Source organism: Marmota flaviventris, chromosome 2, assembly GCF_047511675.1.
Source record: "Marmota flaviventris isolate mMarFla1 chromosome 2, mMarFla1.hap1, whole genome shotgun sequence".
NCBI lineage: Eukaryota > Metazoa > Chordata > Mammalia > Rodentia > Sciuridae > Marmota > Marmota flaviventris.
In genome coordinates this window covers 154,294,226-154,438,404 of record NC_092499.1, presented here as the reverse complement: position 1 = coordinate 154,438,404, position 144,179 = coordinate 154,294,226, and the positions used below count along the sequence as shown (strand labels likewise).

The 144,179-nt window shown below is 43.5% G+C and overlaps 3 protein-coding genes and 1 long non-coding RNA gene across 4 annotated transcripts; 2 read left to right on the top strand and 2 right to left on the bottom strand.

Annotated features, from left to right (window-relative positions):
- Positions 1-2,372: 2,372 nt before the first annotated feature.
- Positions 2,373-16,889, top strand: Cst7 (cystatin F). The gene is made up of 4 exons (XM_027956145.3): positions 2,373-2,659; positions 13,030-13,202; positions 15,449-15,565; positions 16,280-16,889. The coding sequence occupies exons 1-4, from the start codon at positions 2,590-2,592 to the stop codon at positions 16,355-16,357; spliced, it is 438 nt and encodes a 145-aa protein (XP_027811946.2). The 5' UTR covers positions 2,373-2,589; the 3' UTR covers positions 16,358-16,889.
- Positions 16,890-21,182: 4,293 nt separating this feature from the next.
- Apmap (adipocyte plasma membrane associated protein) lies at positions 21,183-62,116 on the bottom strand. The gene is made up of 9 exons (XM_027920868.2): positions 61,946-62,116; positions 53,382-53,498; positions 48,044-48,159; positions 32,110-32,202; positions 30,557-30,673; positions 29,150-29,324; positions 28,439-28,573; positions 26,501-26,693; positions 21,183-22,304 (listed from the first exon to the last, which is right to left on the bottom strand). The coding sequence occupies exons 1-9, from the start codon at positions 62,035-62,037 to the stop codon at positions 22,095-22,097; spliced, it is 1,248 nt and encodes a 415-aa protein (XP_027776669.2). The 5' UTR covers positions 62,038-62,116; the 3' UTR covers positions 21,183-22,094.
- Positions 32,940-53,641, top strand: LOC114079614 (uncharacterized). Its single transcript, XR_003580503.3, has 3 exons — positions 32,940-33,019; positions 46,904-47,101; positions 53,320-53,641. It is a non-coding gene; the product is annotated as an uncharacterized lncRNA (long non-coding RNA).
- A 15,149-nt stretch (positions 62,117-77,265) lies between the features above and the next one.
- Positions 77,266-137,940, bottom strand: Acss1 (acyl-CoA synthetase short chain family member 1). Its single transcript, XM_027955840.2, has 14 exons — positions 137,608-137,940; positions 125,686-125,782; positions 105,372-105,571; positions 97,120-97,295; positions 96,535-96,687; positions 91,835-91,982; positions 90,471-90,608; positions 88,768-88,860; positions 87,118-87,230; positions 86,626-86,752; positions 84,710-84,837; positions 84,498-84,561; positions 80,549-80,667; positions 77,266-78,905 (listed from the first exon to the last, which is right to left on the bottom strand). The coding sequence occupies exons 1-14, from the start codon at positions 137,933-137,935 to the stop codon at positions 78,726-78,728; spliced, it is 2,064 nt and encodes a 687-aa protein (XP_027811641.2). The 5' UTR covers positions 137,936-137,940; the 3' UTR covers positions 77,266-78,725.
- Between the last annotated feature and the right edge of the window lie 6,239 nt (positions 137,941-144,179).

Genomic DNA, 144,179 nt, shown 5'->3' with positions numbered 1-144,179 from the left:
TCTGGGCCTGCAGTCTGGGCTAGGACCAGCATTGCAACCTGGTGAGCCCTGAGCAGAGAACTCAGCTGAGTCAGGCCCAGACATCTGGCCCATAAACTAGGAAATGAAGATGTGCATTGCCTAACTTCATATGTGGTTCTTTGTTACACAGCCACAGATAACAATATAATAACTGGGCACACTTCATTGAAATTTCTTTACAGCCCTCTCCTAATATATGAGAGAGAGTTCTAAAACTCGCCCTCCACACCCAGTGGATGCCTGACAGAGGATAGTTCTGAACCCAATATATACTGTTTTTCCTATGCATTCATAATTCTGATGAAATTTAATTTATAATTCATGAATAATAAGAGATTAACAGCAATGACTAATAATAAAATAACAATTATAACAATATACTATAATAAAAGTTATATGAATGTGTCCTAATTCTTTCCCCACTTCCCCCCAAATTTTATTGAATCATACTCCCCCACCCCTCTGTTTGATGATCTGAGCTGTTACAAAGCCTACCTGATGAGATGAAGTAAGGTGGATGACTAGGCACTTATCACACTTGTGACCATAATTTTTGCAGTTTGAGGTGCAACATCAAAACTAGCACAAATTTCTTTTTCCATCTTCACAGTTTAACAGAAGATTCATTCATCCCATAGATCTTAGCAACCTCAACATACATTTTTTTTTCTTTCCTTACTAAGTCAAGAACTCTCACTTTTTAACTCAAAGGAAGCACTTTATGGCTTCTCTTTGGAATATTCAAATTAGCACCTGAGTAAAATAATTGTTACTTGAAAACAAGCACTGTGCTATTGTGATAGTCAATCTGATAACTGAGACAGCTACTAAGTAACAAACAGGTGAATAGCATATATAGCCTGGATACAATAGACCAAGGCATAATATATTAATATATATCCCAGGCAGGGACAGTATGAGATTTCATCCAGAAACACCCTCACAGACACACCCAAAAATAATGTTTAACCAAATAAGTGGGTACACTGTGGCAAAGTCAAGTTGACACATAAAATTAACCATCACAACATACACACACAGATTTAGACACATACACATATAAATTCATATCCATTCAGAAAACATACACATTCACCCTCAAAGACAAACTCTTGGACATACATACATGCATATACAAAGAGAGACGGATATATTTACATTTACACACATAACAGCTTATACACATACTGCTCCCTAGACTCTGCCACAACCCTGTAACAGCACTGTAGCAACAGTACCTTCCTGCTATGGCACTTTGTGACTTAATGTGAGTCTCCCTGTGCCTTTGCTCATCCAGCAGGCCTGAGAATGGTGAGGCCACAGGATGTGACAGTTCCTCCATTCGCACTCCAGGCATGGTGCTAAATGCATTTTTCGAGTAATAGTCCTCACAACAAATATCAGAGCAACCAGGAACCTGAGAGGACATGAGAGATTACATGTTTTGTCCAGGTCCCACAAAACCAGATCTCCCTGCCTGAAATCCAGTGTAACTCGGCAAGGCCCCCCTGGGACAGAGTTTCCCATGGGATCATGTAAAGTGAAGGCTCTGATTCAGAGTCTGCATGTCCCACCAGCCTAGGTGACAATGCCGGAACACCTCTCACAATAAGTTCAAGATCCAGACATTTCATCCCTACCTGCACATCCTATTTCTGAGGGCACAGGGATCTCCCTGAACCTAAGGCCATAAGAGTCTGTACTACAGTACAAGCACCATTTACATACAGAATGTAATGTACCCATTTAACCTCCATCTAGTGGAGAAAGTTCATTTACGTGGTGAAAACTCCTAAATCCTCACCATAACCTGGGGGAGGAGGGACACTGAGGCAGGCAGCCTCTAAGGTCTAGGGCTACTAAGAAGCAGAACCAATTCAAACTCATAATCAGAGTTTATAATCTCTGGGCTGGCAGGTAAATGAGAGGCCAGAATCACTGGGACACATACTGTTCTTTTCCCTCCTTTGCTGGCTTTGAGCCCAAGAGGTTAAGTGATTAAACAGTTAGTCACCAAACCCTGCTCAACTCCTGGTTTCCTGATGCAGAAATCTTTCAGAGGGCACTTGTTTGAGGATGTTCATCCGCTAAAGCTGTATGTAGTCTGACCCTGTTTTCCTACTCAAGTTCCTAGGGGTAGATGTCACTCACACCTAGGGCCGCTCAGAACGTGGTTCCTTTGAGAGAAGAAAGTCAAGTGATTCTGCTTCTGAAAATCCCCTCTTTTTTTTTTAAGCGCTGCCTCCCGCCCATAAGTATTTCTGGGGTAGAAAAATGCACACGCTTTGTTCGCAGGTCTCATTTCTCTTCCTCCTCCCCCAGTAAATGATCGCAGCTTGGAAACTTATAAAGGAAGCGGTTGCCTTTGTGGCGGATAGATTTGGAGATGAGCTTCTGGTAAAAATGATTCAGCAAGAAACCACCCCCTACCCAGCCCCCAAACTGGCAGCCCACACCCCTCCCCAGCCCAGGGGGCGGTGTGCAGGACCGGCTCCACCCTAGGCGGGCAACCCACCACCGACCCGGGAGCTCAGCCCACTGCTCCGCACTGCTCACAGCCCGACAGTCATGCTGGCGGCCGGGGCGCTGCTCGCCTTCTGCTGCCTGGTCTCCAGCACTAGCAGCGGCCCTTCCCCAGGTAAGAGGAGGGTCTCCTGGTCGCTCCCCACGGTGGGCCCGCCCTGAGATTGCTCCAGGCGTCCCTGCGTTTTCTCCCGCCTCGGATCTTCCCCGATACTGTCTTGGTTTGGAGCCAACAGAGAACCGCACAGCAGCGAGGGGCGCAGGGCTCCGGGTCCTGGCAGCAGCTGCCTCGCGGGGAGCCAGGCTTCAGGGATGGAGGATATGGGGACTGTCTCTGCTGGGAACAGTGGAAACGTCTTCGGGTCCTTGATGCTAACCGATCCTGAGTCCGGTCACGTAGAGTACAGGGACCCAGAGGAAGGCTGAGTGGCGGTTAGGCGACTTTTATCTGGCTGTTCGTCCTTCCTGCCTGCCTGCGGACTACTTTCCTGTGACTTGGCCTCAGGGACCCTAAGGATCAGACACTTGTCCTTCCTGCAGTCTGCTCCCTTATTGTCCACGCAGGGGGAGGCCGGGGAGGAGGAAGAGAAGGACACTCCCTGTGCGCTGGGAAACTGAGGCAGAGCCAGGTTAGGTAACTTGCCCAAGTCACACAGGCTTGAGCGCCTGCTCCCCAGGAGTGAGCTGGGCGATGCTCTCCCAGCATGCAGAATCAAACCCCAGAGGAAGAGTGAGAGGGCCCCTTCCTTGTTTAACCAAGGAACCCTGTCACTAAGCCCCCCTCTCTGCTGGCAGGGACAGCACTCAAACTGCATCTGGTTTCTGCCCTTCTCCCTCGCTCGGGTTTGGCCAAAGGTAACCAGATAGAGGGTGTTCAGGGAGGACCAATGACAAGGGGATGGTACCCAGAGTCCAAGGTCCATAGAAGGTGCACACCCCTTCATGGTGAATCAAGATACCAAGGAATCAGGGACACTAGGGGACACAGCTTCAGGCTCCTAAACCTACAGGTCAATGTTATAACTTGGGGGCCACAGGTTCAGGGCAGGAGTGGGAGAGTGGGCAATCTTCCGCTGTCAGAGAAGGAGACAAGCCACAGCAGCCTCAGGGTGGGTGCTCAGCAATGGGGTGGTTAACACATTGCTAAACTAACAATGAGCTGCCTGCTCCCTGCCTTCTTAATTCACACCATGAGACCCTTAATTCCAGCTTCTCAGCCTGTCCTCCTGTCCCTGTCCCGATCCACATTGCCCTCCTGCTCCCTTCCCCCTGCTGTCAAGGATGGAAGTCAGGAGCAAAAAATGCACATTGACACCAAAGAAGCAAGCCCCTTTTCAAAGCCTTAGTGAAAGGTGTCCTGGATGGGATATGGAGTCTGTGGTGTTACCATGTCCTGGAATTATCCATACTTACTGTTCATGATTTGCATAAGTTCTGGTTTGCCTCAGTGTTCTCATCTGACACAGCAGGGACAGAGTAGTACTAGGGGATCCTTGAGGCCTGACATACTGGATGACTGTTAGTGGCATCTTTCTGGCCATATTACCATCCACTTTGCTGGTGAAGGGATGCTGGAAAAAGTCCTCACCTATCCACTCCATATTTGAGCCATACAGAGCTGCATCAGGGCTAGAAGAAGTGGGACTCTCCCTTCAGCATCCCCTCCAGGCCAGCCTGGGCCTCCTTCCCAAGACCTGTTTTCTGCCACTGAACCCAGATGGGTGCCCAGAGTCCACCCTCACTCATGGGGCCCTCAGGGCACCACAGACCCACTACCTACTAGCCATGGATCCTGGGACTTCCCTAAGCCTGAGTCCCAGCATCCATGAAATAAGAAATAACTACATACTCACTCAACCCTGGGGAGCCTTAGTTGAGTTGGATCAGGGAAGGCACTCCAGAGGTACATGGTGGACGTGGAGTCTCTGTAGCCACGTTGCCCCTTGCTCATGAGTCTGGTGCAGCCCTTTCCTCTGCTGTGCTAGCGACAGCAATTTTTCCTGGTCCTTCCTTCAAGGTCCTCATCTGTACAGTGAGGGTGCCTGGAAGCCCCTATCTGGTGTTTGAACTGAGCCAAGAGCCCCAGACCGGAATCTACTCTCACCTCCTATCCATGACTCCTATAGCTTCTCTGTTACTTCTTCTGAAAACAGATCTCAGAGACTTTTGAGAGTTGGCAAAAGGGACTCCAGGTAGCACCCTATGGACATTTGGCTTCTCTCCATGCCCACTAACTAAACTGCAGAGACCTCCATGCTGAGGCCCAGGTCTCCTCCCTGAGCCCTTCACAACATAGGAAATTGCCACATTGCCTCTGCCCTTTCACCGTTGGTTGAAGATGAAAAGCCCTTCTTTCTCAACCTCTCATCAATTCCAGGAAGCTCCACTGCTTGCCATGTCACACTCTGTCCCCTTCCCACCCCCTCACCAGTTAAGATTGCAGTAGCCCATCTGCCCTGGGGCAGGGATCTGTGGTCAAGTAGCTACCTGCTTCCAGGAGCACTGCATTATACCCAGAGAGGACCCCTGAAGCAGGGGGTCAGGAGGGTGGCACCTACACCCTGGCTTCCTGCAGGAACCCCTGGGAACTACTGCAGGTTGGATCTGTACCTGGAGGTGATCACTCACCACCTTCTATGTTGAGATTTCTATGTTCTGGACATAGGTTTGCCCCCAGAGACCTCCCACCTTCACTGTGGCCCTATTGCACGTTGATATATTGGATGATAATTACACTGTTGCTTCATGTGTGTTACCTCATATATTCTCAGCACTACTCTAGAAGGTTCCTGCCATCATTATCTCCATTTTACAGATGGGAACACAGAGGTTCAGAGAGGTTAAGCAGCTTGCCCAAAGTTTCATAACCAGTGAAATTTCAAAGCTGGGATTCCAACACTGGGAGTGGAGATAAGATATCTGGACTAATCCTGGGAGAAACCCGCATCCTGAGTATGCCAAGGGGACATGTGTGCCCTCAAAAGGATGGGTTCACTCATTTCTCATCACTCAGGTATCCCAGAGCACATGGTAGAGACCCAGACTCAAGGAATTTTGGTAGCATCAGGTGAGAGCAGCACAGGGATGCAGGGTTCAGATGACTGTCTCCAAGAGGATGGAACAAGCACCCCTGAGCAGGACACTTACCTCCCACCACTGCAGTCCTTGGCACAAACTTCAGACTTCTGAAGGGTCCCAGCACCCAAGTTGGCACCAGCCCATGAAAAGGACAACACCTCTACCCCACCCACCACCCAGGAGTGTCTAGCTTTCAAATACTTGGGTTTCCTCCTGGAAACCTGGGATAGATTTCACCCACTGGAGAGTCCCCAAGCCATGCGTAACCATTCCAACAAAGGATGATGGTGGACAAGGCCAGCTTCCCTAAACACCTGAACACTTCCTCTTTCCTACTCAAGGCAGGAACTCTTCCAAAAAATTCCCCTCCCAGACTTTGGGGTGGGGCCAGACAGGGAGGAGGGGCACTAGCCAAAAGCCAACATCTTCTACTCAGCTTCAGTACTTTGAAATGTGGCCAGTGTCCAAAATTCTGTTGTCTTCTTATGGCGACATGTGACCAGTGTGTCTTACTTTTTCAGAAGTGCAAATTAAGAGAGTAGATGGTGGTACAGCTTATAATTGGGAGGCAAGGCAAGAGGACTGCAAGTTCAGGCCAGCCTCAGCAACTTAGCAGGACACTTTAGCAGGCTGAGGATGGCTCCCATGGTAGAACATCCCAGAAGCTATTTGTGGAGTCCCTTAGGGTACATTGGCATGTATATTAGTGGTAGTTCCAGGACACATTCTAACCTCTTTAATCTGCTTGGAAATAGTGAGCAATTGCTGCAACTAAGAACACTCTGGATCCTGACAGTGTCTCCCAAGCTTTGAGGTTATCTGTTTCACTTTCAATCTCATTTAAACTTTTAGATATATCCTTGAAAGAGTCATTACATAGCAAGTGTGTCCTTTACATGAAGTATGTCCAGGGATCCAAATGTCAATGTTAGGATTCTAAAGAAAGGAGTACAGAGGTAGATCAGGAATAGAAATAGGAACAGGAATGTCGGAATAGAAGTCATTTGTGATTTATATGGGAAAAAAATGTATTTTTAAGCAGAGTACATCAGAACATTTCCTCCTAGCTTTCCCTTCCATTCTTATCTTCACCATCTGGGAGAGGCGGGACCTCCAGACTTCTGTGAGTCATGGACTGTTAGTGCTGATAAGGGCTAACAGGTGACTTACAGGAGCATGTACCCTGTAGCCCAGGGTCTAGAACAGCTGAGGAGCCTTGCAGGAATCACCAGTCTATCCTAGTTCTCTAGAGGGTCCAGAGCTGCTGTAGGGCAGAAAGGGGAAGTTTCTGCCCACCTAGGCACTCCTGGGGTGTGTCCTATTACATCTCCTCTCTTCCCAGAAAGGACAACCTCTGAGGACACTAAGTGCATCCTAAAGCTAGAAGGGCAGAAGCTCAGCTTTCCTCTCTCCAAGCCTCTTCAGCATTTTGCATCTGCACACTGGGTGTCCCTTGTCCCCTCAGTGCTGTGACACTGGGGCAGTGCTTCCTGAGTGGGACAGCGTGCCTGAATCAGTATCCTGCCCAATGCTGTGCATCACCCAGCCCCAATCTTCCTTCCTTCCCCTGCCTCTCAAAGAGTCACGGAGTTGCTGTCTCTGCAGGGTTCCTCCCTCACCTCCCCTGGACCCCCTTGCCCCACATGCATCTCAGTCTGTTCTGGAAGCTTCCTACCTTTTGTTACAGGACACTATTGCCACCTAGGGAAGAGGCTAGGCTACACTGCCCACTGGTCACCAAATATTCAGAGTCAAAGTGGTGGAAAAATGGATTTTATTCAAAGCCAGCTTTGAAGGAAGATAGGAGAAACTTTTATTTCAAAATTTTCTTCTTTAGAGGCTCTGGGGAACGCTTTTAAAAGAGAAGACGTGGCAAAATGGGACAAAAGATAGGAAATAAGCATGCTGATTTAGTTAGTCTATGCTGGACAGGCTGAGCAGGGGGTGATCTCAGCTCTCAGTTTCCTTGGCGCCTCCCAGGTCAGGGCAGGCAGTCCCTCCATCTTAACTAAGGAAGTTGCTTTCACTTTTTGAGGAGCCCCCATTTTCGGTCTGCTCCACTTTCTGGGGACACAGCCCATACTTCCCACCTCATACATTTTACTCGAAAAAAGAGTTCATAGCGGTTACCTTTGAAATACCTTAGTATTGGTTGTTTTGGTTTGTTTGTTTGTTATACTCTTCTCAAACTTCCCACTCAAAATAGAAAAGTTTATATTAAAAAAATCATACATGTTTCTTTACAAAGAAAATATGAGCAATTACCTTGGGGGGGGGGGGGGAACCCTGTTCTCTGATGGCACAGATACACTGAAACCACTGTCCCTTTCACAAAAATGTCTTTCTCTACTGTCTAGACTAAAACCACACTCCACTTCCATGGTCAGTATGTATTTGATACCCAGGGAGCAGCCTGAGGCACTGGGCTCCTTCCCCTATTGAACTGACTTCCACAGGGTGCAGGAGACTCCCACTACCACCATCTGTGCCCCACCTGGGCCAGAAGCACCCAGGGAAGGCAGGTTCCAGGGTCACACCAAGACCCATCAACCCTAGCTCTGGTGCTCAAGGAATGGAAGCAGATTTTGTTGTTTTGATCCTGGGAGACCTTTTGCAAAGGCTTTCAAGGCTACTGGGGAATGTCATACTGGAGGGCATGCTGTGAAGGACAGCCCCAGAGACTTCACAGAGGGAATGCTATGAAGGACAGTTCTCCACAGACCACATGGCCACAAAGTTCTATGAGGAGGAGACACTAGAAATGTACAACTTTCTTGAAGATAAAAGGTCAAGTTCTTTGGGTACCAAATTCTAGAGAGGCTTGAAAAGTAATTGCAGCTTAGTTTTACCGTGGACCTCTGGCCTAGGAACCAGCCTAGGAGCCAGGTAGAGCCCCTCTTGGTCACACAGTGATGGTCTCTCTTCACAAAGGAGGCTAAGCCCCAGAGCCACTGGGATACCCTCAAAGTTACAGAATTCTCCTAGACTCATGTCTTCTCTACTACATCACCCACCCCTTGGGCTACTACAAGGAGAGAAGACTCCACAGGTGAGCTGCAGGTGGCCAGCAGCCTTACCCTTCTGGCACACTTAGTGGGGTCAAGCATCTGGGTTCCAGGGAGGACAATGGTGAATGACCACCTCTGTGTCTCTTAGTAGGAATTTATTGATAAGCTCACTGACCTGAGCTCTAGTCACCATTCCTCACTTCTGGTGTGATGCATGTCACCTGGTTGGAACATCACCAAGTAATTGTTACAACACACCTGACTGACCCCACCCTCCTACATGAGCAGTCTGTTTCAGAGATCAGGTACCTGGTATAAAGCCTGTTCCTTCCTTGTTCCCAGGCACCCTGCCCTTCCCCCTGGCCTCTGGGAGATCCATCTTGCAGGGCTCCTAGCTTGTGAGATTTTACCCTTCTTTCCTGTTCTGGGCCTTACCCATACCCTGGCCTGTCTAATTCCCAACTCCTAGTGCATTAGTCAGCTTTTAATTGCTATCATCAAAATACCTGATGAGCAATTTAGAGTAGGAAAAGTTTATTTGGGGCTCATGATTTATGAGGTTCAATCCCTGGTGAGCCAATTTCATTATTCTGGGCCTGAGGGTGAGGCAAAGTATCATGGCAGAAGGATGTGGTGGATTCAAACTGCTCCATTCATGGTACCCAGAAAGCAGAGAGAGAGAGAAGGGAAAGGGCCACAGGGAAGACAAACACTTCCAGGACATGCCCCCAATGGCCTTTCCCTCCAGCCACCTGCTTACAAGTTACCACCCAATTAGTCCATTCAAACTTGGATGGACCAATTAGGTTACAGCTCTCGCAATTAATCATCTCACCCTCAAACATTTCTGCATTAACACAGGAACTATGAGGGGACATCTCCTATCCAAACCATAACACCCAATTCAATGTAAAAGTCATTTCTCCTGTCTGCTTCCATTGGGCCTTATGATCATCTACTTGGTCCCAAAGATAAGGGCAATTTGTCCTCCAGAGGAACACCCAGATCTGCTTCCCACAATGAAACTAATGCTCCATTGAATTTACCTTGGTGTTTTCCTCCCAAATGTTTCAATTTCTTCATAACCCAGGGAACCCAATGGTGCCTTAACTCCCCAGAATGCCTGTATCCTGTCACCATTACCTCCTCAAACAACAGCATATCTAAAACCCAGACACACAGGGAGCTCTGCAGGCTTGGAAGGAAGGGAGAAGGTTGACCATGGGCTACCACCCACCTCTTCACTTCCTGTACTAGAAACCAAAGCCCCAAAGCTTACCTATGGTGAGCACTACTGCCACCCTCTGACAGCCAGGTCTCCCCTAAAGAAACACAGACACCCAGGGCTTTCACCTGAGGGGCCCATGCTTTCACCTGAGGGGCTCCTCCTGAAAGTGCAAACCAAAGGAAGAGGCACCCAATCCCCTAAAAGTGCCCTCTGCCTGGAGGGACACTGTCACCTGCACCAGGAAATGAGACCATAGCTGCCTGCAGCCTCTGTGCACTTGAAATGTGGTTCCTGCCACCACAGAGCTAAAGTTCCTATTTCATTTAATGTAGTTAATTTAATACAGTAGGTTGGTGCCAACCTCTTGGTGTGTTAATATTTCAGGGAATTCTTTTTTATCCTTCTTTCTTTTGTATGTGTGTGAGCAGGGAGGGGTACTGGGGACTGAACCCAGGGTCACTTCACCCCTGAGCTACATCCCCAGCCCTTTTAATTTTTTGATTTTGAGACAGATTCTTTGTAAAGTTAGCAATTGCATAGGACCTCGCTAAGTTACCAAGATTGGGCTCAAACTTGCAATCCTCCTGCCTCAGCTTCCCAAATCACTAGGATTACAGTGTGTACCTCTGTACCCAGCTCAAGGCATTCTTAAAAAGTGGGGTAGTTTACCAACCTAAGACCCTCTATCCCATTCTCCCTCCCCCACTAGTTTACTTAGAATTTCCCCAAAACCCTTTTTTTTATGATATTGGGATTGAACACAGGGCCATGCAAGGCAAGCACTCTACCAACTAGCTATATCCCCAGCCCTTAACATTTTATTATTTTAATATACAATCCCTGATCATTGAGAGGGGAGTAATCTTCTTTTTTTTATTGGTTGTTCAAAACATTACAAAGCTCTTGACATATCATATTTCATACATTTGATTCAAGTGGTTTATGAACTCCCATTTTTACCCCGTATACAGATTGCAGAATCACATCGGTTACACATCCACGTTTTTACATATTGCCATACTAGTGACTGTTGTATTCTGCTATCTTTCCTATCCTCTACTATCCCCCCACCACTCCCCTCCCCTCCCATCTTCTCTCTCTACCCCATCTACTGTAATTCATTTCTCTCCCTTGTTTTTTTTTTTTTTTTTTTTGAGAGGGGAGTAATATTCAAGACACTCTAACCGTCAACCAGAAAAGGTCCTTATCCACTTTTTGCAGTATGGAGCCTCTGTGGCTTCTTTAGAGTCATATTTCTTTCATAAAATCAAACACCTGCATCTGGCTCTGCTTTACCCCTAATCCTCCCCTCAGTCCAGCATCCCTAGTCTCCTAGGTCCTGGCCTACATATTTTGTTCTATTTCACACTCTAAGTGGGTTTTTTGTTTGTTTGCTTTTTCTTTTTCTTTTTTGCGAAGGATCTGTGGATTGATGGAGTAGGATTTTTCTTCTAGCTACTGTAGCAATATGTTTGATTTTTAGAAAATGGGTTATGTCAGTCCACATCAAGCTACTAAAACCCCAACTCACAGCTGCCTGCCATGGCTCCCTAATCTCTGAATACGGATGCAACCCACTGACCCAGTATCCTCACAGACAGGCCCCTGCACTCCTCATTCCCCTGCCTTAAATGTCTTGTCGCTCTGTTGTTGATCTCGTTTACTTGTAGAGCATTAAACTTCTGCATCTCCAGTTTCCAGAGCTGGCAGGAAGAGGAAGGCACAGAAAGCAGGTGCTACAAGTGCCTATGAACAAGTTGAACAAAGGAATGAATGGCAAGCTGGACTTGAGCAGGGTCGTCAGGGATCCTTCCAGTCTGCGAGCTCCACTTCTCTAGGAACTAGAAGCATAAGAGTTTGGGGAGCCAAGGAGGGATGTTGGGGTCCTCTGTTCTGCCTGGCTTTGGCACAGATGCTGGTGACAGAAGCCCTTCATGTTACTTTCCTCATATTCCGGCCAAATATGGGCTTCCTGATACAGGAAGAGCAAGAGAAAGTAGAATCAATCCAGCCCACCTACCATCCTTCACTGACTACATGCCAGGCTTGAGTGGATCCCTGAAGAATGGCATTCATTCCTAGGAAAGTAAAGACTTATACCCAGACTTGTACCCAGAGAACCTCAGGGGACAGTCTAGGAGAGATATCAGTGCTGGAGCTGTAGGAATTGGAGAGCTAGGGTGGGCTCCAACCAGAGTCTGAGATCAGATGTTCTGCCAAGAATGCAAGAGGAGGGTGGTTGAAGCCAGGGCAACCAGCCTCCTTACCAGTGGAGAGGCAGGACTGGGTTGAACAGTCCATGTGATCCACTTGGCTGAGACAAGCTGGAAGTGGTAGGGTGAGGGGCAGGCAGGGCCAGCTTCTTCTAACACCCTAAGACCACATCCTGTCCAGATGTCTCACCACTGGGGAGGCATGTTCAGTATTTCTTTAATATACATGTTGGAAATTCCCCTGGGTCCTAAAAATGTTCTATATGGTGGGGGACTGGACAGTGTTTTAGTGCGCTTTTATGTTGCTGTGACCAAAACACCCAACAAGAACAACTTAAGAGGAGAAGTTTATTTGGGACTCACAATTTTAGAAGTTTCAGTCCATAGACGGCTGATTCCATTGCTCTAGGACCTAGGTGAGGCAGTACATCGTGGAGGAATGGAACAGTGGAGGAGAACTTCTCAGCTCATGGTGGGGTCAGGAAGCAGAGAGAGCAAAGGAAGGGGCAGCAGGGATGATGAGCCCTCCCAGGGTATGCCCCCAGTGACCCACCTCCTCTAGCCATGCCCCACCTGCCTACAGTTACCATCTAGTCCATTCGAACTAGGATGGACTGATGAGGTTACAGCTCTCACAATCCAATCATTTCGCATCTGAACATTTTTGTATTAATATAGAAGCTTTTGGGGAACACCTCAGATCAAAACCATAACAGATAGGGATTACATCATACCTTCAGCACTATCTAGCTAAGGAGCTTTGGATGTTCAGCAGACATATGGATACACAAGTGCATGGTGGGGTGAGCATGGGTAGATGGATCAGGGGATAATCAGGGCTGAGGGCCATGAGGCAGAGAGAATAACTAAGCGACCCAAGGCATGAGGCATCACCCCTTGGATCATGTACCCTGCCACCATCAATGTTCCCATCTGGTACTGTGTTTCTCTCTTTCAGATTTCTGTTCACAGGACTTTAACTCAGGTGTGAAGCCAGGATTTCCCAAAACAATAAAGACTGATGACCCAGGAGTCCTCAAAGCTGCCAGACACAGTGTGGAAAAGTTTAACAACTGCACAAATGACATCTTCTTGTTCAAGGAGTCCTACATTAGCCGAGCGCTGGTACAGGTGAAGGTCTAGGTTCTGGTGGCCCCATTATCAGATACACCCCTGGGAAACCGAGAGACAGCAACCCACCACCTAGAACATATACAAGGACAGGAAGCTGATGGCGGCAATCAAAACCAGTGTGACTCACAGCCAAACACAAAAACCCAAGGTCCTTTGCTTGTTCAAACCACACTTCCCTTGGGTGGTCACCAGGCCGCTGGCCTAAAGCCCATTAATGGGACTAAGGGGTGCAGAGGCAATAACCCCACTCCTAGAGTAGCATGCTAGGCCTGACACTCCTGCAGAGCAGGTCACTGCTTTACCTGTTGGAGCTACCCCCACCAGAGTCCCAGGACCCCTGTCCTAGCTTTAGCCCCTCCTGCAGCCCCAAAGACCTTCTCACCATTCACATGGAATATACATTCAGATCCCACAGCTATGCCCAAGTCACTCCCTCTCTGACTCACAAAACTTGTATGCCAATCAGCCTGCTCAATGTCATATCCTGTAAGGCCATCACTCTTCTTAGTAACCTGCTGTGCCTGCTCAGTGCTGTTCCTCCTTCCTCAGGAGCCCAAGGGGCACTGTCAGCCTTGTTCATCTGTGTCCTAAGAATACATGACCAGCATGGATGATGGGAAGTAGAATAGTGAGGATGTTGTGGGACAGACGAGGCTAGACACTGAGGCAGAGAAAGGAAGCAGGTTCATTGGCTGCAGCCAGGTTCAGAATGGGGGCTTTCACCACAGTCCATCAATCCCTCTGAACCCCGAGTTCAGAGATTTTCAGAACTTTATACCCAGTGTGTAGGGGGAGGGGCTCAGAGGTTCACAATATGTAGAAGTCCACACAAAAGCAGCTTTTTTCACTGTTCTAGGCATTGAACCCAGGCCTGAATACAAAAATGCAAACGCCTCTGTGGAGGCCTTGGGTTATTAGTCTTTCTTATCACATCCTCCTTCTGCAACACACCTCCTGCCTGAAAAATCTGTTGCAGAAATTCTTGCTGATGGTCTAAGAATAGTTATGGTGAGGGTCTCTGGAGAAGCTTAATTAAGATTTTCTGTGGAGGAGGGAGTGCCACTACAAGGAGACACCTTCAGGAGGTGGATTACCTGGTGGTCTCTAAGGACACATCTGCTGATGTAGGAAGTTGGTTTCAGATGACGTCCACACACCCAGCTTGCCCTGGTGCCTGGAGGGACAGAAGTGACATGGGAGTGGCCCTATCCTAAAGCAGATGGTCTTCACTTCACTTTTGGTTACTGACTCAGTAACCACAGGGTTAGTGGTGACTTTTATAATCTTATGCTTTTGGGCAACTGCAACATTTTTAAAATGTATTTTTAGCAGTTTAAGGGCCTTTGTTTTTTATTTATTTATATATGGTGCTGAGAATCAAACCCAGTGCCTCACACATATAGGCAAATGCTCTACCACTGGGCCACAACCCCAGACCCAAACTGCAAATTTTGTAAGAGCAGTTGTGTTCTGATATTAGGAAACATTCTATAGAAGACAGTTTGGTTTGTGCCAATGTCATCACTCCAAGGCTCAGTCTCAGGAGCCTTGGGTCTTGCCTTCCCCAGGAAGGTCAGTGCAATGCTTTGGACTTGAGTCCCCAAAGTCCTCCATGACAGGGTAAGGACACTGTCCTTCTGTACCTTGGTGATGCTGGAGATTTTATTTCATTTGGTATTTGGTAGGCCAGAGATTAAAACTTGAGGAAATTTTATTCAAATTTTCTTAGAACAAAAAAGAATAAAATGAAATAGATCATGACTATGTCTAATGGAGAGTTATTTTGAAATCTAAAATAAAACAAAACACACCATTCCCAGAAACAGGGAAGGATGCTAGCAGATGTCTAAAACTCAGCAGGTGTGTCCTTTATTCAAACACCACCTTGGGTGCATAGGGGCTGTGGGATGGGGCAATCCCAGCCTGGAATCCCTCTTGAATACAGAGTTCTGAGCAGAAAGGAGCCATCTTAAAATGGGAGACAAAGTCCTCAAGTCCTTGTCAGTCAGCCTTGTGAGTAAGCATGGGAAAGGGAGTCAGGGGAATCTAGGCACCGGCTTCCTCCCCATTAGTTCTTCTGCAAAGTCCTGGGCTTTCCTTCACCCAGAGGTGGCTCTGGGAAGCCAGCTCACTGCCCAGAGCCTTCTTCACCTATCTTAATGCACCTCTTGCTAGCAGAGGGGCTGCCATCCTAGCCAGCCTGTGCCCAATAACCCAGGACCCTATCCCTTTATTCTTTCCAGGTAGTGAAAGGCCTGAAATACATGCTGGAGGTGGAAATCGGCAGAACTACATGCAGAAAAACCACACACCATCCCCTGGACAATTGTGACTTCCAAACCAACCCTGACTTGAAGCGTGTAAGGAAGAGGGGCTGCCCTCTCAGCCTAGCCCTCCTTAACTGCTCCACTCATCCTTCAGGGCTGGGGCTGCTTCTCTGACCTGATCAGTTCCCTGACCACACACTTCCAAACCTCAGTCCAGAAGAGGTCAAGCACAACGCACAGACACACATGGAGAGTGCGAGGCAACAACATCCTCTCCAACACCCCCCTACATGACCTGTTCTTCCCTCCATGAAAGACACATCTCAGGAGAGAAATGCCTGGAATCAGGGTAGGGAGATTAGAGCAGGAAAAACTTCCATATAATTCAGAAATTACATATGTGTGTGTGTATTATACATAGTATGACATGTCATATGATCTATATATTATATATGGTATGATATATATCATGTTATGACAGATATATAGCATGATATATGATATAATGATATATAATATCTCCCTTTGCAAAGAGAAAGCAAATGTGGCAAAACTCAATAATTCATAAATATAGGTGAAAAGTACATATTCTTAAATCATTCTTTCAATTTTCTTTGAAAATTTTCCAAATAAAAATGGGAGCGAGGGATACCTCTTCAGTGAGGAACACACCCATGCACACACATACACACATACACAACACCTTAGTGGCCCAGGTGTGGTATCAAAGTGTGCCAGGAGAGTCCTTTGGTGGGGAGGGTCCTCTGAGGCATTCGGGGGTCCTTAGGTGAGCCTTTCTTTTTTCAGATTCTGAGTTGCTATACTGAAGTTTGGGTCATCCCCTGGCTCCGAAGGTTCGAGGTGCCTATTATTCGTTGCCAGTGAGTTCTGACTTTCGCCTGAGTTCTGCCTGACTTTCGCCTGCCTCTTCAGCAAAACTTTGGCTGTAAGGACACCCACCATACTTGTGCTCTTCGTTTCCTTCAGCCCCAGCACTGTGCCCAGCTGATACAAACCTTTAAGGACCTTCTCATGTGTAGGCAGATGGAAGTGCTAATGGGTCATTACAGAGTAGCTGGAGTGGGAAAATGACAGTTCATCATGGCCAGATTAAATATATCACATTTCCTTCTGTAACTTTATTGATGCTGTACTCTCAGATAGAGGGTCTGAACCTGTATGGGTCTGAGTCTTTTGATGGGCCTCATTGGGGTTGGGGACAGACAGATGTAGGCTGACCTGAAGGGGAGGACAGGGTACTCTCTCCCATCCCTCACCCGATGGAGAGTCAAGGCATCCATCTCTTGGTTTCAGTTATTAGCATTATAGCACTAGATCTGGGACAAGTGTGCTACTGATCACTTGATCTCTGAGGATGATTAAAGTTATTAATAAAAGACTGATCATTCCAGTGCAATGGCTCTGTGTGTCACCTTTTAGTAGCAAAATCAGGAAGATGAGGAGAGCAGTGCCAGGAGTCCTTTTCATTGTGTGCTCTGGCAAGTTTAGGTTGCTTCCATAAAGTTTCTCAGAGGCTTGTCCAGCAATTAGCTGCTAATTAAAATGTAAAGTCGGAGCAACTAGAAACAGGGAAGCCTGTCAACATGGTGAACAGACAGGGCAAGGTGACCCTATAGAGGTTGGGAGAGCCTGCCCTCCAGTCAGGTTTCTTCAGGGTCAGGCCTTCACCTGAGTTCTCTGCTGCCTTTGAGGCCTATTTGGAACAGCTTAGCAGGAGCACAGAAGTGCTTGGGCATGTAGGGTGGGGCAATGGTGGAACAAAGCCATCCAGGGACAGGTTGTACAGGGGCATAAGAAAAGAAAGAGGAAATTACAGGCTGCAGACCACCAGATCCTAGGGAAAGACAGATCTTCAGCTTGATCTAGAATTATGGAGCTGGATCATAGTGGGAAGCCTAGGAGCTGGCTGGTAGCCTGGTTCTCTGAGCCTTCATTCAAAGGAAGGTGACCATAGGTCCCTGCACCAGCAAGGCCCATTCACTGTGGGCTTTTTCCTCTCCAAACTCTCTTTAAAGTGACTACATGTAAAGTAGGGTGTACACTGTTAGCAGAAGGCATGCTGGCACCTTGAAGAAACATGGATTTGATAATCTCTAGGAAAGAAAACATGCATCCAATAGGCAATTTATGGCTCTCCACCATAAATGCAATCAATGTAACACAAAAATAAATTACCCTTTGGTTTTTTTCAGTGATATATAAGTAAACAAAATTCCAAATGTTCCTTTGTTTTTACTGCCTTGACTCATCTTCTGGCCATTTAATTCAGGGATAGTGGTGGCAGCAATGACATAAGACATTTACTTTATTTGGTGATTCCTAAGGCCCTTGAAAGCAATCCTTCCATAAAAGGCCCTGTTGACCCTGCACACAACCAGGCAGGGAGTCACAGATTGGAGGAGCCAGAGGGACATCAGGACACAGCTGAGCCAGACCCTGGGTGACTTTTGCAAGTTGAAGCAATAGATGAAGGTGCCCTATACCCTTACTTCTCAGTCCATCTCATTTACACAAGTATAGACCCAGGGTGCATCAAGGTCAGGCTCCCTGCCTCTCCTGCCTCCCAGGTGTCAGAGTGAGCATGGGTATGTTCAGGTGTGAGGAAGGGGGGCCCATGTTCATGAGCTGTAGCTGAGCTCTTCTGTCCTAGCCAGGGCTCCCTCAGGCAAGAGTCCCTACCAACCCCTGCAGCAGCTTCACCCCTGGAAGAAGGAAGCCTCAGATCCTGACCTTACATTCCCAGGTTTGAACACTAACCTATACCAGAGACTTTCAGTACACCATTTGAATAGCGAGTCTATTCCCATCTCTTATAACTAAGGCAAACCAGCCCCGTCACAGGTCTATGAGGCCTGTGCCGCCCACACCACATTTCAATCTTCTGGAAAGTCTCTCTGTGGGCCTGTACTCCAAGGGAAGGCTTTATCTATAATACACCACAATTTCAGTTATTTACAATTTGTTTCATTTCATATGTTACTGAATAATATGTTCCCCCTTAGACCAGCCGTGCTAATGCCATAAGGAAAGACACTTAGCAGGCCCATGCAACCTTGACTTCTGGAAGCCAACTGCCAACATGCCTTAGCATTATCAGAGACACACATACCAACTATGTCCCTGAAGACACATTGTTCCTGCTGCCAAAGACAGCTGTGGTAGATCTGAACAAAGCGTGAAATAAAACATCCACATGGAGATGGGAGTGAATGTCAACCTGGATGACCTGAAATCCCAGGCTACCAATCCAGTTTTGCCCACTTTTATAATTTTTCAGCTTGACCCTTACACAAAGGGATTTATTCTGACACTAAAAGCAAGTGGTTCCATCATCTAATGTTACTATCACTGAGAAAAGGTAAGGTTAAGTACCCAGGCTTCTAAGATCAATCAGGATTATGACCAAAAAAAAAGAAAAGAACTTTTGTTCAAGGTCTTAAACTGCCCAAAACCAGTCAAAATCCTGACAGCCCTGAGTGTTCTGTAGTCTTCCCCAAACTGCTGCACACTCCTTGCCAGCTGTGCACACTCCTAAGGAGCCAGATCCACAGCCACATGGATCAAAGTTCTCTATTCTCACCTTCAGACTCCTGCTTAGTTTAGCTTCCCCTGCAGGTAGCAGATGGTTCTAGGCTGTGATTAACGCCCCACCACTGCTCATGGGAACTACCTGTGAAGCTTCAAACCACAACGGTACCCAGTCTACCCCAAGACCTGGCATCCCAGAGAATTCTGATGTGCCACCAAAGTTAGAGCCCGAGCCCCACCACAACCCATAGGCTACAGCAGTGGCCACTGCACAATCAGACACTGGGAAGGTCACCTGTCTCCAGTCCAGCCTCAAAGTGCCTCAATCATGGCACAGGAGTCTCCAGCTCAGCTGCCTTCTGGCTATGACTCTGGGCAGTCACTGACTCTTGGAGAATCAGTTCCCATCTGTACAATGAGACCACATATCCTTGCCTCATTAAAAGTTAGTGTACGGCAGCCAGATGTGACATGCACACCTGTCATCCCAGCTACCTGGGAGGCTGAGGCAGGAGGATGGCTTGAGCACAGGAGTTCCAGGCCAGTCTAAGTGACACAGTTGAACTCTGTCTCAAAAGAAAATCAAATAACAAAAGTCAGTGTATATGAAAAACTTCCAAGACTGTACACCACTCTGCAAGTATATGCTGATAGTAAAAGAAAGGGGTTTGGGGATGCAACCCAACTATAATGGTAGAGTGCTTGCCTAGCATAGGCATGTGTAAGGTCCCAAGCACCACATGTGAAAAAAAAGAAAAAAAAAAAAAAACTCAAAAGGAATTTCATTCCTATGAAAGTTAATAACTGAATCCTGATAGTGTTTTTGTGATAGATAATAGAGGCAACCAATGAATCACTTGGTTGATTTTTAAAACATGTTAATAATTCACACTAGAGTAAGTCCCTTTTATGTTTACCAGCAGAAGCATGTCACATATTTAAGCCTAAAAAGAAGACTATCTTTTTCATCTTCTCATGCCAAATTACCACATAAAACACAGGAAATGACACCTGGAGACAGAAAATCAACACCTGAGTCAAAATCAAGACTCCTTTACTGAAAACTGTGAAAAACAATTTACCAGCTTCTTTGCAACTTTGAGAACTAAGCATTAAGCACAAAGTTCTCTATTCTCAAACAACTGAGAAGTCAGCATACAGGCCCAGCACATTTAAATTGTTTTTATGACACAGTGATTAGGCATTACCTTATTATTCTTTTGTACATGATATGTCCCATCATTAGCTGTTTAAAAGTATTTAATAGCCAGGTATAGTGGCACACATCTGTAATCCCAGGTACTCAGGAGGCTGAGACAAGAGGATCACAAGTTCAAGGCCAGCCTAAGCAACTTAGCAAGACCTTATTTCAAAAAATAAAAAGGGCTGGGAGTATATCTTGGTGGTACAGCATGCCTAGGTTCAGTCCCCAGTATCCTCAAAAAAGTAATTAATAATGACTACTCAATTTTCTTTCCTATAAAAGCAAATAAACAATATTAATTGTTGTTCATTTGATTAAATACAGATTGTATCAGTTGGACTGGAGCCAATCTTTGCATCTAGTCTACTGTCACTTTATTCCACATAAAGTCAGTCCAGGGGAGGTGACACAGCAGATTAATCAAGATTAACTCCTTATCAAACCATTGGTACCTCCACTAACATGAGGGCTCTTTATATTCTTTATATTTTTATATCATAGCCTGTTTAAAATATTATCTGTCAAGTTTTTCAAATGCTTCTAGAGATACAATCTCTTGTGCATTCTCACAAACACCAGGAAAGAAAGGAACAGCTGTAGGCTAGAAAACAGGAAAGAAGTATAATATCAATCTATCAAAAAATTAATCAACAAGGGTGGAATGTAGCTAAGTGGTTGAGTACCTGCCTAACATGTGAAAGGTCCTGGGTTCCCTCCCCAGCACTGAAAAAAAAAAAAAAAAAAGAATCAAGGAGACAGATGGCTGAAGAAGGTTGGTGTCATCAGAGGCTCCATGACTTCCCTTCAGAGCCAACTAGATAGGATGTTTGGCCCTAAAACAACTCTTACCGAGACGATCCTCATATCAACACTTGATGGAATTAAATTTCAGTCATTTAAAATAAGTACATAAGAAACTCCCAGTCCACATCTTCAAAAAGTTAATCAACAGAAAAGTGGATTTTATATTATTTATTATTATCAAAATTAAGACCAGTGTATAGACTTCTCAAGATACACAGCAACTTGGGGCTTATAACACTAGCACAAATATGACATCAACATATGCACTATTTATATCTGTGAGTCTAGAGGTGAAAAAAAAGGATGTTCCTAAACACACCCCTGCAGTAAGTACTAAACTACTGGATTGTCCAATTCCAGCAGCATAAGTATTCACAGAAAGAAACCCCAGGAAGTCTTCTTGCACTGGAATCAGCCTACTTTTCCTACATGCTTACTCAAGGTCTTGAAAACTTCCAGCATGAAGGAAGGCCAGGCCACAGCAGGTGGAAGGTAGGAAGATACCCCTCCACTATGGAGGGAATGCTCAGGGACCAAGGGCCCTTGTCCCACATAGCTCCTGAGAAACAGTCTAAAGTCACAGTTCACACAGCTTTTGCTGGCTAGCCTCAGTATATTTCTACTGTGTACCCCTGTTCTCCTGTACCAACATCCCCCACCAAAAAAAAAAAAAAAAACCCATAAGAGTATAAAGATACTGAGGCCAGCAGAACAAACCCTGAGCCCTGTTAAAAATGCATGAAGTTTCCCCAAGTTCTGGAGAATTACTGTACTCAGAAAGCTTTTTTTTTTTTTTCCTTTCTTTCTTTTAAGGGAAATAGCTTCACATGAATTTATCTTCTCCATAGCAGATATTTTATGCTTTCCTCTAAAGATGAAGTCAGGCCCAGGTGATGGGTGCCCCTTGGGGGCCTACACATTCTCAAGGTTACAGTAGCCATTCCTATCACACCTCCGAGGACCGATAGGTACATGGGGTCAGAACTGTGTCCATAGCTCCTCCTGGATCAGGTATGATGGCCGAGTATAATGACTCTTAGTGCACATGGTGAGCTGCTGGGCTGACTAAACAGATTGAAGGCTGAGTCTGCAGATGAAGGGGGACCTGAAGGAGCCCAGGTACAGGTGCCCATCATGTTCATGTACCTCACTGATGTAGGTGGCCACCAGCCCATCAGGATCATGCAGGCTTCTCCGGAAGGCACCACTGTCACTGAGTTCTAACACGAGGCTGTACCGTGGCACAAACTTCATCACCATCTCCTGACTAAACAGCTGGAAGGGAAGCACAGTGCAAGGAGAGCTTACATTCTGACTACAAGATTGCCCCTTGCCAACTAAGAATGGTCAGGTTCCTCAAGGAAGCCCCATAGCATAGAGCTAAGAGTGGCCCCATGCCCCTTGCAGATCAGGCAAAGGAGGACAAGCCAGCATGAGAACAGTGCAGATGATCATAGAGAAACACACTATAGCCAAAGCTGAGAATGACCTCACCCACCAGAACACTCGGTCAAACCCAGAACAAGTTAACCAGAATACACAAATCCTGATTAAAGTATTTCAGACATACAGTGTATACATAATGGAGATTGAAGAGCAATTCACATTCAAAAAGAGCCTGGGAGTTAAGTAAGTTAAGTAAGCAAGTCCACACACCACACACCTCTAAAGCCAATTCTTCAACTTTTCTTGAAGCTAGCACACAGAGCCTGAGGGTACCACCTGGCACATGATACTGAGAAGGGCACTTCTGACATCTCCTGGGCATGCCTAGCCAAGGGGCTTATTAGACTTGGATTCTGTGAGCAACATGGGGCTGACGAAGAGTTTTAAGCAGGGAAATCACTGGGGAGAGAGAATTTCTGACCGAGCAGAAGGACCTCAGGTAGGTAATTACAACAAAATACTTAGCTGCATAAGAGCAGTGTCTAGAAGTTAATAGAAAGATTAATTCAGGTGAAAATACCTAAACAATTGCAACTGTCCTGGGGATAAAGTCTCCCAGTCACTGAAAATGTTTAAGAAGACATTCAAGTCAACTTAGCTCTAGAAGGTTCAACATCAATGGATCAAAGTTGCTTTCCTCCATAGGGGCTTTCCACCATGGAACACCCCTCCCACTGTCTAGTCATGTATCTTTCCCTCTCTTCTCTTTCCATCTTATTCCAAAAGATCTCACCCTCTCTCGTTTCAACTAGTTATTCTTCCAGAAACCTCTCAAATCTCCACCTCTATGTCCAAACCAGTGTTAATTCCCTGGCTGCCTGTATTCAACTCTACCTGGACCTCACAACAGTACTTCAACTTTGACAGAGTCCCTGGCTCTGGAGACAGGCCTTCACACCCGTTGTTAAAGCCAAAAACCTAACCCTTACCCTTGATCCCTGTCCTTCCATGCTCTACAAGTCTTGTATTTTAGTAAGCTTTTTCATGGCTGTGACCAAAATACCCAAGAACAACTCAGAAGAGTAAAAGTTTATTTGGGGTTCATAGTTTCAAAGGCCTCAGTTTACAGACAGACAACACCATTGCTTCCCTGATGGTAGCCAGGAAGCAGGGAGCAAGAAAGGGGCAGGGGAAGAGGCCACAGGGAAGATGCACCCTTTCAGGGCATCTAACTCATCCAGTCAATGCCCCCACCTTCCTACAGTTAAAACCCAGTCAGTCCATTCAAACTAGGATGGACTAATTGTTATAACTCTCACAATTTAATCATTTCACCTCTCAATATCACTGCGTTAACAAGAGCTTTTGGCGGATGTCCCACATCTAAACTATAACACCTGACCACCTCAGAGTCTTGCAATACAACCTATGTTTATGCCACCCCAACCCTGGGCCCTGCCACTACCTCTCCCTGACCACCAGCCTTCACCTCAGGTCCCCCATGGCCACTCAAGTCATAGCTGTAGTTACCTTCCTAAGACATTCTCTGTCCTATGTCATTTCTCTACCTGAAAAATTCAGTCAAGAAGCCCCTAGTGTGGCTGAGCAGGTAGGTGCATACAGAGGACAAGGAGATTATAGTGGCCTAGCACAGGTTGTCAGAGCACAGACAGAGTAAGGGGATGTCCCTGCAACCAAGTGGCCTGGCAAAAGAGAGTAAGAAGAGTGTTCACCAGGGACAGATTGGTACAGGGTATCAGAGCCCTTGAATAAAAACACAAGCTCCTGCAGGCAGTCAGAAAGAAGAGCTGGCCCAGTGTGGCAATCGAGAGCCCCAACAAAGGCCATATGAGAGATGGACTATGGCTATATTTGGGGGAACTGGTTACATTTGGGGGAACTGATTAAACTGGTAAATATATGAAGGATAATGGTATCTAGACATTTCATTGTTAGAGAGGTATAAATAATGAAAGAAATAAAGAGAGAAAACTAGAATTAATCCTGTGGTGTTGGACTGAAATTGGATATACCTGCATGAACAGCTGTGTTCGGTTTAAACAGATGACAAATTAACATAGATGTAAGTACATATTCCTGAGCTTTGTCCTTTGAGGAGGCCAGAAAACAGGGACATCCAAAAGCAACAAGTGAACCATCCAGACCTCCAGAAGGAACCATGGTTCATTAGAGAAATGGCCAATTCTAGATGCGGGGCAGGGAAAATACATGTTCCTGAAACAACCTGTGTGACAGTGACAAAATGGTCCAAGAATGAAAGGAATGTGTCCAGAGGTACAGGAGCCACACTGAAGGGACTTCCACTGGCCACAGATGGACAATATGAACATCAAGATAAATAATGATAAAAACATTATAACCACTGATAAAATGGGAAGCCATGGGATAGCACTGATTATTAATTATAAATGGACAAAGAATGACTTTACAACTGAGAGACCTGGCATTTGATCACCAGAATCAGGTGGTCAAAACTGCCACCACTGCTAATGAGACAAAAAATATCACATACCCTTTGACTGTCGCACTTCCATGCTACACCTGCCAGTGACACAGAACCTGAATTGAATCATGAGAAAACACTACACTAATCCACATGGAGGGACATTCTGCAACATAACTGACCTCTAAGCTTCTAAAAGGTCAAGGTCAAAAAGTCAAAACAAGACAGGAATTACTCCAGACTGAAGGAGAATAAAGACACATGGCAAATAAAGGCCATGCTTGATTCTGGGTTGAATCCTTTTGTAATTAAGGACATTAGGACAACTGGCAAAACCTGAGTGCAGCCTGTGGGTTAGTAAGGTATCCATGTGAGTTTCCTAGGTTTGGTTGTTGGTAATAAAAGACAAAGTCCTTACAGGAAGAAAACTTCCTAGTATCTGAGAGCACCAGGAGCACCAGGTCAGCAACTTATTTGCAATTGGTTCATGGAAAAAAAATTCTTTGTCCCCTATCTACTCATTTGTTATAACTTTAATATTTTCTCAAAACTAAAAAAATAGAATGTTCTAGTTGAGGAAAAGAGACACAATCTTCATCCCCAAGAAAGAACATATGACTATCTCATTCTGGCTATAGGAACACAGACAGAAATTGAGCATAAACCATACTCAGCTCCAGTGGGTGAAAAATGAGTAAGAGGAGACATCATGGGTAAGGGGAATTATGGCTCAAATGAAGACCACTGAAGGCCAGGGGCCAACCTGACCAAGAATGTGAGCCCACATACACAACCCAATACAGTGGGCTGAATAACTGCTGCCTGCCACCTCCAGGACTCTAAGTTACAAATATTTGATATCAATTTCAAATACCTATTCAACTTGCATTAAAGAAGCACCTGTCAGCAAGTTACTCCCCCACTGTGCAAATGTGCTGAGCTATGATTCAGGGTATTTCATAAAAGGCACTAGAAAAACTGTAGGATGATTCAAGAACATAAAAAAATAGGCACTAGGAAAACTCTAGGATGATACAAGAACATAGAGATAAATGATAATAACATTATAACCACTGATATGGCCATGTTGAATGGGTTGTGGCTAGCCATTGGTGGGGATGGATGATTTTGTTTTAATGGGAAAGAGTTTGGTATGTTAAGAGGTCATAGGGCAGAAACCTATGGAGATAACAGGACAGAGTGGGTGGTATGGAGGTGAGTTTATATGTGTGGCCACAGGAAGAAGAGGAAGGTACCTGATAACTCTGTGGAGGAAAAGACAAGGGGGGTGGGTGTAGGGCAAAGTCACAGGGTCTGGAGAAGAGTGGAGACAGTTGGAAACAGCCATAGCAAAGAGAAAAGAATGAAACTGACAGGCAAGGTGGAGGCCCCAGAAATCATAATGATGGGTGACAAAAAAAAAAAAAAACCAGAAACAGAGAAACCAGAAGAGGGCAGAGAATCAAAAAAGGTTCAAATGTTTAAATTTATATGTCAGGATGAAGAATAAAGTGGGCTTGTAAGTCATCATTAAAGGGTACCAAATATTATAAGCAGAACTAGAAGAGATCATAATTAGATTAATTTACTTTTTTTAAAGAATTATAGTTTTGATAGTTACCTTAAAAATGATTCTTTTAATATAGGGTCTCTCAGATAAGAAATCCAACATGGAAAACCCAGGATTAGGGCGAATGGTTGACATGGCGACCCAGTACCCCCCGGAACTGCTGGGTCGGATGTTGTCAGGAAATCCAGGCATGTTCTCCACAAACATATCAGCCCCTCCTTTCATCAAACCAGATACATAGACCCTGAAAAATTTACCCAAGCAGGCAGTGAGTAGTAGCCCTCCAATCTGAGAAAAAAAAAAATTTTACCAAACTGGTCTTGGTCCAAAAACAATTATGGAAACTACTGTAAATGTATACAACATGCACACAAGCACAGCTGCCATGAGGACATCGTCAAGGGCCCCAGAGCAGCATGAATAGGTGGTGTTGAGGGGACTAAGGCCCACCTGGCAGAGAAATGGAAAACAAGCTGTGCAATAGCATTAAATCAAGATACTTTTTCAGACTTGCAACTCCCCAAAAGAATAAGAAAGGGAAGGAAGGAAACCTATCCTTGAACTTTGCTTTTACCATTTATGTCCATATTATTTTCTTGTTGTTGCTGTTCATTAGAGTTGAATATAATAGTGGAATCCACTGTTATACATTCATACATGTACACAAAATAAATAATATAATTCGGCCAATATCATTCCCTAGTACTTCCCTTTTCTCTACCCTCCTCCCTACCGCAGCCCCTTTTCTCTACTGATCTCCCTACAATTTTCATTAGATTCCCTCCACCCCTGCCAAACTTTCTTTTCCTTTTTCTTCTATAGCTTCCATGTTTGAGATAAAACATACAACTCCTGACTTTGTGAGTTTGGCTTACTTTGATTAACAAAATGTTCTCAAGTTCCATCCATTTTCCTGCAAATGACATAGTTTCACTCTTTACAGGTGAATAAAACTCTATTGTGTATAAATACCACATTTTCTTTATCCATTCATTCATTGATGGACACCTAGGCTGGTTCCATAGTCTAGCTAATGTGAACTGTGCTCCTATAAATGTAGGAATTTATACATCACCATAGTATGCTGACTTTAATTCTTTGTTTCTCTCCTTATTTTTTATTGGCACATTATACATAATGGTGGATTCTGTTGTCACACATTAGTATATGAACACAATATAACAATATACTTTAGCCAATATTCCCAAATATTTTCCCCACTCCCCTACTGCTTACTCCCTGGTCCCTTTCCTCTACTAATCTCCCCTTGCTTTTCTCCTACACACACTTTTCTTTTCCTTTTTCCTCCCTAGCATACACATAGCAAAAAAAAACATGACCCCTAACTTTATGAGTTTGGCTTGTTTTGCTTAACATAATATTCTCATGTTCATCCATTTTCCTGCAAATGATATAATTTCATTTTTCTTTATGGCAGAATAAAACTCTATTGTGTATATCTACCATGTCTGTCATTCATCTATTGACAGACACTTACACTGGTTCCATAATTTGGCTACTGTGAACTGTGCTGCTATAAACATGGGTATGCATGTATCACTATAGCACGCTGACTTTAATTCTTTAGGATAAATATTGAGAAGTGGTATAGCCAGGCCATATGGTGGTTCCATTCCTAGTCTTTCAAGGAACTTCCATACCGATTTCCATGGTGGTTATACTAATTTACAAAACCACCAACAGTATAAAAGTTTTCCTTTTTCTCCACTTTCTCTCCAGCATTTATTATTATTTGTATTCTTGATGACTGCCATTTTGACTAGTATAAGATGAAATCTCAGTACAGTTTTAATGTGCATTTCCCTAACTGCTAACAATGTTCAATATTTTATCATATACTTTTACCATTATTACAAAAGGGAGAGGTGCTCTGCTGCGTCTCAGAGTTATGTCAACCACATTTCCACCCTATCCCAGGCTATGGTGAGCTCTGCTCAACAACTGATAGTTCAGTTAACACATACACACCTTCGTATCCTTGCCATGGTTGTTTCTGCTACCAGGACAAAATCTTCCTCAGGAGAAAGCTGGACTCCATTAGGGAATCGCAACTGGTCCAAAAGAACTTTCACTTCCTTGGTCACAGTATCATACTCTAGCAGGCTGTGGAGATCAAAAATGAAGGGTCACACAGATAAGAGTCCATGGCCTTCAGTGGGCTTAGAGCTTTCCTTCCTATTCTGGGCCTCTGGAGCATGAGCTCTAGAAGGTGACTCAGCCTCCCACTGGAGTGACCAGGCCTTGGGGTCCTCTGCTTAAACCTTGTCTAAGGCTAGCCAGTGGGGGCCTTTCCCCATCCACAGCAGATCCACAGCAGCCTCTTCCAGAGAACCCCACAATCGATTAATTCACTGACCTAAGAGCTGGGTCAGCACTAGAAACACCAACACTCCAGTCATAGGAGTCTCCCTTCTGAGGAGTAGCCGGAAATGCAGGCCTGCTCTGGTACTTTACCAGTCTGTCTAGACCCACCCCCTTGGATGGACTGGTCAAAAAATTTCATTTTAGTTCCTCAAAGAGGAAATGATAGCTCCATCACTCGATTCTAAAAGCCATTCCTACAAGCAGAAATATTTTGCTCAGAAACACTCATATGGCTCCTAGAAGTAATGAGTTCTGATGAAGCTACCACGCCTGGCTGATTAGCTAACTTAGGGGAAGACTGAAGTGAACACTCACCGCCCATCATCAGTACCCTCCATGACCAGAAGCAGATAATCCCGTCTTTGCCATTTACTGCTGGAATCTGTAAAATAAATCTTCCTCCCATCCCGAGTGATGGTCAAATCATTCACAAAGGACATTTTCTTTCCCTCAATGGGTGTCTCAGAGGACAAAAGAAGTTTCACTTCACCTGAAGTTAGGAAAAACATTTGCTTTTACTCTAAGAACTTTCTTCTCAATAATTTCAAAACATTAATCAGCCTAAATGGTGTGAAAGGAAAAAACAAAATGAGCTTCTCCACTGTCATAGGTCAGAAGATCTGTTCTTTCTTATGTAAAAACAGCATATTAATGCTAACATAATAAGGAAGAAGAAAAAAAAACGTATCAAGAGTGTTATGTTAAAGGCTTTAAAGTACTATTTTGCTTGAGAAAAATATGAATGTTACATTCATTGGCTTTTAAGTAAAGAAGTAGCAGGAATATGTTCTTAAAAATAGTAAGACTCAGTGACATGCACCACAGTTGCAGTTATTACAGAGGCTGAAGCAGGAGAATCACTTGAGCCACATTTGAAGCCAGTCTGGGCAACACTGTAAAAATCTGTCTAGACTAAGCTAGACTTAGACTGAAATAAAATAAAATAACAACATAAAATAACATTACAAAATAAAATTAAAAAGTAAAATATAAAATAACGAAATAAAAATAATAGAACATTTATTGAGTATTAAGCTCTTTTCATGTATAATCTAATTTAGATCTTGGCAGCAATACCACAAGACAGGCCCAACTACTATCCCTATCTTCTGCACGAAGAAACTGGGCATACAGAAGCCAGGTAATGCATATAGTTGCACAGTCATCAAATGGCAGAGCAGGGGCTACCCAGGTGGCCAGTCTACAGGGTCCATGATCTGGCCCCTACAGTCTCCTCCATGGCATAAATTGCCAACCAAGAAAGTACACAGAGCAAATATTGTAACACAGTCAAAGTGACATCATGACCAGTCAGGGGATAAGGGAGAAAAAAGATGAAGAGCTGGAGAAAGAGAAAAGACAAAGGGGGTGGTAACAAAGAGATGAGAAAAAATAAACAGGAAGACAAGATACAGAAATACAAAGAAAAATAAAGATAGGAAGAAAAGGTCTAAAATCCCCAAATGCACCTCCTTGAGACCCTGTGGCTAAAATACTAATAACAGAAGAAATCAACACAGATCAAATGCCATCACACAGAGAGATCTGATGGCTAAAACTAGTTGACATATGTAGGCAACGCTTTCGGTACCATTCAGTGAGTAAGAAAATATTAGAGTCTCTAGCAGACCATTCTTAACAAATCCTATTAAATCTACTTATACACACATCATATAAAAGAGCTGAAAACACCACAGAAGGAAACACATTATTGTCACATACGTTTCTGAGGATTTACTTCAAACAGTCCCTTGTATGCATCAGCCACAAAAAGAGTTCCATTGGGCCCTGCCCGGATGCCCAGAGGTCTCCCACAAGCAGGCTCATCATCCCGGGTTTCTAGGAAGACAAATAGACAGGAATTGGTGGCTGCCCTCCTCAGTGTCCAAGTATCTCATCCATTTCTACCTAAACAGACATCATGATGTACAGAGCAAAAAGAGTCATAGCATTAGAACTAGACCAGTCCCTACAATGCTCACTTCATGATGTTCAACGTAGGTACTACTGCAGAATACTCACTGAAGGTGCTCACTCCAGGGTACTCACTACAAGTGCTACTATTTAGATGTCCACAAAGAGTGCTCACTATGGGCGGTGGTGCTTGTGGGTACTCATCATTGCAAGGTGTTTAGTGTAGGTGCTTGGTGCTGGTGCTTACTGTGAGGTGCTCATTGTGGGTTGCTTACTGCCAAAACGGAACAGAAAAAGGAGGTTAAATAATCAAGCTTAGAGTATGATCCATCATATAAAAAACTGAGTGGGTATGAGTACCCATGAATAGAAAGATACCTGAAAAGTTACTCACTAAAATATCCATAACAATTACATCTGAGAAGCTAAGGTGATTTTTATTTTGTTTTTATTATGTTTGTATTCTTTCCATTTCATAATGAAAATGCATCATTTTACAAAAATATTCTAGCTATTAAAAATGGTAACTAGGGGTATAGCTCAAAGGTAAAGAGCTTGTTCAGCACACACAAAGCCCTGAGTTCAATCCCCAGCATCACAAAAAATTAAAAATAAAAATCCAGGCATGGTGGTGCATAGCAATAATCCCAACAACTTGGTAGGCTGAGGCAGGAAGAACCCAATTTTGAAGCCAGCCTCAGCAATGTAGCGAAACTTTCAGCAACTTAGTGAGACTCTGCCTCAAAATAAAACATTTTAAATAGGAGTTGGGATGTAGCTCAGTGGTAAAGCAGCCCTGGTATCAATCTCCAGTAATATAAAATGACAATAAAAATAAAGTAAAATAAAATAGCAAAAATAACATAAAATAACAAAATAAAAATTAAAAGAAGCCTTGGATTATCAATTTTTAAACAGTGGAAGTCTTCTAGTTTAGGTTTCCAAAACCTGCAATGATTTAAGAGCATTTCACTTTGAATGACACTGTTACAATTCTCCAAAAGCTAATACAGCCATTACACATGAGCATTCCAGTCATGATAAAGCCACCTACTTTTCTGTAACAGCACTTCAACATCATCAATTAACCTCTAAAACCACCACAAAAGTGACCACAACTTGAGGAATAGTGAAGAAGTATAGCCCCACAAAGTATCCAAGAGGTTCCATGGCTACCGTCCAGTTGGGTAACCACCAAGCCCTGTGAGGTCCAGCAACCAACCACCTGGCAAATGCAAATTCCACATCATGTTCTCTCTGCCAAATGGTCATGGCTTCTTCTTCTCCAAGGGTGAAGCTGGCTTCTAGAGAAAAGCAGTTCTACAGGTGGCACCTTTTTGAATGATTTGTCGCCCACTTACTGCATGGGCCCGAACCAAACCGGGCGATGGTCTCTATTTCACCACTTTCAAGTTTTACAACCCGGCCATCTGCTGTGCCAGTAAACATCACATCTGTTTAAAAAAACAAAGAAGGAAAAAGATTATTAAGAGTTGGCCCAAGAATTGTGGCCATACCACCTTCTTCCAAAACGGAGGTGACTTGGTTGTTTTTCATCTCATGAAATGAAATTGCAGTTCTGAGGATGAACAAGAGGTGATGTCTGAGAATTAAACTTACACTGACAAAACTGCAGGGGCCTAGGGAACTAGCATGTGGGTCTGATACTGACCATGCAGGTAGGGTAAAACACACAAAAATCAGTGATAAAAACTGAGAGGCTGCTATTGCTTAGTCCTGAAAGTCTAGACTGATACTCAGGACCCAGAGGCACAGATGCATGTTCACCTCAAGGCAATATCTGCTGCTGATGTCGATGACTTCCTACTAAAGAAGAAGAACTGCTCATTTGGGCAACATAGGTACTAAAATTAGAAAGAGAAGATTAGCATATCTTAAAGCAAGGATGATACGAAATTCATTAAACATTTCAGTTTTTAAATGATATATATTTAAACATGTAAACTCTAGGGCAACCACTATAAAAAGTTTTTAATATATATACGTGTATTTGTGTGTGTGTGTGTGTGTGTGTGTGTGTGTATTTTTTTAACTGATACTCTTAGGGAGAAAACTGAATCATAAAAAATGTTTTTGGGTTTTTTGTTTTTTTCCCAGTACTGGGGATTGAACCCAGGGTGCTCTACCACTGAGCCACATCTCCAGTCCTTTTTATTTTTGAATTTTGAGACAGGGTCTTGCTGAGTTGCTGAGGCTGGTCCTGAACTTGTGATCCTCCTGCCTCAATCGACCAAGTTGCTGGGGTTACAGGTGAGTACCACCACATCCACTTTAACAAAAGACACATACAGATTAAAAGTACAGGGATGGAGAAAGCATGACATACTACCACTAATCAAAAGAAAATAGAAGTAGCGATATTAATTTCACACAAAGCAGATTTCAGAGCAAGGAAAATTATCAGGGATAAAGAGGGGCATTACATAATGATAATGTAAGACATAACAATCTTTAATATGGATATGCCTCACAACAGAGCATCAAAAGATATAAGGCAAAAACTGTCAGAACTGCAAGATGAAATAAGATCTATCATTAGAATTTGCAGGGAAATGGATGGCATTAGAGCAGATTATGCTAAGTGAAGCTAGCCAATCCCTAAAAAACAAATGCCAAATGTCTTCTTTGATATAAGGAGAGTAACTAAGAACAGAGTAGGGACGAAGAGCAGGAGAAGAAGATTAATATTAAACAGGGATGAGAGGTGGGAGGGAAAGGGAGAGAGAAGGGGAAATTGCATGGAAATGGAAGGAGACCCTCAGGGTTATACAAAAGTACATACAAGAGGAAGTGAGGGGAAAGGGAAAAATAATACAAGGGGGAGAAATGAATGACAGTAGAGGGGGTAGAGAGAGAAGAGGGGAGGGGAGGGGAGGGGAGGGGGGATAGTAGAGGATAGGAAAGGCAGCAGAACACAACAGACACTAGTATGGCAATATGTAAATCAATGGATGTGTAACTGATGTAATTCTGCAATCTGTATATGGGGTAAAAATGGGAGTTCATAACCCACTTGAATCAAAGTGTGAAATATGATATATCAAGAAATTTGTAATGTTTTGAACAACCAACAATAAAAAATTTAAAAAAAAAGATCTATCATGACACTTCAACCCCCTTCTTCTACCCAGTAAGCAGAAAATTGCTAAGAACAAGGTTAAACTCAACAGCCCCACCAATATACTAGATTTAATTGACATCTAATTAATTATTTCATCCAACAATGGTAGAATACACTCAGATCTTCCTATTCACGAGTTTACTATGTGTGAATTCAACCAACCATGGATCAAAAATATTTGGGGAGGGCTGGGATTGTGGCTCAGTGGTGGAGTGCTCGCTTAGCATGCATGAGGCCCTGGGTTTGAACCTCAGCACAATAAATGTAAAATAAAGATATTGTGTCCACCTAAAACTAAAAAATAAATATTAAAAAAATATATTTGGGGAAAAAAAGTGTCTATGATGAACATGAACATACTTTTTCTTGTCATTATTTCCTATACAATGCAACAACTACTTATGTGATATTTACATTGTTTTAGGTATGATAGGTAATCTAGAGACAACTTAAAATACATGGCAGAATATGCATAGGTGATATGCAAATTCCATGTCATTTCATAAAAGGGACTTGAGCATCTGCAGATTTAGGTATCTATGGAGGTCCTAGAACCAATTCCTGGAACATACCAAAGCCCAAATGTATACATTCTTCTCAAACTCATATAGAACACTCACCAACATAGACCACATTCTGGATCATAAAACATACCTTAGCAAATTTAAAAGAATACATCACAATACCAGATCTTAGATTATACTACAGAGCTATAGTAACAAAAACAGCATGATATTGACACCAAAACAGATATGAAGACCAATGGTACAAAATAGAAACACAGAGACAAATCCACATAAATACAGGTATCTCACTCTTGACAAAGGTGCCATAAACATACATTGGAGAAAAGATAGCCTCTTCAACAAATGGTGCTAGAAAAACTGGAAATTCACATGTAGCAAAATGAAATTAGACCCCTATCTCTCACCCTATACAAAACGCAACTCAAAGTAGATCAAGGACCTAGGCATTAGACCAGAGACCCTGGACCTACTAGAAGAAAAAACAGGCTCAAACATCCATCATTGTTGGCTTAGGACCCAAATTCCTCAATGAGACTCCTAAAGCACAAGAAGTAAAATCAAGAACCAATAAATGGGATGGTATCAAACTAAAAAGCTTCTTCACAGCAAGAACATGAACACAGAGCCTATGGAATGGAAGAAAGTCTTTGCCACCTTCACCTCACATAGAACACTAATCTCCAAGATATATAAAGAATTCAAGCTGAGTGCAGTGGTACACACCTGTAATACCAGCAGCTCGGGAGGCTGAGGCAGGAAGATCTTGAGTTCAAAGCCAGCCTCAGCAACTTAGTGAGGCCCTAAACAATTCAGTGAGACCCTGTCTCCAAACAAAATATTAAAAAAGGGCTGGGGATGTGGCTCAATGGTTAAGTGCCCTGGGTTCAATCCCTGGTACCAAAATAGAACTCAAAACACTTAACACCAAAAAAACAAATAACCCAATCAATAAATGGGCAAAGGAACTGAATAGACACTTCACAGAAAAAGAAATATGACTGGTCAACAAATATATGAAAAAAAAGTTCAACATCTCTAGCAATTAGAGAAATGCAAATTAAAACTACAGTGATATTTCATCTTACTCCAGTCAGAACGGTACTATCAAGAACGCAAGTAACAATAAATGTTGGTGAGGATGTGGGGAAAAAGGTACACTCATAAATCGTTGGTGGGACTGCAAATTGGTGCAACCACTCTGGAAAGCAGTATGAAGATTCCTCAGAAAACTTGAAATTGAACCACCATTTGACCCAGTTATCCCACTCCTTGGTATACATCCAAAGGACTTAAAATCAGCATACTATGGTGACACAGCCATATCAATGTTTATAGCAGCTCAATTCACAATAGGTAAGCTATCTATGGAATCAACCTAGGTGCCTTTCAACAGATGAATGAATAAAGAAAATGTGATACACACACACACACACACACACACACAGTGGAATATTGCTCAGCCATAAGAAGAATGCAATTATGACATTTTCCAGTAAATAAATGGAACTGGAGACTATCATGATAACTGGAATAAGCCAATCCCAAAAAACCAAAGGCTAAATTCTCTCTGATACATGAATGCTAACACACAATAAGGGCAGGGGGAATAGAAGTTCATTGGATTAGACAAAAGGGAATGAAGGGCAGGGAGGGGGAATGGGAATAGAAAAGACAGTAGAATGAATCAGACATAACTTTCTTATATTCAGATATTAAGATGAACAAGACCAGTGTAACTCCATACCATGAATGATCACAGATTGGGAACTTCTAATCCATGTATGTATAATGTCAAAATACACAACAAATAAAATTTTGAAATAAAATATGGGTCAATGAAGAAATCTCATGAGAAATTAAAAATATTTTGAACTGAATAAAAATGAAAATACAACTTATCAAAATTTGTGGGATACAGTGAAAATGGTATTCAAAGGAAAATGTCATATTGAACAAATATATTAGAAAAGAAAAATATTTAAAATTAATACTCTTTAAGTTTTCAACTTAGGAAACTAGAAAAAGACAAGTAAACTAAATTCATCAGAAACAAAAGAGGAAACATCACAAAAGGATAATACTACAAACAATAATGTTCACAAATTTGACAACCTGGATGAAATGGACCAATTCAATTCCTTGAAAGACACAATCTGCCAACACTACACAAGAAGAAATAGAAAATGAATAATCCTGTATCTATCAAAGAAATTGAATTGATAATTAACAACCTTTCAAGAGAGAAAGCATCAGGCTTAGAGGAGTTCACTGGTGAATTCTGCCAAACGTTTAAGAAATTACAACCAATTTTCTAAAATTTCTTTCAGTAGATAAAAGCAGATAGAATACTTCCTAACTCATTCCATGAGTCCAACATGAACCCAAATACTAAAGCCAGAAAAAATATTATGAGAAAATTATAAACCATTCTCTCACATGAACATATACACAAAGATCCTCAACAAAATCAAATCCAACAATGTATAAAAAAGGCTATACATCACAACCGTGTGGAATTTATCCCAGGTATGTAAGGCTGGTTCAACATTCAAAAATCAATAGGCTAAAAAAGAAAAATCACATGATCATAATAATTGATTCAGAAAAAGAATCCAACAAAATCTAGTATCCATCTATGATATTTAAAAAAAAAAAAAAAAGGCTCTCAGCAAGCTAGGAATAGTGGGAAACTTCCTCAAATTGATAAAGAACTCCTTTCAACATGAGACTGATTAAAATAATTTTTAAAAAAAGAAACTAAAAGGGGCAATACTCCATGCTCATGGATAGGAAGATTCAACATTATTAAGATGTCAGTTCTTCCTAAATTGAGCACAAATTCAATGCAAGCCCAATCAAAATCCCAGCAAGTTATTTTGTGAATACCAACAAACTGATCCTAAAGTTTACATGGAAAGGCAAAAGACCTAAAAGAGCCAACATAATATTAAAGGAGAAGAATAAATTCCAAAGATTGACAATGCCCAACTTCAATATTCACTATAAAGCCATCACAATCAAGACAATCTGTTATTAGCAAAAGGCTACACAAATAGGTCAATGAAACAGAACGAAGGGCCCAGGAATAGATCTATATAAACATAATCAACTGATAGTTGACAAAGGAGCAGAGCCAATACACTGGAGAAAACAGTAGTGCTAAAACTGGACATGCAAAAAAGTTAATTTACTGTCATGTATGTAAGAAATAAATTTTTTTAAAAAAGTTAATCTAGACACAGATCTTACACACTTTACAAAATTAACTCAAAATGGACCACAGACCTAAATGTGAAATGCAAAATGATAAAAATTCCAGAAGACAACATAGGGTAAAATCTAGGTGGCCTTGGGTATGATGATAACTTTTAAGGCATGATCCATGAAGAAATAATTGACAAGCTAGACTGCATTAAAATTAAAAACATCTGTTCTGTGAAAGACATTGTCAAGAAAATGACAAGACAAGCCACAGCCTGGGAGAAAATATTTGTAAATACATCTGATAAACAAACAAACAACAACAACAACAACAAACCTGTTATCCAAAACAAAAAAAAAACTCCTAAAGGATGTGAGGGTGATATGATCTTCATTGATCACCAGGTTAGATCTGGCTAATCTGGCTGGCTAGGCAGGTGTCCTCTTCCTCCCTCACCACTCCATGTGCATCCCTCCCAAAGCAGCTGCTCTATTAAAGAGGATAACCTTCCCTGATAGAAGAGGATAGTTCTTTGGTCAGGGTATAAGAGTAGCTGTTCCCCTGCTAGAACCTCCAAACAGGCTATCAAAGAAATCTTAAAATTCAAAAATGAGGAAATAAACAATCCAATTACAAAAATGATCAGGGGCTGTGGCTGTGGCTCAGGGGCTGTGGCTGTGGCTCAGCGGTAGCGCACTTGCTTTGGCATGTGTGAGGCACTGGGTTCAATCCTCAGCACCACATATAAACAAATAAATAAAATAAAGATCTATCAACAATTTAAAAAAAAATTTTTTTTTAAAAATGATCAAAGGACCTGAACAGACACCTTATCAAAGAAGATCTACATGTGCCAAGTAAGCACATGAAAAGATGCTCAATATCCCATGTCATGAGAAAAAATACAAATAAAAACAAGTTCAAAAAGGCCAATATCCAAAACACTGACAATGAAAAATACTGACAAGGATGTAGAGCATCAGGAATGCTCACTCACTGCTAACAGGAATGACAAATGATACAATCACTTTGTAAGATAGTTTGAAGGTTTTTTGTTTTGTTTTTGTTTTTATAAAACTAAACTTACTCTTACCTTGTGATCCACCCTTTATGCTCCTTGGTATTTACCCAAATGAACTGAAATACTTACATCCACACACACACACAAAAAAAAATCAGCACACAGATATTTATATCAATCTTATTCATAATTGAAAAAACTTGGAAACAACCACATGTCCATCATAGCAAATGGATAAATAACTCTGGTACACCCAGTCAATGGAATATGATTCAATGCTAAAAAGAAATGAGCTAGCAACCAAAAAAGAAATGGAGGAGGATGGGAAGATGGCGGCGAGGGGAGTGCATTGCCCCCGTGTGCTGCTTCACTGTGTGGGAGTATGACAAGTCAGGACGGCTAAAGGATATCTTGTTAGGAATTTCCAGCAATAGTGGGGTGCTCCGGAACCTGGAGGAAGGATTTCCATCGCACGAGGATTGGCTACGGGGACTCAAACGCGAGAGGTTTGTCGCACGGAGGGTAACACTGCTTATTCAGCAAATCGCCCCGCGGCTAGAGTCTGCAGCGCGCTCTGGGAAACGAGGAGATAGCGACGCAAGGATACAGCGCTGCAGTTTCTGCCAGCCGTGCAAGCACCATACTCAGGGCTGAATTCTGGGTTCGAGACGGGGGAAGGAAGCGGTCCATCTCGGTTCTCCACACCGGTCAGACCACAGAGGAGGCCAGCAGCCACCATGTTAGAAAGCTGACTTCACCATACCTGTTTTCGACTGACCGAGGCTCATTCAGCCATAGAACAGGTAATTTCAGGCTGCAATTCGCCTGCGGCTTGCAGACAGATTGCTAGGGTTCAGTGCCTGGGTGCTTCTTAGAACCTGATCTTATCGGAGCGAACACCGAGCGGATGGCGGGGCGGCCGAGTTCCGGCTCCCGGAACCGTCCCGGAACCGCCCTGGCCCAGGGCCGCGGAGCCTGCGGAGGCTGCCTCTTGGACCCTGCTCCTATCAGAGCATACACCAAGCACTAAGCGGCCGAATTCCGGCTCCCGGAACTGAGCCCGTGGGGACTGCTTCTTGGAGCCTACACTTATAGGAGCTTACACCAAGCACGGAGCGGCCGAGTTCCAGCTCCCGGAACTTCCCTGGCCCGGGGCTAGGAGCCCACGGAAACTGCTTCTCGGTCCGGGTCCTGCTGAGGGCCGGTCAGGACTCACCCGTTGCTTTGGTTGCCCGGCAAGGGGAACGAAATGCTGCCATTCGCATAGGATACCAACATGGCAGAGATCTGATGTCATCAGAAAGCGGCGGAGGAGAGAACTTCATCAATACCAGCGGTGACAGAAACAGTTGGTCTCCTGGTAGGGGGGGTGAGGCACAGACACCCGAGTCTCCTCAATTTGTCGTCGAGCCAGAGGGGAGGAGCCGGGCCTCCGCCAGCGCCCGGAGCAGGCCCAGCGGCTCGCCAGCGTGGTGACCGCGTGACCCCAATTGTAGAGGGGGCAGAGCGGAGCCGCCACACGCACCCTCAAGGTGGGCAGACCCGCGACCCAGTGGTACATGGGGGTGGTAGGGGGGGCAGGGCAGAGCCGCCGTTCACGCTTGCAAGGTAAACAGACCTGTGACAGACTGGCGGGTCAGGCCCAGTGGCTTGCCAGTGTGGTACACACGTCACCCCAACTGGAGTAGGGGCAGAGCAGATCCTTCTCCCACGCCCGGATCAGGCCCTGCCGGTGTGGTGGTCACGTGACCCCAATTGGAGTGGGGGAGGAGCGGAATCGCCACCTGTGCCCGCAGGGTGAGCAGACCTATGACCAACCTGCAGATCAGGCCCAGGGGTCCGCAGGCGTGGTAGGAGGGGCAGGGCAGATCCGCCGCCCGCGCCTCCAAGGTAGGCAGACCTGCAACAGACCGGCGGATCAGGCCCAGAAGCCTGCCGGCGTGGTACACACACCACCCTAATTGGAGTAGGGGCAGAGCAGAGTCGCCGCCCGTGCCAGGAACAGGCCCAGCGTCCTGCAGGCGGGGTAGTCACGACACCCTAATGGGAGTAGGGGCAGAGCAGAGCCTCCACCCGTGCCCGAAAGGTGGGCAGATCTGCGACCGACCAGCGGGACAGGCCCAGTGGCCTGCCGGTACGACAGACACGTCACCCCATTTGGAGTAGGGGCAGAGTAGAGCCGCCGCCCGCGCCTGCAGGGTAGGCAAACCTGCAACCGACCGGCGGATCAGGCCCGGTGGCCTGCCGGCGTGGTACACTCGTCACCCCAATTGGAGTAGGGGCAGAACAGAGCCACCGCCAGCGCCCAGAACAGGCCCAGTGACCTGCCGGCATGGTAGCCACGACACCCCAATTGGAATAAGGAGAGAGCAGAGCCGCCGCCCGCGCCTGCAGGAAAGATACGCAAGCAGTATGAAAAGACAAGGAAAGAAAGGACCACAAGCAATGCAGGTCAACACAACTTTAGAAGAGGTGACAGCTGCAGCAGATGGAATGCCAGATAAAGAATTCAGGATATACATGCTTCAGATGATCTGGAGAATCAAGGAAGACATTAAACAGCAAAATCAGACAATGAAAGATCACTTCGACAATGAATTACGCAAACAAATCCAGGAAGCAAAGGATCAACTATACGGGGAGATAGAGGTTATAAAAAACAAACAAACAGAAATCCTAGAAATGCAGGAAGCAATAAACCAACTTAAAAACTCAATGGAGAATACTACCAGCAGAGTAGAACACTTAGAAGATAGAACATCAGACAATGAAGACAAAGTATTTCAACTGGAAAAGAACATAGACAGCTCAGCAAGACTGTTAAGAAATCATGAGCAGAACATCCAAGAAATATGGGATAACATTAAGAGACCAAACTTAAGAGTCATTGGGATACAGGAAGGTACAGAGGTCCAAACCAAAGGAATGAGCAGTCTATTCAATGAAATAATACGAGAAAACTTCCCAGACTTGAAGAATGAGACAGAATCCCAAATCCTAGAAGCCTACAGGACGCCGAATGTGCAAAATCATAAGAGATCCACACCTAGACACATTATAATGAAGATGCCCAACATACAGAATAAGGAGAGAATTTTAAAAGCTACAAGAGAAAGGAAGCAGATTACATTTAGGGGTAAGCCAATCAGGAGAACAGCTGATCTTTCAACACAGACTCTGAAAGCTAGAAGATCCTGGAATAACATATTTCAAACACTGAAAGAAAATGGGTTCCAACCAAGAATTGTGTATCCAGCGAAATTAAGCTTCAGGATGGAAGATGAAATTAAAACCTTCCACGATAAACAAAAGTTAAAGGAATTTGCAGCTAGAAGACCATCTCTTCAAAACATCCTCGCCAAAACATTACAGGAAGAGGAAATGGAAAATAACAATGAAAACCAACAGTGGGAGGTAGGACAGTAAAGGGGGCGAAAATAATCAAAGAGGAAAACAAACCATGTTTAGTAACAGAAATAAACAAATATGGCTGGAAAAACAACCCATATCTCAATAATAACCCTAAATGTTAATGGCTTAAAGTCACCAATTAAGAGACACAGGCTAGTAGAATGGATCACAAAACAAGACCCAACAATATGCTGCCTACAGGAGATGCATTTGATAGGAAAAGACATACATAGGCTGAAGGTGAAAGGTTGGGAAAAATCATATCACTCATATGGACTTCGGAAACAAGCAGGAGTGTCCATACTCAAATAAAATAGATTTCAAGCCAAAGTTAATCAAAAGGGATAAAGAGGGACACTACATACTGCTTAAGGGAACCATACACCAACAAGACATAACAATCATTAATATTTATGCCCCAAACAATGGTGCAGCTATGTTCGTCAAACAAACTCTTCTCAAGTTCAAGAGTCTAATAGACCACCATACCATAATCATGGGAGACTTCAACACACCTCTCTCGCCACTGGACAGATCTTCCAAACAAAAGTTGAATAAGGAAACTATAGAACTCAATAACACTATTAATAACCTAGACCTAATTGACATATATAGAGTATACCACCCAACATCAAGCAGTTACACTTTTTTCTCAGCAGCACATGGATCCTACTCAAAAATAGATCATATGTCACAGGGCAACTCTTAGACAATATAAAGGAGTAGAGATAATACCATGCATCTTATCTGATCATAATGGAATGAAACTGAAAATCAACGATAAAAGAAGGAAGGAAAAAGCATACTTCACTTGGAGAATGAACAATAGGTTACTGAATGATCAATGGGTTATAGAAGACATCAAGGAGGAAATTAAAAAATTCTTAGAGATAAATGAAAACACAGACACAACATATCGGAATCTATGGGACACATTGAAAGCAGTTCTAAGAGGAAAATTCATTGCTTGGAGTTCATTCCTTAAAAAAAGAAAAAAACAACAAATAAATGATCTCATACTTCATCTCAAAATCCTTGAAAAAGAAGAGCAAAACAACAGCAAAAGAAGTAGAAGACAAGAAATAATGAAAATCAGAGCTGAAATTAATGAAATCAAAACAAAAGAAACAATTGAAAAAATTGACAAAACTAAAAGTTGGTTCTTTGAAAAAATAAACAAAATCAACAGACCCTTAGCGATGCTAGCGAAGAGAAGAAGAGAGAGAACTCAAATTACTAGCATACGGGATGAAAAAGGCAATATCACAACAGACACTTCAGAAATACAGAAGATATTCAAAAACTATTTTGAATCCTTATACTCCAATAAATTAGAAGATAGTGAAGGCATAGATAAATTTCTTAAGTCATATGATCTGCCCAGATTGAGTCAGGAGGATATAGAAAACCTAAACAGACCAAGATCAATTGAGGAAATAGAAGAAACCATAAAAAGACTACCAACTAAGAAAAGCCCAGGACCGGATGGGTATACAGCAGAATTTTACAAAACCTTTAAAGAAGAACTAATACCAATACTTCTCAAGCTACTTCAGGAAATAGAAAAAGAGGGAGAACTTCCAAATTCATTCTATGAGGCCAACATCACCCTGATACCTAAACCAGACAAAGACACTTCAAAGAAAGAAAACTACAGACCAATATCTCTAATGAACCTAGATGCAAAAATCCTCAATAAAATTCTGGCGAATCGGATACAAAAACATATCAAAAAAATTGTGCACCATGATCAAGTAGAATTCATCCCTGGGATGCAAGGCTGGTTCAATATACGGAAATCAATAAATGTTATTCACCACATCAATAGACTTAAAAATAAGAACCATATGATCATCTCGATAGATGCGGAAAAAGCATTAGACAAAGTACAGCATCCCTTTATGTTCAAAACTCTAGAAAAACTAGGGATAACAGGAACATACCTCAATATTGTAAAAGCAATCTATGCTAAGCCTCACGCTAGCATCATTCTGAATGGAGAAAAACTGAAGGCATTCCCTCTAAAATCTGGAACTAGACAGGGATGCCCTCTCTCTCCACTTCTGTTCAACATAGTTCTCGAAACACTGGCCAGAGCAATTAGACAGACGAAAGAAATTAAAGGCATAAAAATAGGAAAAGAAGAACTTAAATTATCACTATTTGCAGATGATATGATTCTATACCTAGCAGACCCAAAAGGCTCTACAAAGAAACTATTAGAGCTAATAAATGAATTCAGCAAAGTGGCAGGATATAAAATCAACACGCATAAATCAAAGGCATTCCTGTATATCAGCGACAAATCCTCTGAAATGGAAATGAGGACAACCACTCCATTCACAATATCCTCAAAAAAAATAAAATACTTGGGAATCAACCTAACAAAAGAGGTGAAAGACTTATACAATGAAAACTACAGAACCCTAAAGAGAGAAATAGAAGAAGATCTTAGAAGATGGAAAAATATACCCTGTTCATGGATAGGCAGAACTAACATCATCAAAATGGCGATATTACCAAAAGTTCTCTATAGGTTTAATGCACTGCCAATCAAAATCCCAATGGCATTTCTTGTAGAAATAGAGAAAGCAATCATGAAATTCATATGGAAAAATAAAAGACCCAGAATAGCAAAAACAATGCTAAGCAGGAAGTGTGAATCAGGCGGTATAGCAATACCAGACTTCAAACTATATTACAGAGCAATAGTAACAAAAACAGCATGGTACTGGTACCAAAACAGGCGGGTGGACCAATGGTACAGAATAGAGGACACAGAAACCAATCCACAAAACTACAACTATCTTATATTTGATAAAGGGGCTAAAAGCATGCAATGGAGGAAGGATAGCATCTTCAACAAATGGTGCTGGGAAAACTGGAAATCCATATGCAACAAAATGAAACTGAATCCCTTTCTCTCGCCATGCACAAAAGTGAATTCAAAATGGATCAAGGAGCTTGATATCAAATCAGAGACACGCCGTCTGATAGAAGAAAAAGTTGGCTACGATCTACAGTCGGTGGGGTCGGGCTCCAAATTCCTCAATAGGACACCCATAGCACAAAAGTTAATAACTAGAATCAACAAATGGGACTTACTCAAACTAAAAAGTTTTTTCTCATCAAAAGAAACAATAAGAGAGGTAAATAGGGAACCTACACCCTGGGAACAAATCTTTACTCCTCACACTTCAGATAGAGCCCTAATATCCAGAGTATACAAAGAACTCAAAAAATTAGACAATAAGAGAACAAACAACCCAATCAACAAATGGGCCAAGGACCTGAACAGACACTTCTCAGAGGAGGACATACAGTCAATCAACAAGTACATGAAAAAATGCTCACCATCTCTAGCTGTCAGAGAAATGCAAATCAAAATCACCCTAAGATACCATCTCACTCCAGTAAGATTGGCAGCCATTATGAAGTCAAACAACAACAAGTGCTGGCGAGGATGTGGGGAAAAGGGTACACTTGTACATTGCTGGTGGGACTGCAGATTGGTGCAGCCAATTTGGAAAGCAGTATGGAGATTTCTTGGAAAGCTGGGAATGGAGCCACCATTTGACCCAGCTATTCCCCTTCTTGGTCTATTCCCTAAAGACCTAAAAAGAGCATGCTACAGGGACACTGCTACATCGATGTTCATAGCAGCACAGTTCACAATAGCAAGACTGTGGAACCAACCTAGATGCCCTTCAATAGATGAATGGATAAAAAAAATGTGGCATTTATACACAATGGAGTATTACTCTGCATTAAAAAATGACAAAATCATAGAATTTACAGGGAAATGGATGGCATTAGAGCAGATTACGCTAAGTGAAGCTAGCCAATCCCTAAAAAACAAATGCCAAATGTCTTCTTTGATATAAGGAGAGTAACTAAGATCAGAGTAGGGACGAAGAGCAGGAGAAGAAGATTAACATTTAACAGGGATGAGAGGTGGGAGGGAAAGGGAGAGAGAAGGGAAATTGCATGGTAATGGAAGGAGACCCTCAGGGTTATACAGTAGAGGGGGTAGAGAGAGAGGAGGGGAGGGGAGGGGAGAGTTGGGGAGGGGGGAGGGGGGAGGATGGGAAGGGCAGCGGAGCACAACAGACACTAGTATGGCAATATGTAAATCAATGGATGTGTAACTGATGTGATTCTGCAATCTGTGTATGGGGTGAAGGTGGGAGTTCATAACCCACTTGAATCAAAGTGTGGAATATGATATGTCAAGAAATTTGTAATGTTTTGAACAACCCACAATAAAAAATTAAAAAAAAAAAAGAATTGTAATGCAAAAAAATAAAATAAAATAAAATAAACAGAGCTCCTGGAAAAAAAAAAAAAGAAAAGAAATGGAGGAAACTCAAATGCATATTGTTAAGTAAAGAAGCCAATCTGAAAAGGCTATGTACTATATGATTCCAACTAGATGGCATTCTGGAAAAGGCAAAACTATGAAGACAATAAAAAGATCAATGGATGCTGAGTTTAAGAGAAAAAGAGAGATGAATCAGAGAGTGCAAAAGATTTTTAGGGCATTGAAAATATTCTGTATAATACTATAATAGTTAATACATTTGTCCAACCCATAGAATATATACCACCAAAAGTGAATCCTTATATAAATTCTAGATGCTGGGAGATAATGATGACTAAGTGGGTACCACTCTGATGGGCAGAGTGCAAGAAAAGCACATGGTAAAACCCAACACTAACACCCATTCATGATAAAAACTTTTCTGGAAAACTCTGTACCTTCTGTTCAATTCTGTTGTCAGCCTAAAATTGCTCTTAAAAATAAAGTCTACTTTAAAATTAAGTATGTTAACTGGTAAATGCTTTTCTCCAGCATTTTGCTAACGCTAACAGCAAGCAACTAGCCATCTCCAGGACAACCTCCAAATGAAGTGGCAGCAGAACAGGTCCCTGGTGACCTCCCTGTGGTTTACACCCACAAGGATGTAACCAGAGGTCCCCACTGGGCCTAACCAGAAATGCCACCCAGCCTTCAACATGGAGAAAAGAGGACAAGCACTCTCTTTGAGAGGTAAGAAAAGGCCACCAGCTTGCACTTCAACTCCTGCAGATCCCAGTTTTAAACTATAGTATTTTACTTTCCATAAAAAAAAATAGTGAAATTTACTAATAAATGTCAATTTCTCTTTTTAAGATAAATATGAAGTTCTATCATGAAGTACTTATTCTTCCTGAAACAATTTTGACTTTTGCCAGCCAAAATCTATCCCAACGATTGCACAAAAGGGCCAGCCTAGGGGTCCCATGTCAAAGAGCAGGGATTAGGCAAGAGAAGTTGCTCAAACATCTTTGGAGAAGCAGTTGGTGATTAGCATTAGGAATAAAACAGAAGTATACTGGATGCACATGCCCACAGCCATTGCCCAGAAAACACTGGACTTCAGGGTGACTAGAGGCATTTTTGAAAGAAACTACTCAGAAATCCTGACCAGTTAAAGTGTGCCTTTTTAACCCCAAGCTTGATTCTCAATTTAACAGACAGAAATGCCTTGTTCTATATTGCTAGAGAGGCAAGCATTTGAACCAGACCCAATTCGTGTTCTCAAGTATAGGGAGGTGTGACAGTACCCACTTAAGTAGAGTGGAAATATTAAGAAACATTCTTCTTCATTTCAAAATGAGCTAAGAAATGATGTGCTGTCAAGTAAGACCTATCTAATGAATTAAACATAATGTCTGCATTTTGTCTTTTCCTTTTCACAACACTCTGAGCACATTAAGTGCTCTACAAAAACTTAGAATCATCCCCTTGCTAAAAAAGCTTGCAACCTGGTCACAGGACACCAGCAAAAAGAACACTCCCATTGGGTCATCCCATAGGATGTCCATAGCTAAGAAACACATCTAGGGTCCCCCCACCCAACCCCTGCAGCTGTTCCCACAGAATCCAACCATATGAGCAACAACAGCTTGGAAGGCAACCAAGTCACTCCAGTTCCTAGGGTTTACTTACCTCCAATATTTACTATGGACTCTGGCCCAATAAGTTGGTTTTCAAATAGCCTTTCTGCCTGTCGCAACTTCGTATTTGGTTGCAGGACACCAAGCAAGATAGGGGGTTCTTTAAAGCTGTAAAATAATTAATTGTAAGAATTTGTCTGTAAAAATATACGAGAAGGAAAATGCTTATTGAAGGTCATGTCAGCTCATTCTCACAATGGCCCCATCTCACCAAGAGCCACAGTACTTGAAGTGGCCTCTTAGAGCTGCCCAGGCTAGCCCCATTAACCTCCCACATCCCCTCTGTGCCACTCACAATAGACCTTCCATGCTGGGTCTTTGGCTGGTTGGTTGGGTGTGTGTGTGTGTGTGTGTGTGTGTGTGTGTGTGTGTGTTAGGGTTGGAACCCAGGGCCATGCACATGTGCACTTGTACACATGCTAGACAGAAACCCTTATCACTAGGCTACATCCCTGGCCCCGTGCTGGGTCTTGTCTGCACTAGGCACTTCTCATTTTAGATGTTTCTCCCTGGCTCTTCCTCTACCTGGAACATTAAACCCCTTATAAGCTCCTTTTCCCCCTTGTTCCTCCTTAGCAAGGCCTGCTCTGAACACCCAATTTCATGTTCCCTGAGTCCAGACCCCTATCTGCTCTATTCTTTTATAGCACTTGTCAGCTTCTCATGTACTATTTAATTTACTTTTCAGGTATATTTATGGTCTGTCTATATTTATTGTCCACTAGAACAGATATTTCATGAAATCAGGGATTCCTTTCCATGTTTAATTCTGCTGCATCCAAGCACCTAGTACCCAATCTGGCACACAGGAGGCTCCCAATGCACACTGTTGGGGGGTAGGAAAGAGAAATATTTCCAAATCCTCTTCCCACCTTGCCCTCCAGCAAGGTAGTTTCTTAGCCTGCCCATCAGTGTGGAAGAACCAAGGGTGGACAGGGATAGCTGAGGATGTAGAATGATAGGAAAGCTTCCTATCCTACCTACTTTCCAATCAAAGCATTTCACTCCCTGACACCACCTCTAAGTCAGCACTTGCATAGGACACAGATAACATCACCACCCCCAAATCAAATTCCCTCTCCTTTCCTTATTCCCAATAATGGCTTTTTCCTGCAGTAAGGAAATACACTTTTAGGTTAACAGGGGGCTTAATTTCTAAAGGAAAAGAGCAAACATGCACTTGTGAAAGTGTCCTGCCTGCTTTGGCTAAGGAGTTGTGCACATCTGAGTTCAATTTTAACCTCGGGAAAGTCCATCTCCTGAGGTGAGTGTACAGAGTAAACTGCATATTGAGCACATAAAGCCCAGGGACAGAAACACTCAACATCTCTACCACCATGCCCTTGGACTTGGGCTGAGTTCTTCCACAGGAAGTATTCAAGAAGTATTTGTGGAATCAGCATATAGGACATGTTCCTGCTCACAAAGAGCCTGAATATAATCTCAGTGGGGAGAAAAAAAATTAAAAAAAAAACTTATGAGAAAAAGAACTTATGCAAAGAACAAGCAAGAAAGGGTCCCCATACCAACAGCCAGACAGCAGCAGTCTCAACAAAAGGGAGTCAAAAGGAAACCCAAATCAGGCAGGGACTCAGGGTATCACCCAGCCAACAGGGCAGTATGGATTCTTATTAAAGCCAAGTGAACCTCTGCTAACTCTTGCTAACTCAATAGCTATGACAGTCACATTCATTTTCTAATTTTTATCCTATTTCTCCCCATGGTTCTGCCTGACCAGGATCACACTTCAATCTTCCCCCTGAGATCAAACTTCCTAAATATCTTTGCCAACTCTGTCAACTATAAATGTAGTAAGTCTGTCCCACACAAATGCATGTGTCCAGGACACAATCTTGTGGCACACCCTCCAAGCAGACACTGGCTCAGCAGCAGCTACTTGGGTATATACTCCAGAACTCTGAGAAAGGACTTAGTTTCTATCCAGAGAGGAACAAAAGGATTATTTTTCACTGAAGAATATGGATTTTTCTAGTCTTTTTAAAAATATATTTATCAGTCAGGTATGGTGGCATATGCATATAATCACAGTAACTTGGGAGGCTGAGGCAGAAGGATCACAAGTTTAAGACCAGCCTCAGAAATTTAGTGAGACCCTCAACAACTCAAACATTCTCGCAAAAAAAAAAAAAGGACTGGGACGTAATTCAGTGGTAAAACACCACTGGGTTCAATTCCCAGTACCAAAAAATAAATAAAATAAATAAATTTTTCAGTTACAGTAAAATTTAAGGCAAAAAATATTTAGCAGTGCTTTGGAGAGCAGATTTTGTTACTGTAACTTTTAAAAATGACAGAAAGAGCAATTCTATTAGCATATGAAAGCCTTTTCAATATTTCAGAAGTACACATTTTATTTCTAGGGTGAAACTATAAAACTGAAAAGATGATAAACTTAAAAAGTAGCAAAAACCTTATGGGTAATCAGGAACATCAAGAGCATAATAAATTAAATACATATAGTGCCCATGAGAGATTTGTAGAGGAAGGAGAGAAGGAGAGAAGCAGAGTCCCTCACATTCTGACCTCCTGCAGTAGGGAGCAACCTGGAACCTCGCAGAGCTATCTCAGGAAAACCGATTCTAGTCCCATGGTGGTGGCTCACTTATCTGAGGCTGAGCATCACTAAGTTGATGCTTTTTTTTTTTTTTGTGTGTGTGTGTGTGTGTGTGTGTGTGTGTAGTGTTGGGGATTAAAACCAAGGCCTTGTGCATGCTAGGTAAGCACTCTACCACTGAACCACATCCCCAGCCCCTGATGCTGGCTTTCTTACATCTATACAAACCAACTAATAATGGCTTTGTCATCCTGCTCACATCTCACCACATTGACAAACAGACTTTCAAAGACTTTATCAACATCTTATAGAAATCAAATGTTGTATATGGTCTGTCTGGAATAGACATTCCTCTGATCTCCCACAATGGAAAAGGAAGGTAACTTTGGGGGCAATCTTTTGAAAAGCCTAGCAGCCTTCCTGATGACTTTGCTCAATAAGTATTAACTGCATAATCACCCAGTCTGGAAGAGCTACCACTCCTCTCCTCTCTGTCCCACCAGGCTTCTGGTCCATGTGCTCTCTGTGTTGTCTCTGATGTTTGAGAGGTCATCTAGTGCTCTGGAGGTAGCCTCACAAATATACTTCAGTAGCTGATCAGTCACTCAGCGCCACCTCCTGGCCAGGTCCTGTTTACCTTCATGCCACTCACCAACTGCCTTGCAGAGAGATAGGGTAAAGTTGCCAAACCTATTGTGGTAACAGCACCACTTGCCTCATTGAGTGGGTCTCCTTCTTTTTTGCTTGTTTCGCCCTGAACAAGGCTTTAAATGAGGCTTTTTAAAATGCTGTCATTAGAATTTTCTCCAAAGCTCAGTTCACTGCTGTTCCTGAACTCTCAGCAGGTCTTTGGCTTTTGCTCCATGAGTTAGGGCCCATCCTCCCAATTTCTTAGCATGTCAGTCTTGTCTGAGCCCATGGGAGAGATTCCTGTCAGTCACATGGTTTCTTTTCACTTCTCCTCCCTTCCTTCCTCAACAGGCTTATTTACTCCATGGAGAGCACTTTCTTTGCCCAACATCACATCCTTATTGGGCCAAGTTTCCTCCCAGTTTCTGGCAGAGTTGCATGGCCCTCTTCCCACGGCATTTCATCATCATGCTTTCTACATATAAACTTGCTTTCCCTGAGATCAAAGGACTTCAGTCACTAAAGCCCCATCCTCCCCCTCTCAGCTCTCTGCTGTTCCCCCCTTTTCAAGGGTAGACCCTTGAAAATGCACTTCTGATCCCAAGCTCTGGACACTATTCACTCTCCTTTGCCATCTGGATTATCAAAGAAGGTCCAGAAAGTTTCTACTGGGGTAGGCTGAGCCGTCCTTCTCTATGTTGAAAAGGGTTAGCAAGAGAGGTCCTTTGGAGAGAAGTTTCAGAATGTCCTCAAGTGTAGCTCAGGCAGAAAGCCACACTGGAGAACCTGCTGGCATACCAGGAATTAGAGGCTACGCCCTCAGAACTGACAAAGCCATAGTCTATTCTCAATCTCATTGTGTTTTCACAATACTTTGTACCTTTGCTAATTCTAGTCAGTGATATTCTCTCTCTCTCTCTCTCTCTCTCTCTCTCTCTCTGTGGGGGTGTATGTGTGTTTGTGTGTATGTGTGAGAGAGAGAGACAGACAGAGAGAGATATATGCAGGGGGTCAAACCAAGAATCCTGCACTTGCCAGGCAAGCACTCTACCACTAAACTACATCCCCAGCTCCTTTATTAATTCTAAATCCAACAACAAAAATTGACTCTTGCCACACATGTCAATCTAAGCTCAGAACTGTGCCCTCTTTATGTCTCTGTATCCAAATGGGTACTGAACTTAGGCATACTAGGTGCTGAATACATTTTAAGTGAATTGAATCCAATATAAAATCTTAATTTTTATTTATAACAATATGTTGTTCATTTGTAAATGTTATATTCACTCTATAATTAAGCATGATTCTTGACTGAAGCTTTTGAAGCCTTACATGGTCTGCTCATTTAAAATAAACTTCAGGCTCTGTATAGTGGTGCATGCCTATAATCCCAGCTACTCAGGAGACTGAGGCGAGAGAAGCACAAGTTTGAGGCTAGCCTCAGCAACTTAGTGAGGCCCTAAGCAACTCAGCAACCTATCTGAAAATAAAAAATAAAAAGGGCTGGAGCCAGGCATGATGGAATATACCTGTAATCCCAGCGGCTGGGGAGGCTGAGGCAGGAGGATTGAAAGTTCAAAGCTAGCCTGAGCAAAATTAAGGTACTAAGCAACTCAGTGAGACCCTGTCTCTAAATAAAATACAGAATAAGAATATATTTCAAAGGTTCCTTTTTACAAGTTATAATTCACTATATTACTCATACAGCTCTACTGGAAAAAAGGCAATTTAGGAAAAACAGAACATTAATTACAAGTTTTCAAAAAAAGTTCAGTTGATTATAAAATTTAAACAAGGTAACTTAATTAATCTTCACTGGTATATTCTTTTGCCACTTCAAATAAATCAGGGTTAGCATCAATATCTCTAATTGTTATGCTTCTCTTATTTTGATTTTTGTCCTTAATTTGTGCATGGTTTGAAACAATGACAGAGATAATATCACACATATACTGAGTAACATCCAACCCAACATGAAAACACAGGTACTAAGGAAATCATACAGTTCTATTTCTTGAAACTTACCTTTTGGCCAAATTAATTTATTCATCCTTCTTTCCCAGAAGTTACATCAGCCTAATACATTTCCTCAAGTAACTCCTCCTGAGGATGACAAGCGGCTCACCTGAGAGGCTGGGGATCTATGGGAGACTCCAACAACATCATGGCTCCAAGCAGGGGAACAGTAAGGAAGACAGCCAGCATCAAGAAGGTCACCCGGAAAACTCTACCACTAAAGGAGCTGCCAAAAATAACACACAAAGGCAATCAACAGTGCTCTACACAGTGACAAGCTTGGGTGATCTGAAGGCCCTTTATGCAGAAATAGGACCACATACCCAGTTTCCCACTGATAGGTCACCAACTTCTATGGCTTGTGATTAAAGGTTAACACTGATTACTAGGATTGACAAACATGACTTTGTCCTTTTTTAAAATATCTTGAATTGTATGAGATACTCTGGTCAGTTATTTTCCAGATCTTAGCAGAGTTTTAAAGAGAGCAAACTCAAAGAATTGATGAGCACAAAAAGTAATGGAAGAAAAGAGTTCTAATGATGTGCAGGATACACACTCATCTACAGAGAAGATAGGTATCTCTCTCAAAAGTCAAGATTTCCTGGTACAAGGATTCAAAGCAACAACACTCAATACTATATTCTCTAAGATTCTCAGGGATAAATGATAGAGAGGGCTGGAGATGTGGCTGCATGCTAGAGCACTTGCTTAGCATGCAGGAGGCCCTGGGTTTGATCCCCTAGGTTGGATCCTCTGGGTTGGATTGGCGGGGGGGGGGGGGGCGGTGGTAGATACAGATACACAGAAAGAAAATTCAAGAAGCAAATAGAATCCTGACAACTGCCTGAGCCTCCAATTCCCCAATTATTTTGCAAATTCCACCTTCAGTAATTGAAAGAGAAATCCAGCTCGTCTACTTGGTAGAAGAGATCTGACAGATATTAAAGGCAGTCACATAGAATCTAAAAAAATTAAAACTCCAAATCATCACCCCTAAAATCTTGGGAAGATCTTAAAGCTGCCTTGGAAATCTCAAAAAAAGCTATGGACAAATGACCAGTAGTGACTAAAATATTTCTGAACCAGTCCTCACATACATTATTTTTCACTGGGTAAACAAGTGAGAACATTTGGCATCTTACTACAAAATAAACCTCACAGGATCATTATTTGCTTACACAAACTGCATTCAAATTTACTAAACACTTATTAAGATTAACTTGCACCAAATAAAATCATGAGCTCCTAAGGTAGAAAATTTTTTTCCTATCAAGAAATAAAAAATGTTGACAAAGAAAAAAAAATCAAGATTCATACTTAACAAAAAAGATTTTATTTAAGGGCAGTGCTTTGACTTTTGACAGAAGGACAATCTTCTGATACTTGAACACGTTTAACTCTGTTTCAGGCATAGTATAGAAAGGTGGAAACCTGGGTGCCAATCTTTACTTTCCTAACTACAAGCTAAGCAACTTCAGGCTGATTTCTTTACTCCAAAGTTCCCTATTGTGAAATGTGATGTTGAATAGGAAAACAACAATGTCCTGCCCAGTTTTGAATGCGTATGGCTAATAAATGAATAAAACCAAAAATAAATAAATTCTCCAGTTTCAATTAAGATAGGTGAAGAAAAAGACAAGGGAAAGAAAGATAATGGGGGAGAAAAAAAAACAGCTTTCATAAAAGTATTCTCTTGCATATATTTAAACAGCACAACTGAAGGGTGTTTGAACTCTGCCAACAACATGAGTGGGCAAGAAACAGAATCTTCCCCAGAGTCTCCAGAAGGAACACAGGCCTCCTGTCACCATAAAATTATGGCATCTCCCAATAAATGGAAGGAGCTAAAGAATACCATATTAAGAAAAATAAGCCCCCAAAAATCAAAGGCCAAATGTTTTTTCTGATATGCAGATGCTAATTCACAATAGGGGGGTAGGGAAGAATAGAGGTACTTTGGATTAGGCAGAGGGGAGTGAAGGAAGGGGTGAAGGGAGGGGGTAAGAAGGATAGTAGAATCAATCAGACATTAATATCCTATGTACGTATACGACTATACAACCAGTGCGCTCCTACATCATGTACAACCAGAAGAATGAGAATGATGTGTCAAAATGCATTCTACTGTCATGTATAACTAATTAGAATTTTAGTGAGATCTCAGAAAGAAGTGAGGAACATGACAAAATAGACACATATAATCTTAAAGACCTGACTTGTGGGAAGCAGAGTGTTAGAAATGTAGACATAAAGGCACTGCTGATGAGGGCCGAGAAGGATGTTGAGAATGTGCAGGAAAGGGAGAAAAGCAAAATTACTTGTATGACAGTAGAACCTTGTAATACAGTGGTAGAAAGCTAGGCCAAATGTTGACCTGCACAAAAGCTGAACTTGTAAATGATGAGGCTGGACACTGAGCTGAGGACATTTCTGAGCAGTATTGAAGGTATAACCTGGCTTCTCCTTACTGCTTTTGCTTCCAGAGCAGGTCAGGCATAAATGGCAGAACTAACGACTTTTTTCCCCCTTTGACATTTCTCATCTGTCCTTCTGAAAACCTATGAAACTCTGTCCCAAACTTCCTTCTCTTTGCTCACATAAGGTTCAGTCAGAATCCACACCCTGAATCCCTAGGCAGGTAAAATGTCCAGTCAACAGTCCTTACCCCTTTCACTAGGTGGAAAAATAGGTGGCCCAGATACTGCAAACCCAAATAAAATGCCACAAACCTAATCAAGGAGAGGCCATGAGAACTCAGATTGCTGGAAAATACAGGCAGTCAGTAAGGGAAAAGTCAGGTTGCCCCCGCTCCGCCAATCCTGTGTCCAAACCCCAGAGTCATACAACCTTCTTCTAATGCAACTGAGTCATACCAATAAGGACACGTGAAAATGCCCAATTAGCACAGATCAACTAAGACCAGACAGACTGACAGGAGGCTAACACAACCTAAGAGGTCTGCAACAGGGAGAAGAATAAGAGCCATCAAAAGAGGAAAGACAAAAACAGTAAAAATAAGAATATGCCATGCAATGTGCTTTATGTGGGTAACTAGGCAGAACTTTGTATCTCCCTGCTTTACTAATGAGGGAACACATGGGGAAAGCCTCCAGGGGCTTACCCGTGGACCACTGCAAGAACTGGAAGAGCACCAGTGAGAGCCAGCTCCAACTCTAGGTCTATGTCATCATCGGCAACACTGTCTGCCAAGGACAAGAGGAGAAGGTAGACCTACAGCCCACTGAATGGGGATTTGAAAACTTTGGACGCTTACTGCAATGTGCCTATTCTAGATACTTCAGATCAATGGAATCACACAATACATGGCCTTTTGCAACCTGACTTCTTTCACTCAGCGTAACATCTTCCAGGTTCATCCAAGTTGCAGAATATAATCAGTACACTGTTTCTTTTACTAGTGGAAGAATATTCTGTTGTATGGATATACCAAAATTTCTTTATCCAGTTATCCACTGAAAGACATCTGAGTACAAAGGAGAAGTGGCTTCTTCCCCTGAGTGCAACCTAGTGATTACTTAATAAGTACAAAAGGTTTTACTGGGTGATGAAAGTTTTGAAACTAGATAGAGCTGGTAGTTTCCCAATGTTGTGAATACACTAAATATCACTGAATTGTACAGTTTAAAATGATTAACTGTATATCAATTTTACCCTAATTGATAAAAAAAATAGTTGAGTAATCAAAATATTCCAAACTTAGATGGTGATAACTGTTAGAAAATTCTGTGATTATACTAAAAATAAAAACACAAAATTGGATATTTTAAATGTGTGAAATTTGTAATATATGAATTACTTCTCAATTTTAAAAAATGTTTTTTAAAAAGTCAATGACGTTTCTATGCGAAGTGCCACACCAGAGGCTGGAACATTATAACTGCAGTGATTTTCTTGAAGTGGCCTAAAGTTTTTTAACACAATGGAAATAACAAAGTATCCATACAATAAAGTGGGGCTGGTTATGAACACAATGGCAAAACGGCTTTTGATAGAGTGGTTCTTTTAAAAGCAGAGTCCAAAACTTGAGGCAAACACAGTTGTAGTTTGGGGGATTTTAAATATCCCCCAAAGCTCATATGTTGAAGGCTTGGTCCGCAATGTTCAGAGGTGGGGCCTTTGGGAGGTGATTGGAGCATGAGTTCATGAACGGATGAATCTACTTATGGACTCAAGCTTAATGAATTTGAGGAAAGGAGCTTTGTTATAAAAGTGAGCTCTCTCTCTTTACTTCCCAGCCATGAGATGGTCAGCTTTCCTACACCACATGCTTCTGCCATGATATTCTGCCCAGTCACAGGCCCCAAAGCAAATGAACCACACAATCATGAATTGAAACCACAAGCCAAAATAAACCTTTCCTCCTCCTTTAAGTTGATTACCTCAGTTATTATGTCACAGCAAAAGAAAACTGACTAACACAAACACTTTCAAAGGTGCATAGGGAAAATGTGTGGCTGTTGGCTGTAAGTATTGACCTCAAAGACATTCTATACAGAATCTAACAGGATATTCCTGTCTTTTAAAGGAAACTGATATAAGTATTCCTCCCATCCTAGCCTTTCAAGGGAAACCACAATGTGTAATCTTTCATCTTATAGCTATCATTAACATTAAAATCATTATCATTATCATTAAAATAACAACAAATAATGACAATCCAACCAAAGTGCAACTTTTCCCCCTCACCTAACAAAAGAGATTCTTCTCATTTGTCTCAGATTCATAATACTTCTCCTTTACTACACTGAACTTTATATGTTTTTAAAGGAGTTGTGGGAGTTTGCCAGGGATTGAACCCAGGGTATCCAACCCCTGAACCTTGCATTTTAAAAAAATCTTAATGTAATAATCTGATTATGACACCTGCTTAAGCATCTTGTTGGCCCTTCAAATAATGATAAAAGGCTCAATTATGTCCAAAACAAAAAGTCTAGCCAGGATTGAAAATGACAGTGCCTATAGCTAGAAAGATGGTCAAAATTCCAGGGACAATGACATGTGTCCCATATTGCCTATCCTTATCAGGTATCCAGCAGCGACACCCCTTACATTTACAGAGTATAAAAAGCAGAAGAATTTAGAGTTCACTGTCTAGTGCTCCCAAAGGCAGCAGCCCCTGGATGGCCTACATCAAAATAATTTGGGCAGCCTTATGCAAGACTTAAACATTCTAGTTGGGAGGTCTACAGGTTGAGAGCCCCTTTTTTCCTATCAATTGTTCTTGCCGTGTTGCTGGCCACCACTAACCTTATCCAACTCCTTTCCCAATGAAAGTTCATCAACACCTCCTCACCCCTACTCAATCATCATCCAACCTCTACTAGAAAGGTGTATGGCCAAGTTTTATAAACAATAGCCTCAAAATAAATAAAAGTACTTGAGCAGCATTATCCATTGCTGATGGAACACAGTAGCCATTAGCCATGTATATATATTACTGAGCATTTGAAATGGAGCTAGCTTGTTAAAAAAAATGAGGCAAACATGGCTCCTGTAACCGTCCTATTCCTGCTCTGGGCAATGCACTTATTGTAGTCCTAGGTTCACAATTTCCCCAGTTTTTCTCCATGTTTCCCTTTGACTCTGTGCCCACATTATTGTAATTCGGACACTAACTTACTACTGTCCATTTTCACTGACAAAGCATCATACATCCCTGCTTGTGCTGACACATCCAGGAAGGCTGGCAACTTACTTCCCAGCTGCAGTCTGAGAAATCAATTTGTTTATCCCATTCTCTCAAGAAGAGCCTGAAGCAATGCTCACCTCCTTGAGGACACATGCACCCTGGAATTTTCTACAGTCTCTAAGGCAAGAGCATAATCACAATGATGCAACATGTTTTCACAGTGACTGCTAGCCTAGCCACAGTTTACAAAATCCTCTGTAAATTTCACCAGCCAAATCTGAAAGGTGTTCTCTAACTCAGCAGCCCAGACATCAGTGCCTTTAATTGTGAACTGAAGTCTTGATGTGTAGAGAGGCCAAAAAAATAGCATGTGGTTGTTTGTTTGTTTGTTTATTTTTGTGGAAAACCTGTTCATCCCCAATCCATAAGGTCCCAGCAATTTTGAATGTCAAGGTAATCCCTGGAACCTGAGAAAGTCAAAGAGTAACAAGTGCAATCTTTTTAAATGACTGCACCTTGAATTTGCTCATTTTTCACATCCCTTTAAATTAGATCTTCTGGAATCAGCATTTTTCCTTGAAAAAAAAAATAAGAAGTTAAGAGACAAGTTAAAAGAATCATTTGGAAAATACACACACAGGCAGAACTAAATGAAAACTTCAGATTCCTGACTATTGTTGAATTCACAAATTTATGACGGCCCCATCTGTTCCTTTACATTGCTTCCCTACTCTTCAGTCTTCAAATGGAAAGAAGAGACTTATAATTATTTTTTTAAAAAAGCAGACACTTGTAATTAGCCTAAAAGCCTACAGGAGTTTATTGAAAAACAGATGTTAAATTCTCAATGTACTCATTCTTCACTCCTAAACATTTATATTAAACAGTACTCTTCCTAGGCAGAACTGTATTCCTAAAGAGAAGGAATACTTTCAAAGTGTGCAATTATTCTTTCAATAAAGTTTCTATAGCATGTGGGGAAACTGATGCCAAATAATACTTATAAAAAAGCTTGCACTGGTATGTTAAGTGCTTAGCTCATTTATGTTCCACACTGAATAAAAGGATTTAAAAATCAAATTCTCCTTATAGCTCACAAACAGAAATTCAAGAGCTTTGACACAAAAATCTTATTTCCAAAGCATATTCTTAAAATGTGCTTTTCAATCACAGTCTAACAGCCAGTTTCATCCTCTTCATTCACTTTCATTTCTCCTGTAACTTTATATAAATCATCTCACTCAAACTTCAATGACCTCATCAGCAAAACAGAACAAATGCTACCTTTCAGGCCAAGATCTAAGAAACCTATATTGTCCCTTTTTCTATCATTAATGTCTTCCAAGATTTTATTTTGTAACGTTTATTCTAAGTTTTATGTCCTACTTTTATTCAGATTTCTTTATTTCACCCACCATACACAAGACTTTCCTGACGTATGTTAAAACCCTCAACAGGTTATCAAGAGGATAATTAGACAAACTACTAGAAATGACCCCAAAAGAAATGAAAAATATATAACTGCAGATAAAAAAATATGAAAATTAGCTATAATGTCATAATAATAAATGTAGAAAGAAAGGATGGTGACAAAAACTCACTTTGAAAGAAACCATTATAGATATACAGTCAAGGGATCAATAAATAAAAGAGAGATAAAAATATAGGAAAATAAGAACAATTGTTCATGGCCATCAAGAAAATATCTTAAACACAGATGTAAAAGGCATACTGGAAAAGATCAGGTGGCAGAAGATGACTTTAGAACATATAATTCACCTTGTCATTAAGGAAGAAATCCCCCACAGAGAATCTGAACAAACAATTTAATTAAGTCTGCCCCTCTGCTCTGGGGTCAGGAATGTCAGAGCAGCCATCCTAAGGGTTGGGCCCATTAAAAAAGTGCCCTAGAGTACTGTATGCCCACTTTTCATTTCAACACACTGCACCTCATCAGAGCCAACTGCTCTTTCATTTCTCGTGTAAAAGTGCCTTATTTTCATAGTTTTTGTAGTAAAGCTTGACCAATGCTTGCATGTCCATTCTAAAAAACTCATCAGTCATCAGCAGCCAATTAATTTATAATATCCCCAGCAAGCAGGGCAACAAACTTGTCCTAGTTATAGCATTGAAAGTACTTGGAAACCCGAGGGAAAGGCAACCCAGAATGGGTTGAACAACTTGGTCTATGGAGTCTCTTGTTTCTCCCTAGAAATTAAAAATTATAAAATCATGAAGCTCAGGACATAAAACTGAAAAGTGAATTTTAAGTATTCATACCAAATGCTATGTTTAAGGATCATGCTTCAGCTCACAAAACACAACATACTCAAATTCTGGAAAATCAGAAAAGGAATAAAAACACGAAGCCTGAGATTTTTTTAGGGATCAGCAACTACAGTTTCCTTTGCTTTTCCATCCCCATCAGGAAAACTTGCAAGGCTGAATTCCCATCAAAAAAAAAAAAAAAAGCCTATAATATAACTTCTTGTATAGGAGAACCGCAGTTCATGCAGCGCGTGATGGGGGACAGGTGCAGAAGAGCAGGTGTAGAAGGCAACTCTTCTCTGGATCACGAAATGGAACTCCAGCATCTTTTCAGATTTTCCTTGGGGAAAATGGGTGCAAAGGAACAGAAAGACGCAGGGCCGTGACCGGATGGCTGTCAGGTGAGCTAGCAAGAAAGACAGCACGAACGGGCGAATGAAATGAAGGAAAGAGAGGATGCAGCCTCTTTGGAGATCGGGGCAAAAAGGGACAGGTGCTGCGCGAGGACCCGGAGAGTCGACTGGGCGCACGTTGCACCTGAAGCCTGAAGGAACTAGCACCTGCATCCGTTTTGTCGGAGCCTCTTTCCTCCTCTCTAAAACGAGTTTTGCGTGGGGATTAAATCAGAGTTCCTGCAATGTGCTTAGCATAGCATTTACGCGGTCGCGGTTATAGCAGTCGCTGTTGCCCAGGAGGGTCACCCCGGTCCTCTCTGCCCCGGTTCTCGCTCCAGGTCTAGAGGTCCGGCCTACCTGCCGTCCTTAGCCTCCGGAGCCGGGCCATCATCCGTGACTACCTGCGGCCGCAGAGGCCGGCGCTGCCGCAGCCCGTCCGCCTCGCTCATGATACGGCCGCAACACCTCGTCCACTGCCACCCGTCGCACTAAGGCAGCTCCGGCTCAGAGGCCAGCTCGCTCCGCCCCTTGGCCCCGGCCCCGTAGTCCCCGCCCGGTGGCTCACGGAAATGACGTAAGTCCGACGACCAATCCGGCCGCCAGAGGAGGCTTAGCTCTTTGGCTCTTGGCGTGTTTTCGAGCTGTCAGCGCGCGGGGCCCGGCGCACTACAGAGGCCTGTGGAGACTTTGACCCGCCTTGGTCTCTGCGACCCTGGACGCTGGGGGCCGAAATCGTCCCGCCCGGACCAGCCGTAGCGCTTTCCGCCTTCCCTTCAACTAGTTTCTGACCGTGAGGCCACACTAATAATTTCTATGCACTTGGGCAAGTGCTGGACTGAAGTGTTGGCGGGTTTTGTCCGAATGGAGGATGACACTGTTTATTAAACGACAAAGATTGGGGTCTTACAGGCAGCGTAAAAGACAACGTGTTCATGTGCTTGGAGAGCAATAACCCCTGAAAATTATTTCATCTTTTCTGATCTGGTTAATGGGAAAATCTAGACTAGAAAATGTTTTTCTTTGGTTAATATCAGATATTGGTTGTTAGGTATTCTTGTGAAGGTTACAACCGATAATTGATAAAGGTTCTATAAGGGTTACCCTTGAGGCAGAGTACAAATAGAAATTAGTGCTAATTACAAAGAAAACATGAAACATCATTTAATTTATCCACAGTGCATTCCTAGGTATTGAAAGATGATGTTGAGCAAGCCACAGATAAGGTCCCTCCCTAATAGAAATTAAACTAATGGGACAGATGACTTTAATCAGGTTATTAAAATAAGTGCAAATTTTTAAACATAGTAATTGCTTTAAAGGAGATGACTTTGATCTTGTGAAAGTATTTGACAGGTGAAGAGATTAAAAAATGAATAGAATTTGGAGGGAAAAACAGGGTGAGGGATTTTCAAACAGTGGGAACCAAGTCTTGTTAACAAGTGCACTAGGAACCCGTCTCTGGGAAAACATGTTCAAAATTAGGCGTGGAGCCTTTCCTGAAACAAACATGACATTTTCCTTTTCAGCACTAGGTGACACTAGAATTCCATGTGAATGTTCAGTATTCATTCAGAGTTAGAGCAAGCTTGTGGGAAGTGAAGAGTTCTTAACACAAATTCCATTTGGTAGAGATCCCAGACATTGGCAGCATTTTACTTCATTCCATGTCATCAAAAGCAGCCAGTAGAGTTAATATGTCAGGGATGGTGTTTTAACAAAGTGCTATATGATCTGATCCCTTCCTCCTGTTTAGATTATCCTTCCTGCCCTGCATTCCCTGGTGCACACACTCAGAATTCCCTGCCACTCTTCACTTATTATTTATTCTTCCTTGTCATACATATTTTTTCACCTCCCCAGGCTACCATTCTTATCATTCAGAGCCCACTTCACATATCATTGTTGAAGATCCTTACCCCAATTTCCCAAGTAAACATCATCCTTTTTGTTTTCAAAGTACTTTGAACATGCCCTGACTATAGCCATAAGCCTACTGCATTGAAGTTATTTGTATTCCACACACAGTGTTAAAGTCCACTGACCATAAACAACCAGGAACACATCCACCAAAAAAAATTAATAATAAGTTGGGTTTATTGAACATGCAGTGGCAAAGAAATGCATCAGAGGACTGGGGGGATTCTCAAAAGTGGGGTACTCATGGGGCTTCAGGGCTTGACTTAGCATAGTCTTGGTAGCATTCATAAACTAGGAGAGTGAATGGAGGAGCCCAAGGTCTTATCTCTGGAACACATGAGTCCATGTAGAGTTACTGGGAAATTAACTCATGGTCTTATCTCAGAGCACATGGCTCTTAATGACTTGGTTTTAAAATAGTCTGAGATCATTTTTATGTTGAACAGCACACCTTAGTAGTTTCTCTGTTTTCAAGTCATACCAAAGTCCACTTTGCTTATTGTATCTTGTTTCAGTTTTCAGACCTCCTACCCTACCCTCCAACCTAGTAGCCAACCAGATCTACTTTGCTTTCTCATCTTGCCAGTTATTGGCAGAGGGATGGGACCACGATGAAAGGTCACATCAGGTTTCTCAACTTAAGCACTATTAGCATTTTGAACTAGATAATCCTTTATTGGGGAGGTGGAAGGAGACCTGTCCTGTCTATTGTGGGATGTTAACAGCATTCCTGGCCTCCACCCACTAGCATCTCACCTTGTTGTGTGCTATTGTTTAGATCTAGAACCCCATAGATCTATAGGTTAAAGGCTTGGTCCCCAGCTTGTGTCAATATTAGGAGGCAGTGGAACATTTAAAAGGTGGTTCCTGGTGGGAGGCCTTTAGATCACTGGGAGCAAGTCCTTGAAGGGGATAGCCCCAGCTTCTACTTCTTTCTCTTTTTGTATCCCTACCATGAGGCAAGTGGTTTTCTGATTTTCTCAGGCATTTGTTAGGATGACAGAAAGCTAGCTCAATAATCAAAAATGTCAGGGTTGGGGTTGTGGCTCAGTGGTAGAGTGCTAATTTAGCATGCAAGAGGCTAGCACGATCCTCGGCATCACATAAAAATAAAATAAAGATATTGTGTCCACCTAAAACTAAATAATAAATTTTTAAAAAATTTAAATGTCAAATGTCCCCTAAGGGACAAAATAACTGTTGGTTGAGAACCACTAGCTATTGGTTGAGCTGGGTGGTGTCAAGGGTGGTGGCACATGCTTGTAATTCCAGCTACTCTGGAGGCTGAGGATTACAAGTTCAAGGCCAACCTGGACTGAGCAACTAGACCCTGTCTCAAAAAAATTAAAAAATAAAAAGACTGGGATGTAGCTCAGTAGTAGAGCACCCCTGGATTTAATCCCTAGTATCCCCCCAAAGGAGAGAAAATCAATAGGTTAGGCCATTCCACACCTGGACTCAATATGAGGCTCACTTCCATTGAAACACTGGCCCACAGGACAGCATTTGTCTCAACAAAATCAGGTCTTTGCCAGCAAGGAGGAAGGAGCACATGACACTGGGCAGGCAGCCAACAGTGTGCCTTGGAGCTAAAACTTTAAACAAGCCTGACTTCTAGTCCAGCACTTTTCCCCAATCCCATGCTATTTCAATTCTTTGCACAGATATCTCCAAAAAGCCTGCCAAGTGCCAAGTGCTGTGACAAACAAAGGGAACTAAGGTACCCCAACCTGCATGGCCATTAAAATCTTGGAGGGTAGATAAGAAGCATAATGCCCTTATAAAGCACTGCTACAGAACTACAGTGGGCCTCGAGGGAGAACAAATGCCATTAGGTGGGAATGATCATAGAAAGCCTCTTGGAAGAAGTGACCTCTGCATCAAGTCTTGAATAAGTAAGATTATAGTGAGCAGGTGTCAGGGGTTTAGGGAATGACAAGAGACAGGCTAAGAAGGAAGAGTGGGATACCCAGGGTTGATAAACAAGGAGATGATGATCAGGGGTAGACTTCAAAATTACTGAGATAAAGGAAGAATAGTCTTAAAGGGGCAAAAAAGGGCAAGAAGTGGGCTGAGCCTTCCTCTCTGCCCACAAGTTCAGGAAAGCAGGAAGAGGAACAGCTACCTTGAGAAAAGTTTTCAAGGCAAGTTGTGTCATCATAGGAAACTGGCTTCAAACTGGTTTTCAAGGTGGAAGACTAAAGACTGTGAAGTTAGAAGAGCTAATATACAGCAGAGAAAGCATCTTAGACATCATGTGGTTGCCAGATTCAGACACACACAAGAGCCAACTTACAACATGGTGGTGATCATCTATAGTCCTAGTCATTCAGAGGCTGAGGCAGGAGGATCACTTGAGCCCAGGAGTTTGAGACCACCTTGGGCAACATGGTGAGACCCTGTCTCAAAATAAAAAGGGTTGGGGTTATAGCTCAGTAGTAGAACACCCCTGTATTAAATTCCCATATGCATTGAGAAATAGAGAGAATTTCTTGAAAGTATCTGGGATACCTCATAGAACCAGGAACAAAGTTACTCTCCTCACCACCACCTCCTACCTCCAGGTGTCTTGCCTCTGCATCCTCTCCATGCTTCCTTGGCAAACCCTTCTGTTCGATTGACTCCCCTCCACTGTATAACTGGAAAAGACAGGTTGTCACTTTGCCATTTGATAAAGTAAGATAGCCACAAGCAGGGTTCTGGCCATGAAGTGAAAACAGCAATCTGGGAGTTCTTTTGACTTTTTCTGATACAAAAGTCAAATGGAACGGACTCTGCCCCTCTTTTGGAGCAGAAACACAGTGAGAGGAGAAAAGCCCAAGTCAGTGGGTGCTATAGACTCACTTCCAGCAACCACCTACCTCTAGGCTACTTATTCACTGAGGAAAACAGTCCCTGTACATCTCAAACCACTTTCAATGGAGCAATTTGTGCTGTCCCTGAGTACATCCTATCTGAGTGTTGGCATCCTCTGCTTGGAGATGTCAATGGCAAAGGAGCATGAACTCAAACTTAACTCTTTACTACTTCCCCTTTCCAGAATTCCACCCCCAATAACTACAGTCTCTTTGTCCAAATCCAGAGTCTAGGGAAGATCTGATACTCCCAGTAAGGTGCCCAAGCCTGGGCTGATGTTTTGTGTTAGAGAACAGGATCCTGTGACCCATGGACTGTTCAGCAGAAACCAACAGAGCTGACAAGGATTTGCAGGCGTGGGCAGGGCAGAATTGGCACACTGAATATATGTATGTCTGCCCCCATGAGAAGCAGGTGGGTTAGAGGTGAGGATTAAAAATAGGCTGATGGGAAAATTACCTTAATTGCCCTACTAGGGAGGATTCATAAGTCAACCCAGACTCAGTAGGAAGAAGTACTGAATAGGAAAGACATTTCAGCAGCCGGCGTCTACCAGGGTGTGGTATCCATATTTGTTATGTTTTGTAAAGTAAATTCACCATCCTCATTGTTCCCTCAATGCTGACTTCAAGATGGGCACAAGTCACTCATTAATCATGTCCTGGAAACAATTGCTTGAAAGCAACATACCATTTCCATTTTGATGATTACCATTCTTTTTTTCTTTGGCTAAACAAACTTACACACACTTGTAAAAGTTCAATGTTTCTTGGACTCTCAATAATAAAGAGACATGTGATTCAGGTGACATAATGTCCTTTAGGATAGGAATTGACCCAAGCAGTGTTGGTTCATCCAGAAGGCTATGTGGAAGAAGTTTGTATCTACCGAAACAGATTAGGAAACCTAAGATTTCCCAATTGGTGACCATTATTAATAGGAAATTTCACCCTTTTGCAAGGGTGAAGTTGGTAATGATCGTTATTTCAACAGGTTTTCTAAAGGCCTTAAGTCCTTACTGATTTATTAATAGTGTGCTAAGACAGCCAACACCCAGCTCTCTTCCCTTCTCTACTTCTGGGCTGATTTAGAATAGGATTCTTGCTTGGAGATGTCCATGGCAAAGGAGCATGAACTCAAACTTAACTCTTCACTACTTCCCCTTTCCAGAATTCCACCCTCAATAACTACAGTCTCTTTGTCCAAGTCCAGAGTCCTAGGGAAGATCTGATACTCCCAGTAAGGTGCCCAAGCCTGGGCTTTTCACCTTTTTTATGTAAGTTGGCACCCTGAGATCAGGGTTCCAGGGGCACAAACCAATGCCTTCTCTAATCTGTGAAATAAAAACTGCTGTAGGTGGGAGATGCAGCTCCTTGTTCAGCAGCAACCAAATGCAAACTTAGAGATTCACTCGTGGCCATAGTGGAGGATGACCACATGCGTCTAATTGGGAAGGTAGGGAAGAAGTTTGGAGTATCCCTAAATTCTCTCCATATTCTTAAAAAGGGAGAACAGGAAGTAAGACAGTTGAGCAAAATGGTCAACCTTCACACCCCACATGTAGAAATCAGGGATGTTTCTGTTTCCTCACCAGTTGCCCTCCAGAAAGGAGCAAAGGTAAAGACAAAATAATTCCCCCTTTGATATGTTCAAACCAAGGCAGCAGGCAAGAGGGCTTTTATACCAAGACTTAAGGGCTATTAACCCATGTGAGACCTGAGGAAGGACTGTGAAGGAAATGTCATTTGTTGGTGTCATTTGCAGTGTTTATCAGTGTGTGACTGCAAGTACAAGGCAAGCTCTGAACACTCTCACTTTCATTCTAACAGTGTTGCTGAGCTCCCAAATCCTTATAGGGAGCAAGTCTGGAGCACAAGGGACTCATAAAAGGAAGCCCTCCTAAACTCATTGACTGATTTTTAAGTTGTTGCATTTACCCAAGGGCATAGTTTCTTGTCCTACTCTTTATTTAACATTCAGACCCAGGAGAGACAGCACTAAATCGAAGAGCACTTTCTCCTTCCATTCCCCATGCCCCAGTTCTGCTTTTCTAGTTGACTTCCTCTGGTGTCCCCTGTGCCAGGAGGGCCATCATTGTGTTTAACCTATAAAAAGAGGGCTGGATGCAGCCTTCTCAGTGTCAGCTACTGGACTCCAAGGCACTACAGGAAAGGGAAAAGGAAATGAGTATGCCAGGTAGCAGTGGCCAATATTCTAGCTAGCAATTGTGAGCTGTGGCTGTGGTTGACTGTTTGACCCCAGAGTGCTGAACTTTAAGAGAATTGTGCTCAACTTTGGCTGTACTTTGGAATCATCTGAAAAGCTTGCAACCCACACAGTGTGGCTTGGCCACTGGGAGTTTTAAAAGTTCCCCCAGACACTTTTAAAGCCAAAGTGAGCATCACTGATTAAAAGGAAAGGAAATAGTATATAGAGAAATATATGCACCATCCCACTGTAAGGGACCTGAGTCAAGTGTCCCTAAGATCAGAGAATTCTGGAGAATAACCACCATCACTCTGCATTGGGGATCTGAGAGACTGCCTGTCTACAGGAGACACCTGAGAAACTGTTCAGGGCTAGCTGAACAGTTTATTAGCCCTCAGCTTATTTAGAACCAGTTGTGAGAGAAAATAGAATTCATTTTTACTAGTGTCTTGATTCTTGAAGTCAAGAAAGCAAAACTCTCTACCCGAAGTTTGAAAAATGTTCCAGAAAGAAAAAAATGACTAGAAAAGTTATGATTTGAAAATTATTCTATTAGATTTTATTACTGGCTAATAGCTATCTTTACAGGTGATAACGGATTTATAATACATTCTATTAGTAATTCTCTTATTAAGCTTCAAGGCCAAGATAATCTTGTACTAGGTTTTATTTTATTGCATTGCATTGTAATGGTCTTTGCTACATTTCTCACCTGTGCTGCCTAAGATTCTAGGTACTGTCTGTATTCTTAAGTTATTTCCACACACGTATTTGTAGCTTAACAGTCAAGTATATATTTTTATCCCATGGTGCAAAGTTATGCATGAATGTACATTTCAATAATTTTTTAAAGTGTAAACAAATTTGAATCAGCTTAAATGTCCATTGATGATGGTTAAATAAATGCTCAGATATATGATTGCCATATGCAGTCACTAAAAAGAATCGGAAGGGTCTAAGTATACTGATGTAGAGACATCCATGTTATATTGGAGAAGAATAAATACTGTATGACATGTCCAAGTCCTCAATAACTTATGTGAAACACTTGTGTTCAAATGTATGTTGAAATCCAGAATCTTGCATTCTAGGAACATTATCCAATATTTTCTCTTTTTTGATTAGATAATTCTCACTCCCAATGTTGACAATGATAAGCAAAACATTTAAAACATTTGCTTAAGGACATTTTGTAGCCCAAAAATGGTGAGGAATTACTGGACCAGGATCCAGGAACATGAACCCATTGTTTGGAGTCACTTTTTTTCCTGGGTACATTTGCAGATTCCAGAAGGAAAAGTTGACATAGCAAGCCACATTCCAACATCTAGTTCTGAGTTGAGTTAATTTGGGGGATACATTTGATAAAATCTTTCATGAGTCCTGCAAGATTGAGCCATGGTGACTGGCTCAATACCCTGCCTGTATTGGTTTTTCCTCCTTCCCTTTTCCATACCTCTCTCACCACCACAACCAACACCCATGCCTCCCACCCCAGTTTCCTCACACTTGTTCCTGGAATCACATTCTTAAGTAAATAACCTGCCTTCAAGCCTTTATGTTATGTTCTGCTTTCAGGGTAATCCAGGCTAAGGCAGCAAGATAGAGAAAACACAATGTGAGAAGTTCCAGTTTATTGGAATTTAGGGGCCTCAAAAAAGAAGAAAGAATAGACAAAAATAATATTCAAAGAGATAATGGTTAAGATATTTTCAAAACTGAATTAAATAGACATCAAGCTACAGGCCCAAGAAGTCCAGATACCAAGCAGGATAAATAAAAACAAGTCAACAAAAAAATAAAACTGAGAAAAAGACAAAGAGAAATATGAAGATCAGACAAAAGTGGCATATTACATTTAAATGGCATATTACATTTAATAATCATTTTATTAGCTGGCTTCTTAACAAATAAGGGAGAGTAGATACCAATGGAAATGACAGAAAATAATTTCCAGGCCAGAGTTATACCCAGATAGACATAAACTAAATGATTTTTTTTTTGCCAACAGAGACACATTAAAGGAAACTATAAAGGGTGTTTTCAAGAAGAAACAGATGGAAACTTAGATATATGGAAAGGAGAGAAATGGACCAAAATGATAAATATATGGGTGAATCTAAATATATAGTCTGTAGAAAAACAATGATGTATTAAAACAGTTATGCCTTATAGAATTAAATCTAGGGGAAATTAAAATATATGGTTTATAAGTTCAGAGAGCGTTATGTTCTTAGATATCTTCATTGACTGGAAAGAGGGTAAAGCTACCAATTAATATGAGTTTTAATATGTCAAGGATGCAACATATAAGCTAGGGTATTGATTAAAAGAATAGTCAGAATTTATAATTTCAAGCTAATCAAGAGAGGGCAGGAAATAATGATAATAAATATCACTCCAAAGGAAGGCAGAATATAAAACTGAATAGGCAAAACAGAAAGCACTGAGTTAGATGGTATATTTGAACCCAAATATATATTATATTATATTAAATATAAATGAACTAAGTATATCATTTAAATAACAAAGATTGTCACATCAGTTATAATACCCAAAGTGCATGCTGGGGGTGTTGATCAATACTTATTATTTGCATGAATTCAATTATTATTAGCCCTGAATTCAATCCCTAGCACCATTAAAAAACAAAAGTGCAACTATATACTACTTAAAAGAGACATATCAAAAATATAAGAATATAGAAATATCAAAATCAAATAGATGGAAAGTAATCCATGCAAACACCAACAAAAAGAAAGCAGATGTGGCTATACTAATATCAGACATGATATATATTGTACTTTGGATGTAAACTGTTCCCCAAAGGCTCATATGTTAAAGGCTTTGTCCCCAACTAGTGGCACTATTGGGAGGTGGTGGAAACTTCAGGAGGTAGGGCTAGTTGGAGGAAGAAAGTCACAGGGGGTATGACCTTGAATCATTCATTGAAACCCCAGCCTCTTCTCTCTCCTTCTCTCACTTCATTTCTCTCTCTCTCCTTCCTTGTTGCCATAAGGTGAACACTTTGTTCCACCATGTCCTTCTCAACACAGGCCCAGAATCAGTGGAGCCAAGTGACCATGGGTTGAAAATTCTGAAACTCTAAGCCAAAATAAATATTTCATCCTCAAAGTTGATTTTCTTAGGTATCTGGTCATGGTGACAGAAAGCTGACTAACAGAAAATTGGTACCAAGAAGTTTAGATATGCAGGCTAGAGAAGCCTCAGAATGAGAAGCAAAGCTTAATGGGCAATTCTGGTGGGGGTTCAAAAGAGCAGAATGCTGATAGGAAAACAGACAATAAAAACTCTGCTGCTGTGGTTTCAGATGGAAACTAGGACTCTTTTAGGAGTTTAAATAACAAAAATTGTCACATCAGTTATAACACCCAAAGTGCTGCTGGGGGTGTTGATCCATATTTATTTTCATATGGAAACTAGGACTGGATTAGAGACAATTTGCCTTACATTCTGACAAAGAACCTGTCTACATTTTGTCCATGCCCTGAGGTTTGTGTGAGGCAGCTTAAAGGTGATGGACTAATTAATCTGACAGGGAGTTTCAAAGAAACACAGTATTCAGGCAGTAGCATGGGTATTGCTGACTGCATTTAACCAGATTTACATTGAGATCAGGAGCAAAAAACAGAGTAAATTTGAAAATTTGACCAGAAAAGGAATACTGTTAAAAATGGGGCCAAGGAGAATGTGGTTGCTGAAGAGATTAGCACCATTAAGAAGCCAAATACTTTATACAAAGAAAATAGGAAAGATACCTTTCCCAGGCTGAGGGTGTAAAAGTGTGAACCCTGCCCATCCTAGGCTAAGGGGTGTAAAAGTGTGAACTTGTTTGAAAGTCTTTGAGAAGAAAGTCCCTGGGTGCCTTGCTCCTATAGGCTCCAACCTAGTAAGTTATTACCCCAGGATCCAGAAAACTGGACACGTGATGCTCAACTGTAGTCCCAGCTGCTCAGGATGCTAAGGCAAGAGGATCACTTGAGCCCAGAAGTTAGGGGAAAACCTGGGCAACATAGTGAGACCCCCATCTCACTGAAAAGTAAATAAATTGGTGGTAGGCTGAGCATGAAGCAAACATCAACCAATTTCAGAAGGGCTAAAATCATAGCAGTATGTTCTCTGATCATCATGTCATCATGTGAATGAGCTAAGCACCAGTGGAAAAAAAATACCCACATGATTGTATGTTTTCTCTCATATGTGGACACTAGATATTAAAAAAGGAAAAGAAACATGGAGGAATCTCATAAAAATTGAAAGGAGATATGTAGAGTAGAGGAAAGAGAGGTGGAGAGGGAAAGGGAAAATACTGGGGAATGATATTGGCCAAATTATATTGTTATATTGTGTGCATGTATGAATATGTACCAACAGATCCTACCATTATGTACAACTATAATACACCAGTAAAAAAAAAAAAAATAAGTAAAAAAATCAAAGAAAAAAACACCCAGGTGTTTTGTACTTTTAATGATATCTTTCTATACAGTCCATAGGAAATAAGATCACAATACCAAATCCAGAACTGTATTCCTTCCTGCAAGGTCAGGGTACCTTTTGACCAAACCCTGCCACAGGATAGCTGGGGGAGGCTGGATGCCCATCATCTGCTTTGCAGCAATTTCTTTGGAGTAGCAAAGAGTATTACATAAATAATAGGTAAAGATAGAAAAGGAATCTTGGAAGCTGGAGAAAGAGGGAACCTTGCCCAGAAACCCCAGAGCAACTCTGTTTGTTAATTATTTCTGTGGTTACCAAGGGAGCATTGTCACAGGCCCCAGAAGATAACTGTCAGCAATTGGGCAAGTAGCCTCATCATTTTTCAGTGTCTTCATCTGTAGTTTGAGGGGGGCAGCTTATCTCCAGAACTCTGTCAGTAGTATATCTGGCAGGATAGTCTAGAACCCACCCTCCACTCCCATTTTTTCCCCAGGACACTATGAAGTAGGAAAGTTGTCTCACTTTGGGCAGCTATAACAAAATACCATAGTCTGGGTAACTTAAAAAAGATTTATTTGTCAGTTCTAGAGGCTGGAAGTTTAAAACCAGGCACTGGCAGATTTGACATCTGGTAAGAACCTGTTTCCTGGCTTGCAACTGGCTGTTGTCTTATATTCTCACATGGCAGAAAACAGAGGAAGCAGGCTTTTTGGTGTCTCTATTAAGGCACTAATCCCATGCAAAGGCTCAACTCCTAATACCATCACTTTGGAGGTTAGAGTTTCAACAAACGAAGTTCAGGGGGCAGGGAAAACAAACATTTGGAGCATAGAAAAACTCATTTCTTCCTCACTTTGATAGGATGGTTAAAAAACAAGTGGTGACTGGGCGTGGTGGCATTTGCCTGTAATCCTAGAAATTCCAGAGACTCAGGCAGGAGGATTGCAAGTTCAAGGCCAGCCTCAGCAACTTAGCCAGACCCTGTTTGAAAAGGGCCTGGGGATGTAACTCAGTTTTAGAGCACCCCTGGGTTGAATCCCCAGTGCCAAAAAAATAATAATAATAAATAAATAAACCAACCGGTGGGGTCTGAGATGTAGCTCAGCAGTAGAGCACATGCTTATCATGCATGAAGCCCTGTGTTCAATCTCAGACACCAAAAACAAAAAAGCAAAAGACAACAAAACCCAACTGGTATTTACAGACTCAGAAATTATATGTTTGTTTGGTTTAATCCTGTTATACAGCAGAATTCCCAAATAAAATGAAGTGAAAAAATTCTATAATTCAGAGTAGAGATTATTAAATCTCAATTTGGCACACCTTCTACCAAATAAAAAACAAATCATCTTCAGGCAAGTACTCTCTTTTTTTTTTTTCAAGTACTCTCTTGATCTATATTTAAACTTCTTCTTTCCCCATCCAAGATAAGCATTTCAGTCTGGCATGATGGCAAATGCCTGTAATCACAGCAACTCTGGAGGTTGATGCAGGAGGATTATGAATTCTAGTCTAGCCTCAAACTTGGTGAGTCCCTGTCTCAAAAAGACAAACAAACAAAAAAAGAGTTGGGAATAGTGGTATAGTGCCCCTGAGTTCAATTCCCAGTGCTGAAAAAAAAAAAAAGAAGAAGAAGAAAAGATAACCAATTCATAGAGTTCTTCAAAGTTTAACAGTTAAGATGCCTTAAAAAAATACAGAGATGTCAGTATCTTTCAAAAGCTCCCCCACCCCCAGGAAGGGGCCACACATGTTGAAAACAGGATCAAGGGCACAGGCTATGGGGCCAGATGTGCTATGTTGTGGTTTGGATCTGGAATGTCCCCCAAACACTTATGTGTTGAAAGCATTGTCCCCAATGCAGCAAGCAAGTTTCAGAGGTGAGATTGTAGGCAATGATTGATTGGATCGTGGAGGCTCTGATCTCACCAGTGGATTAATCCATTTGATCAGTGGATTGATCCACTAGATGACTCCCCAAATCAGTGGAGCACTTCTCTCTGCCACGTCCTCCACCATGTAGTTTCTGCCTTGGAGCCAGTCAACAATGGACTGAATCCTCTGAAACCATGAGCCAAAATAAATCTTTCCTCCTCTAAGTTGTGCTTGTAGGATATTTTGGTCACAGAAGTGCAAAGCTGAATAACACATACTACATCCAAATCCAGCTCCTGGCAGGAAGTGGGGAGAAGAATGTCTACCTGAGGTAGAGGCAACATAAGGGTGAGACAGGGTCATGGGCTCCACAACCTATCACAGGGCCTCCCTTGCACACTGTGCTCAATAAATCTAAAAGTTTCTGTCACTTCCCTGATGTGGGGTATTATGAGGGCGGGTGACGCAGCACAAGCATATCAGCTCTCAGAGAACTCCCACACCTCAGGCTAACCTCTACTTGTCCCACGGCCAAATCTCCCTCTTCTATCCAGGGAAATGAGGGGAAATTCATGGAACCTTTTCTTTACCATAAAATCAGATGTTGTGCGTGAAACGGGGATGAATGCACACCTAACGTCATCTCATGATTTATCTTTTGATAAAACATGGGCAGTCAAATCATGAAATGTTGAACTGTTAGCCATGATTTTTTGTTATATTTTATTTTAAAATTTAATAGGGACATACTTCCTTTAGGAACTAGTCATGCCGAAAATCTGAATTTCCCTTTAAGCACAGCAACTTTTGCTTTAGCTAGTAGTTCAAGTGGAAATTACCTTAGAAGGCACACACTGCTCCTTCCTAAATCTGTGATTTGCCTCCCTGGCTTGTGGTCATTACCAAAGTAATCTAGCATGCTGGCCTGAGGGGCACTTATTGTTCAGACTGACAGTCTTTGAAACCCAGTCTGACGTTCCTCTGTTTCTCCACTTAGGTGCCCCATCTCTGCCATCACTGTAACTGCCTAATCTCTCTGCATCTCAGTGTCACAAATTTTGGTGCTTGTCAGGACATTTCAGTGATGACAGAAAATCAAAACCAAGAAGGAAAGTCTGAGAGCAGGGTGAGTCCCAGCATTTTTATGGGGCCTGAGCTTATCCTTCAGGCTCCATTCCCCATGTGGCCTTTTCTCCAATAGGCCCTATCTTTGGTGTCCACATCCTGCCTTATCCAGCAGGGAGTGGGCAGTAGTCCCTTTACCCATGGTGTCCTTTTGTTCCTCAGTGGCCCCGACAGTATCACATGGCCAGGCCAGAACCTGTCACTTAGGCCAGGGACTATGATACTAGAAATTATCATGACAAACCCACCCTTGCAGTCAGAGTGGGGTCACTGAGAGTGGAGTGAGGATGGTTGCCCACAGAAAATCAGGGACACTCTGCCAGAATAGCCACATGAGGCCCTGCCTGGGGAAGGGTGTGTGGCTACACAACTCAAGAGCAAATCCTACTATTAGTTCCCACAGGATCCAAAGGTGCAAAAACATGTCTTTTCCCAGTGAGTTGCTCTTCCATGCATTCAGAGTCTGCCTCAGATGGACACCAGGGGTCCTCCCAGCATCCCAGCACCCCATCTCTATGCTCATCTAAACTCAGTGGCTCAAGAAAACATCCCTTGGGAATAGTCACTCCAGCTCTGACTTATGAGACAGCAGGTGTCCAGGCTTTGCAGGAGATAGCTCAGTTGTGTTCTGATAAAAATCCCACTCCTGCATTTGGGGCAGGATACAGAAATCCTTCCCTGCCACACCTAGAGTGGGGCTACCCTAGATGTGGGCTATCCTGCTCATGTTCGCCTTCTGGCTACCCAGGATCTTGCTTCCTTCCTCACTTCTATTACCCTCCACACCAGCACCACACACTATACCTTTGTGTGGTGATGGGAATGTTTGTCTCCCTGTTGTCCAGTGGACATGTTGCAGCTACTAAACATTTGAAATGAGGGTACAATAACTGAGTGAGTACATTTTTATTAGATTTCATTTGATTTATAACTAAATAGCCACAAACAGCTAGTGTGTTGGAAAGCACAGTAATTCAAAGCCAAGTAAATTTGTCAAATAACAAATATAGGTAAGCTGTTAGTGTATATTTATTCCCTATAAGAAAACAGACTGTTCGTTTGTTATTACACTCCTAGGGAATCAAACTCAGAGCTTCACATATGCTAGGCAAGCATTCTACCACTGAGCTATACCCCAGCCTAGATATATTTTTAAGTGTTATCTTTTGAGTGAATAGGGCCCTAAGGTTACATTCAGCAACAAAGACTAGCCTTAACCAAAAACATCACCATAATAAGAGAATGGACAAAATAAAGCTTTATTTGAACACCCCTGCAGATCATCCTGAGAGTTTATATCAGCAACGTAGAAACATAAGCCATTTCATAAACAGTGTCATAACTATGGCCCACCAAGTCCAGTGCGTGGCTCTTTGTTGCTAATGGTAATAAAGAAGCACCATTATTCAAAGTGTGCGTGCTATGGCCACTGCCACATCCTAGGATCACAGTATACTCGCCTGATCACTAAGAGGCCAGCACAGCAAGGCCCCATAGAAGGTGTTCAGTACCCCAGACACTCCCTGAACACCTACATAGCTACAAGGCACTGTAGGGTAGATAGGACAGCCTTTCCCTGCCCTTGAGGGCCCTGCTCCCTGATGACCTGCACCTGTGAGCAGACCCACACGTTTTGTACACTCTCCATGAAATAAGCACTCAGTGGCCTCATGATTTACATCATTTTGCTAATGTTAGGAGGACTTAAGGCACATTGAAAAACAGAGAGACTTGATTAGAAGCTCCAAGTCTCATCATTGGACCACAGTAGTTATTGCTGCAACCACAGAAAGAAGGGCAGAAAGAGTCAGGCAGCACTAGTGCTATAACAAGTCACCTGAGTTTTCACTGGCTTCTCTGAATGGCTGTACATATTTGGAGCATGTTCACCTCCTACCAAGAGGCATCTGGGGGGAAGAAAACCTTTCCAGATCATATCTTGGAGAAAAATGCCCACAGGAGTAGCTTCAGAAATAAAGGTGAGCATGTTCACCCTATTGCTTAGGAGTTAATTCTATTTATAACACAAACCAAGTACTGGAGAAATAGACACCAGGAAATGGACATCAAATTACAAGCTGGCAAGTTCTTAGGAGAGCTATGCAAATATGTGAATCAGATTTCAAATCACAATAAAAAACAAAAAGAGCATCCTCTGATTGTCCCCATGTTTCTCACCAGTGTAGGCAAAAAGGGAGATTTTCATAACTGTTACAATGAGTGTATATAAGGAAATCGTCACAGTACTCTTGAGTGCTTGAACATTATTCTCCCCAAATATAAAAGTATAAAAAATAAAATCTCTGCCTTTTGTATCTAAGAACATCAGCAGAAAACAATGGTTGCTTCCAGCTCTTAAGTCCGAGGAGCTGGCTCCTCTACTAGGCTTCTCGCCTCCCTGTGCTGTCTCAAAGGGACACAGATGTGGATGACAATGATTTTAATTCTTGGAAACCAAAGCCAGGATAAGTGTAACAAGTGCTATCCCCATCTGACAGTACCTCTTCACAGGTTATATAACTCTGGGGTCCCCCCAGAAGAAAGAAAGAGTCTTCAGCCCCACTTCACACTCTGGGCGGTACATGTGGGCTATGTACTAGGACAAGAGTTAGCCACCTCAGGGTGACATTTGAGGAGAACGTGTAGAGCCTAGGTGCCGATCATAGTCTGAGTGTCCAGGTAGAAGTGTGCCTTCTCACTTGGCAGCAGCCTGCTTGTCTTTGTATTTCTGGAAGGCACTCAGAATTTCGGTGATGACACTGGGGTCCTCCAGAGTGGTGGTGTCCCCCAAGTCCTGGGCTCCGCCAGTGATGATCTTCCTCAGGAGCCGCCGCATGACTTTCCCAGATCGAGTTTTAGGAAGACGCTTTACCACCTGGTAAGGACAGCAGAAGCATCAGAATTGGGTATATCTGGCTATACTGAGATAAGGACTCTGCTTGGGGGAATGATACCCCTCACTGGGGACTCGAAGAGGCTCACTGATATATGGGCCCACATCAAAGAAGGATGGGGTCCATAGTCTCTGGCTTTCTCTTCCTACAACCTGGATCTAATGCTGGAATTAACCCAAAGGACAGCATCAACCATGGGGGGCTTCGCTGAAGGCCACACCAGTCCAGGTCAGCTGAGTAATCACCTCTGTCCTAACAGCTATACCATGTGAGGTTCCCCAGGTAGCAGCAGATCCAAGCACAGGCACCTTATCTCCATCCCCAGACAGAGACTTAGTTGGTCTGTTTTACACAAGAGGTGAGAACCATTTAACAGAAAAATTTTGTCTTGCAGTCTGAAATTTTTAACATTTAGCATTTTCAAACAGCTATGTCCATCAATGCAAATGCCAATACATTAAGAGCAGTGTTTGGGATCTCCCCCACCTCCCTTTGGTGCTGGGGAGTGAACCCAGGGCTTCATAAATGTGACATCTTTAACAACTTTAGCAATTCTGCCTTTGGAAACATTTCACTTCACCTAAAAACTCTAGTCACTAGGCCAGTATTGTGAATAATACCAAATGAAGCTAGGCCCCTTCTGCTCCAGAGGACAATCAGCAACTCAGGAATCGTAGTAGGGAAAAAGTTAATGAAGAAAGGAATGAGAAAAGCTAAAGGGATGAAAAGGTGGCCTAGTTCTGCCCCTTAGATCTTTCAGATGAGTGATCTCTCTCACTGGAACCTGGAGATGTGTTCAGAAAAACTACACAGGGCTAGAAAATTCTGGTATTTTCCACATGTCTCTCTATCTAATATCCCTTATTTAGCTGGGGTGTGGCTCAGTGGTAGAACACTTGCCTAGTTTGCACAAGGCCCTAAATTCAATATTGTTATGGTCTGGATCATAAACATCCCCTGAAGGCCATGTGTTGAAGACTTAGCCTGTGGTGCTGTTGGGAGAGGGTAGAACCTTTAAGAGGTGGGACCCAGTAGAAGGAACTCAGGTCACTGGTAGCGTGACCTAGAAGGATATTTCAGAACCCTGGCCCCTCTCCCTCTCTCTCTGCTTCCCAGTTGCCATGACATGAGCAGCTTGGCCCCACCATGTGCTCCCTGCCCATGATGTACTATGCCACACAGGCCCAACCAACCATGGACAGAAATCTCTGAAACTGTGAACCAAAATAAACCTTTCATCCTTCTAAGTTGATTATCTCAGGTATTTTGTCACAGAAAAGGAAAGCTAACACAGATACCCAGATACTAGAAATATTATTTTATTTTTTGCAGAAAATAAAATAATATTTCTAGTATTCTTTACTACCTAGTACTGCATCCGTAACCAGCCTCCAAATGCCAAAGTACAAGAACATCTAATCTTGCCCAGAACTCTCCTAAACAGATAAGTGCCATAAGCTTTGGGTGCTACAGATCCTCCCTGTCTCTTGTCATTCTCATCTATCATCCAGGGAAAATACTACTAATGTCAGTTTTAACTGTAAAGAAGAAATACACTCACAAAAGCTTCACTATTTGATAATTCGGGGAAGTAGGCTTAAAATGAGCAGTGCCATCCACTCACCAGAATCTGATCAGGCACGGCGTATTTGGCAATCTTGGTGGCCACCATAGACTTGAGTTCACTCACCACCATGTCCGCGTCACCCACATCATCTTTCAACACAATGAAAGCAAATGGAGCTGGAAGGAAAGCAAAGGTTTGAGGGTGTTGGACCATACAAGATACCTCACAAAGCAAAATGTTTTGTATAACCTACCATAAATCCAAAAAATCTTTAAGCCCTACGTTGGTGACACTATGGCAGCTGGTTTCCTTGCAGCCCTAAAGATGTATGACCGTTGCATGGCAAAGTGGCAGTGATTACTTGATCACAAGCACCCTGGAAGGGCAGTCATGTGGTTGAGAGTTTGGCAGGACATATACTGTCGTGTGAATTAGCTACTGTTGGCTCAGCTGTGAGAGAACCCGTGATGTGGGCTGATGGACACAGACAAAGTTGGTGGGCACCAGCCTCACAAGTATGTGGCCAATATAATATAGCAGCCACTTGCCACAGTGGCTGTTTATTTTACATTAAATTAAATTATAATCGCATTCCTCAAATGCATGAGCCACATTTTGAGTGCTAATCGATACCACATGTGACAGGAGCTGCTCTGCTGGACAGAGCAGATATAGATATGGAACAGTTCCATCATGACAAAAAAAATGCTGCTGGCAGCCCTGGCCAACCCATATCTTAGTGCAAACACTAGGCTTTGCTTATCAATATCCTAGCAAGTTATAGAAAGGATGTACAATGGATTCCACTATCACACAAGGATCTAATCCTATTGTTCTCCACATGAATAGTCACTTCCCCAATACCATTTGTGATACCCTGTCCCTTCCCACTGACTTGTAACATCCTTTCTCTCATACATTAAGTTTCTATATACATGTGTGTAGCTCTTTTTATGGTTCATTTGCCTGTTAATTCCTGCACTAATTCCCCTCATCTTAATTCATTCTTCTGCTAGCACATATCTCACCTAATACACTATGTGGTTTCCTCATTGACCATGTTTATTTTTGTTCTCTCCCCTCTGCTGTTGGCTCCCTAAAGGTTAACACTTTGTCTATTTTACCCCTGCTATGTCCCCAGCATCTGATACCATACACTGAACACAACAGATGCTTAATAAATGCTTGTTAAATCCATCAGTAAATGATTATTTCCTAAACAAACTACAATCTGCAGGCAAGTACAGCTTTTGCCTATGCAAATCACCTGGAAAACTCCTATTCATCCCTCAAGACCCAGTTCAGCCCCTTTGTACTCTGTGATACTTTTCCTGACTCTGCCCATAAAACTAGTTATGGTACTTGCTGTGTAAAGTTTGTTGTCAGTCCTACTACCCCCATCCATGAGGTTGTGAGATCTTTACTGGAAAGAACCCCATTTTTGTCATCCTATTAGTTGATATGGGATTGGAAGTGGGCCTGGACTATTGAGTTCTTATACAGATGAAGGGAGGAAACCACATGAAAGGAAGAAACAGTTAAGAGTTAGAAGGAAATGGATAAGGCCCAGGATATCAGAGGTCAGAGGCATGAGACCCTGGTCAGAGGCTCAAAGAGTCTGAGTCTTAATTAAACTAGTCTTAATTAAACTAAACTTAATTAAACTGGGGCTCCCCTCACTCAGACCAAGTGCAAAATAGAGGGTGTGTTGATGGATACATAATAGCATTGACAATCAGCTTTGGGGCTAACCAAGAACTTAATGGGTTACTCATAGATTACAGATAAAGAGATGTTTAAATTTGTTAGAAACCAAGAAAATGCATATCATTACACCCATGAAATGTACATTTTCTCCCAACAGCCTGGCAGGTATTGAAAGGCCAGATAATAAAGACTTGCTTAGGATGAGCAAAAATGCTTAGAGCTATTGATGGGTATGGAAAGAGCCCAAGAGCCCTGAGAGCACTGAGTCAGGTGCTGTGCAGCCAAGACTCTCTCCTCTGAAACAGCCTCAGAGACACCTGCATCCTGGGCTATGCCACCCCAGGAGAGGACAACCCCAACACAATCTGCCAGACCTTAAGCTGCCCTGTGAAAGGTAGTGACTATCACATACCCCCTACATTTTGTTCCAAGTTTGCTTTCCAGTGTACCTTCCCTGACTTTGTACTTATTTTCTGGGGTTTTTCCAGGGGCTGATGAACCCCCAGGACAGGGCAGAAGGTACCTGGGATCACCAGCCCCTCAGCAATACCTTTGTCCTCCTAGGGTCCCAGACCCTGAGCAGGAAGCACTGCTCATCCATGGGACTCAGACACACTCAGCTCCCACAGCTTCCAGACTCCGGAAATGTACCAGTTCGGAGGATCTCCAGAGGTTGGGTCTAGACTCCTGCCAGTGTGAGGTCCCTTTAGAAGTTACCCAAGTCATATGTGAAGAACTTTCCTATCTTCACTCTCTTCCCACCCTAATTATGTCCAGCCCACACCTCTGCTGGGCACTGCCACTCACAGCTCTCCCATTAACAATTCTGGTCTCCTATTAACAATGCCACAGCAGCCTCATCAGCACATCATGGCAACTGAAAATGCTGTTTTTAAAGCATTTAAATAAATTTTAAATTCTACAATGGGTCAATTTGAGGAAAGTACTTGAAGGATTGAGTTGTAGCTCAGTGGTAGAGCATATGTTTAGCATACATGAGGCCCTGGGTTCAGAGCCCAACACTAAAGCAAATAAAAATAAAGTAGTTGAGTAAATAGTGGAACACAAATGTGGCAGGGAGGCATGTGATATTTGGGACAAGTTGTGACACAGGATGTCCCTAAAAGAAGTAAGGTAAACACTCAATCCCAGGCTACTGGTAGGGCAGAAGAGGTCTGCCTATCCAGCAATGCCCTGGAATAGGATCAGCATATGTCTGGGTCACACTATACCGGGTCAGTGTGGCCACTGTTGACTTGGCTTTACAATACTCCAGCACTCCTGCCCTTCCCCAGACACAGCCACTTAGGAATCAGCAGGCTTTGGAACAAAGTGTGTCCTCAGTAGAGAATACCATTCCGATCACTCATTTTACCTCCCCCTGCATGTCAACATGCAATGGGAATCACGGGTCAGGTTTCTCCAGAGTCCCAGCACACTGCTCCTGCACTGTGACGTACAGACATGGCAAAGGCAGAGCTGACACGAACATTGTGACCAAGCAGGTGAACAGGTGAACAGGGGAGGACTAATATGGCTGGACATTTTCTTTTTTTTTTTTTTTTAATGTATTTGGTGGACATAACATCTTTGTTTGTATGTGGTGCTGAGGATCGAACCCGGGCCGCGCGCATGCCAGGCGAGCGCGCTACCACTTGAGCCACATCCCCAGCCCACTGGACATTTTCTTATGAACTCTCTGTAACAGGGCTTGAACAGTGCCAGGAGGAAATTTCTCAAGACCAGCCAAGGGCCAAACAGGTCACAGCTTCTTGTGAAAGAGTGTCCTTAAAGGTCAGTGAAGCCTGGGTATTTCAGAATTCACCCTAGCCTAACACGTACAATGTCCAGATTCCTCACCCAAAATCTCCACTTGAGAAGAAAAACAACAGCTTCACCCATTAAAAAAAAAAACAAAAAACAAAAAAAAAACTATGGTCCTGCCCTCCAGGTCTACTCCTTTTTAAAAATTATTTTTTATTTATATATGACAGCGGAATGCATTACAATTCTTATTACACATATAGAGCACAATTTTTCATATCTCTGGTTATATACAAAGTCTATTCACACCATTTGTGTCTTCATCCATGTACTCTGGATAATAATGTCCATCACATTCCACCATCATTTCTAACCCCATAGTGGTGTAGGGAGAGGGAGCATGGAAGGAATAGACAAACTCTAGATAGGGCACAGGGATGGGAGGGGAAGGGAGCAGGTCTACTCCTTTTATTAGGGTTCCTGTGATGGGCATCAGATCAGGAATCAAAGAGGACTGTATCCTGCAGCCACTTACCTTCCCCTTTGATGTCATGGGGGTAGCCAATGACAGCAGTTTCCGGCACTGCAGGGTGGTCAGCCTGTGCATGACAGAGAAGAAAAGTGCAAAACATGGTGACCCCAGGGTGCTGAAGGTAACTCAGGTTGCACATTCCCACCCCAACTCAGAGGTCAAGAGAGGCATCACAGAGGTGCAGGGGCAAAGGAGAAGGTCCAGGCCAAGCTCACCATCGCATCCTCGATCTCCGCGGTCCCCAAGCGATGGCCACTGATGTTGATGACGTCATCCATGCGCCCTGTGATCTGGTAATAGCCACCCTCAGTTCTGTGAGCCCCATCTCCTGTGAAGTAATAGCCTGCACCACAGCAGGGGGAACAGCACCAAGAACTTGAGACCAGAACCCACAGAACTTCCAGCTTCCATGAGAAACAGAGGGACCCATGTTCCAACCTCACTCTACAGACCAAAACTGAAGTCCAGTGCTTAGCTGAATTCCTGACCTCCTGGCCTTCCTGTCAACTCCTAATGTAGACACCTCTAAATAGTACCACTTGGCTGTGTTCTAGTGAAGGTGCAGGTGGCACTGAACAACAGAACATTGATCCTGTGAAGACTGCGAAAGTCCAGGAAGCAGAACACAGACAAGTATTGCCTTCAAGAAGCTTCTCCCAAATGATGAGTCTCAGCTCCCTAAGCTTAAGATTTATTGAGAAAATTACTAGTTTCAAAAAGATAGGGAAGATGGTGTTCATATACACTTCTGATCCAATAACACAAAAGCAAACCAAGAAAAAAATAAAAGTAAACTGCACCTCAAATAGAGCATTAATCTACAGGATATATAAAGAATTCAAAAAAACTTAAGCCCCCAAAACAAGTAACCCAATCAATAAATGGGCTAAGGAAATGAACAGATACTTTACAGAAGAAGAAATATGGTTGGTCAACAAATATATAAAAAAAATTTCAACATCTATAGCAATTAGAGAAATGCAAATCCAAACTACTCAAAGATTTCATCTCACTTCAGTCAGAATGGCAGCTATTATGAAGACAAACAACAATAAGTGTTGGCAAGGATGTGGGGGAAAAGGTACACTCATAAATTGCTGGTGGGACTGCAAATTGGTGTAACCATTATGGAAAGCAGTATGGAGATTCCTCAGAAAACTTGGAATAGAACCACCATTTGACCCAGCTATCCCATTCCTCGGTTTATACCCAAAGGATCTTAAATCAGCATACTATAGTGAAGCAGCCACATCAATACTTATAGCAGCTCAACTCACAATAGCTAAACTATGGAACCAACCTAGGTGTCCTTCAACAGATGAATGGATAGAGAAAATGTGGTGTACATACACAATGAAATATTACTCAGACTTAAAGAATAATGAAATGATGACATTTGCAGGTAAATGAATGGAGCTGGAGACTATCATACTAAGCGAAATAAGGCCAATCCCCAAAATCCAAAGGCTGAATGTTTTCTCTGATATCTACATATCCACAGTGTGCAGGGGAGGAGGGGTTGTTGGGAAGAATACAGTCACTTTGGATTAGGCAGAGAGGAGTGAAGGGAGAGGAGGGGAATAGAGAGTAGAAATGATGGTAGAATGAGTCTGACATTAATACCCTATGGGCATATATGACTACATGACCAGTATTATTCTACATCATGTACAACCAGAAGAATGGGAACTTAATATTCTATTTATGTATGATGTGTCAAAGTGCATTCTACTGTCATATATAACTAAATAGAACAAATTTTTTTAAAAAGTAAATTGTAAGAAAACTCTCAGAATTTATGACAGTTTTCCATTTCATTCATCTTTCCTAATAGCTAACAGGATGCCCACTATGGGCCAGGTGCTGTGCTTATGGGCTTCACACCCATGTCCACCAAGCCCCACACAGGCCCCTGAGGTGGGACTGACTTGCATGGTAGAGATAAGAAATGTCAGGGAGGTAAAGAAAGAGAAGGCTGGATTTAAATTCATGCCCCCAGAGGGCCTATTCTTAACCATTGCATTGCAATGCACTCAACTGCTATTAACTTAAAGCATTTCAGTAATCCATGGAAATATGATTCCATGAATCTATGGGATAGGCATGAGAGTCCCTTCTTCAGCACACTCACCTGGATATGCCTTGAAGTAGGAATCTATGAATCTCTGGTGGTCGCCATAGATAGTCCGAGCCATTCCTGGCCAGGCCTGGGAGATGCACAGGGCCCCAGAGACATCGCTGCCCTCCATGACATTTCCCTGCAGACCCAGGGAGACGAGTGTGAGAGAATGGGTAGACTGACAAGTAAGGAACTGAAAATCAGCTTGGCCTGAGGCAGAAAAATGACAAGCCAGGGTCCAAGTAGAACTGCCTCAAACTTTCCTCCAGAGGCACCTAAGGAAAGCCCTGGGCTCACTCTATGCTGTGATGCCATCAAATGTCTCTCTGAGAGGGGACTGCATAAGTGCTGCATGGGGACTCTGGTCTGTGATTTAGAGTCCAGACCCTGGGTGCACACAATGAGGGAAAGGAGAGTAGAATAGACAGGGGCAGCAGGAGAATGCCTGGTGATTGCAGTTAGGTGCGGGTGCAGAGGAACAACCTCCACAGGGCCCTCACACACCTTCTCATCCAGGAGAGCAGGGATGATGCCAAAAAAGGGCCTCATGGCCATGCCAGGGAGGATTTCTGCCCCTTCTTCTGAAGGCCGAGGTGCAATGCAGATGCCTCCTGTTTCTGCAAGGATAATGAGAAGAAATGCCAGATTAGCCTGGGAGTCAGTGACAAGTTTGTCCATACTATATCCTCAAAGGACTTGTGACACATCTTCTGTGCTCTGCCAAAGTGGAAAGTGGATGGGACCATGCTTTCTGGGGCACAAAAACTTTTTTTTTTTTTGGTACCAGGGATTGAACTCAGGGCACTCAACCACTGAGCCACATGCCCAGCCCTTTTTTGTATTTTATTTAGAGACAGGGTCTCACTGAGTTGCTTAGTGCCCCGCTGTTGCTGAGACTGGCTTTGAACTCATGATCCTCCTGCCTCAGCCTCCCAAGCCACTGGAATTACAGGTATGTACCACCGCGCCTGGCTGGGGCAAACTAGGCTTGGGTTTGGGTCCCTCCACAGGGACACAAGCAGAACCCTAATGCAGGGCTCAGTCCTGGAAACTCCACATTCTGCAGCTGGGGCAGAGGCCTCCCTCTGCTCAGGGACCCTTCTGTGTCAGACCCTGTGTGAAATAGGAGAGGGCAGAGTCCACTCACTTACATAGTAAGATGGAGGAAAAGAACTGCTCTGGGTCAGTGCCCATTTGACCCAACAAATAAGAGAGGCCCACAAAGCCTATCCTCGTGTCATCTCTCCCACTCGTCTCTGTCTGCATGGAAATACATCCTGAGACTGAGCTGTAAAAGAATCTCCATGTGACGTTCTGAATGAACAAGAACTGTGCTATTCAGAACATCTCACTTGCTGGCTACTTGAAGATGGAGACCTTGGAGAGTTGCGTTATTTTATCAGCAGTGACCTCTTGCCCAAACATCCCTGTACGTCAGACATCCCAGAGAGGCGGGGACAGATCAAAACAAAATGCCCACAGAAACACTTCTTTCTCCCACTAGAATTTAAACTTATGGTCTCTTGTAACACAGTGCCCTGTCCCCATCAGATGTACCAGTGTTCAGAAAAGGGCCCCTTGGGGCTGGGAATGTAGCTCAGTGATTGAGTGCTTGCCTAGCATGTGAGAGACCCGGGGTTGGATTTCTAGCAACAAGGAAGGAAGAAAGGGTGGAAGGGGAGGGAGGGAAGAAAGACAAGGGGAGAAAGAGAGGAAGGAAGGAAAGGAGGGAAGGAGGGCTGGAAGGAAGGAGGGAAGGAAATAGGAAAGAAGAAGGGAAAAGGAGAAGGAAAGGAAAGTGAGGCGAGGCAAGGCAGGAAGGGAGAGAAGTGAATACTGAGAACTTACTACATGCCAGGCCTGGGCCACATACCTGAGTTGTGTCGTCTCATTTCATCCTCACCCAGAGCCTGTGAGGGAGTACTCACTTTACAAGTGAGGAAACTGAGGCTCAGAAGTCATTACACACAATCTTAACAGCTGTAAAACAGCAGCCATGTGTCGAAGAGACTCATGCACGTGGTACTCATCACACTTCCTTCTGACAGCTCAAACCTTGGTCTCAGCCTCACCCACTAGACCCTCCAGAATCAAGGCTTATACTGAGACCAGCACCCCCAGACCATGTCTCCTTCTCCCCGGGAATATTCTCACCTGTCTGCCACCACGTGTCCACCAGCGTACATCTGCTGTCCCCCACCACCGTGTAGAGCCACTCCCAAGCCTCATGGTTGATAGGTTCTCCCACTGAATCCACACATGAAAGAAAAAAGAAATTAAAAGATCTCAATAAACCTGAAACTAAAAGGAAGAGATTGCCAAGGGGGAAACAGCTCTGTAATTTTTCTAAAGGACATCTGGGGAGACCTGAAAAGCTGTAAGTTATCATGTTTGTGGTCATCAGAGAAATATAAAGGATACCAAGGTGTTTTCACTATTAGGAGGTCAAAAAGCAAAAAGTCACCAAGAATGTGGGAGACACAAGTATCACATACACTGTAGGAATACAATTTGGTACAGAATTTTTTTGAGGGGGAATTGAGACATATTTATTAATATTTAAGACTAACCATGCCTAATACAACTACTTTAGACAATCATTGAGCCAAATATTTTAAAGCTAAATATAGAGCTGGGGATGTAGCTTAGTAGAGTGCTTTCTAGAATACATGAAGGCCTGGGATCCATGCTGAGTAACAAAAAATAAAAATAACAAATATACATTTACCCTATCACCCCAAAATTTGACTCTTGACACACTCCACAAATGAGTGTAGAGCTGGGTTAGTGGCATATGATTGAGAGGCTGAGGCAGGAGGATCACAACTTCAAAGCCAGCTTCAGCAAAAGTGAGGTACTAAGCAACTCAGTGAGACCCTGTCTCTAAATAAAATACAAAATAGGGTTGGGGATGTGGCTCAGTGGTCAAGTGCCCCTGAGTTCAATCACCAGTACCCTACCCCCCAAAAAAAGAGTGTAAATACCCACCAAAAGTGGACACATACAGTCATAGCATCTCTGTTCATAACAGAAACTATAAACTGCCCTCAAGAGTAGAATGGATAATAAATTATGGTATATCCGTCCAATGGGATACCACAGAGCTGTGAAAATAAACAAACCTCTATGACTCACACAGCATGCTCTTTGCCTATTTGTACAAAATCCAAAACACACAAATTAACCAGGAACACTGACCCACACCTATAAACCCAGTGACTGGGGAGACTAAGGTAGAAGGGTCGAAAGTTCAAGGCCAGTCTCAGCAATTTGGTGAGCCCCAATCTCAAAATAAAAATTAAAAGGGCTAGGAATATAGCTCAGTGGTAAAGCTCCCCTGGATTCAATCCCTAGTACAAAAGCCAAAAATCAAAACAAAGCAAAAAATCCCACAAAAATTAACCCACCATAAGAAAGGCCAAAAGCAGTCATGGATAGGGGATACTATACAGAGCCTTCTGTATTCTATTCTATATTCTTCTATTTCTAGAGTTTGATTGGAGTGTTGGTCATCAATTTAAGTCTGTAAGTAAACATTCCTCAAGCTAAGCCCTTGACATTTGTACATTTTACCATGTCTTATACCTCAATGGGAAGGAAAAAAGAAGTGCCTCTGCCTTAAGTGTCTGCCCTGATAAAATACCCGCAAAGGGCTGGTATTCATCCTGTGCTTACCAGTTTAGACCCACTGTTGCCAAAATAGTGAAATACTCTCCTGTTGGCTGCCTCCTGCTCAGAAGCACCTCTCCCCCAGCCCAATGTCTCCTGGAAGAACAGCCCATGTTGCCGCTAAGCCCATCCAGATTCTGACAGCCCACTCAGGCAGACCTTCTCCTGCCACAAGGTAGGCCACTCACCTGACCCCAGTGTCCGCAGGGAGGAGCGGTCATACTTCTTCACCCAAGTGTCGCCATATTTCAGCAATAGCCGGACAGCTGTTGGGGCTCCATAGAACTGATTGATCTTTAACCTCTGCACTGTCTCCCAATACCGACCTACAAAAGAGCCCAAACCCACAGTCAATAGGAGAATCTATCAAACACCATCTATTTTAAACACATCTGGAGACAAGCCCAGTGTTACTGAGTGCAGGGTATACGCAGACGTCTACATGTAGTGTAGTCACAAAAAAAGAGACCCATACCTGTCCCTGACAGAAAGGGGTCCTAAAGGCAGCCTCCTCCCAGTACTCCCCAAATCCAAGGCAGCATGTTTGCACCTGGATTTGGATGACTACATCCACAATGTGTACCCCACATGAGCTAGACAGGAATTAGCTCAAAGGGATATCACTATGAGTTTTCAAAAATGACATCAAACTTTGACATAGTCACAAATTAAAGGACCCCTAAAGGAGTTAGTGGTCTTACCCCTAGTAGCACAATCTCTGCTGTGTGTACACAAAGCCATGTACCCAGTATGCCTAGCATGCACACACCTGACCCCTCCTCCCACCAAAACCAAACTCACACCATTCCCTGAAATGATGCAAGTGAGACCACATGGGCCATGACTCTCCATCCCTAGCATTGCCCCTACACCCACTTCCTTGGTTGTATCCATCCCCATTTGTCAGCTAAGAGAAGCCAGGGGAGGTAAGAAAGAAGTCTATGCACTATAGAATGCTCGGGGCAAGAGTCCACAGGCAGAGTTGCTATGGTTCTATTACATTAAAACAAATTATTTGGGGACAGTATGTTATGTGAGAGAAGATACCGCAGGCAGCAAGATGTGACCATGTTCTCAAAGTGATCTCAATTTAACAAAGTGGCTCCAGGCCATACATGGCCTTAAAGGATCTAGCAGAAGGGCTAGGAAGGACAGGATAGGGGGGCAGCTGGCCTGGTCTTCAAGGAAAGGATGGATCTGGTCAGGTGAGGTGGCCACAGAGGTGAGAGGGACAGTGCTAAGGTATTGGCCCAAGGCAAGCATCTTAAGTTAGACAGACAGGAACACTGCAGTGGGTAGTTTTGAGATGAGGTAGCTTCTGGCTCATAATCAGACTCCTTCATATTGAGCATCTAATCTTCCTGAAGACACTCTGATAGGTGCCAGTCCACTCAGCAGTGCTCAAGGCCAAGCTGCTCCAGTGTCCACTTTAGTTAGTGTCTTGTCAATCACAAGAACCACCCCTTTCCAGAGCTCAGCCTATGCCTTAATGCAGGCCTTTTCCCTTCCCTACCACCAGTGCCGGAACCCAAACAGGATCTTCAGTTCTTACCAGCATCGGGGTAAACAGGAGTGCTCTCAAAAAGGACACTGGTGGCTCCATTGCAGAGGGGTCCATACACCACGTAGCTGTGTCCTGTTATCCAGCCAATGTCAGCCACACAGCCAAAGACATCGCCTGGCTGGTAATCAAACACAAGCTGTGAAAACAAAAGGGGGACCATTAGGAGCTTGTCCTTCCACCCCACCACATGCCCACACAACGTGTGCATTGGTCTGTAACTGAGATGCAGTCACCATGGCCACCAGTGGCAGGATGAGAGAGTGCATTATGGAGGCTTCATATAGTGCACAGAAGGGGAAATACAAAACTACAGGTATAAGAAACAGTAGATGTGAGCCTGTGGGAACTGTCTGGGAGAGCTGGCAATGTCACTTTTCTTGAAATAGGTGTACACTCAGAGGCAAAACTTTTCTACCTAGTTGTCTGTTTAAGATATGGGCACCTGGACTGAGGGCATAGCTCAGTGGTAGAGTGCATACTGAGCATGAACAAGACCTTGGGTTCAATCCCCAGCACACACACACACACACACACACTCACACACACACGGACACCTTTCTGTATTACTTTATGCTGCAATTTTTAAAATCCCTTAAAAGCTGCAAAACACAAAAGGCAAAAAGACCAAAAACTTCACTGAGTATCATTAGCTTCTAAGAGCTCGAGGAGAGATATTTGTATTTCCTTCATTCTGGCTGAGTGTCTAACCAGAGCCTAATCCTGTCTTGGGATCCAACTGCCCATCTGTAGGAAACACAGAGAACAGAGGGACACCAGGGACAAATGGCCAAGTGCTACAACAAAGTTTAAGAAAATGAAAGGGATAGAGGGCAACCCATCCCTTTCATTTAAAAAGACATCAAAAATATTGTGACAGGGGCCAGGCCGAGCACACACCTTTGATTACATTGACCTGGGAGGATGAGGCAGAAGGATCACAAGTTCAAGGCCCCCTCAGCAACTTAGTTAGAATCTGCCTCAAAATAGAAAATAAAAAGAATTGAAAATGTATCTCAGTAATAGAGCACCCCTGGGTTCAATCCCCAGTATCCAAAATAATAATAATAATAATAATAATGTCCAGGGATGAACTTGTGGATAGGACAAAACTATAAAAAGAAAAACACAGAACAGTGATTATTTGGAATATAGAAGAGGGGGCTATGGTCATAAAGGGGAGGTTGGTAACATTCCATTTCTTGACCAAAGTGGCATTTGCCTTATAACTCGTTAATTTGATTTGAATAGTTTTCTTTATCTATGTTCTAAAAAGATGTTTTTAAAACTCTGGTCAAGTTGGCCCCCAGGTCCTGCTCCTGAAGACTGCTGTTCAGTTTCTCCAAGGTTTGCAGGTAGCTCAGTGGAGTTTACAAGTGGCCAGGTGAAGCTATTTTTCCAAACTAGGGAGTTATTTTTCCAGGCTCCACAAGAAAGAATGCATTTTCATTCTGTGGCCCTCATCACAAAATGTTCAAAAGTCAAAAGAATTATTAATACAACTTGAACCCAAATTGCCAAGTCTGTCATGAGACTGCAGAATTCTCCCCCTATAGTGCATGGAGGGAGACCAGTCTCTAAGGGCCCAGTAGCCAGGCAGAACCCCAACCCCACTATACATCCCAGACATTACTCACACCTCCAACACACTCCAGAGTCAACCATTCTAAACCAGTCGAGCAGCACACCTGTAATCCCAGCAACTCAGGAAGCTGAGGCAGAAAGATACCAAGTTCAAGGCCAGCCTCAGCAATTTAGTGCCATAAGCAACTTAGCAAGACCCTATCTCAAAATAAAAAACAAGTATGTAGATCAGTAGTAAAATACCCCCAGTTCATCTCCAGTATCAAAAAAGAAAGGAAAAAAATCACAAAAACCAAAAACCCTTTGCCCTAAGAGCCTTAATTCTATAGTATAAGCATACATGCATGTGTACACCCACAAACACATGTGCACATATACACAGGCAAGCATATGCACATATACATGTACCCATCTATATGCATGCAAACATGCACTTACACACATACACTTGTGCAAGAGCCCACATACTAACATCCCAGTGATTATGATGAGGGCACCAACAACATATTGCGCCAATGGCTTGACACACCTAGTCACCTGAGCACAGTTACCTGAGCTGCAGGACAGCCCCAGATGTGAGGACTCTTAACTCCACCTTACAGCAAAGGGCACACAGACTTGGATTAACACAAGCTAATCCAGCCACTGCAGGGCATAGCTGGACACACATCTGGTTGGTAGTTCACAGTTACCTAAACAATCTTTTTCCTATGTGTTGCTACCACTGAGCAGAGAAAGTTGTATAGTTGCCTACTTTCCTGTGGATGCCTAGGTCTCCCTGCATCCCAAGTCCTGAGCACTGGCATGGGGCAGTCCCTAAATATCAAATGGATGAGAAGAAACACACTTCTCTTTCCATTATTTTTCATATTTAGTCTTATCTATAGAAGCCTAAAAGTCTCTGTTCCTAACACTTCAAAAAACCTCCACATATTGAAAAGTCATTCAAAAGATGTCCCCCATGCCTATAACCCCACTTTTTTTGCTCATGTAAACAGTGTCTGGGGAACACTTTGAAAACACAAATAGGCTGGGCATGGTAGCTATAATCCCAGTAACTAGGGAGGCTGAGACAAGAGGATCACAAGTTCAAGGCTAGGCTGGGCAATTTATCAAGAACCTCAGTAACTATGCCAGATCCTAAGGCAAAATTTAAAAAATAAAAATAAAATAGTTGAAGATGTTGCTCAGCGATAGAGTGTCCTTGGTTTCAATTTCCAGTACAGAAAGTAAGAAAGAAAACACAAATAACAAAGAATCTCACCACATTTGCAGCTTCCCTAATGTATGTCTTATATAAATTGATAGAAACAGATCCACTTTGACTTTCCTGGCATTTGGTCTCAGTGATTATGTGTTCCAAAACATTTTTACTTACACAATCTGCCAATCTTTGTAACATCCCTACTAGGAATTGAGGAGGAGTCGGGTTTCAGATGAGCAAACTGAGGTCAAGAAAGGTCCAGTGACTCAGACAAAGTCAGCCAGCAGCTAGAGGTAAATATGTTAATATATATTCATGTTCGGCATGACATATGATCTGCTCAGCTGATTCTGTACTACATCCGTCTTTCTGCCTCACTGTCAATGTGCTGGGCATAAGTTCTGTGCTCTAGCACTTCCTTCTTTTTCCCTCTGTAACTCCCTCTGGGAAATTCCTTACCTCACTTTCATCTCCAGGAGGCACTTCCCCAAGAGACCCAGCCTGCCCAGTCAGAATTTTCCATCTTACCCTTACTGCTACCCATAGAGACCAAGTCAGAATTAACTCTGGACCCCAACCCAGCCAAGATTTTTCTGAGGCTGTTGAGGCTTTCTCTGGCTCCTGGGTCAGCCTGGCTAGGAAACTCACCTTCAATACAAGATTGCCAAGGCAGGGAAAGATGCCACCAGCCAGGTCAGCATACAAGCTCTGCTTTTATATGGGCCAGTCAGGGCATCTGAGCCAGTCAGTTCCCTTCACCACTGCCACCAGCAAGAGCTAAGTTGGCTTTTTACAACACAGTTTAGTCCACAGATGGTAGCTCAAAACTCAAGTCCACAGGGGACATGTCAGCTACTCCCCAAGGTAACTACAAATACCCTACTAAATCACTATTCCCCACCCATCCACATTTAAATGAGAACTGTTTTGCAAATGCATTTATTGGAATAAAAAATATGCTCTATCATTGATTTATACTGCAAAAGTGTGGCCCACTATAATGCAATTTCCACATAGTAATTTAAGTTTCCTTATAAAAGTAATTTTTTTAATTTTACTTTTGAAATGAGCAGGAGATAGAACCCAGGGCCTGGCAGTACCCATCCTCAGCCCTCCTCCTCACACAGGCCTCTCTACCTTGTGAGTCAGGGCAGCATACAGCAGGTGTGGACGAGCCCCTTGGGGGTACCGGTACTTCCCGAGGTTACAGCATATGCTAGGTAAGTGCTCTGCCACTGAGCTATACCCCTTGTCCTTTTTTTTATATTTTGAGACAGGGTCTAAGTTGCTCAGGCCAGCCTTAAATTTATAATTTTTCTGCCTCAGCCTGGAATAGCTGGGATTTTTCAGTTCTGGGATGGAATCCAGGACCTCACACACACTAATCATGTGCTCTACCACTAAATCACACCCCCAGTCCTTGCAAATTTCTGTTGTTTAGATTATTGTATTTCCCCAACAGAGTTGTAATATACAACTTTTTACATTTCGTATGGAGCAAGGGACTCATGAAGTCAGAAGTGCCTGGGCCCAGAGCATCAGAACACAGCCCTGCCGATGAGCAGCATCAGCCTGATGTCAGAGCCAGGGAGGCTCCATCCCACAGGCATCAAGCTGACTGAGGAGTGGGGGCAGGTTAGAGGACTGCAGGGCCACAGTCAGGCTTGGATGAAGGGCCCTGTCTTGTCTCACAAGCATACATCCCTGCTCCACTATCTCAATGGCATGACTCACAGTGGCCCTGCTTATGAGTACACCATAACAAAACACCATATCACATCAAGAGGCATCATCCCACTACAGGAGGAATTCCTTAACTGCATACCTCCCAACCCTGCCCAGAGCCTGCCGGTGGCATGGCAGTACCCATCCTCAGTCCTCCTCCTCACACAGGCCTCTCTACCTTGTGAGTCAGGGCAGCATACAGCAGGTAGCCTGCCTGGGTGTGGACGAGCCCCTTGGGGGAACCAGTGCTTCCTGAGGTGTACAGCATGAAGAGCATGTCCTCGCTGTCCATGCTCTCTGGGGTGCACACAGGGGCCTCTTTGGCCATTTCCTAGAAGGGAGAAGAAACACACAGCAGATACAGGGCAGTTAGTCTCTCCCCTTCATTCAGCTTCCCTGAGAACGCCATTTCCCCAGCTGCAGTGGGACTCAGCAGAACAGATTCAGAGCACCTTCTCTGGTCTGCCCAGGTTTGATTCCAAACGCAGAGAAGACACAAAATAAAAAGATGGATTTGGTCTGTACGTTTAGCTCAGAAATTGAGACATGCTTGGTATGCACAAGGACCTGGGTTCAATTCTCAGCATGAAAAAAAAAGTGTGTGTGTGTTGGGGGGGGGGGGGGGGTGAATACAACAAAGGAACCCTGACACCTGTAGGGAACCACAATTGAGAACTACAGCCCAACCCCAGACCCTGTTAACCAATTTCTTCTGTTAATTAACCCTGTTAATCTCAAACTACACAAAGTAAAGTAAACCCACCTGCTCAAGGGGAATGTCACGATCCCCCATGTGGACCTTGTTGTCTGTCCTGTGAGCCACCAGGACATGCTGGACAGTTGGACAATTCTTCACAGCTTCATCCACTATTTTCTTCAGCTCCACCACACGCCCTCCCCGGAGTCCTTGGTTGAAAGTGATAACCACCTTGCATTTGGCTAACAGAGACAACATGGACATGTCTAATCAGTTTCCTCCCTGCTTCAACCCTCGTAGCCCAACTTGAAGCCACACATCCCAGGCCTAAGAGTGTCATAAAGTTTAATTTTGAGTAAAAGAATCAATCAAAAGAGTGGCTTTGCTATGCAGCAGCTATGCTATGCATGGGCTTTCACACTGCCCATGGCAATCATGGTGGCAGTGCAACACTGAGAGGTAAAGTCCAAGTCCACAGTGTCCCAGTTCCAGGGGCATTTTTATAAGCCAAGAACCTTCACTGTCCAAAGAATAGAGACCCCTCCACCCCTGGTGGCTTCCCAGGAGCTGTCCATCTACCTTCACCTTTAGATCAACGCTCCCCCCGGTTGCATTTGGTCTTCAATGACTGAACCTGGGTCAGCCAGGCCCAGGACTATATTGGGGAACCTGAGCTTCCTAAGACAATAAGGCAAGGCCCAGAGCAGGAAAAGAGAGACACACAAACTTGGGCATGAGGATCATAGGCAAAGGAATTACCCTTTGCACTGTATCTAATGTGGGAAAACCCAGAGAGAACAAGACTGTGGTTGGTTATTATATAGTCATTCTAACGAAAAGTCTGGAAAAAATATTCATTGTTACAATAGGCTGTATGGAGGGCCTATTGTAGAGCAAAGGACACAAGTTCTGAGGAATTACTCCCACCCCAGTTCTCCTCAATCATTGACTCTCAACAGAAGAATAATTACTTCAACTCCCCTACCTGCATAAGGAGTCATCCTGATGCACATGAGCTATGCTATCACTCAGGCTTCCCTGTGGATGAAGTTCTGGCTGACCAATGTAGACCCATCTTTCTGAACCCACTTCCCAATACCTGAGGACCACCTCCCAGATAAACTGCCTACAGTGGGACTCTTGTCTCAGGATCTTTTCTATGAGAGCAATAAGTCACCATATTCCTGAGCCATATTTCTGTCTGAAAATACTTTTGAATGACATACCCAGGATCTTTTTCCTCCTAAGAGCCCTAGAGATGTCATGAACTTGAGGGCTACCTGAGAATTCTCCAGCACAGGACTTTGCAGCCACATGACCCCATAGGCCCATCTCTAGATTGGAGAGACTGAAGAGATACTCTAGACCTGCCCAGGAGCAGCCATACCTTCATGGGGCACTAGGACACCCACATGGGTCTGGCCATATACATTCTTCGCTCTTCAGATCTTAGCAATATGTCACCTAGGGAAACTGAGTCAAACATGAGGCCTATCAGAGACTCTCCAACTCTATATCCCTGTAGGTGGGTGTGACCTGAGTGCCCGATAGATGAAGAAGGAAGATGACCATCTCCCACCCATCTCCCATGTCGAAGTGGCAGCTCCTTCTCCAGCCTCCATGACTCATACCTCACTCCTGCATTCTCACTTGTCCAGGGCCCCACTGCCCAAGCTGTTTTCAAGGTCAGGACCCAGGGAGAGTACCTAGGCAGGACAAGGTCATCTCACCCACTGGATCATTCTACAGCAGATTGATGGGGATAGGGCTAGTGGGGAATAGGCAGGAGCCGTGTGACACTATCTGGGGGGCCTCAAATGTCCCTTCCTGGTTTGGAACAGGTCTTGGAATCTATGTTAGTTCTCAATCACTCCCATGAAAATGACCACAAACTTCGTAGCTAAGGACATCTCTTTTTAGTTCACTGTTCTACAGAACAGGTAGCTTGACAGTTGCTCTGGACAGAGTCTTGCAAGGCAAAAAGGAAGGTGTTGGCAGGCTGAGCTCCCATCTGGAGGCTCTGGGGAAGAATCTGCTCCCTGGCCCAACTGGCTATTGGCAGAACTAAGTTCCATGAGACTTCAGGACCACAGTCTTCATTTCCTGCTGACTGTCAGCCTTGAACTATTCTTAGCTTCTAGAACCACCCACATTCCCTGGCTCATAGTCCCCTTTATCTTCAGATAGCAATAAGCAAGAGAGAAGATAAAAGAATAATGGTGACAGCCTGGAAGCCGGGGCAGGTTGCTGGAACTCTAGAATCATGCATACCAATTAAGGTGGCTACCTGGCTCATGGCAAGACCCTGGTGATCACACTCTGAAAATACACCAACCCTCCTGGTGGTAGACTGAAAATAGCTACAGATTCTTTGACTTAGTCTTATGGAGAAAGATAATATAGGTCCTTTCCCCTTGTATACGGACTGGCCAATGAATGGTTTGACCAATGAAGTATAAAAAAAGGATGCTCTGTATATTCTAGTTCTGACCATAAGGACAATCAGGCAGTCTCCACTTTCTTCCTCTAGGAACCATGTCATAAGTCTGACTGCCTGAGGTTCTCATGCTGCGAGGAAACCCACAACAGCCACATGGAGAAGCCACACAAAAAGAAAGAGATGCCAAGTCAGCCCCCAACTATTCAAAGTCAATCCAGTTGGTGTCTGGAAATCATGGAGCAAAGAGAAGCCATTCCTACCAGGCCTATCTGATTCCTGCTCCACAGTTCGTGAAATAAAACAAAATACATTATGTTCAGTTGTTGTTTTAAGCACTAAGTTTTGGTGCAGTTTGTTATACATGAAAAGACAATCAAGAATGTCCCTTGTTGGCCCAAGAGGACCCAGACACTGTCTTAACAGAGTCTTGCCCCCAGAAACTCAATACCAGGAGAGCTGGACACAGAAACCAGAGGGTGTTGGGGCAAGTTTTTCTTAGTGGCAACGTTCTGAAAAAATGTTACAGGAGGTCCCCTGCTAAGGCCCTCAGAGGTGGTGAGACCTCTGCTTTCCCAAGCTGGTGGTTTAAGAATCCTGAGATTCTGGGCACTACCCCAGCATCCAGGTACTAAATCCCTAGTCTTCCAGAATTTTCCAGAGTCAACTGTTATTGCTTGTCTCAAAGTATTTTAAGAAACAAACTTATAACCATGGCCACACCAGCAAGAGAGGAAAGGAGCAGCCCAGTGTAATGTTAAAAGAATAAACTCTGGTGGAAGAGCCTGACTCTGGATATGTCACTTAACCTCTCTGTGCCTCAGTTTCTTCATCTTTAAAGAGAAAATAATAACCTCCCACCAAAGAAAAGACCAGGACCAGATAGTTTCACTGATGAATTAACCAATTTATAGAAAAATTAACACCAATTCTTCCCAAGCTCTTCCAAAAACTGAAGAGGTGAGAATCCTCCAAAATCCATTTTATGAGGGCAGCATTACTTTAATACCAAAGCCACTGTAAGAAAACTGTAGACCAATATCCCTTATGAAAAATGATGCAAAAACCCTCAATTCAATACTATTGACAGGATTATACCCCATGATCAGTGGTATTTACCCCAAGAAGAAAGGGTGGTCAACATGCACAAACTAATCAATGCAATATAACATACTGACAGAGGGAAGGAAAAGCTGAAATGTGTAAAAAGCATTTGAAAAAAATTCAATACTCTTTCATGATTAAAAAAAAACACTTGTCAAACTAGGAGTCAGAAGGAACCTACTTAACCTGACTTAACCTGATACAGAGCATCTATGAAAATCAATAGTTAACATCATACTCAACATCAAAGACCAAAGCATTCCCTCAGAATCAGAATGAGACTAGGACGCCTACTTTCCCCACTGTTATTCAACATTATAACAGAAGTCCTAACCAGAAATATAAATTTAAAACATACAAACTGGAAAGGAAGAAGTAAAACTATCTCTATTCACAGATGACATGATCCTATATGTGGAAAATCTTAAGAAATACCCCCCGACACACACACACATACACACACACACATACACACACACACACACACCACTGAAATTAATAAATAAATCAGCAACTTTATAGGGTACAAAATCAACATGCAAAAATAATTTCTGTCTCTATACTCAAGCAAAAGATATTAAGAAAACAATTCAATTTACAAAAACTTCAGGCTGGGTGTGGCGGCACACGCCTGTAATCCCAGCAGCTTGGGAGGCTGAGGCAGGAGGATCGTGAGTTCAAAGCCAACCTCAGCAATGGCAAGGTGCTAAGCAACTCAGTGAGACCCTGTCACTAAATAAAATACAAAATAGGGTTGGGGGTGTTGCTCAGTGGTCACATGCCTCTGAGTTCAATCCCTGGTACCAAAAAATAAATAAAAATTCAGAAATAATAAAATATTTAGGAAAATGTATACAAGGAGAGGCCAGACATATACACTAAACCCTACAAAACATTGCTAGAAGAAAAAAAATTTTTTCAGTACTATAGATTGAATCCAGAGGTACTCTACCACTGAGTTATAACCCCAATCCTTTTTATTTTTATTTTGAGACAGAGCCTCATTAAGTTGTGAAGGCTGGCCTTGAACTACATCATTCCTGCTACAGCCTCCCCAGTAGCTGGAATTATAGGTATACACCACTGCACCCAGCTTCTAGAAGAAATTTTTTAAAGGCTTAAATTTAAAGAAATCCATGTTCTGGGATTATATTGTTATGACAGTACTTGCCAATTTTTCTACAAATTCAATGCAATTCACATCAAAATCCAACATCCTTTTACATAGAAATGGAAAAGCTGACCCTAAAGTTCATATGGAAATGCAAGAGATCAAGAATAGCCAAAACAATCTTACAAAAAAAAGTACAAATTTGGAAGACTCATACCTTCTGATTTCAAAACTTTCTGTAAAGCTATGCTATCAAAACAGTTTGAGATAATAATAGACCGGCACAATATAGAAGACAGAGCCCAAAAGAAGCCCATATGGTCAAATTATTTTCAAGAAGCGCAGACTAAGGTTGTACCTCAGTGGTAAAGCACTTGCCCAGCATGCACAAGACCCTGGTTTCCATCCGCAACCCTACAGAGGGTGCCATTCAACAAGGGAAATAATGGTTTGTTTGACAACTGGTGCCAGAACCACTAGATATCCATAGGGCAGAGAATGAAATTGGACCCTGACCTCATACCTGTACAATAAATAACTTAAAATGACTGGTATACAGCTTTGTGGTAGAATACTTGCTAAACACATGTGGGCCTCTGGGTTTGATCCCCAGTGGAGAGTTAACAAAAACCTCAAAATGAATCAAAGACCTAAAGGTAAAAACCAAAACTACAAAACCCTTAGAAGAAAATATAGGAGAAAATCAATATGACACCATCTGGCAATGGTTTTTTTAAAATAATACAGCATAAGAACAAGCAACTAAAGAAAAAATAAACTACTTTATCAAAATTAAGAACTTTTGTGCACCAAAGAACACTACTGAGAGAGTAAAAGACAACCTATAAATCATAAGGAGTATCTGATAAAAGTCCACCATCCAGCCAGGCACAATGATGCATGCCTATAATTCCAGCAACTCAGGAGGCTGAAGCAGAAGGATCACAAATTAAAGGCCAGCCTGGGCAACTTAGCAAGAGCTTGTCTCAAAAAATAAAAAGGTCTGGGCACATAGCTCCATGGTACAGCATCCCTGGGTTCAATCCCTAACACAAAATTAAATATATACATTTATTCAGCATCCAGAATATAATAAGGAACTCTTAAAACTCAATAACAGGGCTGGGATTATAGCTCAGTGGTGGGGCACTTGCCTCACACATGTGAGGCAATGGGTTTGATCCTCAGCCCACATAAAAGTAAATAAATAAAATAAAGATATTGTGTCCATCTACAACTAAAAATATTTTTTAAAAACTCAACAACACATGGACAAATGACCAACTAAAAAACAGGCAAAGTGCTTATGCAGACATTTCCTCCGAAGAAGACATACAAATATATGTTGGTCAGCTTTGCATCACTGTGACCAAAATACCTGATAAGACCAACTTAGAAAAGCTTATTTGGTCTTACGGTTTCAGAGGTTTAGTCCATGGTGGGTCAACTCCATCACTCTGGGCCCATGGGAAGGCAGAACATCATGGCAGAAGGGCATGGTCAAGGAGCATTGATTACTCACTGATTATTCATAAAGCCATGGAAAAGGGGAAGGGGCCACAGAGGAGAGGAGCCCTTCCAGGGTATACCCCCAATGACCCACCTCCTCCATCCACGCCCCACCTGCCTACAGACACCACCCAGTTAGTCCATTCAAACTAGGATGGAATGATTATCTTACAGCTCTCATAATCCAATCATTAACAAGGAGCTTTTGGAGGGACACCTTATATCCAAACCATAACAATGGCCAAAAAGCACAGAAAAAGATGCTCAACAGTATTAGTCATCAGGGAAATACAAATCAAAACCACAGTGAGATACTGCTTTATTCTCACTCTGACAGTATAATTTTTTAATGGAAATTAACCAGAGCTGATGAGGATGCAGTTTCTGGAACCCTCATATGTTACTGGTGGGAATGTAAAATAGTATAGCCCTTTTGGGAACCAATTTTGCTATTTTTCAAAGAATTAAACATGGAATTACCATATGAACCAGCAATTCTACTACTAAGTCTATTCTCTCAAAATTGAAAGCAGGTGTTCTTGCATATGAACATTCATAGCCAATCCATTCTCGAGTCCAAAAAGTGGAAACACTTCAACCGTCCCTCAACTGCTAAATGGATTAACAAAATATGATATATCCACACAGTGGAACACTAATCAGCTACAATAGGAAGTAAAGTACTGATACACATTACAGCATGGCTGAACTTTGAAAAACTCAGGCTTAGTAAAAAAAAAAAAAAAAAGCCAAACACAAAAGACCATGTATTGTACAATTTCCTTTATTTGAAATATCCAGAATAGGCAAATCAAAAAACAAGTGGTTGCCAGAGACTGGACAAGAGAAAAGGGGCATAACTTTTTTTTTTTTTTTTTGGCAGGGAGCAGTACTAAAGAGTAAACCCAGGACACTACCACTAAGTTACATTCCTAGCCCTCTTTACTCTTTATTTTGAGACAAGTTCTCACTAAATTTCCCAGCTTGCAATCCTCCTAGCTCAGTCTCCAAAACTGCAGAGATTACAGGAGTGTGCCACCACCCCCAGATCAGGAATGCCTTCTTGAAAGGTATAACATGTCTGGTTGGGGCCATGAGAAAGTTCTGGAATTAGATAGTGATGCTGATTGTACAACACTGCAAATGTACTTACTGCCACTGAGTTTTACTCTTTGAAATGGTCACAGTGAAAATTTTAAAGGAGAAAAACAAAGTAAGAGTACAATTTTATACAAATGTGTGAGGACTAAATTCGTTAAATTAAAGAAGATAATCTTTGCAAAGTGCTTTGAACAGTGTCTGGCACAGACTGGGTGCTGTAAAGTTCTAGAGAGAGGAAAAGCAGAAGAGATGGCAACACCATTCCTTGAAAGTGGATGAGAAACCCTAAAAGGGAGTTGAAGGGCTTCCCGGACATTTTTAAAAAGGCTGGTCAGCAGGTTCTAAAAACTCAGTCCTTTAACTCTGCTCAATTCACAGGCAAGTCTTCAGTGAGACAGAAGAATTCTAAATGGTTCCTGGAAACTGGCACCTTCTTTAGAAAGCCAGCTCATAGGACTCTGTAAGAAGAGCAGGAATAAGACTGCACAGACACTGGGCCACCAGCCACATACTGGGCAATGATCCAGACACTCAGCCCTTTGACAATAGCAAGAGCGGGGAGACACTAATATACTGCTCTGTCCAGGAGTCTAACCTGCAGTCAGAACCCCTAAGGATATATCTATTGCATGCCCCCTCACCTGACTCTGGAGATGATTCACCCCTTTGTTCCGCACAACAGAAAGCTACCAACCTGCAGTACTTCCTCATGCACAGCCTCACCTCAATTTCCCTACTTTTCCCTCCTGTGCTACAACCGTGCCAGCTTCCTCCTGGCCTCACACACACTAAACTCTTGCCACCATCAGCCTATTTTCTCTACCTGGAACTCTCTCCTCCCTTCTTCTCCTGGCTAAATCCAACATGCTCAGATCTCAGCTCACAGAACAAATGCTTGGTCACCCATGTAGTGACCCTGGTAGCATTGTCATTTGGCTGTGTAACTTTTCGGTTATTTCTAGCCCTACTTCTAGTCTCCTCCTTGGTGACCAGGCCCCACAGGAACAAGGACCAGGGGATTCCTGGGTTCCTCCTTTCCCCAGTCCATGTGCTCACCATCGTTGATCCTCCCAGCCAAGGACTCTGCACTGAATCCAGCAAAGACAACTGTGTGGACAGCTCCGATTCTGGCACAAGCCAGCATTGCTGTCACACTCATTGGAGACACAGGCATATAGATGGCCACACGGTCCCCTCGGTGTACTCCATGCCTCTTCAGCGTGTTGGCCAGGCGGCAGGTGGTCTCCAGCAGTTCTCTGTAGTACAGGGAAGAGAAAGCCATCAGAGATAGGAAAGAGCCAAAACACAGACTAGTGGGCTGGAACAATTCACAAGTGGCAAGTATCATACATCCAGCCCAGTGCACAAAATTTAGCAGGTACCAGAATGCTTGTTGCATACCAAGTTCATTTCCAGAAAGAAATAATTTTAACATCTGTACATTTACTAAGACATTGCTAAGCTGATAAGTCTATCTTTGCCACCACATGTATCTGAAGCACAGATTATATATCAGGGACGTCTGAAAATATTCTCCTCCAAAAGAAAGACCCATCTCATTAGTTAGATCTTTAGTAAGGAAACAGGAGACCCCAGTTTTCTGAACAATACAGGCCAGTGGCCAAGAAACCCTCTTGCCAGTCAGGGTCACAGGCCTAAATAGAAGAGTCCTCAATTCTGTGAAGCCAGAATCTGGAGGGAAGGTAGCACGGGATCTGCAACCCTGCTAGAAGCCCAGAAGCAGAGATAGCAGGCACTAAATAAGCACAGGAGCACAGATGGGCGGTTCCCCTTGGTTTAAGGGGTATCAGTGCCCAACCCCTCCCAGTCCTACCACAAACTTGAGTTCACCAACCAATCAGAACTCAATCAACCCTGAACCTAGATGACTGGGTTAGAAGTGACATGTGATCCATTCCAGCCCATCAAAATCCAAAACGCTTATCTCCAAGTACTTGAGAGCTGCCTCCTTGTACTGTGCGGAGCAGAAAATGAAGAAAAACAAAGGCGATTGCGGAAGCAAGCTGAGACCTATTGTCCATATCCTTCAGTTCCCTTTAACTGTGTTCCAGCCTTCTACCTCACTGAACTTGAACTTGGCGATTGCAGTAACCAGTTATTCCCCTATTTTTGCTGTACGTGGTTTAATTTTACCCAATTTTTTTTTAAATAAAAAGAACTAGCACAGATGGATAGGATGAGAAGAAACCCCTTCTCTCTGGACTTGGGCTTTCACACTCCGGTTCTCTGCATTGCTGAAAAGGGACCCTGAGCCGGGCAGCACAGAACACTGCAGATGCTTTGGAGGCAAGACCCTCCCTCCTTTGAGCTCCGCAAGACCTAATAAGTTTAGTTCCCCTTTGTTCAAAGAGCTGTCAAAGATGAAGCTCATTAAAAGGCTGCTGGGAAACCACAGTGAAATGAAAATGAAGGGTCTCCAACTTAAGCAGGGACCTCAAGGAGAGCTTTGTTTCCTGCCAATGCCATCCTGCAAAGGAGACCAGATGAGAACCAAATCCCAAGTACAGCCTGCACTTCTCCCAGGCTGGGGAGCTCCCGCCCAGCCTGGATCCAGCCCCTCTTGAGGAATTTCATCTTTTCTTTTTAAAGCTTTCAAAGGAGGACAAAGGCACCATTGAGTGGCGCTCCACCCACCCCTTGCCTAAGTTCCAAGGAAAGAGCACCCCCCTGACCAAAATCACAGAATCCAGGGCCCAGAAACACTCTTAAAGGAGGCTGTGAGGGCCTCCTACAGTGCTAAAGAAGCAACTTTGGTCAACACAAAAGAGCAACTCTGAGCCTTCAATGTGGGATCCATTTTCATAGCTCTGAGGGATTAAGCCTCTGGGCAGTGTAGAGGGAGATGGAGGTTTGACTGCCATCAATCAATGGTGTTGAAATTCAGCTTTTATTCTACGGATCTAAAGCAGCAGTTTGAATGTGAACCCTCCATATAGAAAGACTTGGGTTAACTTTCTGTAATAGCTGCACTGGCAGGGGAGCTTGTACTTCTCAGTTGCCACATAATTGTGAGAAAAAGTAAGCACCATCTATCTCATTTAACTGATGCAAGTATTAATGAGAAAAAGGAGCCACCCAGGACCCTGCTGAATATTCAGTAGGTATTCTCTTTTCCAACAGATGGGAATTCCCAGAAATCTTTGAAATCTTTCCTAACATGACTAAAATCAACTAACTTACTTGGTGACTTCCTAAGATTAAAAAAATCTCATTTTAAGCACCTAGAATCCCATTCAAGGCATCTTCACAGGGAGATGTGCAAGGATTTTGACACTGGACAAAGAAAATGAGAGGGATAATATCCTGGAGATCAGTCACTGGGGGCAGCACAGCAAGCTTTCAGGACAGAAGATTGAGCCAGAAAGGAATGAGTGGGTTTTCCCTAGGAGGGCAGAAGTTGCCCAGCCACTGAAACTGGGCAGCTAACTATAGTCCAAAGGGGCTCTACAGACTAGGTTGAGGCTGACCACGTGTTCCCTGGAGAACCAAAGGCTTCAACATGCACCAAGGAGCTGGAGCCTCCATGTGTTCCTTGGGAGACTGAGGGCCTCCATATGCACCCAGTGGCCTGGTGCAAATCTAAGTCTTGAAATCATTGAAAAATAACTGCTGTTCAAATGGTTCTGATGTTTCAAGTACTCTGAAACTGTTCAAAATCTTTTTTTTTTTTTTTTTTTTTTTGGAATATTTGTGACTTCTCAAACCCTTCCACAAACCAAAATGCTACTGCTTCCACATCAAAAGAAATAACGTTTGACTGGGAGGTATAGCTCAGAGTGCAGCACTTGCCTGGCATGTGCAAAGACCTGGGTCCTATCCCCAGCACCACAAAAAAAGAAAAAGAAAAAGAAAAAAACAGCCACTCAGAAGAGCTTTTGGGCCTTAGCTTCCGGAAAGCTCAGCTTCCTCTTTGTTGCAGGATATTCGATCTTGCACCTAGTGCACTTTCCAAGGTTCAGCAACAGGCAGCTTTCTTAGAAATGATACCAGTAAAATGAGTTAGAGCTTTAAGTTCAAGGAGTAATATAACACTTGGTCAGGTACTGAGCAGGACATTAAAGTTTGTCTGCAATGTAGACTACTCAAGGCCCAGCTTTTAATGTAGACCTACACAAACAATGTGCACAAATGTACAAATTTGGCCTTGCATTCCTGGTGCTTAACACCACAAACATTTTTCTGGCTGGCCTTCAGGGGCTGACTGGCCTTTCTATACGCAACTCATAACACCGACTGGGAATAATTTGTGTTCAGTATTAAAGATACAATATCTGACTGCAAGTATCTGTCACCAACATGACACCTGCATGAACTCAGACTATAATGCACCCCCTGCTCCCCAGCCTCAGAATCTAATATTAGCCCAAAACAGGAAACAGCTGGAAACAGAGTTCAGAGAAGGGAAGGAAGAAATGCACTGATATTTGCTTTCATACATCTTCCAATCAAAGCTGTTTCTTCATGGTTAATATTTGAAAGTATCTTTCTCTCCTAGTCATTTCCTGATACCAGCCCAGGGAATTAAGATAAGTTGTTTCTATGCTGTGTTTAAGGAATAAATTGAGAGCCAGGTTTGTTGGCACATGCCTGTAATTCCAGCAGCTCAGGAGACTGAGGTAGGAGGATCATGAGTTCAAGGCCAGCATCAGCAATTTAGCAAGGCCTTAAGCAACTTAGTGAAACCTTGTCTCAAAGTAAAAAACAAAGGACTGGGCCTGTAACTCAATGATAAAGCATCCCTGGGTTCAATCCCCAGTGAGAGAGAGAGAGAGAGAGAGAGAGAGAGAGAGAGAGAGAGAGAGGTTGAGGTTGCATAATTTGTTCATTTCCTACAGTTTCTCTGGTTCTCAGTAATCATGAAATAAACACTCGCTGACAGATTTATCTTCTTTATGATCCATCTGTCCCTCTAGAGTACAAGGTCTACTTGAGCAAAGATTTCATTTTCATTTATTGCTGTCTTCCCAGCATCTAGAACTAAGCCTAGTTCATAAAAGATTCTCGATAAATATTTGTTGAACAAATGAGCACAGAAGGTGAGCATGAAACAAGAGTCCGAACCCACCCTGCATTCTCCTGCACCTGTGACAGACACAAAGTGTTTCACAGGCACAAGTCACCTCTGTCCTCTCTACCCCTGTACTGAGGCAAAGGGGTCAATTTCATGTTTAGATGCATATGCTGTCTCTAGAACTTAATATTTTCTTCAGCATACTGTTTCTGCAAAATAGAGGTGGTGAGAAAAGAAAGGATGGATTTTAGGAAAGAGGAACATAGCAAGTTAGACTTCCTCACTCTGGGTAGAGGTGGCTCACAACTCATGGAATCAGGCCTAAAGCACAGACTCCTCTGACCGTGACATTCCATAGCCACTAAATTTGAATTAATGGTAATGACATTGGCTCACTCTGCTAATTACTACCAGTAAAAGTATAGAAGCCCTGGAAATCAGTTAACCAGGCTCTTAAACCAAGTATGAAGCTCCTTATACATTATTTGTTTTTGTGACCCTGACCTTTTAGTAAAGAGAAACTGCTATGAAAATATAGAGCAGAAACCACACTTAAACACAAAAAATATCTCTAAGCTTCTATCTGGCAAGCAAGGCCCAAGATACATTGGGGTTCCCAGGAAATAAAAGCCCAATTGCCAGGGGTCAACCAGTCCCTCAAGCAGTATGTTTTCTAAATTCCTTGCAGAAAACATTTTTCTTTGGTTCTTTTGTTTGTTCATCTGTTCCTTTGTTTTTGCTTTGTTTTTGAGACAGGGTTCCCAATCTGCTGCCCAGGCTGGTCTCCAACTCCTGGGTTCAAGTGATTCTCCTACCTCAACCTCAAGAAGCTGGGACTGTACCAGTGCACGCCATCATACCCAGCATTTTCCTTAAGGTTTTGGTGTACTCTATGGAAAATACTGAACTCCGTGAGAGTTTCCCAGAGATGGCCTCTCCAGCTCTCTATACCCCTGGGGCCTTTTCTATGTTATGTATAAGATGCCCTGATAACAGGGCCTACCACAAATAATGCTTGTGAAGCACAAATATGAAGTCCTGGGCACCTTTAATTTTTTTTTTAAGTTTTTGTTTGTTTGTTTGTTTGTTACTATGCTGGGAATTGAACTCAGGGCCTTGAGCACGCTGGGCAATTGCTCTACTACTGAGCAAAATACCTTCAGCCACATCCCAGGGGCCTTTAAAGATGCCCTATATACAGCAATTATAATCACTGCAGAAAATGACAGACTATGAAATGGGAAAAAGAGGTAGTTAGTACTTCCCTAACAGAGCTGGGTACCTCAAGGAGAGGAAGAACAATTTGCTTGGCACAATCCACGTCCCTTGCTCAGAGTCAATGCGACACAAGTATGTGCAGGTGCCTTGCAGCTCAGCTGCTCTATGCCCTGGTGGCAGATACTAACGGCAAGAGTGGTTCTGAGAAGGAGCAGAGTCACCCACTGTCAGAGCTGCTGCCAGTTCTGAGGTCCAGATTCTCAGCTGGGGCTTGTGACTCTGAGAGGTCAGAAGGAAGGCAGGCCCACTGTGCACTTTCTGAGCAACCTATTCATCACCAGCTGTGCATCACACCACCTTCTCCAGTCATACTTACCTCCCACTGTGAGCACAGGGAACCTTTTCCCCAGGCCACCTCCTACTTCCTCAATCTTTTAAGAGATTCCTCTTCTGGCCTTCCTTCACCTCCACCCCCAATTCTCACTTCCTTCCCTTGAAATGACAACAGTAAAGGCTGTTCCAAATAGTTTACACAAAAGCACCCATTTGCATCAGCCTTTCATCACCATGACAAAATACCCAAAATAATCAACTTAATAAAGTAAAAGGTTTATTTGGTTCATAATTTCAAAGATTCTTGTCCATGGTCACTTGTCCTTGTTGTTTAGGCCTGTGGCAGCACAGTACATAAGGCATAATATACTCCTCATGGTGGCCAGGAAGCAAAAGAGAGAGAGAGAGGAAGGGGCTGGAATCCCATTGTTCCCTTCAAGGGCATGCCCATGACCTAGCTTCCTTCCAATGGGCACCACTTTCTAAAGGTTCCATCACCTCTCAATAATCCCTACACGTTGGTAACCAAGCCTTTAACACATGGGCCTTTGGGAGACATTTAAGATCCAAACAATAGCGCCATTCAACTCCAGCCTAGGAGCTCAGAGGTTTCATTCCCCTCCGCTTTCCAGATGAGGAAACACACAGAGAAGTTAAGACACTTTCTCAAGGCTGCCCATTGAATGAGTCAGAGCAGAATTTGATTCTAGGCCTAGTCTCCCCTGGGAGTCCCAGCTCATACCCAGTTCTTTTCATGAGCTTCAACATCAGAACACTTGTGGTTGTTTTTTTGTTTTGTTTTGTTGGTTGGTTTTCCTGTCATAAAACTTCCCAAGCTTCATGGTTTTTACCAATTGCCAATGCTCTTGCTATTTAATGCACCATTTTTCCTTGGGTTAATTTACTTTTTTAATATAAATGTATTTTAAGAATGAACCAGGTTTGTAAAGTATGTGCTTAGAATGTGCACACAAGGCCCTGGATTCAGTTCCCAACTCCAACCCAAGTGAACCAAGGGCTCTAAACCTAAGACTGATTCTTGTTCAAGAAGGAAATTACCGCTGGGTGCAGTGGCACACGCCTGTGATCCCAGCGGCTCAGGAGGTGGAGACAGAAGAATCATGAGTTCAAAACCAGTCTCAGCACTTTAGCGAGACCCTAAGCAACTCAGTGAGATCCTGTCTGTAAATAAAATACAAAAAGGGCTGAGGATGTGGATCAGTGGTTAAGTGCTCCTGGGTTCAATTCCTGGTACCACGAAGAAGAAGGAGAAGGAGAAGAGGAAATTACCAAGAGAAGTGCTAAAAACCTGCCCCTATCCATGAGTATTAAATTGAGACTTTCTCCCATCATCAGGAATGCAGAACAGGGGGAGAGTATAGGGGTGGCTCCATATTCAAGACCCCCTACTTCAGGGTGTCTCGCCAGACACATCCAGGTCAAATCTCACATCCTGGCCAGAGTCAGTATGCAGTTGACCCGTTAAAGGACACCCTTGTCGAATAGAAGTAACCAGGCAGGCCTCATTAATGCCTGATTTCCTCTTGGACCTCTCAGCAGTTGTCCTTGGCCGGAATCTTGTTTCCCCGAAAAGAAGTGCTTTCCCTTCTAGCCACAAAGCACAGCTCACATCACTGAGGAAACCAGGTGTCAACACATTAAGAACTCCCTCCCTCCCCAGGCTCCTGCAGGCTGGTGGCTCTGGACAAGCACACCCTCCAAGTGGACTCCAAGCCTGGAAGACAGCCCTGAAAACAGCTAGGTCCTGGCAGAACATTCATCTACTGGCAGGACAGACTTGTTTACCTCCCAATCCACATAATTAAGTCCTTTCCCTGGTGGGGTTTGGAAGAGGATGTAGGTTTTAACTTCCTAAAAGCATTCACTATTCCCTTGGTTTTAAAAAAAAAAAAAAAGCCACAGGATGTTTTTTTTTCAGGTCCCACTTGGGGTTTGCATGTTCCCTGTGCCATCTGTCTCTCAAGATTGCCCTGTGCAATTTCATTTTTCTGCAGCAGCAAAGGCAAAACACAGAGAAGCTGAGTTCACATAGAAAGTTCCAAACCGAGTGCAAATTAGGAGTCATTCTATTTCTAGGCTTTTCTGTGGGTCCACAGAACACTACAAATTAACACCTGGAGGGAAGTCAGCAGGAAGGTGGCACAGTCACCAGGTCACATTCAGAGGGCACCAAGTCTGGCATGACTGCCTGAGACCTGAGTTGGTAGCAGGTTGCAGAACTTAACAACTAAAAAGAAAAGCCCTGCTTTGTAAAATTTGCTGTTTATACCAGTGTAAATATTTCTACCCACTGCTAATTTTAAACTATATGTGACTCAAGTGAATGAAGTGTTGGAACACTATATACACAATCATTCTGAGGAGTACTTGATGCCACCAACCCCATAAGACTTGGGAATCACTAACTAACCTTGCCTTGCTCCAGGGGCGGCCTTCTCCTCTCTCCTAGCAATCATATCTCAAAAACTGCCTGCCCCGCTCCTTAACAATGCCCTTAAAGTTCACATATTTTTTTCCTTCATGAAACAATAATTGCTAGTCATTTATTTATTTCATTCATCTTATTATTCATTCAATAATAAGTAATTGTTAACAAAAGCTCAAATTGTAAGTTTGGGAAAAAGGGAAGAGCAAATGCTTGCCTCTGTTTTATTCCAAGCCACCTAACCTCCCTATTGAGGCCACAGTCTCTCTGACCTTGAGTTTCAGATGGAGTTAAGTTCTGTATAAGCTCAGAGGCTGGACTCCCAGACTCCACTTCATTCCTGATCATGGGATCAAGAGCAGAGAACATGCTCATATATTCTCCCTCGGCAGCCTTCGACACCAGGCCACTGCACAAGTTCATGCATCTCATCTCTGCTGTAACCCACTAGAGGCCATGTACCACTTCAGAAGTAGTTTGTGAACCTCTGCAATTTCACAAAAGCATTCCTATTTGCACCAGTGGAAACATGCCAAAAACATCACACAAATTCTGAGGCTAGAAAACAATCACAATTTAGTTTTAACAACCAGAAAACTAATGGGTTTAAAATGTCAAAATAGAAGACTGTTATTTTGAAAAAGCATTGGCCTACCATGAATCCACATCCAGATAAGCCTACCCTGGGTGGAATTAATAAGTTAGGGGTCAAGATCAAAGCCTGTCAATTCACAATAGTTAAACTGTAGAACTAATCTAGATGCCCTTCAATAGATGAATGGATAAAGAAATTGTGGTATGTATACACAATGGGATATTACTCAGCCTTAAAGAAGAATGAAGTTATGACATTTGCAGGTAAATGGATGGAGTTGGAGAATATCATGCTAAGCAAAATAAGCTAATCCCCCAAAACCAAAGACCAAATGTTTTCTCTGATATGTGGATGCTGATCCATAATGGGGAGGCAGGAATAAAGGGAAGAATGGAGGAATTTTGGATAGGGAAGAAGGGAGTGAGATGAGGGGAGCGGGTATGGGGGTAGAAAAGATGGTGAAATGATACAGACATTATCACCCTATGTACACGTATGATTGCATGAATGGTGTGACTCTACATCATGTATAATGAAATGAAAAGTTGTGCTCTATTTGTATACAATAAGTAGAAATGCATTCTACTGTCATGTAAAACTAAGTAGAACAACAACAGCAAAAAAAATCATAGACTGTTAGTTATAGCAGACCTTGAGCAGTGGTGGCAACCAAAGGCCTTGGCACAACAGGAATACCTGAGAGTTTGTTCAACTGCAAGAAGTGGAGGGATCAGCAAGGCCTTGCTTGTGACCTGGGATCTGGGAAGCGACAGGTCTGCTCCTCATCTTATAACAGTTAACCCCCACCCCCAGGCATCAACATCTCTCAGCCACATGGCATGGGGGTCTCCAATAGGGCAGCACAGCCAATATCAGGTATCAGAAGGTTGAAACCTTTTACCCTTCTACACTTCCTTGAAATGTGACTTGCCCTGGCTCAGCTCCCTATTCCTTCCCCCACAGGGCTGCACCTGACTTGTCTTCACCGGTTTCTACATAGCATCCACTCCAGCCTCCCCAGGGGGTATATTTCCCTTGAGATGCCTTTGCACCTGGCACCTTTGTAGGTAAACAAGAACTGCACATGGGAGAGGCTGCAAGGCACACCTTTGTTTTGCTGGGTTTTTCTGGAGCAGTCCCCCTACCTTTGAGGGTGCCAAGAGTCTGCTGAAGCCGGAGTTCCTTGGGGATTGTGCCTCCAGGCTGACTGTACACCCTGGAGGGGGTCCTCCCTCTTCAGTGATTTGAGGAGCACCCTGTGGAAACTCCCTTTGTGCTTAAAAGAGCCACAGAGAATCCACTTTCTGCACCTGAGTCCTAACAGATACATTTCCCTTGGGGTCATTGCAACTGCACTAACAGGTTCATTTTCAAATGCAGATTCCCAAATCTCCTTCTGCCAGCAAGGTCTGTAACAACATTCTGATGAGGTTTGTACAGCCACAGAGAATCAAGGAAAGATATGAAGGTGATACAGTGCCAGGCTTGTGGCCACTGTTCTGAGAAGCAGCCAACACCCAAGCTGTCTCCCTCCCTAGCACCCTGTGCTCTCTGCTCCTTACTGCCCAGCAAGCAGCACAGCCAGCACCCAGCACACAGTGGGTGCAGAGACATCCTGGCTCATCTCCTTGTCCTCTCCTCCAGGGGCTGCATCTCTATTCCTTTGCCCTTGTCCCCCCTTCATTTCCTCCTCCTATGATAGAGGTCACAGCATCCACCTGCAGCCCAGTCCAGCCTTTAGGACTTCACAGCCATCATCACCACTTTTTCCTACTTCCTACAAGCTCTGTCCAGACCTTCACGATGGTCCTGAAACTTTCTGGCACTGATGAGCCCTTTCCTAAGTGGTATCCATGCTTTATGAGTGTCTGCTTGTCCTCTATGGCTCTAGCCATCTGGAAGATAATCATCCTATCAGTAAGAAGGTACATTGTCTGCACACAGCCCCTGCACACACCACCAAGAACCATGCTTATTAAAAAGTTTGTGAGAAATATCAACAAAGGGAAAATAAACTATTAGCCTGGATGTTCACTTGAGTAAAAGATGTTTGTACACAGTGCCACTGTTAAAAACTTTTTACCTCTTGGTTGGTTTGCATCTTTTTCCATATTATTAATTTCATACCAAAATGTTAAAAGTTCATATTACGAGTTTTATTTTGTATAGCAAAATAATTAATGGGTTTTTAAAAAACCTAATACTTCCAATAAACAACTTAAAAATTGTCAGTAAAAAGAAGGAGGAGGAAGAGGAGGAGGAGGAAGAAGAGGAAGAGGAAGAGGAGGAGGAGAAGGAAGAGGAAGAGGAGGAGGGGCAGTGGCACAAACCTATAATTCCAGTGACTGGGGAGGCTAAAGCAGGAGGGTTGCAAATTCCTGGCAGCCTCAGCAAAATAAAAAGGACTGAGGATGTAGCTCAGTGGTAAAGCACCCCACCTTTTCCTCTTCCATCCACAGGACTTGAGCCTCAGATTCCCCAGTGGATGGCCCCAGCCAAAACTAAGCTCAAATCCTAATTCTGGTTTTTCCAGCTATGTAAATGTCCCAGTTCCTGAGGACTTCTGGAAGTTAGGGTCAGGAATAGGAACTAGGATTATCCATTTCAGCACTTGCCCCGTACAGGCGGAGAAGGGCAGCACCATAGGCAGCAGGGGGAGGGTAGGTGGCTTCCGGAGGAATAAGCAGGGACCCCCACAGTCCATCCCCATCCTCCCCAGGGCTGGGCTCCAACTGCAGGGGCACTGCTGTGCTCCCCCTACCATGGGAGGAGGAAATGGAGGGGGATGAGAGGGCAAAAGAATAAAGATTCAACCCCTGGGGGAGGGAATAGGGAGATGGGCCAGGGCAATTCACATTTCAAGGCAGTATAGAAGGGTAAAAGGTGTCAACCACCTGGTACCTAATACTGGCCGTGCTGCCCTGTTGGAGACCCCCACCCACATGGCCGAGGGACATCAAAGTACAGCCTACAACAAAGCTGTGAGTCAGACTAACCCCTCGGTCAAGAACCTGCAAAAACAGGAGGAAAAACACAAAATGGGAATAACAAAACCCTGGCTGCCTACTCACAGATTCCACAAGCCCCAAGCATTGAGCATCAGTGCTCCCCTTGGTAGCCAGAGCCCTGCCTCCTCTCCAGGAGCCAGCGCCCCTCCACCTCCCACAACTTGGTCACTCCCTGCAAACTCCTGCATGCAGAAAGGGGATTCCCAAAAGTGGGGCACCAGCTCTCAGGGAAGCATGTGTGTGTCCTGGAATTAAACCTCTGCCAGGCTTTACTCCCAAAGAATTCTCAGAAATTTCCCCATCAAGGTTTCTGGAGACATCCAGATGTGAGGTCATTGCTGCTGCAGTCTGAAGATGCAGCTATTCTAAAATATGAAATTCTGAAAACCTTAACAGTGCCCTGAAACTGTTGTCATATATAGAAAGAACAGAACCATTTCCCAGCTTTAACATCTGGAGCCAAAATCTTAAGGCAAGGTAGATGTTGGCTTAAAAACTTGTGCATATCAAGTAATACCAAGTTTCTATTAGATTCCCACTGCCAGCATGCAGATTCCAGACCAACCTTCTCAAATGGAGTTACTCAGATGACCACCCAGAGTGCCACCTCCTCTCAGGTGGGGAAGCCAGGCCTGAACATCACCTGTGGCCCAGGAGCCTCTGACCTTTCTATCCAACTCTGGGGTCCCCTGAACACACCAACTGCGGAGAGGGTTGTTTCACCCATCCCATCCCACTGCATCCATCAACCTCAGTCAGTTAATGAGCCTCCCTCAACTGCCTCAATGTTTTAATAAAGGAGCTTTGTTCTCTAAAGAAAGTAATGTGGGGTGCTAAGGAAAAAGTGCAGGCATGGGGAGGGATGGGGCTGTGTTTTGCTAATGCACTTAAGGTGGAATCCCACTCACCCACCCACTCCTGAGCCCAGCAGACACAGACATCCCCAGCCTGTGCTTCTGAAATACTCTGCTGACCTTAAATTAACCCTAATATGCAGCAAACGAACCTCAATATGGAGCAAATATAGACCTTTCCTCTCCTAACACAGGTCTGGGCTTTCATCCTATGTGTCCCAAGCAACACTCAGCAGACCCGGGGAGGAAAATCATGATTCTATTGTACAGATAAGAAAACTGAGGGTCAGAGAGGTGATTTGCTGTGAGTTACACACAGCCAGGGGACACAGCAGGCATCTGGCAGCTTGGTGAAGACACACTTAAGGGAAAATGAGGAACGAGAGATGAGTAATCGAGAAATGAAAAGATAGAGACCAGGCAGAGATATACACAAGAATTTATTTGTCAGAGCTGACAAATAAAGGCCATCTCTCTATAGGAACGAGAGGCAAAATGGGCTTGAGTTGTGGGACTTTTATGGGAGAGGCTCAGGAATCAGAGCCGGGTGGGTCCTAATGCAGCAGTTAAGGGTTGGGTTGGTATGAGGGAGAGGTGAGCCTTTCTCAGAAATGCCTCTGGGAGGGAAAGCGAAACTTTTCCCTTAAAATGACAGTTGTCGCTTAAGATGGCCATCCAGATGCTAAGCAAGGACCTTATACACACCCTGCAACATGCATACCTCCCATGGTTCCTCCTGCCTTCATCCTCATGCTTCCTTCCTCTGCCTCTCAAAACTCAACCCTCCCTGAAGCCCTCTGCAACTGGGTGTTGTGTACAGTGAGACTTCCTGCTTCCTACCACTTGAATCCACCGACACCAGCCTCTTCTGTGACCTTCCTAAGTGACCACGCTGAAGACACCCTAGACAGAGACAAGCCTGTTAGGAAGGCAGCTCCAACATGAAAATTCCCCACCCCATCCCCAGCTGGCTGCAGCATGTGGTCTATAGCAGTTCCCTCTTCCCCAGATAAAAAGGGCACACCACAAGACAGGTCCCATCTTGTGCTTCCCTGTGGGCCCTCCACATCAGACACTGGCTATGTGAATTCTTGATGATGTCCAACGTTCACCCAGCCCTCCCAAAGATAAAACCATTGCCCTCCATGCCTGCTGAGGGGTTTGTGGCAGGCAGAGCCAGGGAGGCCTGATATTCCCTCTATTCCTCTGGGCGGGGCTTTCTCACTGCACCCAACTCCCACCCAAGAAAAAGGCCCAGAATGAAATCCCAGGAAATCAGCCCTGTGGAAATCATTTAGCCACAGATGCTGAATGATTCAGGCACATGATACTGTCCTTCCCAGCACACTCAGGGGACCCACAATGCTCCACCATGTTTCACAATGCTGATTAGGACCCGCCTTCCTGGCTCAAGTCCACCAGTGTTGGACAGTGCCCAAGGTTTTCTAATTTCTGCTTTTGCAGATGAGGATGCTGAGGCCCAGAGGCCCCAAAGTCACAAGGATGGTCAGAGATAAAACCTGGCTTTTTATGGTTTAATTAAAATACTCTCATTTGGCCTCAAGTTTAAATTAAAATCCCCCATAGAGAGCCTCAGATTAAAGAACCCTGGTTCTGGCTTGGTAAACACTCACTCTGGCTCTCACAACTTGCCCTCTCCTATTTCAGGTCACACCCCACAGGCTGAACAGATGTGAGACCAGCTGCAAGGCCTCCGACAGCTCTGAAGGGCCTGTGTCCACCTCTAGCTTGGAAAACCCTGGCCTAGACCCCAGGATTGGCAGGGAGATTACATACTACCCAGACAGGTAGCAGAGCTGAAGCCTCATCAGTCTCCCCAACATTGACATCATCTTGCCGAAGGAAAAGCACTTGAGTTTTTCTGTGTGTCTACCCCCAAGAGTCTCTCCAATCTGTGCATCTGAACTAAGATGAGAAGAACCATCTTCTAAAAGAGGCACATGCGGATGGTAAGAAGAAGCAGCTGCCTAGAGTGCTCTCTTGCCACCTTGCTTCAGGGAGCATGCAAATTATCTATGCCTGGCCTAGTGGCCTCCAGGGGCCCTGCTCCAAGGGGCCTGTTAGGTCCCTTGGGGAGATGGTTCTGGGCAAAGGAAAGCTAAAAGGGAGGTTCAGGTCACATATGAGGAAGTGGGCACAGATCAATCCCAGGCTGAATCCCAGCCTCAGTGCCCTCTGGCAGGATGTGTCCAAGAATTGGCTCCTGCTGCTGCTACTCACAGCTCTGGTTTTGAAGCCACAGGGAGAAAGCACTGGTGATGTGAACAAAGTGGGAACCAGGTGAGGATACTGGCATCCCCCCCCCAAGTTCTTAAAGTGAATCCCCCCAGGCCTCCCTACCACTTGGCCCCAGGAAAGGTCCATGGCCAAGTGAGGTAGAGTTTAGATGCTAATATACAAAATAGCACACACCTGAAGGCCACAAGAGTGTCCACCCAGAGGCAATGATTAAGTAACTTAGGGCAAATCTATCAAGAGGTGACACAACCATCTCAGAACATGAAGCAGAGCTTTGCCAGTGCTGTGGAAACAAGTTTAAAAGCTGTGAATGTAGCCAGGCATGGTGGTTCACACCTGTAATCCCAGCAACTTGGGAGGCTGAGGCAGGAGGATTGCAAGTTCAAGGTCAGCCTCAGCAATTTAGCAAGACCCTCTGTAACTTATCCAGACCCTATCTTAAAAAAATAAAAAGGGCCAGTGATGCAGCTTGGTGGAACAGCACCTCGGGTTCAACCCCCAGTAACAAAAAATTTTAAAAAGGTACATGTGTGTAGGTGTGTGTGTGTGTGTGTGTGTGTGTGTGTGTGTGTGCCTGCAATACAGCAATGGTGGAGATTTTCGTGAATTCTCAGCATGAATGTGTTCTTAAGGGCTGAGCCCCATAGATTGTGGGGAATGAGCTGTTGATTCATGACACAAAGAAGCATGACAGTGATTCTTCAGAAATGAGCCTGTCTAAGGAATTAGCAGACCCAGGAGTGAGAGGTTCTGGGAACCTGAGGAAGAAAACACATCAGTGACCACCCCCCACCCATAAGCTGAGTCCCAGAAAAAGGATGCTGACGTAGCCCATTTTGAAGGGCTTCGTCCTAGGATGCATCAGGTCCCAGTGAAGTCGCTGACATAGCCTATGGCATATGATGTGGGTTCTTGGCTCTGAACTTGCTGACATGGAATCAAGCCATGGCTTCCCCCGCCAGACAGTTGCTCCCAGTTAAACAATTTCACCTAAGTCTGTCTCCTTTTCTGAAAGGTTGGCTTAAAAAAGATACCCATTCAGAAAATAAATCAGACTGGAAGTTGATTGTTGGGGGAGGGGTGGTGATTAACTAAGAAGGGACACAAGAACTTTCTGAAGCAATGATTGTTCTGTTTCTTAAAATACAAATTTGAGTTCCACAGGGGTATGCATGGGTCAAAATCCAGCAAATGTAAACTTGTGCATTCCATTGCAGGTAAATTTCACATCAAAAGAGAAAAATAAAAACATAATGGCCTCTAGTTAATCATGTGCATGATGGAGACTTGTGAAAAGTATACTGATGTCTGGGAACATACTTAGAGGGATGATGGAAGAACCACACATGGCAAAACAAATCTAGGTGGTGGGCAGATAGTATGTGCACTGTTTCAATTTTTTCATGATAAAACATTGGAAGTAGTAATAATAATAATTAGCAGTATTATTCTTTTCCAATCAAATTGTGGTCTTTAAAATAATGTAGTCATAGTGTTTAAAATAGAACTCAAACTTAGTAAGTACTCAATAAATAGTGGCTACTATCATAATCATCATTCTTTTTTACTGGATAATTTTTTGTTGTTTTTAATTGGTTTCTTTTGTTTGGAGGAGGGGTTGGTACTAGAGATTGAACCACGGGGCACTCTACCACTGAGCTACAATACCAGCCTTTTGTATTTTTTATTTTGAGACATGTAGGGGTGTGTGTGTGTGTTCTTAAGGGCTAAGCCCCATAGTTTATGGGGAGTGAGCTGTTCATATGGTCTCCCTAAATTACTGAAGCTGGCCTCCAACTTCTCCCTAGTAGCTGGGATTACGGGCATGCACCACCACACCCAGATAGTATTTACACTTCAATGCATTCCACCATCTCCTTGTGCTAACACTTGTAGAGTCTTTGGTTATAATTTTTGCCTCCATTTTATAGATGGGAAAATTGTTCCTGGAGAGACTATGTGACTTCACAATTCATCAAACCAACAGAGGATGGTCCTAAACCAGAATTTGCCTTTTTCTGCTGACCCCAAGTCCTATGATAACCAGAGAAAAATCAGGCTGCAAATTCCTCCAGAGCAAAGTCCACTGTGCCAATCCCAGGGTGAGTCTGCAGGTACTGACAACTGCCTGCTGTGCCTGAGGTCAAAGTAAGGGGTAAAAGTCAAGAAATTTCTTTCTCCTTGGTCACTGTCCCAGGGGCATGTTAGCATGCAGAATTTCCAGCCACTTGTAAGCTTGCATCAACACCCCAACCTATGGAAAGTACAGTCCTATGGGGTTGCTTTAAAGGGCCTGCAGGCTGGGACTCTAGCTCAGTGGTGGCACAAGTCTTACCTGGTAAGTATGAGGTCCTGAGTTCCATCCCCAGCACCACAAGAGGAAAGAAGGGAGGAAGGGAGGAAGGAAGGAAAAAAGGAAGGAAGGAAGAGGCTGTGAGTTTAGAAGTTAACCTTTGAACTCAGAAAGGTTGTAGCTATTCTGAAGCTCCTGTGGTACCACTGCATGAGACATCAGGGACATCAGGGCAGGAAAGCACTTCATTTCAATGACAAAGACGCCCTTGGTTTTAACACTGGCTTGTGTGCTTGAGTGTGTGTGTATGTGTGTGTGTGCTCATGTGCACCCTCCAGCATGCTTATGTCTGCTGGTAGTCAGCCAGCAGTAAGTGTGGAAGGACAGGAAGAAAATCTCATATCAAACTCCTAAAATGACCAGGAAGATGATTAACCAGGGTCCTTCAAGGACTCGCTGCAATTACAGATAACCTGTATATACACTTTTCACTCAAAAAGCAAATAGAAATAGCTACCTGGTTTTAAGCCTGGCTAAGATCAGCAAAATCATTTTGGACTAAGTCTGCTCATTCTTAGAATAATAAATACCTTACCTGTATTCATAAATTTGTCTGTGACCCAAGGCTACTTCTTTGCTATGGAACTAAAGTTGCCCTTGTTCAGGACTGGCTGCAGTCCTGAACATTCCACATGGTTTATGTTTAACCAGACATTTCAGGGGGCTGTGGAGCCTAGTTCACACCCTGCTGAAGACTGCAGCATACAGAGAGGCTGGGAGTGGGTGTAACCCATGGTCCATCTGCCCCCAGGGTCCAGGCATACGCTGGACACAGATGGAAGGAGTTCAGTCCTCCAGGGAGGGCCAGGACTGGACTGCTCACAGCTGGTATCCAGTTAGCACCTCTGGCCTCACAGATGTTTCTCATCTTTTATTGAAGGATGACTCCCAAGGCAACTGCCTTAAGGCCCTTTTCAGAAAAAAGTTTGTTTACAGACAAATGGAGCTGGGTCAAAAATCATTAAAGTGTCACAGCACCCTATTTATTTGACCAGCACCCTGTTAGGTCGGTGGCAGCGACTTAGTGGCAACTTAGAACAAAGCAGCCCACTCCGGGAAAAGAACATCAATCAGATGCCGGCAGAAATGCCAGTCAATCAGCCAGATCTCCTGACTAACGCCTGTCAATCAACAGGACCCCCCTGGCCAATCCTGGAGTTCAGCCAACTCCCCTGACCAACTCCAAGGGGGCAAGAGACCCTAGAAACACCTTTTCCTGTCCCAAGCCCTTCCCTTCCTGCTGTAAGCCCCATAAAGGTCCAGTCCGGTAGAGTTTCCACGCGGTTTTTCCTCAGACCCTTCTCCTGTCCTCTCTGTGGGTCTGATCGAGTCCCGCCCGGGAGTGATATCTCAATAAAGCCTCCCCCATCTGATCTGACACACCCCTCATAATCCCCTGTGCACAGGAGGACTGCATGGGATTTACTCGGTGGGTCCAGTGGACCCAAGGCTCTCAGAAGCAAGATGGAGATAGGGAACAGAAATAAGAAGCAAACACAAGCCCAGAGTTCAGCCCTGTAAGGGAAAGAAGCTGAGGATCCACAGCTGTGAAGTCTCTGATGGGCCTGAGGGATAGGGTCGGGGTGGGGGACACAAGCAGGCCAGTTCCATTGGGAGCTGGAGCAAATTAACCAACGTCACCACTGCTGCATGCAAAAGTTAATTTGAGCACAGTTTTACCAGGCTTGGTGAATTTGGTCTGGGATAAAACTGAAATTTGAGAAACAAATGAAAAGCAATGGTGGGGGCCCATTTCCCCTCAGGTCACTCAAGTGGCCAGCGAGTAACTCACTCTCAGATCTTCAGGCTGAATCCATTTCTCTGAATACTCCTCCAGTGTCCCCCTCACCCCAAGATTCCAGCTACTTGTACTTTTTTTCTGTTCCCCAGGCAAATTATTCCCCTTGTCATTGGACTTCAGCTTAAATGACTTCCATGGTGAGCTTTCTACCTCCTTCAGGGAGAACCTCCTTGACTATTCAGTCAAAAGTGACCACTCTACCGGGAATTTGGGGATTGATTGTTATTACACATAACCTATCCTGTCCTGCTGGACACAAAGGCACCCAATGAAGACTTGCTAGATGATTAGACCAGGGAAGTCTGAAGCCACCTCTAGGATAGTGATCATAGCAGAAGACCTGATGAGGTGAGGGGTGGGAAGATATGTGAACAAAGGACACACAATTTAGGCAGCTTGTTGTAAAGGAAAATTATGGCAAATTGTGCCTTAAGGTTTGGGGTTTTTGGTTTTTGGTTTTTGGTTTTTTGTTTTTTGTTTTTTGTTTTCAGTGCTAGGGATGAAACCCAGGGCCTGGTACGTCCTACACAACTGCTCTACCTCTGAACTACATCCCCAGTCTCAGGCCAAGAAGACTTTAATGCCAAACCTATATTCCACACTGACTGATCACAAAGAATTTGAGCCCCTACAGGAAACCTTAGGAAGGCCCATTACTCATGAGCTCAGCTAAACCACCCAATACACATGTGCTTGGCCCATGATATAGCAAAGAATCTGCTTAAGAAATCCAAGAATAAAATCACCATATTTTACCACATAATTGTTGCAGATCTTGTGCCAATTTTGGGGGATTTTTTTGCAAAAAAGTGGGGTGTAATCATTATGTGAAGCAATTTTTAAGAAATTGTGCCAGTATTACTTTAAAATCATTTATGACTAAATTATGTTTGATACAAAATGAGGATGCATGGAATGCTCATAAATATATATGAATGTGGAAATGATGATTATGTGGCAAAATACGGTATCAAGTTTGTTAAAAAAAAAAAAACTCCAAGGCTATTTTTATGTATTGTCCCACACTCACAAGTGAGAATAAAAGGTTAAGTGACCGGCTTTTATGACTCCAGTGTGTATTTTATTCAGCTTGTTCCCATGCTTCTTTTTTTCTGAAATGAAAGGATATTTCCAAAGCTGAATCGTGTTCTCTGATATTCAGCCACCCACTCCCCCAGAGCCAGACACCTACAGCAGGACCAGGCCAAATGCCTCCCCTGTACCTTGAACATTTGCCGTCTCTGCTTGTTTCAGAAAACTCAGTTGCATTTATGGGAATCTAAAGATATTAAATTGCCAAAGTGAACAAAGAGGTTGGGGCTCCTGCCAAGCTAGAGAATCCTTCGCTGTTAAATGGAACAGCATGGGTGTTTGGTGCTGGCAGTCATGGCTGTCATTGATCCATGCCAACAGACAGGGAAACTCCGGTCACCCTGCTGGGTGTGGAGACCTGAGAAGGGATAGACAGTACCTGTAGGTGATCCTCACTTCAGTTCCAGGCTCATCTCGCTCCCAGATCAAAGCCACACTCTCGGGGGACTTCTGAACATGCTGATCCAAGCAGTTGACTGTACAAAAACAGGTTGTACAGACATTAATTCTTCATGTTTTTAGAGAGAAGAGGGGGGCAGGGATCTACTTTGCTGTGGCTTGCTCTACTTGTGCGGAGAGAGACCCTGCCCTCATCCATGGTGAGCTTTCTACCTCCCTGCAAGGAAAGGGTGATTGTCAGAGCTGCAAAAATGGAGGTACCACCCTGTAAACATTATCCCAAAGGTGAAAGGTGACCTCCTACAAATATTCCTTATTCTCAAACTATTACTGGGACCACAAACACCAGTGGTTCCCAACCCTGGCTACCAGTTGCCATCACCTGGACCTTCCCTGGTCTCCCTACCCAGTGAGGCCCCAGGCTGGACCTCATGGTTTTCAAAGCTCCCTGGGTGGTTTTAGGTGTAGCCTGCACTGGGCACTGCAGCCTGAGCTGCAGGAAAGAATACACATCTCGTGGAGCAAGCTTCCTTGTACAAGGTAAAGGTGCCAGCCAGCGCAGGGATCCAAATCTTCTCTCAGGTATCCACCTGACACCCTATAAACCAGCCTCTGTTCCAAAAAGTGACTCAATGATGGGAAAATGCCATCTGGTTTTCCAGAAAGTTCTGCTCCCTTCCCCCTCTATTATCAAAGCTCAGATCACATGACTTGCCTGTAAAAAAAAAATGGAAGGTCAGTGCCACTGGTTTACTGTAAACCTGATGATTAGTATGATCTGTTCATTTGCTGACATCCTGTTTACTGTTCATTTGATTTCAAAGGTGACCTTAACTCAGACCAATTACTTAAACAGACCCTTGCAACCAACCCTCAAAGCCAATTCCTCCTTACTCACTTTCCTAACAAAGGTACCCAAGTAATTGGAGGAAATGAGTACTCTGAATAGATTTTGGGGGAGGAGGAGATCAGTGGTCAGTGGTTGCAAGTCCACCTGGTCTTTCAGGGTCACCTCGGTGTCCCTTATGTAATTTGTACCTCAAAAATCTTAATAAATGTAGATACAGGGGGGAAAATTAATAGTACTACTAATTGATACAGGAAATTTCTTTAAAGTACTAGAAAAAAGAAGAGAAGATATGCCCAAAAACTAAAAGAGAGGTAAAGCAAGAGGTTGAACTAAGAAGGGGTTAGTGAAGCCAGGTGCAGTGACTCACACTTGGAATCCCAATTAGTTGGGAGGCTAAGGCAGGAGAATCACAAGTTCAAGGCCAGCCTCAGCAACTTAGCAAAACCCTATTCCAAAATTAAAAATAAAAAGGGCTTGAGATATAGCTCAATGGTTGAGCACCCCTGGATTCAATTCCCATGACGTAAAAAAAAAAAAAAAAGAGTGGGAGGATGGGTAGGTAGAGAGAGGGAGACAAAAGACAAAAAGGGTTTTAGTGGCAAATCTGGAGTTGTACAATCAATAGATATAGTGTGTGTGCACACGTTTCTTCAGATGCCATGTGTACACAGCAAAGCCAGGCTACACTCTGTTTAGTAAAGTTATCAACACATACACACACACACACACACACACACACACACCACATTCAAGAGTTTCTTTATTTATTTGTTAGTTTTTTGTTTGTTTGTTTTTATAGTACTGGAGACTAAACCCAGGGTGCTTTACCACTGAGCTACATCCCCCGCCCTTTTTATTTTTTATTTTGAGACAGAGCCTCACTGAATTGCAGAGGCTGACTTCAAACTTATGATCCTCCTGCTTCAGCCTCCCGAGTAGCTGGAATTATAGGTGTGTACCACTGTGCCTGGGAAACTATCACAAAGCTTTCTGACGTTATTTTCAGCATTAGCCCTGGAGCCCCCAGACCCAGAGACCACAGATAACATCAAGAAGACCACAGGGTGTCTGTGTTTCAGCATGACATGGTATGCAATTTTTAAAACACTAGAATTCCTATCCCACTCATTGTAAGCCACTTTCCCCAAGTGTTTTTCTGGATGGGGGGTCTTTTAGGAGCACAGAAGGGAGAGGTACATAAAGTCTGAGGTGGTTTAATTCAACCAGCGTCCTGGCCACCAATTCTGATCAAGACACGATGCTGAGTACAGAAGGGAATGCAAGGACAGATATTCAGCCCCACGGGTGCAGGTTAACAGTTACAAACATAAGAAAACACGCAAGTAACCAAAACATAAGGCAGGCTATGGCAGGTATGGTAACATTCGTCCAAACAGAACAACGGAGCTGAATTTACCCAAACAAGGCAAACCCATGGAAGTTAAGAGCAACCCCAGACTGAAAGAGTAATAGCAAGAGCCTCCACATGAACAGCGCCCTCTGTAGGCCAGGAGTGAGAACTACCAGTGTCCCATTACAAATGGGAAAGGAAGCTGGTAGAGAAGTTAAGTGGTCGGGCAAGGTCACACAGTAGGAAAACTGGCTTTAATGCAGACAGATTAGCTTCAGAGTCTATCTCGCTACCGCGCTCTCTACAGTCACCTTGTGATGGCCCCAACGGGGAGCCAAGAACAGCTTTATGCAACAGAGAGAAAGGTGAGCCCTGTCTGTGGTGGAGGAAAGAAGAGATGTGAATAGGGTGTGATTTTAACATACAGGTGAGGCTTAGAATAATCTAGAAAAGTAAAGGCTAGTTCAGGTAGGTGTGAGAAAAACGAGGCTGTTAGGGAAAAAATGAACAAACTGGTTTGGCAAATATTGGCCAACTATGTCCAGCTTACAAATGTGCTGTTTCTCTGAACGGGGGGGTGGGGGACATGCATTCGATAAATCGAAACTTTTCACACTAAAACTGTGGATTTCTGGCTTCTGAGCAATCAGAAGAGAGGCCATCCTTTGGTACAAGACTTTTTCCCCAACTACCTGGCCCTGGATGTAACTCTGGGCAGGTCATGACAAGCTAGGAAGGCTTAGCTCAGGATTGGTGCTGCAGAAAGTTCTGGAGGAGAATCAGAATTGGACTGGATGAAAGCTATGTACCCAAAAGGCAGGTTGGCAGGGAGCATGCTACTCACATTAGACCTGGGCTCTCTTTAGCCCTGGGCCTCTCCAGCCATCACCTGGGTGTTGGTGATATATGCAAATCCTTCAACCACTCAGATCTGCTGAGAAGTTCCCAGGAGCTGTGTGTCCAGGTTCTCATCTGAGAAGTTCTATTCGGACAAACTTTGACCCTTTATAACCCTGAAGATGCAACCTAGCCAGATGCAGATCAAGAAACAGCCTCAGAGACTCCCTAGTAGTCCAGTGACCTGCCTAAACTCCCAACCAGAAAGCTGCAGGAAGGGCTCAAACCACACTTTACACTTCACTGGGGTTCATCTCACCGCATCCCATCCTCTCATGACAGCCACAATGTTGGCACATTGTTCTTCCCCAGAGAGAGATCACACCTGTTTTATGCCAAACAGGAAGTCAGAGCTAAGAAAGGTGGAGGAGGAAAGCCTGCCACCAATAGAAAGCACTAGAGTACAGCCAGGTGGCCACTGAGATCAGCTGCGTGTCCATCTCTTCCCAGGGACTGGTTAGATGGCAGAAATCCAGGCAGGTCAGAATGCATCCCCAAGTGCTGTGTTCCCTAGGTGCCTCCTCCACAACACAGAGGGCACTTGACTGGTGGCTACAGAGGCTTAGAAAGATATGTTCCCTTGCTGGCCATGCAGAGTTCAGGGAACTCCTCCTGCCCCAGGGTCTGGGTATGTCCCCTGCCTGATGCTGCCCCACACCTTCCAACTCATGCTTCCTGTCTCAGCTTCTCTTTGCACATCTTTCTGCCCTTGGACCCATGCCTTCCTCTAATTGCTTGAGATGTTTACTCCTTGCTGTGCCACTTTGGGCAGGGGCCAGATGTCCTGTCCATTTGTATATGGACAGCCTAGCCCAGAGCATACAGCTAAGCATACACCAAAACTCTGGATGATGAACACATGGACCATTCAAGTCCTTGAGCTAGAAGAGGACACTGGGATCTAGCTGGCACCAGAAGAGGAAACATAGTTCTTATCTTTGTGGCTTTGTCCCTCAAATAAAAGATCTTATTTTTAGCCAAAATTGGTGCTACTCAACCTTGAGTGGTGTCAGAATCCCCTAGTGGGATTATAAGCACACAAGTAGCTGAGCCTCATTCTAGCCCCTATTTCCATTTTAACTAGATGATTCTCATGCTGCCCCCTTTGTCTCAGCGCCACACAACGACAGATGTTCATGTGTCTACATCCACATCTATCTTTTTTTATGTAAAAATTTTTTATTTATATATGAAAGCACATCTATCTTATATGTAGACTTTAGATTCCATGGGTTGGGGGGAGGTTTTGTTGTTGTTTTGTTTTGTTTTTTCCTTTTGGAAGGAGAATATTAATCATGCCTGTCTTGTATGACATCTGGCCATGCCCAGCTGGCAGTCTGATGCCATAGCTAAAAATTCTTGGTCTCAAGTCCAAGCCCTGGCCAAATGCTCACTAACCACTAACAATGTTCTTGTTATTTAAGCTAAATCTCAGTTTTCTGATCCATATGGTGGTTTAATGACTCTGGGTGGGACTGTAGGAATTAGGCGTCATTTGAGAGTTTTCTGTTATGGGGCCAGAGGTTGTCAGAGTGTTCTCACGAGAAACAAACAGAATAACTCATCTTTGCTCACAGCCACCACAGTGTGTTACCTGGGGGACAGGGGCCCTAAAATGCTATGGGCACGTTGGCTCTTATGGTTTCTGCTAGTGCCTCAAATCCAAGAGGAAAAAGAAAGAAGGAAGTGTGGGGGGAGACAGAGACAGAAGGAATAAAGGAAAGAGAAGAGAGGAGAGAAGAAAAGAGGAGGGAGGAGAAAGGGAAAGAGGGAAGGAAGAAAGGAAATATGGAGGGAAGGAAATTGGGAAGGGTGGATGAAAATCCTACATTTAAATAAACACACACACACCCCCACACACACACCAGTTTAAAAAAAAAAAAAAAAAACTCAATTCAAAGAACTGGGCAATGGGACAAAAAAAAATCCATTTCCAAGTGTTTCCAAGAAGAGTGGGGAAAGGCCTAGTGCAATCTAAGACACGGCCCCACCTACTTCAAGCCTTTTCCAAATTTCTCAACACACAAAAGTCTTTCCTTCCAGCAGAAAACTGGCCACAATACTTATTAATTCCTCATTCTGTTCAGTGGTCTCCATTCTGGGACACAATGCTGAACCAGCCTCCCATAGGAATCAAAAAGTCTCTGAGGACAGGGACCCTCAGATTCCTTTATCATGAGCACCATTCTTCCTCTAACAACTGCAAAAAAGAAAGAAAGAAAAATAAATAAAACCCCTTGAGCAAGTTACCACAGTATGGACTTGTTCGTTTACTATGTTGAATAAAAATGACAGAAGGCCGTTGTTTTGGATTAAATTCCTACATAGATCAGGCTAAAAATTAAAATGGAGTCACTCCTGTTAAAGTTCAAGGTCACCAAGCTGAAACTAGGCTGTTTATCTGCCCTTAAGAAAAATTAGGACTAGTGGGGTAACAGCCAAACTTCCCCAATAGGCCTGTTTCAATTGGCATGGTAATAAAGTTCCCTCTGCCTTAATCCTTACATACACACACCCCAGTGTAACCTGAAACACTGATGCAAACCCGTCAGTTATTTTTCTATTGTTCTGTCTCCCTGCTCTTGCCTTACAAAAGGAAAATAACTTTGAAATGTCCAAAATAGTTTTTACTACTTTTTTCAACCCTTCACTATCTATAAAACCAACCTCTTCTAATCTTGGCCCATTGGAACACTGGATCTGTTTTACAAAATAGAAGTGTTGCCCAATTCTAGAGTCAGAAAAAAAAAAAAAAAAGACAAAGACAAAAGCAAAAAACCAATCAGGATTGTTAAACTAAATTGTTGATTTTGTCTTTTGACAATTGATTTATGATCCATCTCTTGATTTAGAATTCAGGTCTGTGGGATGGGGTATTTTCTAAATTACTCGACTACTGTATAAATTAGAGCCTTTTGCCACACCTGTATAATGGGACCACCAACCACTTCATGTTGATGTCTTGAGGAGGAGATGAGGCCCCTGGGAGCAGAGTGCGGGCTCAAGTTCACTGGAGCACAGGCCCAAACCCAGGCCCAACACAGCCTCCCGGCAGTTAAGCTAATACCTGTTTGTGGGTCATGGGTTTTTAGTTTCACTAACCAAAAAGAATTACAAGAGTGTTATCATTTCCAGTATGAAAATGAAACATACTAATGTAGGAATTTTCAAGAACTCTATTTTTTTTCCTTGTAGTGCTGAGGACCAAACCCAGGGCCTCTCACATACACTAGGTAAGCACTCTACCACTGAGCTACACCCTCAGCCCAAAAACTCTGGTTAGTTGTTTAAAAATATCCCTTGCACATACACACCCCAATTTGAAGTGGACCCAGCACACAAAAAAATAATTTTAAGCATGCACAGTGGTACACTCCTGTAATCCCAGCTACTCAGGAGGCTGAAGCAGGAGGATGGCAAGTTTGAAGTCAGCCTCAGAAATTTAGCAAGACCCTGTCTCAAAATAAAAAAAAAATATATAAATAAAAAGGGCTGCCAGGGCTGTGGTTGTGGCTCAGCACCTAGCACGTGTGAGGCGCTGGATTCAATCCTCAGCACCACGTAAAAATAAATAAATAAAATAAAAAGGTATTGTGTCCAACTACAACTAAAAAAAATATTTTAAAAAATAAAAAAATAAATAAAATAAAAAGGGCTGGGGAATCTAGCTCAGTAGTAGAACACCCCTCGGTTAGTCTTTAGTACCACACACACACAAAAAGTTAATTTTAATCAAAAGAAACTAGGGAGTTAAAATTCACAAAAGGATTCACAATGGTTTTCTTTAAATAGCAAACCTCCTTGGCATATATTGGGGTATTACATCAGTCACAAAAATTGTATTTGCCAACTTTCCATGAGCATCTGCTATTTAAAGTAAGTCATGCCTCTGACAACTGGGAAGAATTCAGATTCTTCCAGAGGATACGCCTCCTAAAATTGGAGTTACATTTTCATTTAGAGTTTAAAAAAAAAAAAACCTTACACAAGTTATTTTAATCACTGAGAGAAAAATGAAGCACAACTGTGTAACTATGTAGTATCTTGCCATCATCAATGTATCTGTCTTCTGGATTATTGAAGGAGGTATGTAATAGAAGAGAAAGTGGCAGTAAAATGATTTCTGTTCCTATAATTCATGTTCCAAAAATCATCCAAGAGGACTGGGGGTATAGCTCAGTGGTACAGCACTTGCCCAACATGTGAGGTCCTGGGTTTCATCCATAGCATCATACACACACTAAAAAAAGAAAAGAAAAAAAAAACCTCTCACTGTTTGGGCTGGGGATGCGGCTTAGTGGTAGAGCATTGGCCTGACACCTGTGAAACCCTAGGTTTGATCCCCGGCACCCCAGGGGGATAGCGGGGAGATCAATGCTTGGTTAAAAATAGTTTATTTACATTCTTGCTTAAGTACAAATACACCCATTTTTTAAAATAAATCAGACTCAAATTTTAGGGTTTAGAAATTAAAGCCCAGTTGTGTGTTTTGAAAGCCACACACACATCATTATGCTGCGACTCTTCATTTGCAACTTCCTGACTTCTTCAGTTCACATGCCACAGAGCAAAAACACCTGTGCACCCTATAAAAAACAGAACCAAATTTCAAAGGTGGGAAAGAATCCCTTTATAGAATTTATTTTTCCAAAGAACCTTCTGCAAAGCAGACCTACATAAAGGCAAAGGAGACAAGTCACTGAAGGGAGTGGAGAATCTACCTAGCTGCTCTGGGGGCAGTGACATCCTCATCCCACCTGGCTATCAAAGCATTGAATGGGCAGGGTACTGGGATGCTTTGGGAGCAATTTGGGTGCCTGTGTGTTTTCCAAAGTCAGCTTCTCACCCATCCTGGGATGATCAGATACAAACACACATGGTCCAGTGCAGATGGAACACAGTTCTTAGCAGCTGCTGAAGGCCAAATTCAAGGACACAGTCTCCCCAAATGTTTCATTAATAATTAACACTGGTCAGTAATTGGGGCTGTAATACATTAAAAACAGTGCTGAGTGCTTTATAAGTCTTATCTAATCCTAACAAGAGCCCTAGGAGGTGAGTGCTGATAAACCTCATCAATAAGGAAACTTGGGCAAACAGGTAACCCTCCCAGGTCAAATAGGCTTATCAGCCTAACAATTTTTGCATTGATCTCTTGGACTTCAGGCCACAGGACATTACCTGGGCCTAGACATCAGGCCGTGAGAAATTCTGTGTAATTTTTGGGTATGAGAAGCTGTGTGTAGTTTACCAGTGGAGCCCAACCTGTGATTCAAGTCATTTAAACTGTATTAGTACATTTTCTGTGACTATAATGAAATATCACAGCAGAATAATTTAACAAAGAAGAGGTTTATTCAGTTCACAATTCTAGAGGTTAAAGAGCTTGCCTTGAAGAACATCTGGTAATGTCCTTCTTGTTGACAGAGTCCCAAGGTGGTACAAAGGTGTTACATGGCAGGATACAGAGACTTTGTCTGTGTGTCTGCTATATCTCTGTCCTCTTCTTATAAAGTGACCAGGATTTAATCATGAAGGCTCCACCATGATGACCTTATCTAATCCTAATCACATTCCAAAATCCCACCTCTGAATACTATGGTTAGATTGTTTCCATCTTAACCTCACAGTGGGGAGTTTTGAGGGGACAGACCATATTCTCACAATAGTACCAACCAGCCTCACACTCAGGAGTGAGAAGCAAGCAGATGCTCCCCCAAGTATGAGAGAGAAGCAAGTCATCCTCACAAGCTATTTCTAGAATTCTGACCCACAGGATATGTGAGCATAATAAAAAGGTAGTTGTCTTTGTGCCACTAAACTTGGGGAAGGCTTGGTATGCAAAAATGGTAACTGGAATAGAATCCGCTTACAATCAATCCTTATTTTATAGATGAGGAAAAAAGCAAAGTATAGTAAAGAGAACCCAAAGATTCCAACCTAGGTGTGACTCAAAAGACCCACCTGGAACCTCTAAAGTGTACTGTAACACCCACATGCCATTGTTTGTTTGTTTCTTTAGTAGGGTTATTTCCAGCATGTGTATCCCAATTCTGCCTATTTTAGAAGGCCTTTCATCTTCCTCTGTTTGGAGAATATATGTCAGTGATTCTTAGACCTGGGTGCACATCCTTATGCATGGAAGGTTTGTTAATTCTAGATGAAAGGTCCCTATTCCTAGGGTTCATGATTCTGGAAGTCTAGGATGGGCCCCAGAATTTGCATGTCCAAAAAGTTCCCAGGTAAGGAAATACTGCCAGTTGGGACCATGCTTTGAGAACTGCTGGTCTAGATCTAGATATTTCTGAAGGAGTAACACAAGTTTCAAGAGGGATGATTTTGGCAAACAAGTCATCCTGCTGGTTTTAACACACACACACACACACACACACACACACAGAAAGAGAGAGAGAGAGAGAGAGAGAGAGAGAGAGAGAGAGAGAGAGAGAGAGAGATACTAGGTCAAAGCATCCCTTCCACAAATTTCTAGGTAGCTCCTAGTGAAGCCACAGCCTGGCTTGTTCTTTTTCTTATTCTTACCACTCTGGTCCACAGACACTGGTCTGCAATGAACAAGGAAGTGGCTGACTGATGAGTGGCTAGGAATGCCCATTTGAGATGAGAAAGCTACAGAATAGATGCTTTTCTACAAGACAGTTTTCTGAAGGTCAATGTCTGGGGCTGAGACTCCACAGGCAGTGTCTGAAGCCAGACTTGTGGATTCCTGGCTTGAAGCTGGCCAGGAGGGGGTTGCAGTCCCTGGGACCGGGAGGGATGTGGGACCGGGGTGACATGGCTTAGAGTTGAATGAGTGGAGCAGAATATGAGCTATCAAGCCTTTATTCAGGAGAAATAAATGAAAGAAAAAAGATTCAGAATTTCTTGCTGACTACCCCTGACCCTAGCTCATAGAATCCTTGGTCAGCCCAATGAGGTCTATCCGCTGTCTTACCAGTTGCAACTGTGCAGGAGCCAACCATAGATGTTCCCAGTAGCCTTGGCCTCCAGAGTCCAGAGGCAGTCTATAAAGGAACTGCATACTTTCTGCCCTCTTGCTTCTGCATGTTGCTTTATCAACTCTTCAAGGGCACATTCCATCAACTCTGCAAACCTAAGGATTTCTCACCACCACCACCACCACCACCACCCCCCCCACACACACACACACCTCCATTAGTTCAAGGACATTTGCTGCTGAGTCAGTTTTAAAGAAAACACTTATCTAGTAAGTGACTCATCTTGATTAAGCCTGTAGCACAACATGAAATGTGGGGGAAAATGCTAGCCCAAAGTTCTTTTTTGTTTGCTTGAAAAATAGACACTACCTATAATTTCATGCTATCTCATGCTATATTGAAATTGCTACTGCTCATCGATCACCAATAAGCAAAGAGCCTGTTCCATACCTGTGAGCATTCTGTCCTCACAGTCAGTCTAAAAAGTGAGCATTATTTTTACAAATGAGGAGACAGAGATTTGCATAATGGTCCACACCTGTAATCCCAGTAACTTGGGATCCTGAGGCAGGAAGATTGCAAATTTGAAGTCAGCCTCAGCAACTTAGTGAAATTCTGTTTTTGGGGAAAAAATATTTTTGTTTTTAAATGCACTGGGGATGTAGCTCAGTTGTAAAGCACTCCTGGATCCAATCCCCAGTTCCAAGGAAAAAAGAAAAGAGAGAAAGAAAGAATACAAAACACCAACAACCAAATGAGAGACTGAGGCTCAGAGGAGTAGAATAACTGGGATGATGACGCTGAAGAGACAGGATCCCACCTCCAAGCTGGGCCTTGACCAGGGCATGATCTGTTGTCCTTTTCTTAACATCTGGCAGACCCACCACACCCATTATCCCTATCCTGCAGGACAGCAGCCCTTCATCTGAGGCCCACCCTATGTGTCCAGCCAGGCCTACAATTCCAGGACCTTCTCTTTCTACCTCCTCAGTGCCTTATACTGGGGTGAGAGTGCCACATATACCTCCCCCACCCCCAAATCTTAGCAGAACAGTTGGATTCCAGCTCAGCAGAAATCAGAGGATTAGCAGTCTGCTGGAGCTAGTTTCTGGGATTGGAGTCCCACCGGTTCCAAACCTGGGTTTGTGCCTTTGAGGGGCAGGTCTTGGGGAGAGGGGAGGGGTGAGAGAGAACTTCCCGCCCACAAACCCCTGAGTAAGGAGATAACGGATTCCAGACGCTGAGTGGGGGTTGTAAGGGTGTCAGTGTTTCTCTTCCCCAGGCCATTCGCCACGACTGTTTACACAGCAGGGTCTGTCCCCAGGCATGGCAGTCATAGGTGACAACCATTACACGCTTTCCATTTTCCCCTCCCGCCCAGGTACAGGAGCCGGGAAGTCCCGGTTCCTTGAGCAAAGCACTCTGCACCCAAGCCTGGCCCAGTTTGTTGTCCGATGCTCCCCATAGGCTTGCGCTCTGAGACACTGTGGAACTCGGTAATTAAACTCAGGAGATGGTCGGTTGAGAAGCTTCCCTGGGACAAGGCCAAGCTGACGTGGGGCCGAGACTCCATAGGCAGTGCCTGGAGCCGAACTTGTGGATTCCCGGCTTGCAGCTGGCCAGGAGGGGGTTGCATTCCCTAGGACCTGGAGGGATGCGGGACCGGGGTGACATGCCTTAGGGTTGAATGAGTGGAGCGGAATACTAGAGAAGGGGATTGCTCTAAGGCAACCAAGACGCCAGCTGCGATTCGCCTGGCCCAGGAACAGCTGCTGCCTTCTGAGGTTCCTTGAGTATCCCCGGGACTCGTGAGTCGGGGGCGTCCAGACTCCCCCGTAGGCCACTCACCAGATACATTTAACTGGCCTCCCAGGAACCAGCCGATCTTGCCACTGCTGAAGTCGCAGTCCCAGACAGTGTGGTAGGGGGTGTCCCACACTAGCATATCTCGCGCCAGCGACCCCCAAAAGGCAGCCGGCTCCTGGGCAGCCTGAGCGCTCAGAGCGAGATACGAACCCCGCTGCGCTGCGGCTACGGCGGGGGCGCTCCCCGAGAGGTGGGAAGTTGCCCCGCCCTGAGCGCTCAGCCCGCGCAGGGGCCGCACCGGCAGCCCCGGACGCCTGCAAAGGCTGCCCAGCAGCCGCCCGACGCCGCGGCCCACACTGCGCGTCGCCATCTCGCCCGACGCCCCAAGGCGGATGAGAAGAGTCGGGGCTCCACTTGGAGTTTCCGCGAGCTCCGCCCCTGCTCCGCCCTCCGGCCCCCACCCACTCCTCGCCGGTCAGAAGCTGTTAGCTTGAGCCCGCCGGGGTCGCCACCCGTTTTCTCCCGCTCTGAAAAGGAAGAGGGGAGCAGCCTGAGCAAGGGGCACTAGAAGGGAGTGCGGAGCCGAGCTGGCTCCGGGACCCAAATGAGTTAGTTCTGCGCCCCACTGGTCTGCCCTCCCTCCCCAAGGCTTCTGGGCGTCCGGCTGTTTTGGTTTCTGTTTAAGCCTAGACAGCCTCCCCAAGCCGGCAATAGTAGCGGGGGCAAGTGCCACGGGAGAGCAGGCTCAGGGACTGGGGCTCAGGGAGCCTTCTGGGGTGGGAATGAGCCGGCATGGAATGTAAGAGACTGGTGAATGGAGCGATCGAACCGCACAGGTGAGTCTAAGGACCAAAGTTTGGTCCGTTCAGCATCTCTGCAAGCTGAAGCCAAAGTTTCAATCGCTCTTTGCGCCCCTGAAAATGAACACAACCAGGCGGTGCTGGCTTGTATCCCTCGCTACCCCATGCACACATAAGCGCCCTGGGGTAATGAGCTGAATGAGTTGGCAGGAACCCTCAAGCCAGAGAGAGAATGCCTGGGTCCATGGTCTGAGGGCCCAGTGTTCAAGTCACTATCTGCCGGCATCAGTTCTGATGGGGTCACTTCCTGCCCAGGGGAAAAGTGTAACTGAGAAACAAGTGCATGCTCCTGCTAACCTCAGCTGACTGGGGTGATGGGGATTTTCTCTGAATTCTCTAGCATCTGTGGCCTGGGTTGAAACCCTGTCATTTTTAGTTCTGTGACCTTGGGCAAGTTCCTTAACTTCTCTGCTTCATTTTCCTTTTCTGGAAAACCGGAGTAACGCCTCTTTCCCGGAGGTTGTGGTAAAGAATAAACTAAATAATGTCTGTTAAATGTCTAGCAGTGGTCAGCATGACGCAAAGTAAGCTCAATAGAGCCGGTGGTGTTTTTGTTGTGTAGGAACGAAGAAGGAAGAATGATAGAAAGGAATTTGTCTCTACAAGGTCCTTAAATATTTCAACAGTCAAGAAGTAAACACATAATAAAGAAGGTAAACATGGAGAAACGGGATTTTTTAAACCGGTTTGTTGAGTTCTTTGTGCTGGAAAGAATTTCTTCTGGTTAGTTGTGATAGCTTCAGAGGAAGAGAGTCTGCCTTCAGAGGGTCTTCTTCCAGCTCAGCCACCAACCCTGTGCAGAATGTTGCTTCCTGCCAGAGAATAGAGATTTATAAGGCAGTTACAGTAGCTAGCACAACATGTGCCCTGCACTGTGCCAAGCACTTGACCTGCATTTTCTACTTAGTTTAAGAGTTATCTAAGCTGGGTTCTGTGGCGCACGCTAGTAATCCCAGCTACTCTAGCTACTCTGGAGGCTGTGGTGAGAGGATCAGTTGATTCCAGACAAGTCTAGACAACATAGGGAGACCCTGTCTCAAACAAACAGACAAACAAAAGCAAACAAAAAACGTGGCCAGAAACTGCAGGCCTTAAGACAACAAAAAACAAAACAAAAACATGCAGAAAAATTTTAAAGTTATCTAGTGCTACCATTCCCCTCTGATTGTTAGTCCTGTAGTGGACCACATAAGGAAACAGCCCAAACAAATAAAAGGATTTACTAAAAAAGCACATGGTTGAGCCAAGTGCTGTGATGCATGCCTGTAATCCCAGGAACTCAGTAGGCTGAGGGAGGAGGATCACCACTTTGAGACCATCCTCAGCAACTTAGCAAGACTGTCTCAAAATAAAAAAGTTAAAAAGGGCAAACAGCTGGAGATGTAGTTTAGTGGTAGAGCAGCCCAGGGTTCAACCCCGAATAACACACACACACACACACACACACACACACAAAAGCATATGGTTGCCTAGTGGAAGAAGAAAATTAACTACCAGCATCTCGAGTTGTACCACTTGTCCTAAATTATTGGTTTTAATCAAATATATAAAATTATGAATAGAGGAAATATAACATAGCATGTGGTCTTTCTTTCCCTTGTGTACACAGGATAACTTGCTGCTCCAGCAAATCAAGGAGCTTGGGGTGCGGTGTAACTCAGTTGTAGAGAAAAAGCACATGCTTAGCATGTGAGAGGCCCTGGGTTTGATCCCCAGTAGCCCCTACAAAAAAAAAAAAAAATGTAGCCTGGTTTCTTGCCCTGAGACTGGGCTAGCCTCAATGCTTTGACCAATAGGACCTGGCAGACAGAAGTGATGCTCTGACAGTTCTGGGCCTAGGTCCTGAGAGGCCCAGCAGCCCCAGCTGCTGTCACCCAGTTACCATGCAGTGAGGAAGGTGATCTCATCTTCTGGAGGCAGAGACTTCACAGAGAGAATAGAGCTGCCTTAGCCCACAACCAGGACCACTAATTTTCCAGACACAAACGAATCCATCTTGGATACTATAGCATCAGTGTGATAAAAACGAACCTCCCAGTCAATTCATAGTATGAGAAGTAGTAAAATATTGTTTAGGCCACTAAATGGCAATAGTGGGGCTTTGTTTCTCAGTCACAGATAGCTGATACTACTGGGACCAAAAATTCATGGGTCTTCTCTTACTCATTGGCCTTTTTCTCAGTTCCCTTTATTGGTTACTTTTCATCTCCTTGACCTCGAAGTGTTGGGATGTTCCTGGGCTTCATCTTCAAACCCCCCCGCCAAACTTCATGATCACCCCCTAGGAGACAGCAGCCAGCTCTGTGTTCACTGACTCTCAAGTTGATAGCTATAGCTAGGATCTTTCCTCCAAATGTCAGACCCGTATCCAAATGTTCAATTAATATTTGAGGATTCTTCCTTCGAATACTTTATCTTCCAAGTCAGAGAGTGGAAAACGTATTTTTCTTATTGTTCAGAGTACACCTTGGTCACCCTAGATTCCTCCCTCTCACACACCATGCACAGTCAGCAAATCCTTGTGATCACCTGCAAAATATCTTCAGCATCTGGCCCCTTCCCCCATCACCCTTCCTCTCTCCTATCCAAACCACACACTGCTGTGCTCTTCCCTGCACCTCCCTGCACCCCAGTTTTTCAGTGGGCTTCCAATGGCTTCTACCCTTGCTCTCTGGAGCCTAACCAACAGTCAGTGCAATTTCTTGAAAACAAAGGTCAAGTTCTGGGGATGTAGCTCAGAGGCAGAGCACTTGCCTATCATGCACTGGACCCTGGGTTCCATCACAACAAAACACACACACACACACACACACACACACAGGTCAGATGAAATTGCTTTGCAGCTCAGAACAATAATTTAAAGACTTCTCAGTTCCCTCAGAGGAAAGGTCACATCCTTATCCTGGCACACAAAGCTGCAACCTCTCTACAAAGCACAGAGTGGTCCACAGGAGCATAACAATTACCTGGCCACATTTTAGAAATGCACACTGCCACACTCCAGTACAGACTTGCATCACAACCTGCATTTTAACATATTCCCAGGAGATCTGTGTGCACATTCAAGTTTGGAAACTGCTGTCCTATCAGATCCAGCCTCATCCCCTTCAGGATTCTCTTTCTTCTGTCTCCTGGCTTAGTTGAATTCCAGCTACACTGGCCTCCTTCTGTCCTCCAACCACAAGCCATGCTCCCACCTCGGGACCTTTGCATGTGCTCTCCCTTCTGCCTAGAATGCTCGGCCCTAGATGTCTACAAAGACCATTCTCCCAAGTTACTTCAGGTCTCCTCAAACATTCCTTATCCAGGAAATCTTCTCTTTTTTCTTCATGGATTCATATCTTCAATTCTTCATGCCTGAGTCCTAACTACTGACTTTATTTTTTTTTCTGTAGTGTGTGTGTGTGTGTATGTGTGTGTGTATTAGTTCTTTGTTTATTTTTTCTCTTCTCTTAGTAGAAGGGAGCTCTTGGGGAGAAGAAATACCAGTCATCTTGCTGTGTTTCCAGAACTTAGAATCATCCTGGCATGTAGTAAAATCTCAGTAGATTGTTGTTGAATAAATGAGAAAGATGAAACAGAAAACACCTTAATCATAGCCATGGGGGTGCATGAGTGATAACTCCCTCTGTCACCTTCACTTTCTAACTTCCTATACTTCTACAGGGATAAAGTACATCAAATAAACTGCCCCCACCCCTAGACCCCAGTGCTGGGAATGGAACACAGGACTTCGCACAGGCTAAGCACGTGCTTCACCACTGAGCTATAGCCCCTGCTCCTAACTCCTTTTTAAAATAAATATGGCTGGTTGTGGTAGCACACACCTGTAATCCCAGGTACCCTGGAGACTGAGACAGGAGAATCTCAAATTCAACGCCAGCTACGGCCTCTTGGTGAGACTCTTGCAACTTAGCAAGATTCTATTTCAAATTGAAAAATAAAAAGGACTGGGTATGTAGCTTAGTGGTAGAGCACCCCTGGGTTAAATCCCCAGACCAAAACCAAAACAGAATAAAGAAACATGTAGTTTCTGTTTCCTATTCAGGTTGGATAAAGAGAAGTGATTATGTGTACATAAAGCATTTCAGAAGTAACCAGATGGTGTAAATTTGCACTTTCCTGCTGTCCAATTTACACCAGTGTCCATGTGGGGACCTTCCTTATGACTGTCACAGTCTAAGGCCAAGGTCACCCCTGCTGCCTCACAGATGGCAGCTAATAACCAACTCTCTGAGAACTAGAAGAAAGGTGAGCCCCATCAGATCTTGTGTCTGCACAGCTGTCTTCCTGGGGCCCTCAACAGTGGCCTGGCATAGTGTCACATGCCTGTAATCCCAGCAGCTCCAGAGGCCAAGGCAGAAAGATTGCAAGTTCAAGGCAAGCCTCAGCAACTTAGCAAGACCCTGACTCAACATAAAAAAAAGAAATGAGGGCTGGGTCAGTGATAGGGCACTCGCCTAGCGCATGTGAGGCACTGGGTTTGATCCTCAGCACTACATATAAATAAATAAAATAAAGGTATTGTATCTACTTACAACTAAAAAGTAAAATAAAATGGGTTGGAGATGTGATTCAGTGGTGAAGTACCCCTGGGTTCAATCTCCAGTAGTGGAAAAAAAAATAGGAAGGAAGGATGGGAGAGTAGAAGGCCATCTAGGCAGCATAGATGATATTTTTCTCCTCCAAGAAACTCCTAGATTGAACTTTAGTGGGATACCTGTACACTGACAGGCCCTTGTGGACAGCCAAAAGCACAGGCTGCAGAAGTAGCATGAGCTTGGGGAGGTTTCTGTGGGAATCTGGGGCTTGTCTTCAACCTCAGGACTGATTAAAAAATAAATAAATAATATATATATATATATATATATATATGTATATATATATATATATATATATATTAGATAGACATGATACCTTTATTTCATTTGTTTTTATGTGGTGCCAGGGATTGAACCCAGTGCATTAATACATGCTCTACCACTAAGCCACAACCCCAGCCCCCTTAGTACTGATTTTTAAATCAGAGACGATTCCTGACCCTCACAACCCCAGAGATGGATGCTGTGGTCCTCATTCTACTGGTGAAACAATGAGCTCAGAGAGGATAGAAGTGCACCGAGATCAGGCAGCTGGTTAGTGGAGGAGTCATAGCTCTCAGCCACCAGAGCTTACTGGTTGAACAGCTTTGGGGTACAGTCAACCAAGACCCCTTTGCTATTTGCCCTGCTAGCTCCTACTACTCACAATACTGGGCAAGTTGGAGCACTCAATGCTCCCAGGTGTCAAATGACAAAATTACAGCAACTTAAAAATCTCAATTGACATGAAGAGAGAGCCTACAGAATGGAAGAAAATCTTTGCCACCTGCACCTCAAATAGAGCATTAATCTCCAGGATATATAAAGAACTAAAAAAAAAAAAAAAAAAAAAAACTTAACACCAAAAAAGAAAAACCCAAATAATCCAATCAATAAATGGACAAAGGAACTAAACAGACACTTCCTGGAAGAAGAAATACGGCTGGTCAACAAATATATGAAAAAATATTCAACATCTCTAGCAATTAAAGAAATGCAAATCAAAACTACACTGAGATTTCATCTCACTCCAGTCAGAGTGGCAATTATCAAGAATACAAGTAACAATGTTGGCAAGGATGTGGGGGAAAAGTTATGCTCATACATTGCTGGTAGGACTGCATATTGGTGCAACCACTCTGGAAAGCACCGTGGATATTCCTCAGAAAACTTG

Coding starts and splice junctions, on each gene's coding strand:
- Apmap (XM_027920868.2), bottom strand. CDS start 62,037: ATGAGCGAGGCGGACGGGCTGCGGCAGCGCCGGCCTCTGCGGCCGCAG. Junction 48,160..53,381: donor ATAGATCCCCAGCCTCTCAG/GTGAGCCGCTTG, acceptor ATTATTTTACAG/CTTTAAAGAACCCCCTATCT. Junction 30,674..32,109: donor GTTTGGTTCGGGCCCATGCA/GTAAGTGGGCGA, acceptor TTGTCTTCCTAG/AAACCCGGGATGATGAGCCT.
- Acss1 (XM_027955840.2), bottom strand. CDS start 137,935: ATGGCGACGCGCAGTGTGGGCCGCGGCGTCGGGCGGCTGCTGGGCAGC. Junction 90,609..91,834: donor TCCTGTTTACCCCGATGCTG/GTAAGAACTGAA, acceptor GCTCTTTTGTAG/GTCGGTATTGGGAGACAGTG. Junction 80,668..84,497: donor CCATGACATCAAAGGGGAAG/GTAAGTGGCTGC, acceptor CTTTCCTTCCAG/CTCCATTTGCTTTCATTGTG.
- Cst7 (XM_027956145.3), top strand. CDS start 2,590: ATGCTGGCGGCCGGGGCGCTGCTCGCCTTCTGCTGCCTGGTCTCCAGC. Junction 2,660..13,029: donor TAGCAGCGGCCCTTCCCCAG/GTAAGAGGAGGG, acceptor TCTCTCTTTCAG/ATTTCTGTTCACAGGACTTT. Junction 13,203..15,448: donor TTAGCCGAGCGCTGGTACAG/GTGAAGGTCTAG, acceptor TATTCTTTCCAG/GTAGTGAAAGGCCTGAAATA.